The sequence below is a fragment of the Coptis chinensis genome, chromosome 9 (assembly GCF_015680905.1).
Source record: "Coptis chinensis isolate HL-2020 chromosome 9, ASM1568090v1, whole genome shotgun sequence".
Lineage (NCBI taxonomy): Eukaryota > Viridiplantae > Streptophyta > Magnoliopsida > Ranunculales > Ranunculaceae > Coptis > Coptis chinensis.
This window is the reverse complement of record NC_141464.1, coordinates 65,751,594-65,895,772: the sequence shown is the minus strand read 5'-3', so window position 1 is coordinate 65,895,772 and position 144,179 is coordinate 65,751,594. Positions and strand designations below refer to the sequence as shown.

The window sequence follows — 144,179 nt, the reverse complement described above, 5'->3', positions numbered from 1 at the left end:
TGATTGGGTCAAGGACCATTGGAAAGATCTTTCCGACCCGGTCGTTTTGACATAAGGTACACCCAATTCCGAGACCTGAGTTCAAAGATACGGTATTCAGAAGTTCTACTGACTTTTGTGTGCTGTTTCTGCCCGCGTTGACTTTGACTTTTCAGCTTTTGACCGAGCTTTACAAAGGCTTTTTCTCCTTGAATCTTGGCCTTTAATCACAGAACTTCTTAGCAACCAACCCTTGCTCCTTTATCTTGCCAAAGTGGCACATTTCTGCACATAATTGACTTCAATGCCTGAAATACATAAAAGCACGTAATCAACATTAACTCTTATTTATTACTCGCATAATTGGTCTAAAAGTATTATTGTTAAAGGGTTAAAACTACAGTTTTGGGCTCTTATCAAACCATCTCCAAACAGCATTTTGCTTGTCCTCAAGCAAATATGAGAAATTAGCATAAGTGACCAAAAATGGAGTTCTAACTAATCTCGTTTCACCGAATGCGATTGCATTGACCATATGCAACAAGGTCTTAAACCACTAGGAATTCCCTAGTGGACGAGTTATAGCCTTGTGAGAGTTTTCCAGTGAAGGTACTCACAAAGTTTATCTATACTACAACGACTAAGAAATAAAACTATTGTTTCCTTATTTATGCTCCAAATTATCTATATATCTCACTACTAATGAATAAAGAATAATCAAGTCGAAACCTAAGCTAATATATGCATAATAATCAATCATCTACGAGTAAACATATATAAAATGAGTAATACTATGAAATGCACTAGAAGGTCCATTTCTGAAAACTCGGAATAGCATCCTTAAGTAGGTCCTCATATAAAAATGTCAAGACAAAAACCACTCTGATTTTTCCGCTCAAGTTTTCAGCTACTCCGGTTGATAAAGGGCACACTTTACCTTACAAACTCAATGACACACAAGGAAGCCGGAGTCGATCAAACACATCTGTCACTTACTATCACACTAACCTATTTCTAATTGAGCTAGAAGTTTTTATTAGGTGTTGCGGGGATTAGGAGATGGTTTAAGAAGAAAGAAAATGGATATTCAAAACGGACAAGTCTGAGATAATAGAGTCTTCATATTATCTAACTAGAGAAAACCTTGTTCTTTACTTTTGCTTCTACACTTTGACTCCTTTGATTTTATTTTTAGAGTTCTAACTCTTTTTTTTTTCTTTTTTTTTTTATTTGGATGGAAACTTTCTTTTCTTATTTGAAGCGACTAACAAATTCTTGATTTCAAAGGTCTTTCTTTTTTCTATTCTCATACTCATTCAAAGAATGGGTAGGTTGATTTTTTTTTTTTTTTTTTTTTTTTGTAACAGGGTAAAGGATTTGCGGTTTATAAAAGGCTAAAGAAAGGCTCAGAGGGGCGACTAGCGAAAAATAATTCATAGGTTTGAATTTCTGGCTATATCGATCCAAAGAGGGCCTAAATTCTCGCATAGGATATGGTATAGTGATCAAGCAAGTGGAAGTGTGATTTCTCTATCCGGATTTTACTTCTCCCTTCTGTCATTTCTCAAATGTTCCAATCATATAAGGCTTTAGGCTATATTCTCACAGGATTTATAGAATAAGTACTCTAGCCTAGATTTCAAAAATTTACTGCCAACAATCATAGATACTAATGTAACATATTTATAGATAGATGCAAGGATTATTACCTACATATTAACCTAAGTTTCTAAAAACTATTCTAATACAAAAGTTACGTGAGATTTCTAGATTATCAAGGGCCTAGATAAGGAAATCAATACCAATATTCCTAAGTGTACAACATAAACTTTTTATTAATATTTTTAATATTTTTGATTTTTTTTAACTAGAAAACAAATGTATATTGTACATATCTATATCCTAACAGATGTCTTAATTATACGTGTTTCTATCCCCCCCCCCCCCCCCCAAACAAGAAGCATGCTTTGTCCTCAAAGTATTTAAATAAATAGGGTAGAGAAATACCATGGAAACGCGTGAAATTCTAGAACATCTACAAAACAAGGTTAAGCATACTAATATAGAAAATAAAACTAACGCAACTCTATAAGAGTTCTACCCGTTATGGGGATAATGAGAAATAAATTGCTTGGGACATAAGCAGACACTAACTGAAATAAAAACTAACCTTAACTCCTATTTAATCCTCATCCTCATTTCCTTCTCTAATGAGAGGAGGTTCCTTCGCATCCTGCCATGCCATGATAACTTGCCAAGCTCACCGCCATGTGTCATCAACTTGTGCTAACCTGTCGAGTGTTACTATGTCTGATGGGGTGTAAGGAGCAACCAAATGAGGTTGCACCTGCCATCCCGGCCAAGTCATTTCTCAAAATGAGCGAACCACCCAATTGGTGGGTCTCATGACTTCAACCCTGTTCCAATCCGTGAACTAGGTACAGAATTTAGGTAGACAACTGAGCATGATGCGGCAAACCAAAACAGGCATAAGAAGATACTTATGTCGCATGTTTTGGGCTCTCTTAAAACTAGCCACTAATACTCGGGGAATGTCATATCGGCGACATCCCTCAGCTAAAGCAAGGAAAATGTCACCAGCGGTACTATTTGCAGAGGTAAACTGCCAATCCCCTAAAATATTCATCAGGATGAATAACATGGTGGTGCCTACATTGAGGGACAAAGCTTTTTGATAAATGCGTTTAATTGTATTCGTTTATTGGTTTTCTTGATTAATTAAGTCCGAGTCCACAACCAAGTCCAAAGACCAAATTCCCAAGTCCAAAGTCCGTTATAGTCGAATGCGTTTTAGTCAAGTTACCTTACTCACGTGGGTTTTACATTAGGATAGGTCGAGTAAGGGATCGTCCAAACCTTAGGGCTCGGAAAAGGTTCACAACTGGAATTATAACTTTTGGTGAGTAGGATTTTAGGTTTTTTAGTTGGTTTTAATTAAATTAACAGTAATGCAAATAATGTAAATTACTACGGTGATTTATATTTAGATAAACAAGATAGAGAACAAGGAAAAAGTTAATCATACTCATACAAGAATCATTTTTTTAACATTTTATACTACCACATCACTACATCTCTAATTCGTCTCGTGTTTGGAGATGATGTCGAGTATTGATCCCTAGCGCATGCCCACATCTCTGAGCCGCATCGCACTAGCATAAGGAGTTTAACTAATATTTCATCTCCGGAATATCATTTCAGCTCTCGGCTCGATTCCACATCAGGACGGACAAATTGGAGAGTGCGATACCATAAATCGCTGGAACATTTTGGGTCGCTACCGAGACTGATTCGAGCATCGGCACTCCAAAATTTGTGCGATCTCGATCATTTTGGGGATTTGGATGTCTAATCTATGCCTAATTCCTAAGTAGCGATTCTAGAATATTAATGAGTCAATCCGGATTCTCACACGAGCAGCATAACCCTCCCCCTGAGGGGGGGGGGGGGGATTAGCTCATGGTCATTAAAGGAATAATAAAACTTGTTGTATATATTAAGTAAATAAATGCAGGACAGGAATTAAACTAGAAAAGAAATGACTATTATTAAGGGTAAATTGACTTACAATATTTAAGCTGCTAGAATGAAAATGACGGAATGTAAGTGCTGAATTAAAACTAACTACTGCTAAGCGGAAGCTAGAGCATAAAATGCTGAAGAAAAATATATGAAGGATACCCCCTCATATATATAGGCTGGAGACTGGAGAAGGATTTAATTGAGTTTTGGCCGTTTCTCCATTTGAGACATTCAAAACTTTGATATTCAAAGTTTTTTTTTCACGTGACTTCCTTTAAACCAAAGTTTTGTTTACAAAACAAAACTTCATTTAATGTTTCGTCCTTTTGTGCTTTGTATTTGTCCCTTTGCTCCATTTCATTTCCATCTTTGAACAGGTACGTGTCTTCTCTCATTGAAAGGTGGCACAATTTTGTGACCATCTCTTGCCACCTGCCTATGCTGACTCGTCATGCCTTTTGGCTCCGTCGAGTGGGTCCACTTAGTATGTCCAATGGCGGCACCGATTTTGGCATTTTTACAACTTTCTGTCTTTGCGTAGAGTTTGTCGCCCTGGTTGCTCTGGCAGTTCACTAGCCAACGTCGGCACCCAGATTTATCAGATTTGAGCTTCGGAAGTTTGCTGCTTCTTTATATGTGGACCCATTCTGCACTGGTTTTGTTCTTTTAGAAACTTCGTCTCTAGTCAAGCTCTGTTGGGCTTCACTGGGGTTGAGTGGGAAACTTCAAATATTCCAGTATTCCCGTACTTCGATGCATGTTTTATCATTATATTTATTTTAAATGCGGAAACCTGCAAAAGTACGAAAATATAATTATTACATGATTATTAAACACATAATTGACCAAAATGCTAATTGGTTCTTTTGCAAAGATCGCTGATAAACAATACGGTTTTTCCGGTTGTATTCGCCGTGAAGGATAGTTGCAAACATCAGATGCCTGATATTGTCGAAAGGTGAATCCTGAAGGTGTACTCCTTGGTTTGTAATAGGAATTTGAAGTACCTCGAGATGATTTCCATAGTCAATTCACGCCAGATCCGTTAGCAGACGCACAAAGAATTGCCCGTTTTGGAAATAACCGCTTTTATAGAACAACAAAACCAATTCTCTGGAATAAAAAGCTTGCTTATGATGTAAAAGAGGGTGCCATCCTCGACGTGATATTTCTACGTCAAAAAAATGGATGAAAAAGACCATTTTGGAAATTTTCCATAAAATTTTGCTCGGGCACGAAACTTCGAGTGAGGGCTATTAAAGATGGAGTGGTGAAGAAAAATATTTTTGGAAAAAGGGAAGTTAGATTTTTGAGGTGTCTATCCTAGTTATAAATAGGCACCAATCCGAAATTGTAAAAGATATGGATCGAGGTGTCACAGGGTAGTTAGACCACGTGTATCTTCTAAGATATGTGCAAAAGTGGATTTAGTGTGGATGAGAAGAATGGGGCATGTGACAAGGAGTGCCTTTTTTTTTTTTTTTTTTTTTTTTTTTTTTTTTTTAAATAGCGTAAGAAGAAGGATAAGGAAAATGCAAATATACTATCACAATAAGATGTAAGAACGTACAACGGTATGGAAAAACAACATAATGATACGGGAAATGAAATACAAACCTAAATATTAGATATAACTATATGTCACATTAACAACATTACTATAATGAAACAAACAAGCATGAAGACTTGATTAACATATTCAATTTGCCGCTGCTCAAACTTTTCTAGTGCATCCATGAAGCTTGAAATTTGGAGCGGACTAAAACGATTTTTTAGAATAATAAGTGTAGAGGGAAGAATATGAAATGAGTGAATATGGAGGAAGTGTTGAACTTATTTATAGAAAGAACTTTGCCGTTTTCTGACCGTTTTTTGTGCGTTTTCATGACCGTTTTCTGACCGTTTTTTTTGTGCGTTTTCATGACCGTTTAATAAAACGTTAGTTTACGATAAAGTTTGTTATTAAGTGTGACATCTAAAATATATATGTATATATATTTATATATATCTATATAAATTATTATTCCTAATATTATTATATATGTTCCTACCTATAAAATAGAATATTATACATAACTAATATATCCAGGCAGAAATTTTTAGGAAATAACCTACTGTTAAGCTGGAAATGCAAACACGTAAATCAAATATCTGACTTAAATATAATACAAGACTGGAAAAATAAACTAGCTACTGATGATCCTCAGGGGCTGCAACAGAATCCTCGGGGGCTGCAGAAGAAGAACCAGGAGTCCTGCGACGTCGTGCAGTACGAGCTCCCGTGGAGGCTAACTGCTCCTGGATATCACCAAGAGTATCCATCACCTGAGCCTGAAACTGATGCTGGCTCGCCATGAACATTCACTGGAACTGGTTCTGGCGAGTAAGCATATTGTCCCCAAAATGCACGATCATGGAAGCTCTCATTTCCTGCTGGAATTCTCCCATGCTGTCAGTCATCGACTCGAGGCAAGTGGTCATATCTGTCCTTAACTCGCCCAAGGTACGTCTCATCGATACCTGGCGAGTATACATGTCTCTTAGACCACTGTTCACAGCACGTAAGGCCTCTATGGGGTAGGTGATCTTACTCATGGCAGTCTTATCAAAGTAGGGTTGGTGAGAGGAGCCTACTCTAGCGTGCTCGGCAGCCCTAGGTGCTGTGGGTTCCCAAGGGTCCTGTATGCATTTCTTGAAGACAAGCATATTCTCATATTGTGGTATAGGGAGTAGCGGGGTGGCGGACAGAAAACCCAAGGTAATCATAACTTGTGTTACCAAAATAGCAAGAGGGGCTGATCTAAGAGTGCCATGTGTGATAATATCAAAAAGAAAGGTAACGATGCAGAAGTTACCCTTTCGCTCCTGGAGGATCCAGAGAAGGTGGAGGAAGGTCTTGTTGATGTCCGGGGCTTCGAGGTGCCAATGACGCTCATCCGGCCATTGAGTCACAAATGGTTACCGTTACGCGACGCGAAGCGTCTACGCGCATTTCCGTCTATGTTGTACTCTCCCTCGATTAAGTGTGTCGAGCATTAGGTCGTAAGTCCGTGGGTACCGCCTGACTGCTCCCCGAAGTCGACGACGCATTAATTCGACCGGGAATGCCCATGATCCCGAGAGCAAAACAAAAACAAGTGTGACTTCGTAGGCGCACACCCTCGACGTTTACCAAAAATGGTCGCCATTAAAGCTCCCATTATCGTGAGAATTTCATCACCAAATTCTTGGAATAAAGCCCTCCATTAGCATATAACAAGTACTCCCATCCTCTAGAGTGAATTTCATTATCAAAGAATGGAGCAAACATCACGTTTTCAAATAAATTTCCAAAATTTTCTCCACACAAATAAATCGCTTTATACCGCCATTACCGGTCTTAGGGGAGAGGGCCGGATATAGATTAATGATGAGGGAAGAAATGGGACTTCTTGTGACGGAAGGGAATTGTGGTCGGAGCTGATCAGCCTCGCGAGACCGGATTTAGTGTGGGCCTATCTCGTCGCGAGACTTAAACGAGACAGGGCAAGATCCGGTTTTGGGAAGAAGAAGAATGTAAAAGGGTGACGTGTTTTCGGTTTTTCGTGTTTAAATGGACCGAGAATTCGATATTTTGGTTGGGCCAAAAAAATTTCCCAAGCCCAAATCAAGCCTAAAGCCCGATTTAAGCCTAAAAAATTCAAATGCTTACCCACGACTCGTTCAGACTCCGAATTGGACGAATGAGATATCGAAATGATCGGCATGAAAAATGCTATCCAATTGTATGAGTCATCCTCAAAGGGCATAAGAGTTTTTGAAAAGGAAAGAGTTTTATTTATAAACAAGGGTTTTATTTATATACAAGGGAGATATACGTGAAAAACATTGGATGTCCAGAAGAGTCACCATCTTAAATCATAGACAACTGTCATGTCGGCTCTGGAGCGAACCCAATCCAGCCAGACTGTGGCTTTACCTCTATGTATTATGGGGTTAGGGGCAGGACGGTACCATCCTGGACCGTACGCGCTACGGGCTAAAAAAATTGCCTTTATTACATACGACTATCCTCAAACCACCCCAAGGGAACTCAAAGTAACCAATTCTAGGGTTGGTCTGGTGGAATCCATTGCCCGTTTTTTGTTCAAAGTATGCGACATCCGAGGTTGGACACGAATCTCATGTGTAAAACTTAATGCAAAGGGAAAAGGCAACAATATAAACATATCTACAAGGTGAGTCTTTTAACGTCAGATCCTCAAGACAAATCGAGTCTTTTAACGTCAGATTCTCAAGACGAATCCCAACCTGTGGGAGGAACGGCGCGGCGACGAAGATTATCCTACGCAGCTGGTGTCAGACAAAAGTATACCTTAAACTGGCTAGTATCGGATAGGAAGTCAGCGCCTAGACAGAAGGGTGTTTGACAATGCATACACCCCATCCTTCGCCAGCGCCGCGTCGTTTACAAGCAAAAGTACTACGACCATTCCCTATTCGCGGATGAGTGAGACTTACACCAAATGATTAGCTGAAGTTCGCGAGGTAGAGAGTAGAAAAGGGAAGAGAAGGAAGGAGGTGAAATTTTAGGTACCCATCGTTTACCGAAAAGCAGGTTTGCTCGTGTTGTAGAAGACATTTATACTCAATTCTGAAATAGAGTTTTCGTAGACTAAGGTTCTGGCGCTTGCAACCACACACTTTAAAGAACTATGGAGATCATAAGATAAAAGATGGCCCGGCTACCAAAATGGCGTACCCTCTATAGAAACAAGATTGAGTACGCCAAATGAAACATCTAGTCTGTGTAGACCGGATCCTGAAGAAGAGTATGTTCAACATCTGGTGAGCGTAATTCGTGGTAATGTTTTAGGCGTTGTCCATTGACTTGAAATTCGCTGTTATCTTGTGGATTAAGCAAAGAGATTGCCCCATAATGTCTCACAGCTGACACAATGAAAGAACCAGACCATCGTGTTTTCAATTTACCAGGAAAAATGTGTAATCTGGAGTTGTACAGTAAAACTTTTTGGCCAATTTTAAAATCTTTACGCAAAATGTGCTTGTCATGCACTCTTTTCATGTTAGCTTTATAGGATTTCGAGAGATCATAAGCATCACTCCGAATCTCCTCAAGCTCATTTAATTGCAGTTTTCGCTTCTCGCCTGCCTCGATGATATTGTAATTGAGAGTTTTGATGGCCCAAAGGGCACGATGCTCAAGTTCAACTAGCAGATGACAAGGTTTTCCAAAAACAATGCGGTAAGGAGACATCCCTATAGATGTCTTAAATGATGTTCGGTATGCCCACAAGGCATCCGATAAGCGGAGAGACCAGTCCTTTCATGATGGGTTGATAGTTTTCTCCAGAATAGACTTTATCTCTCTGTTAGAGACTTCCACTTGGCCACTCGTTTATGGGTGATATGTGAAAAAGCACGCAACACGTAATTATTTGTGTCGTTGTTTGTGTTACGTATCTTTTGCAAATCTTACTTAGCCTAATATATATTGATTAGTATAGTGGCTAGCAAGGTATCAATCCTACTCTAAATAACTAAGTGATGATAATAGAAATTCCTAATCTAAGTTACTCTAATAGATGCAAGTAAAAGATGTGGCTAAGTAATGACGAATATATAGTTGATTTGTTTTGAGATGTAAACTAAGCATAAAATAAACTAAATTAAATATATGAATGTGAATCAAGAGAGAGAATATCTTGGGAGAGATGAATCCACCAAAATCATAGAATTAGTCTAATAGATCTACCTATCATGCTTAATATAAATCACCAATAGAAACTCACCATACCTACAAACCTTATATATGCTCATAACCATGATGATAATATGTGGCTTTCAACGTGCTTTCTATCTTTCTATCAAATACTTCTTCAATCTCCAATGATATCTTCTATCTAACCAAATTGTGCTTTAAGTGGCATTCAATATACAACTCTAGGTGTCATGGAAAATCCACATGTGGCATTAACCATACAACTAATTGAGGTGCCATAAAGAATCCAATCATCACACTAGAACACTAAAAACTAGAAGAAAAGAATCTAGGGTTTGTGGTATTTGGCTCTACACAATCTTGAAATACCCTAAGACCTCCTAACCTCCACAGGAGCGTTAGATCAATGGACGAATAAGAAGAAACTCAATGAGGGATTTAAACTAAAACATGATAGAAGAAGAACTAAACTAAAACATACGAAAAAGGTTTCATCTCCCCTCCCAAGATAAGGGAGATTAGCCCCTCATACTATGCTATGAACACAATATGAAAAGGAATAATCTTTATAGCTATTAATGGTGAAAAGGTCTGAACTTTCTTCTCTCTTAATTCTAGATCTAAGATGCAAAAACTAAATTTCCTAGATGATGTAAACTGAGATTTTTGTGCCTTATATATTGGCTTACATGCTTTCGTCCCGGATAGAGATCCTAATCCTATGTTTATTTGGTGTCAAACTCTCAGTAATATTTCTAGAAGAAATCTCGAAAAGTTAAATTCGGTTGGACCAAAGTTGGACGTGGCCCACTTTGCCCTCAAAGAAGTTATTTCCCAAGCGCACAAACAGACTTTCGGTTTCCTAATTCTTGTGAAACTCGACTTCTTTTCCATGTTGATCTCATCTTCCTATGAAGTCGAAATTAAGGCTTTGAGATCAGATTGAAGACTCTTCTAACTCAATTATTATCCTCTTTTAGAGTCCAATTAGGCTTGGCACTTATGGAGACAAATATGACATTTTTGCCCTAAGCCTTTAGCTGTAATTCCCAGTGACTCCTTTTTGACTTGATTGACTTCTTTTCCCTCCATATTTCATATTTAGGTTCTTTGACCTGCAAAAACTCAAATTGCATCATATTAGAATATTTAAATATAAAATGGAGACTAACATACACATAATTGGGGTAATAAATCATTACTTTTGAGCACTTATCACGACCCCCAACTAGCATTTTGCTAGTCTCTTAGCAAATATGTGGTATACTAGAGAAGTGTTCAAAGCTAACAATACTAATTAAATAATAAACTAACTCACTCTCAAGAGGCATCATGTTTGCATTTACCATATGCAACAAGGCCTTAAACCTTTAAGTTACCCTTAAAGGACGAGTTATAGCCTCGTGAGGGTTTTCAGTTGATATACCCACAAAATCAATTTTACATATGAACTATGGTGAAATCTAGATAAAACAACTTTTTCAGTTAAAATGTCTAAATCAAAAAGTTATTACTTATCATACCCATGATCATAAAACATTAGGCTAAGGTTCTATTCATAAAGATAGAAAAGACTGACTAATCATCCTAACTAGAGCTTATTCATTTTAACCATTTTGATTCCTTTCTCTTTTTCCAAGCAACGGAATTTCTACCTCACCTTTGGATTAGTATTTAGACTTCAAATCTCACCATTTCATACACTCACAAGGAAATCTCTCTCAGATAAGTTTTCTATTTTACTTCTATATGTGGGAAATGAGTAAAAGTAGAGCATCCCACATATTTAGTCGAAAAAGACGGAAATTTGCAAATATATAAATAAAGTCTCATGGAAAGAATGTCAATCACATTTGAAGTGTCGGGTCCTTCACTTTAGCATCCTCTCACCTATTCTACACTTCATATCATACTTTGGTGATAAGTCTGGGTATTAAAATGGGGCTTAGGACAGGTTAACAAGAAAAGGGTAAAAAGGATTCAAAAATTTCTGAGAATATACTAAAGACTTTGTGCTTTTGACCTTCTTGGAAATTTTCTTCACTTGTAGACTGCAAAACTTGAACTCTATCACTACTTTTGCTCAAATTTTATATATATATATATATATATATTTTTCTTTGAGCAAAAGAAATGATTTTCTTCATTTGACTGTGGTAAAATTTCCTTCAAAATTTTCTTTGTTCTAGCTTTCTCTTTAGTTCTTTAGAAATCCTCAGAAATATGGGTAAGGCTAATAATATGGGGTATACTCCTTGTCTGGAGTTAGGTTTACGATGATTGGTTTAAGAATAAAATGTTTAATATATAAGGCTCAAAAGTGGTTAGCATGATAATCCTACTAGGTGGGATAAAGGCCGATTGGTTCACTACTTGACTTATCGATTATGATATTCCGCTTTGAATAGACTACAAGACCTAATGGCTATCTCCCCCAGTTGATGCCACCTCGTGATTGACCAAATCAAGAATAAATGAGACTACACAACGAATTTAAGCACAGAAAAATGGTTGAGTCAACTTGGACTCAGATTTACATAAAGACTCTCCAAGGAATTAAAATTGAAAGGCTCAAGTCTCACAGGTCAAGTCTCCTCAGACTAATCCTCTAGTTTGGTAGAAGTTTAAGTTGCTCTTTCATTTGAAATTCCTCTAGTGGTGTATTATATGAACTTACTTTAAACTAAGACTTTTATCAATGAGATCGATTTCTACTAATAGAAACTTAGTCTAAAAGTCTTACTAATCCTGACTATGACTTATAATTTCCAGTTTTCATTAGCCAGTTTAAATGATAAAAATATAGTTTTCATCTAGGATCACCATAATTCACATATAAACTTTCCAAATATTGTAATTAAAATATTGCAAAATTTTAATTCTCACCCCCCTAACTAAATTAGGCATTGTCCTCAATGACTAAATAAAATAACTGAAAGCTTACCATAATTGAAATAATCAGAGAAAAGGAGGGATATTACCTTAAATACGTGCAAAATTACATCAGCTAAAATCTGTACAATTTATATCCTTAACAAAACAAATAAGAGTGATGATTTATAAGGATCAATAATTACTACAACAACTAAATATTTGTCATGTGCTCAATCGGTAGAGTTATACGTCTCTAAAAAGACAGAGAAAAGGTACTAGAGTGGAATGTAAGAGTCACATGTACAAATTCCACGACTAAAAATAAAAATTAAAATTAAACAATGAATAATAATAATAATAATAATAATAATAATAATAATAATAATAATAATAATAAATCAATAGTTTCATTGTTGCACGGAATACAAGATTTGTCTCTGTCTTAAAATAAATAAAGCCATATTAGACAATCAAGTACACGAGTGATCAAAAATATTTATTAAGAAAATGCGGAACTGCGAGAGTCCAAATTTCTCTACCAGAAAATCAGTTAGGCTTGGCACCTATGGAGACAAATATGACATTTTTGCCCTAGGCCTTTAGCTGTAATTCCCAGTGACTCCTTTTTTACTTGTTTGACTTCTTTTCCCTCCATATTTCATATTTAGGTTCTTTGACCTGCAAAAACTCAAATTGCATCATATTATAATATTTAAATATAAAATAGAGACTAACATACACATAATTGGGGTTATAAATCATTACTTTTGAGCACTTATCAATATGGAGTAGCAACCTTGTGAGTAACTCCATATTTCTTCATTAAAAACCCAAAAATTTTATTACAAAAATGTGTACCCCCATCACTGATGATAGCTTTGGGGACACCAAAACGAGAGAAAATATTTTCTTTAACAAATTTCACGACAGTCTTATGGTCATTTGAGTGACATACGAGTGCCTCAATCCATTTGGACACATAGTCTACAGCGACTAAAATGTATAGAAAACCTTGAGAAATAGGGAAAGGTCCCATAAAATCAATGCCCCAAACATCAAAAATTTCCACAATCAAGATAGGATTTAGGGGCATCATATTTCGCTTGGTAATTCGACCTAGGTGTTGACAACTAATGCAAGCTAAGCAATGTTAAATGCATCGCGAAAAAGGGTAGGCCAAGAAAACCACATTGTAATACCTTGGCCGCAGTTTTCTTTCCACTAAAATGACCTCCGCAAGATTGTTCATGGCAAAAGGATAATACGTCGGTGTGCTCCCAAATGAATACAGGCTGACGAATGAGTTGGTCGAAACAATACTTAAAAGAGGTAGGGTCATCCCAAAAATAATATTTTACAATGGATAAGAACTTTTTAGGATCAGGACGTGACCAAAAGGAAGGAACTTACTCAGTAACTAGGTAGTTAACGATATCCGCGTACAATGGAGATGAGAAAATAGAGTATAAATATTCGTCTGGGAAGAAATCACAGATAGCTTCAGAATCACTATTAATGTCACCAACCAGCCTTGATAAATGATCGGCCACTACATTTTCGGTTCCTTTCTTGTCTTTGATTTCCAGGGTGAATTCTTGCAAGAGAAGGATCCAACGGAACAATCGTTGTTTTGCGTCCTTTTTCGCGAGTAAGTACCTAAATGCGGCATGGTCAGTATATACGATGGTGGATGTTCCAACTAGGTAAGGGCAAAACTTATCCAAAGCATAGACAACAACTAGGAACTCTTTCTCAGTTGTTGTGTAATTACGTTGAGCATCATTAAGAGTTTTACTAGCGTAGTAAATGACAACGGGTTTGTCATCACGTCGTTGGCCTAGTACGGCGCCAATAGCAAAGTCGCTAGCATCACACATTAGTTTGAATGGTTGAGACCAATCAGGGGGTTGATTGATAGGAGCAGTAGTCAGAGTGGTTTTTAGAGTATCAAAAGCTTGTTTGCAATTGAAATTAAAGTCGAATACTGCATCCTTAAGTAGGAGATTGGTTAAAGGTCGAGTAACTTTAGAAAAATCTTGAATGAATCTCCTGTAAAACCCAGCATGGCCTAAAAAGGCACGGATATCACGAACTGTACGTGGGAAAGATAGCGAAGAAATTTTAACAATTTTAGCTTTATCAACCTCTATCCCGTCTTTCGAAACAATATGACCCAGAACAAGTCCTTTGGTAACCATGAAATGACACTTCTCCCAATTGAGTACCAGATTTTTCTCTTCGCAACGCGTTAATACTTTAGAAAGGTTGGATAGGCAGTCGTCAAAGGAATTCCAGTAGATGGAAAAATCCTCCATGAAGACTTCCATATAACGTTCCACCATATCACTGAAAATGTGAAGCATGCAGCGTTGGAAGGTGCCTGGGGCCTTACAAAGACCAAAAGGCATTCGTTTATATGCAAAGGTTCCAAAGGGACATGTGAAAGTTGTCTTTTCTTGATCGGCGGGATCGATGACAATTTGGAAGTATCCAGAATAGCCATCAAGAAAATAGTAGTAAGCATGACCGGCTAAATGTTCTAGCATCTGGTCAATGAATGGGAGAGGGAAGTGATATTTACGTGTTCTGGCATTAAGTTTGTGATAGTCAATGCAAATTCTCCATTTTAATGGAATGTGAGTGGAGATGCACTCACTATTTTCATTTTGTGCAACTTGAATGCCGGACTTTTTGGGAACAACGTGGACAGGACTAACCCAATCACTATCAGAGATAGGGTATATGATACCCGCATCAAGTAAATGTAAAACTTCCTCTCTCACCACCTCCTTCATGGTGGGATTAAGGCGGCGTTGTGGTTCTCGTGATGTCTTTGTGCCATCATCGAGATGTATGCAATGTGTGCATATGCTAGGGTCTATTCCCTTTATATCATCTAAGGACCATCCGATAGCGGAGCGGTGTTCACGAATGACATGAATCAAACTTGCCTCTTCGTCGGTAGTCAAGTGAGTAGAAATTATTATGGGGTGACTACCATCGAGATCGAGATGCACGTACTTCAAATCAGAGGGTTGAGGTTTTAAATCCGGAGTTGGAGGATTGGGGATCAAGGATTCGTGAGGGATCATCTCTTCAATGGAAAAGAGCGAATCCGGTTCTTCTGAATCAGTTTGCAACGCAGTAGTAGGATCGAATAGTGGTACCGACTCTAATAATGTGTGGACATCCTTTATGTACAAGTCATCATCAAACTCAGGATTATCAAAAGAAAGAAATTAGTGTATCTCGTCTGGGGGAAAAGAGTTTGTGAAATAATCATGTTCCGTGATTATCAACCATACTAATCTAAGCCCTCCATTATAGGATCGGAAATTGTTTCATTAATTTGAATCGTTGAAGTTCCGGCTGAAAGGTTCCCGAAGACAATGTCATTGAACCGTCCCGAAAATTGATGAGCGAAGGCGTTAGCGATTGCAAAGAAAAGGACGCCCTAAGATGATAGGAATGGAGTCACAGCCACTTCAATTATCTAAAATTACAAAATCAACTGGGTAGTAAAAATCTTAGACCTTGACTATGACGCGTTCTCTACTATGCCCTTTGGGTACTTGATGGAGCAATCCGCGAAGTTCGCGAGTCATATTGGTAGGTTTTAATTCATGAAGACCTAACCGCTTAAATAAGTAGTAGGGAAGTAGGTTAACACCGCACCTAGGTCTAAAAAGTCGCGGTAGCGGTATATACTGTGTCCAACGCATGGTACCGTTAAATTGGTCGACCGTTCCTTGTACTTTACCACACCATTGGTAGTGGTAATCGAGGAAACCGCCAGATGAGGAACGCTTTGTTGAGGAACATTCAATGACGTCGTTTGGTGGTGCACATGTCCTTCAAAAACTTGGCATGCTTGGGTAAATGCTTAAAAGCATCTAGGAAAGGTAAGTTTATGGTCAAATTTTTTGAAGATTTCCATGGATCTCATCGAAATGTTCGCCACGCTTTGTTCTTTACCAAACGGGTAGGAACGGAGCTTTTGGGCGAATCGCGCGCAAAGCATCGCTGGCATCTTTCCCTAGGGGCGTGGGTGTAGAATTGAAGGTACAACTTCGTCCGCTATAGGTTGCCGAAGGAGGAGTTGAAGGACGTCGGTAGTGGTTTCGGTCGATTCCTCGTCCGGCATACTTATTTTATTGTCGATGGTTCGTCCAGAACGAAGAGTGGTAATGGCATTTACCTCACCCTGGCTTGGATTACTAGATCCTGGTGCATTGTTGAGTTCAAAGGCAGTGTTTGTAAACTTAGGGTTTGGAACTGCTTGGCCAGGGAACACGCCCTTTTGACTTTCATCCTGAGCTAACAGCTGAAAAGACTGTTGGATAGAAGCTAGGATTTGATTCTGTTGATTCATGTATGTCAGAAAAGTTTCAACTATTTTATCGGCTGTGGATTGTACCAGCGGAGCAGCAGGAACTAGTTCACAGTTATTATTTTCGGGTTGATTTTGGTAGCCATATCCTTGATTAGTGGGAACAAGGTTTCAGTTGCTTTGGTACCCTATATTTGCATTGTTGGGAAAATTACTTTGCCCTTGCTGGAATTGCGAAGGATTTCCTTGGCGATAGGAATTGTAGTTCGCGGGTGGTCGTACAGGAACGTTGTTGATATCCGGAGGAGCTTGTTGTTGGGCAGGGGTGCCCAAGCTAAATTCGGATGTTGTCGCCAAGGTGCATTAGGGACGTTGAAAGCACAAGCCTCTTCAGAAGGTTGGGGAGGGCACTCGTATACCAAAGGACAATAAGAATCGGCGTGCTCAGGACTTAAGCAAAGAGGACATGGGGAAGCGTTGGCATCCATGACCTGCTTGGGTTTTTGATCATTTACTTGTACCGAAAAGAGCATCGACCTTTTGTTTAGGGACTTCGATTAGAGTTTTAATTCGGATCAGGTTTGACCTCGAACATAGATGTAACTTTGGTATGAGTGTCTTTAGAAGATCCGGAAGAATCGGTGTTTCCCCAATGGGTGCTTCCGTGAAGCCCGCTTTTCTCAAGAAAAGTGTATGCTTCAAGAGCTCCTTTGTCCATAAAACAACCGCCGCTCATGATATCTAAGGTTTCTTTTGATGGTCGAGTGACCATTAAAGCGAATGAACGGACTACTATCTGATGGTGTCGAAGTTGATGATGGGGACATTCGAGAAGCAAATCAATAAATCGCTCCATGCTTCCTAAAAGGATTCCCCGGGTCCGGGCGAAAAGAATTGAATCTTTTGAAGCATTTCTTTAGTTTTCTTCGAGTATAGAACTTTATCATGAATGCTTGTACGAAGTTTGGCCCATGTGTCAATGGATTGCGCGCCCTGCGAGCCAAACCGAAGCTTTATCAGCTAAGGTGAAGGGAAACAACCTAAGCAAGACTTGTTCGTTGGTTACAGTTGGATGGTGGAAAGTGGTGACTACTTGTTGCATCCGACGAAAGTGATTGTACGGTTTTTCATGGTCTAGACCGTGGTAAACAGGTAACAAACCGAAATGTGTGGCGGAATTCGAAAATCACCTACAATAGCATCGAGTTTAATGCAAGAAGCAGGTCCTTCTTGTAAGGCAGTATAGAAATCCGAAAGAGGTTTCTCGACTGTGGGATTTTCCTGGGCCATAATTACGGGAGATTACGGCAACGGAGATGTTTGACGAGGTTGGTTTACGGAGGAGGAACTATGTCTAGGAGATAGCATAAGCAGTTGTTTATTGTATTTCCGACGCCGATATGCAAGTTCTAATTCCTTATGTTTACCTGACCGTAGTCTCATACAAATATAAATTTTAATTTAAGGTTCATAAGGAACGAATTATGACCGGAGGTTTTAGAATTAAGGAAAGAGGGAGGTGAAGCACGTCTTCCTGAGTTGTTGCTAACTTTAGCAGGTAAGCTAGGATAACGTGTGAATATTCCAGCAGCCAGGTCACCTAAGAGAATTGAGGGAGGTTGTCCGTGCTAGCACGTTCCTTAATTAGGCAACCTCAATTTTTTTCAAGTTTCCTAGGCACTGATGGAATAGGATGATGATTTATGATGGTGTATTATGCGGGGTGTTATTAAGATGATTTAGATAAAATTTTTAATTACTATGATTTATTTATTTTTTTTATTTTTTTAGTTTACGTAATTAATATATTATGGAGACGTGATTACGAAATATGCAATTAAAAACGATAGATGCCCAAATAGAAACTAACTAACATATACTAGTTTACGCAGAAAGTCTACACATGCAAATCTATATTACTTATACGTGCAACTATATGTAAGTTATATGTGAGCTAGGGGAATGTCGAGAACGAACTCATACAAATGAATACCGCGTATGTGAATTGATGTAACATACACATACAAAAATATTCTAAGCAGGTGGTTTGAAACTACACATACATCCAAATATATTCGAATCATATTGATCGTGTTAACGTGAATATGTAATGACGAACCACATTTATATGCAAAGAGTTCTTATGCCACACACAAACATGCAAGGTAAAATAGGTTATAGTAACCACCAAATAATATCCTCGACAAAGTTTGAAGAGTTTAAGGATTTGAAACCTGGTGTCCCGCGATTCCTCGTACACGATCAAACTAACTCCCGAGCTTGTGAACTTGCTTTTAAAAAAAACCGGACAAGAGAGTCCAAAAGAGTATTGAAAAGGAAAGTGGCTCAGACCTGAAAACCGGAGTGTTGATACTCCAGGTTAGTCTCTCGCGCTACTAATTTAGTCTCGTCCGAGACTCTTTTATCAATTCAAGATTTCAAGTTCCTACGAAATACTTAAACCGTGGCTAATAAAAATAAACAAAACTTGGTTCACAGATATTTGTTAGTAGAAAAAGTTAAGGCAAACAGTTACGTAACACGTTAGTATCGTAAAATAAATGGAATTTAAAAAATGAAGAGGTAGAGGGGGTTTTACGTGATGTGTTCCAGTTATTACGTTAAGTCCAGAGTCCTTCGGCGTGCAGCGGCGCCATTTGATAAAACGCTTTTAATTATACGTTTATTGGTTTTCTTGATTAATTAAGTCCGAGGTCCACAGTCCGAAGTCCAAAGTCCGTATAGTCGTACGTTTTAGTCAAGTTACCTTAGTCATGTGGATTTTGTAGGATAGGTCGAGTAAGGGATCCTCCAAACCTTAGAGCTTGGAAAAGGTTCACAACTGGAATTACAACTTTTGGTGAGTAGGATTTTAGGTTTTTTAGTTGGTTTTAATTAAATTAACAGTAATGCAAATAATGTAAATTACTACGGTGATTTATATTTAGATAAACAAGATAGAGAATAGGGAGAGAGTTAATCATACTCATGCAAGAATCATTTTTTTAACAGTTTATATTACCACATCACTACATCTCTAATTCGTCTCGTGTTTGGAGACGACGTCGAGTATTGATCCTTAGCGCATGCCCACATCTCTGAGCCACATCGCACTAGCATAACGAGTTGAACTAATATTTCATCTCTGGAATATCATTTCAGCTCCTGGCTCGATTCCACATCACAAATTGGACAAACCATAGAGTCAGCGCCGACACCATAGAGTCGCTACCGAGATCGTTCAGAGCATCGGCCTCCAAATTTGTACAGTCCCAGTCATTTTGGGATCGGATGTCTAATCTATGCCTAATTCCTAAGTAGCGATTCTATAATATTAACGAGTCAATCCAGATTCTCACACGAAGCGGATAACCCTCCCCACGAGGGGATTAGCTCATGGTCATTGAAGAAATAATAAAACTTGTTGTATACATTAAGTAAATAAATGCAGGACAGGAATTAAACTAGAAAAGAAATTACAGTTATTAAGGGTAAATTGACTTACAATATTTAAGTCTCTTTGGAATGAAAATGACGGAATGTAAGTGCTGAATTAAAACTAACTACTGCTAAGTGGAAGCTAGAGCATAAAATGCTGAAGAAAAATATATGAAGGCTACCCCCTCATATATATAGGCTGGAGACTGGAGAAGGATTTAATTAAGTTTTGGCCGTTTCTCCATTTTAGACATTCAAAACTTTGATATTCAAAGTTTTTTTTTCACGTGACTTCCTTTAAACCAAAGTTTTGTTTACGAAACAAAACTTCATTTAATGTTTCGTCCTTTTGTGCTTTGTATTTGTCCCTTTCCTCCATTTCATTTCCATCTTTGAACAAGTGCACGTGTCTTCTCTCATTGCAAGGTGGCACAATTTTGTGACCATCTCTTGCCACCTTGCTATGTTGACTCGTCATGCCTTTTGGCCCGCCCGTGGGTCCACTTAGTATGTCCAAGCATGCGCACCCGATTTTGGCGTTTTACAACTTTCTCGTCTTTTGCGTAGAGTTTGTTTCCCTGGTTGCTCTCGGCGGTTCACTAGCCAACGCGGCCCATTTATCATATTTGAGCTTCGAAGTTTGTTTGCTTCTTTATATATGGACCCGCTTACGCGACCGGTTTTGTTCTTTTGGAAACTTCGCCTCTAGTCGCTCATTGGGCTTCACTTGGGTTAAGTGGGAAACTTCAAATATTCCAGTATTCTCATACTTCGATGCATGTTTTATCATTATATTTATTTTAAATGCGGAAACCTACAAAAGTACGAAAATATAATTATTACATGATTATTAAACACATAATCGACCAAAATACTATGTCTCTCGAGGTTTAATATTACAGTTTTGGGTGCTTATCAGCTACCAAGGGCTATGTTATAACGCCCTTGGTCCATTATACGAAACACCTCTCCCCCATAATACTCATGGAAATATGTATAGTCATAGAGGTATGCATTATCGGTCATATATCCCCACGTGTGAATAGGATCGGATATTGGTATTCCCAAAACTAACGCTACCACATACTTATTGAATTCTAGTGGTGTGTCATCAACCGTGATGGAGAATTCTTGTTCTCCATCCTGGTTACAAAAGAACTTAACATTATTGTAAAAAAAAATTCAGTAAGCTTAGGTGAATACAAGTCATCTTCACTTACCAGAAGATGCCTCCATCCGAACTGCATGATCATTTTGCGGAACCAATGTCCATAAGTCTCGCTTCCCAACAAGTGTTCGAAAGACTACTATGGTATCACTATTGGAGAAGTCATCACAAAACTACTCTCTAGAACAGCTGCAACGATCTTGGAACAACCCACAAAAAATTTGAATTTTTTGTGCCCATAAAGGTCGGGCGCTGCGTCGCTCAACCTATGCTCGATGGGCGCGGTGGCGGCTCCTGGTGAATTTCGAGTTCCAGGCACTTGGGCGCAGGGCGCGCTCACTTTTTGCCTGGGATGGGTGTGGGTCGCGCTTAGGATGAAGACTGGAATTCCAGTGTTTTGGGTGCAGTCGCTTCAAACTCACGGGCTTGGTAGGGCTGGTTATTTCTCTAATGAAATTCTGGCTAATAATTGCCTAGGGCATAGGTGGCACTCCATCAAGCGGAAGCGTGAAGAAATTGAAATCTGCGGAAGTGAGAAGGAAAAAGAAGGAAAAGTTAGGAGTGAAAGGTGAGAGATGAATGTTAGGTGTAGTGTGGGTTGTGAGTGTAAAATGAAGGAAGTTTATATAGGTTTTAAGTTGCTAAAACGAATCGGAAAGTTGCCAAAAAACTTTAAGGCAATTGCAGGAAACAAAAAATTTCCAAAACCGAAAACGGAAACAACCCATATTCTTGATTCTAAAACAACCCTAATATCTTTTAGATTTAATTTAGAATAGTAACTTCTAAACTCTTTTAGATTTCATCCTATCACAACATCTAATTATAGGTATGCCCATATCAGCAATATTCTCAACCATCACTCCAAAACAACTTATAAAATGGATGATCATATAACAAATCATGCTAGAATAAATAATACCACCCCCAAACAATTTGGGAATGTGGGATTAACAATAAAAACAATGCACAATTTGAAAAGAACCATATTATATTAAAAATGAAATTCAAACAACATTTTAACTACCAATATCACATTTTAACTTCGGAATTCAAAGTTTAACATCCGAACTAATAAAAAGTAAATACATAAAACATAAAAGGAACAATAAAAACAACATCTAATCCATAAGAAAAAACAAGAAAGCAATAAAAGCATAATTCACACCATAGAGGAACATGATTCAAAATCTAAGAAAACATGCAAGAATGGAAAACATGAATTATGTTTAACGTGGACTTAGGATTTGGTACTTACAGCCACACACTCCATAGGGAGGGCCCGGTTACCTGAATGGTGCACTTACCCATATATGGAAATGAAAGGAAGTACACCAACGAAAAGGTCAGTCCTCATAGGTAGGGTCCTGTAAAAGGGCTTCCTCTACATCAGGGGACAAAAGCTCGTGGAAATGTTTCAACCGTTGGCCATTGACTTGAAAGGTATTGTTGTCCTTGGGATTTACCAAGGTGATTTCCCCGTGAGGGGTGACTTCAGTAACCAGAAAAAGACCAGACCAACGGGTTTTTAATTTCTCTGAAAAAATATGTAGACGGGAGTTGTAAAGTAAGACCTTTTGACCTACCACAAACTCTTTGCGCAAGATTTGCTTATCATGAACACGTTTCATGTTAGCTTTATAATCTTTCGCAAGGTCATAAGAATCGCTACAGATTTTTCCAAGCTCATTCAATTGCAACTTGCGCTTGACACCCACCTCATCAAAATTGAAGTTAAGGCTTTTTATAGCCCACATAGCACGGTGCTCCAATTCAACGGGCAAATGACAAGGTTTTCCAAATACAAGTCTAAAGGGAGACATACCTATAGGAGTTTTGAAAGCATTCCTATATGACCATAAGGCATCAGATAGACGCTTTGACCAGTCTTTCCTATTAGGATTTATAGTTGTTTCTAAAAAATTTTTGATTTCCCTATTAGAAACTTCTACTTGTCCGCTAGTTTGTAGATGATATGGAGTTGCTACCTTATGTGTAACTCCATACTTTTTCACGAGAGATGCAACAACTCTGTTGCAAAAATGTGTTCCACCATTACTAATGATGGCTTTGGGAATGACAAAGCGATAGAAAATATACTCTTTAACAAAAAAAAACACAACTGTTTTATGGTCATTGCTACGACAAGCCATGGCCTTTATTCATTTAGACACGTAGTCCACGGCAACTAGAATATAAATGAAACCGTGGGAAACTGGAAAGGGACCCATGAAATCAATGCCCCATACGTCAAAAATTTCTACCACTATGATTGGATTTAATGGCATCATATTACGCTTTGTGATTCGCCCAAGTTGTTGGCAACAAACACACATCTTGCAATGCACTTGGGCATCTTTAAAGAGAGTAGGCCAATAAAACCCACATTGAAGAATTTTAGAAACTGTTTTCATACCACTAAAATGGCCTCCACACTCTTTATCATGGAAGAATGAGAGAACCTCATTATATTCCCATTAGGGAATACAACGACGAATAATCTGATCCGCACAATACTTGAAAAGTTAGGGCTCATCCCAGTAGTATAGCTTAACTCTAGCCAAGAACTTCTTACGTTCATTTCTTGACCAATCATAAGGAATAACATCAGACACTAAATAATTCACAATGTCAGCATACCATGGTGTTGAAAAAATAGGATACAGATGCTCATCAGGAAAAGAGTCCAGTATGGACTCAGAATCACTATCATCGTCATTTGTAAGTCTAGATAAGTGGTCGACAACTACGTTTTCGACCCCTCTTTTGTCCTTTATTTCTAATATGAACTCTTGCAGGAGAAGAATCCATCGGATTAATCTCTGCTTAGCATCCTTCTTTGCGAGAAGGTACCTAAAGGTTGCATGGTCCGTGTAAACTAGAGTCTTAGAACCAACCAAATAAGGGCGAAAATTATCTAAAGCATAAACGACAGCTAAGAATTCTTTTTCAGTAGTTGTATAATTCCTTTGAGCATCGTTTAGAGTTTTACTAGCATAATAAATAACAGTGGACTTATTATCTAGTTTTTGTCCCAAGACAACACCAATTGCATAATCACTAGCATCACACATTAGTTCGAAAGGTTTAAACCCATCGGGAGGCTGTATAATGGGTGTAGAAGTTAAGGCAGCTTTTAAAGTTTCAAAAGCCTGTTTACAGTTAAAATTAAAATAAAAAATGACATCCTTTAAAAGTAGATTAGTCAACGGCCTAGCTATTTTCAAAAATCTTTGATAAAGCGCCTATAAAAACCTGCATGGCCTATAAAGGCTCTAATATCACGGACAGTCTGTGGTATTGGTAGAGTCGCTATCTTATCTAGTTTGGCCTTATCTACTTCGATGACATCACTAGATACAATGTGACCTAGTACTATGCCTTTTTTTTTACCATGAAATGATATTTTTCCCAATTTAAAACCAGACTCTTCTCTTCACATCATGTCAAAACTTTAGACAGGTTAGACAGGCAGTCAATGAAAGAGTCTCCATAGATAGAAAAATTATCCATGAAACGCTCTACCATGTCACTAAATATATGAAGCATACACCACTGGAAAGTACCAGGAGCATTACAAATGCCAAAAGGCATTCGTTTATAGGCGTATGTTCCAAAAGGACATGTGAAGGTAGTCTTTTCTTGGTCATCTATATCAATAATAATTTGGAAATAGCCAGAGTAGCCATCCAAAAAGCAATAAAAAACATGACCAGCTAGACGTTCAAGCATCTGATCTAGAAAGGGTAAAGGAAAATGATCCTTTTGTGTCATGGCATTTAAACGTCTATAATCAATACAGATCCTCCATTTCATAGGACCATGCGTGGCAACATATTCACCCTTGGCATTACGTACCATGGTAATCCCTGATTTCTTAGGAACTACATGAATGGGACTTACCCATTCGGTATCAGAGATTGGGTATATGATACCCGCATCGAGTAACCATAAGACCTCTTCCCTGACCACCTCTTTCATGGCAGGGTTCAAGCAACGCTGAGGTTCGCGAGAAGTCTTTGTGTTATCCTCCAAATGGATACGATGAGTGCATACATTAGGGTCAATTCTCTTAATGTCGGCTAGGGACCAACCAATCGCAAAACGATGTTCCCTAATCACCCTGATCAAACGTGTCTCTTCCTCCTTAGATAACAGAGATGATATTATTATTGGATGACTACCATCCGGATCAAGTTGAATATATTTTAACTCAGGAGGAAGAGGTTTAAGCACCGGGTGGAAGGAATATCGATAAATGCTTCTGGGGGGTCCTCATCTTGAGTAATGAATACTTGTTTAGGCAGCAGGTCTTCAAACTCTATAGATGGAGCAACAGAAGGGTCTACGATAGGTGTAAACTCGAAGATGGTGTTGACTTCCTCTAAGTAGGAGTCATCGGCAAAATCTGAACTTCTAAAAGACAAGAATTTATGCATTTGGTTTTCTGGAAATGTGTTATTAAAATAATCTTGAGCTAAGCTCTCGATCATGCTAACCTCCCCATCTACAGATGAATCTGGTAACTATTTCATCATTTTAAAAACATTTACTTCAACAGAAAGATGGCTAAAAGACAAGGACAACAAACCATCGCGGCAGTTTATGAGCGCGTTGGTTGTTGCCAAGAAAGGACGCCTTAAAATGATTGGAACAGAGTTGTTAACGACTTCTGTATCGAGAATAACAAAATTAGTAGGATAGTAGAAATCTTAGACCTTAACAAGCACGTTTTCAACCACACCTTTAGGGTACTTAATAGATCGATCCGCTAATTGCAATGTCATTTTAGTAGGTTGCATCTCTTGTAGACCTATTTGTTTATATAGATAATACTGGGAGTAAGTTAACACTCGCCCCCAGGTTTAGTAAAGAGGTCGTCGTGTGGAAATCTCCTAAGGTGCATTGTACAGTGGAACGACTAGGGTCCTTGTACTTAACGATTCCATTATGTTCCGTTAAAATTGGAAACTGTTCTGTTAAAAATGTGTCTTTAGGAATATTTGTCTTACACCTTTTAGTGCATAACTCTTTGAGAAACTTAGCATGGTGAGGTCATTTTTAAATTGCTTCCAGAAAAGGTAAATTTATCGTTAGATTTTTAAAAACTTTCCTAATCTCATCAAAGTTTGTATCCCTGTTTAACATAGCTAATTTCTGGGGAAACGGTGATTTCTCTCTATATTTAGCGTATGGATCAACCGGGATGTCTAACCTTTGATTTCTTTTTAGGTTGTGGTTTAACCGGTACCTCTCTACGGGGTAGGCTCATCAGTTTTTATTTCGGTATCTAGTTCAATCTCTGGTGTAGGGACTACTTGTGGGGTAACTATAGGCATAGTTATGTTGTTATCAACCACTCTCCCAGAACGGAGAGTGGTGATGGCATTCAACTCACCTACGTTTGTATTTTCCGTACTAGTATTATCGTTCACCTCAAAGCCTGTGTTTGTTGTTTTAAGATTAGTTATTGCTTGACCTGGAAACACACCTTTGGGTTGCACTTTCTCTTGAGCTAACTACTGTAAGGAAAATTAGATGGCTTGTAAAATCTGTTGTTGAGATTGCATAAAGGTATCAAAACGATCCAATTGTGGAGGAGTGTTAGCTATAGGCTGTGTGAAAGGAGCTATGTCACGTTGATTATTTATGGGTGGATTTTGATAGTTATTATTTACCGGAACGATACCTCTATTAGCATTATAATTATTATTGTTATAATTATTATAATTACCCTGACCTTGTCCTTGTCATGGTGGGGCTTTGTTGTTATAATTATTATAATTACCCTGACCTTGTCCTTGACCTTGTCGTGGTGGGGCTTGGTTATAATTGTTTGCTGGCCTAACATTTTGATTATTAAACCCTGGAGGTGTTACTTGTTGATTATTTCACCAACTAAAGTTGGGATGTTATCTCCAAGGGGCGTTAGGGATAGGATAACTATTAATTGAGCAAACGTTATCTTGTTGTAATGTTTGTTGTTCGTAAGCGAGAGGACAATAGGAGTCTGGATGCTCAGGACTCAAACAGAAATTACATGGATTGGAGTTGACATTCATGACGGGAATAGACTTTTGTTGAACAGAAATAGCCTCTACCTTTTTAGTGAGAGATTCGATTAAATTTTTAAGTTCAGGATCAGGTTTCATCTCAAACATATCGGGCTTTTAATCGATGTGAAGAACTAGCTTTAACGGGAGAAATCATCACTACCCCCCCCCCAGTTATTATTATGCTTAGTTTGATCTACTAAAAATTTATAAGCCTCGAGGGCTCCCTTTACTTAAGAAACTACCCCATTCATTATGTCGAGGACTTTTTTATAGTGGTGTAGAAGTCCTTGAAAAAGGCACCGAACTAACGTGTCTTTAAGCTGGGTTATGGTGTGGACACTCTATAAGAAAATCGGTGAAACGATTACAAGCCTCCTGAAAATGATTCATGAGGATTACGTCAAAAGAAATGAATCTTGGAAAGCATTTCATCGGTCTTGATGGTGGGTAAAAATGTTCCATAAATAGTTGAACAAGTTTAGCCCACGAGTCCACGTAATTAGGGCGCTTAGGCGGTTAACCAAGACGCCTTTATCGGCTAAAGTGAAAGGAAATACCCTCGGTTTAATTTGTTCAAAGACCAACCGTAGGATGGTGGAATGTAATGTAAGGACTTGGTCAATCCTACGCGTAATGTGATAAGGCTTTTCATGGTCTAACCCATGAAAAATGGGTAACAAATTAAATATATTTGGGGGGATTCGGAAATCCCCCACTGAGTCCGATAGAACGATGCAAGATTTAGGGCTATCGTTCAAAGCTTTGTAAAAGTCAGAGAGAGGAGACTCTCTTTCTTCAGCCATTATTTCAAATGGTGTGTGTGGTATATTAGCTAGAGGTGTAGTGAGCGGTATACTAGAATGGCATGTTTTTTTACATTGCATGTTGATTACATTAGGTATTTTTCTTCGGCCTGACCTTAATCTCATGCAAGGCTAAGACCACTCTTAACGAAACACAACAACACTCCAAACAGTCCTGATATGCTAGTATGAACCTCTAACAGGAGATGCGAGGTGTTTGAAGAACGAAGTACCTGAATGCCTCCTTGCTTCGCTTATGAATAGCGTATTGTATACGCGTGTTTAGTGTATATAACAAGTTATAGAATGCTGAAAACCTTGAAGAAATCGAAGTTTGAAACAAACCAGTGGAAATCGAGCAGTTTCAGCAGAGGTTGCAGGTCGCGCTCAGAATAGGCCTAGGTAGGGCCCAGGTCGTGCTCAGGTCAAGTTGGAGTTCCAGGCGTTTGGGCGTGGGTCGCGCTCGAACTTAACCTTGGTAGGGCGCGGGTCGCGCTCAGGGAAAAACTCAAGGTCCAGGCATTCGAGTTTTGCCTTTACAAGGTGCGGGTCGCGCTCAGCTAAAAACTTGAGTTCCAGGCGTTTCGGGGCGGGTGGCGCTCTAATTTAGGCTGCCTAGGGCGTGGGTCGCGCTCCGCGTAATTTTGCGAAGAAAAATTTCACTGCTGAAATGGACAACCACAATTAGAATCAAACAAGGGTGGGTGGGTTTTGGGACTTTGGAAGACTAACAATTCTAAAGAAAACAAATACTAAAGGGAACTAAGATGGCAGCGGCGCCATTTGGTAAACGTAAAATTTTATTAACTCTACTTACGAATAAATGATAAAATTCAAACGCAAATAAAACTAAAACTTATACGAAAATAGTGTTTATCAAAGATTTCTACTCTCGATACTATTGAAATAGAGTTGGAATAGAAGATTCGTTCCACTCCTAGTTCTTTAGCATTCAATGTTTTCTAATATTGCGAATCTATCCAAAGTCTAATGAGAGTAATGGTGGGATTATACTACGATGCAAATTCAAATAACAAGATATGCTAATTCAATTACGGAAATGCTAAATTGATACTATATGATAAGAAATTAGGGGGGATTGATTCCACTTTAACTCGACTTAATCAACTAACAAAGATTCGTCGTAATCCAAATTTCCATGCTTTCGCATATCAAAATGGTATTTCTAATCCCTAATTATACATTGCAATCTCTACCAATTAATAACTAGCATGTGAAGCAACCAAACCCATTCTCATGGTGAACTAATCACTTTCTAGAATTGAATAGATTATCACGATGATTTCTAAGTTAACAACGATCAATCTTCATCAAGGCTTCTTCAACCCCCTCTAATGGAGGTTTAGCCTAGAATCATTATGCTCTCATTTCCAATCGAAATTGAATAAGACATAATATAAAGATTCTAACTTTATTAAATTCAACTAAACAATAATTGAAATCTAAATTAATAACTAAGAAATCATTAACAAACCAAGAATTGAAATTAGATCTAAGCAATTTTAAAATAACAAAAATTGAAATTATCAAGAACTAACTATTTTTATTAATCTAATGAAAGAATAAGAATGATTCAATAATCTAAATTAAAACAAGGTATGAAAACTAATTAATTAACTAATTAAAAATTCTCAAAACTAGATCTAGAAAAAAACTATGCTTTAATGGCTCCCCTCTATCCTAAGCTAATTGATGCTTAAGAGTTAAGTCTTGTGTGTGGAAATGGAGGAGGCCAGATCCACATTTTCGTACATAAGCTGAGGAGCCATGTTTTGGGCCGGAAAATCAAGCCCAAAGCCCAATTTCTTCAGTCCACAGAGCTCTTTTCAGTTAGCTTTGACTTCAACAGACTTTTCATTCACTTATGCTCCTTTGATTGGGTCAAGGCTTAAACCATTAGAAAGCTCTTTCCGAGCGGTCGTTTTGACATAAAGTACGCCTAATTCCAAGGCCTGAGTCCAAAGATATGGTCTTCGGAAGTTCTGCTGACTTTTGTGTGTTGTTTCTACCCGCGTTGACTTTGACTTTTCAGCTTTTTACAAAGGCCTTTTTCTCCTTGAATCTTGGCCTTTAATCACAGAACTTCTTAGCAACCAACTCTTGCTCCTTTATCTCGCCAAATTGGCACATTTCTGCATATAATTGACTTCAATGCCTGAAATACATAAAAACACATAATCAACATTAACTCTTATTTATTACTCGCATAATTGGTCTAAAAGTATTATTGTTAAGGGGTTAAAACTACAGTTTTGGGCTCTTATCAAGAGACCTTGGGAAATCCAGCACAAATTGTATAATTTCATCATATGAATCACATCCTATTACTCAATATGTATTTGAATTCGTAAAACTTGTAACAGACCAAAACACAAAATAAGGGTTTAGCTAACCTTGGAATTTTATGTTCCAAATGAGTGTAAACCCAACACATTCAAGGATTTTCAGGTCTACCCCAACACCAAAGTCAATTTCTCAGCACTGGTCAACCAGTTTTTTGACTGGTAAATTAAAAACAAACAAACAAAAAGAGCTCCTATTGATTGGAGATTCTGCTCCACAAACAAACAAAAATTAAAAACGAAAAATCAATCCAAATGCTATTAACTGGTAAATAGAGAATCTCCAATCAATAGGAAAGAAAAATCGTACCTTGAAGCCTTATAGGAAGGAGATGAAGTACACTGATCCAAGAAAGGAAGAGATAAGGAGGAAGACTACAGTTGGTGTGGATTGAATACTTTCGTCGATGGATAAATCATTGATGGGTCGAAGAAGTTTCAAAAAAAAAAAAAAAAAATTAGCAAGACAAGGGTTTTTGGAGGTTGGAAGAAGAAGGCAAAATTTTTAGTTTTGAGGCAACTAAGGTTCAATTGAGTGGCGACGGCTTCAAATAAAATTAGATACACTTTTGCCCGTCCTAGATTGAGGACAAAAGAAGTTGTCGTCTATTTTTTGGGCTAGCTAAGGCCTCGTAATGGGTTTTCTCATGTTTGGGACTCAAAAGCTCATCTTAAATTTAAGACAAGAATACTTGTCTCAATAGGCCGTCCTAATTCCACAATTCTAGTGTAGTGGACAATCACCATGCTTCATGGTCTTGAAAAAGCTTTGAACTAACGAAAGAGAAGTTGAGTTTTCAATAAATGTGACCCGCAGACGGCGCCAATGTAAATGCTCGTTTTTTGTAGAACCATACAAATATAAGGGAATGGAGAAAGATGGTGGAAAGTATTGTTTTGACTGAGCTTGGGTTCACGCGAGCTGCCTACATATCAACCTCCAAGCTGGGGGCTAGCTACAACATCTGCAAACTGGGGTTATCTAGCTTCAACCATCTCTGAACTGGGGCTAGCTATAGCCATCTGGCCATATCCAGTCCAGCTCAATACAACATACATCTCCATAAATTATTACAATTGATATTGATGTGTAATAATTAGTTTGTACTAACTCCTTGGTGCTAGCGCGTTTTTAACAGGTCAGTCAAGCTCCAAATTAAACTGGGGCTAGCTACAATCACACCAACTTAAAGCTAACTATCAACCATAGTACCAATCAAAAATAAAACCATCAACCATAGTAACACCCCCAAAAGGGTAACTATCAACCAATATCTAAATTGCGGTCTCCAAATCTAACACTACTCAGACATAGTAGTTTACAATATTCTCACTAATTAAGGACCTATACTTCTATGATCAATTCAGTGCAAAAATGCAAATCAGAATGCTCTCTTGAGTTACAATCTTCTAACTAATTGAGGACATATACTTCTAGGATCAATTCAGTGCAGAAATTCAAATCAGAACGCTCTATTGAGCTACAATCTTCTCACTAATTAAGAACATATACTTCTATGATCAATTCAGTGCAGAAATATGAATCATAACGCTCTCTTGAGCTACAATCTTCTCACTAATTGAGGACCTATACTTCTAGGATCAATTCAGTGTAGAAATTTGAATCAGAATGCTCTCTTGAGCTACAATCTTCTCATTAATTGAGGACATATACTTTTAGGATCAATTCAGTGTAGAAATTTGAATTAGAACGCTCTCTTGAGTTAGAAACTTATAACTAATTAAGAACCTACACTACTAGGGTCAATTTAGTGCAGAATCACCATGCCACTGACAAGCTGGCAAACGGGCAAACGGATCACTGAAAGCTATACACTCCAAATCTATTCGGTAATTTCAATTCAATTTCTTACCAGATCAATATCTTCTTCAAGGATCGATCAAACAAGAGCTACAGTTAAATTTATTTCATGTCAATTCAATCTTTTTCCGGGGCTCAATACCATCAAGAGCATTAACAAATTCTTTTGGCACCACAGACTGATCCCAATCACCTTAACAGGAGCAGTACTTGTAAAAATAGCATCACTTGCATCTTTAGTTACTACTCCGCTGGCTTCCCACGTGTGGAATTACTCTCTCATCAGGTCACCCTGATCAGCTCCTAAATGTGTGTTTTATTACTCTTACATTACTGCATTATAGCCCTTCTTACACATAATGAAAAGATAACTCATAGCTTTTACTGTCTTTTTAGGTTACATGTCATTTCAGACCACTTATCATAAAAGTTGTATCTTAGCACCAAAATGAGCCTTATTAACGCTTATTATGAAGATTCAAAGCTGATATAAAAAAGTGCTGAAAAAGTAAAAGTCAACGGTCAAAGGTCAAGGACTCAAAACCAGAGAACTAAAAGTCATGTCCTTAACTCAGAAGACTAGAGATGGATGACCTTGCTACAAAAGAAGACTTGCTCAAGAAGATATGAAAAATCAAAAGGAAAAGCATAAAGCAACATGGTGAGGTGTCTTGATTGTTGAGGGAGAGGGCAAATCAATCTTTTGTAAAGGTAGCTAGGGGTACAAAAACCTAAAAGTAGGAGGAGAGAATGCACCTAGACTTATTCTAGTGTCATGTAGGAGTAGTGTAATCTTTATTTTCAAGTCATTTACATTTACATTCAAATTTTATTTTTACTTTTTGTTCTTCAATTTAATTTTTTTCATTTCAAATTTATGTTTCAATCTTCAATCAAAGTTGTTTCATTTCAAATTTATGTTTCAATCTTCACTCAAAGTTTTCATTCATCAATCAAAGTTGTTTCATTTAAGTTTAGAAAGTTTTAATACAAAGTTTGAGTCATTCAAAAACAAGTCATGAAAGTTAAGAATCCTACCTTCTCTTCTTCATAAACTCCCATCAATCCATCTTCTAAACAATTTATGGTGAACCTCATCTTCAATTTTTTGAATACACTTACCACTAAACAACAACTTCAAATGGCACCGCCGTTTTGGATTGAAAAAAGATGATTCTTGGTTGAGCTCTAAGAAAGGAAGTATCATTCTATCCCATCCATTTCTTGTTTTTCAATTTTTTCATCATTTCATTTCATTATTTTTTTAATACTGATCGATCTATTTTATTTCAAATCCAGGCACGGAGTTGAACTACTGGAGAGGAGCTGGAGCTGCTGGGAAGGAAAAAAAACTTCTCCAGAACCGGTAGGGACACCGCTCGTGGACCGTCACCCCAGCCACCTCCAGACACCTTGCTACCGTTTTTTCACAATTTGATCCAATTTGTCTTGTGGTTTCAACTACAGAACCGGATTTTATAATAGAATAGTATAAATTAATGGACTTTGTTGTGATAGATAGATAAATAAATAAATAAATATAAATGAAAATATAAAAAATATTAGGTTATGTTAGTTATGTATGTTAGCATAAGTTGATCACTTGGTTGAAGTTGTGCAACTTACCAAGGATTAGAGTTTTCATTTCCTTGGGAAGTTCAAGTATGCGAGGCGAGTCGTGAATCATACATTCGCACACTTTGAATCAACTTGGTAATCAACACTCTAATTACGATTAGCTCTAGTAAATATAATTAATCTATTAGTATTAGTATTAGTATTAGTTGTACTTTTATGTTTTGGGCCCTTGAATGCAAAGTTGTAAAATTATTAAAGGTATCTGCTACGGGTACCTTCCATTTTATGTTTGGCAGACTCCAGAAAAAAAAATTGTTACAAGTTTGCCATTGCCCTCAAAATCTTGTTTTGTGTTGGGCACCCCCCAACCACATCAAGGGTAACTTGTTGCAACCTCCTATTGCCCTTACATCCTAAAATACCTAACTTCTTTGATTTTTCAAAACAACACCTCCCCCCTTTCAAAATTTTAGTAAATGTTTGAAATCTTTCTAAAACATCAACCCCACTTGTCGTTTTGGACTTCACCAAAAAAAAAATGCTTCAAACCAGGAAATTTTTTAACTTGCCATTTTGGACTTATCCAAAAAAAAAAAAAATAAAAATGGTCCCAATGCCCAATTTCGATTCAAAACAACTCTAGAGGATATAGTTTTTTTATAATCACTCACAGGGACAAATTTTTGGTGAAAATAACCCTGAAAACCAATTTTCGCGAGAAAATAACCTTCAAGAACAAATGGCCCAGATTTAAAATAAATATTTTTTGATTTTACCCTTTATGTCATTTTACTATGAACAATGAGTGTTCATACCTTCTGCTGATGTATGAACAATGATTGTTCATACCCAAATAGGTGAACGTACCTTATACAATATATTGATGTATGAACAATGATTATTCATAGATCATGTTGAGGTATAAATAGTGATTGTTCATACTTCAATAGGTGTTCTTACTGATCATACATTATTTTAAGGTATAAACATTGATTGTTCATACCCCAAATAGGTATGAACAATGATTGTTCATACTTCAATAAGTGTTCTTATTGATCATACATTATATTTAGGTATGAACATACATTATATTTAGGTATGAACATTGATTGTTCATACCCCAAATAGGTATGAACAATAATTGTTCATATGAACATTGATTGTTCATACCCTAATATATGTATGGACAATAGCTATTCATAGCTCATGTTGATGTATGAACAATGATTGTTCAACCCAAAATAGGTATGAACAATTATTTTTCATATATGAACAATTATTGTTCATACTCCAATAAGTGTTCTTATATATTGATCATACATTATGTTTAGGTATGAACATTGATCGTTCATACCCCAAATAGGTATGAACAATAATTGTTTATATGAACAATTATGAACAATGATTGTTCATAGCTCATATGAACAATGATTGTTCATACCTATATCATTGTCCTTACCCCCATAGGTATGAACAATCATTGTTCATACTCCAATAAGTGTTCTTATTGATCATATATTATGTTGAGATATGAACATTAATTGTTCATACCTATTGGTATGAACAATGATTGTTCATAGCTTATGTTGATGTATAAACAATGATTATTCATACCCCAATAAATGTTCTTATTGATCATACATTATGTTGAGGTATGAACATTGATTGTTCATACCCCAAATAGGTATAAACAATGATTGTTCATAGTTCATGTTGAGGTATAAACAATGATTGTTCATACTCCAATAGGTGTTTTTACTGATCATACATTATGTTGAGGTATGAACACTAATTGTTCATACTCCAAATAGGTATGAAAAATCAACAATGATTGTTTATATGAACAATGAGTGTTCATAGCTCATGTTAATGTATTAACAGTGATTGTTCATACTATATACACCAGGTCGTTTCGGTTGGGCCGGGCCGTTTATTATTTCGTACCAGGGGTATACTTGACATTTCATGTACCCGAGCTATTTTTAATTTCGCGTCAAGGGTTTACTTGAACTTTCATCTACCCGGTCCTTGTTGAATGATTAAAAAAAAATGTCCTTATGAGTTACTTTCTTCTCCGATTTGTCCTGGAGAGTTTCTAAAAAATGCTTCAAATGACTCGTGGTATACCTACCCAAATGGCATTAACTTGCCATTTTGAACTTCCAGAAAATTATGTTTCAAACGATTTCTGTAGGCCGTTTGGTATGTGTTAGTTTTGCTCATGGTAGCCGTTCGAAAAGAAAAGTTTTCATTTGATACGATAATGCCGTTTGTAACAACATAAAACGGCAAGGTTCGGTCGTGGTAGTCAAAACCAAACTGCATAACTGGGCCGTTTGGAACTTTGAACAAAAAAAGGACATGTGATTGTTTAGTTCAGATCCTTCAAAACACCAAATTGCCCAACAGGCCAGTATCTACAACGTTATCCAAGTTATCCCTGTATCTATTAACTCTATATTGTATAAATAGTTAAAAGACTCAAACCAGCTCTTTCTCTTATTATTATTATTTTTTTTTTTTTTTTTTCAATATATCACTTTTCAAGCTTCAATATGGTCTTTTGTTATGTTTCTTCATTTCGGTGTTGCAAATTGTTTAGCTTTGTTGGGTTTTCTTTATTGTTATCATTGTTTGATTAGTTCAGTATTTTTTGTGGTATTTGTTGTTTGTTGGAAACAGTTCAACATCGGGTTCTTTATTTTCTTAAAGAAGGTCGTGGAAAGCAGAGTAATTTGGAAGTGGCCAATTAGGAGTTCCCTAATGTCATTGTAAGTTATTTCTTCACTTTAAAGCTTTTAATCTCTCTAGTCTTATTTAGGAAGATGGTAAATTTGGAAGTTTAAACTACACTGATGTTATGATATACCAAAACAAAAGTAAGTACAAGAGATATTTAGGCGTTTCCCGCTTTAGGTTGAAATCTTGAAGTATAAGAAGCCAGTACCAGCACAAACAATCATGTAGAATATACTCTCTTATCATATTGAAGTCACAAAACTTATTGCAATAATTTGGGCTCCTTTTTGAATTCGAAACAATGCATCTGTATATAATTGATCACCACAAGTGACTTTATTCTAGTTGTGAGATTCACAAATGTAAATCTTTGACAGTACTAGATCCGCAAGGACGTGGAACATTTTGTCCAAAACAGCAAAAACTTGTTTGTTTAGTGGCAAACCTGTAGTGGGAAAATATTAGATTTGCCAGTATTTTTCCACTAGAATTTTGCCAGACTAATTTGTAGTGGGAAAATATCAGTTTGCCAATGTTTGTTTGCAAATATTTATAGTGGGAAAATATGGAATTTGCCAATTTTGCCAGTGTTTGTTTACATGGTTTTTTTTCCCATGACAAATAATATTTTTTTTTGTTTCCAAACTCAATGAAGTCTAAAAAAAGCTAAAAATAAAATACAAAATAAAGAAAATTAAAGACAATACACAATCAAACACTTCAAATTAAGGATGCACAATCATTGAATAATGCAGTTGTAGTGATGTTAGGTTAAAAACCTATTACAGCGAGAGGTGGAGTCATTTTCAGATGTGCGACAGCAAAGCAAACATTACAGCTCACTCATCCTGGACATGTGGAAAGCGTGTTCATTGACGATCATGGTAAGTTTGTGGAAAAATAGAAACAAAGTCATGTACGATAACAGAGCTTCAAGCTATCCACAAGTGTGCTTCCTAATCAGGAGAGCGATCATAAGAGCTTATCATAAGTCCTCGGGACATATGGAAAATTCAGTACATGATCTCCAGATTCTCAGACATTTCAAGCTCTAGCACAAACTTCGAAGAGCCCCAAAAATCTTCGAATGCTTTTGGCTCTTACCCCCTCCGGGTATACTCAAGATAAATACTGACGGGTGCTCAAGGGGAAACCCAGGACGATCGGGATGGGGGTTTGTGTTCAAACTACAAAGGAGAATTCCCGGGAACCACCGGAGGACCGCCCACAAACTACATGGCGTAAAACAATGGCAATTGTGGGCTGTAAAGCAAGCCTCGAATCGGGATGGAGATATATTTGGGTGGAATGCGACTCCATCCGTTGTTCACGCTTTCGAGAATAACAAAATGCATTGGAGAGTGAAGGAAATATGGAAATCTCTTATGGGATTATGGATAAATGTCACTCCATCTTGAGAGAGACTAATTTGGGAGCGAGCATACCGTACAAACGAGGGAGCCGCTCTATCTCAGGGAGATAGTATATGGTGGGAATCTAGACCCTCTTTCATAAAAAAATTGGAGAACCACTATACTACATATTTTCGTTTTGTTAACTAGATAAACATAATCTAGTAATGACCTTGTATTCCTTTTTCTTTTTCTGTCTTGTCCCTTTAGATTCCATGTAACTCTTATTCTTTTATTAATCAATTACCTTTAGCCAAAAAAAAAGGTTAAAAACCTATTAGACAAATTTCATGTTGTGATGATATTCAAAGACTAGTTTGCAAATGCAAATTCATTACAAACCAATCTCAGAAGTGTTATGAATGTTGTCGCATGATAGTCAGGTGTTGGGACATGGGAATATGGGATTGAGTATGGAATGTTGGCGTAGACCCAAAAGACCATATGCACCAGTCTTTTGTATGCAAGCCCAACACCTTGTAAAGAAGTGTTGTGAAGTAAGTCACGCCTTGGATATACAGGAGAGTATCATATATTATTAAGGGTGGATAACACACCTTTAAGAAGTGAAATATCAAAAGAAAACTGGCATATATTCTTCGAGTCAATAGATGCTTTCAAAAGCTCGGGATGTTACATTAGAAATTAATTACAAATGGAAACTAAAGGCAGCTCTTTTGCATTCAGTTCATGCTGGAGCAAGAAGAAGAAGTTGATGCTTCTTATACCCCTCCCATGTACTAGTAAGAAATATGGAAAAGTCGTAGCAGCAGCAGCACCAATCCACCACACTACTAAACCACCTGCCACCTACACCACTACACCATCACACCAGTCCACACACACACACCAACCAGCACACTCACCACACTCCCACCACCAAGCAGCAAGCAGCAGCAGCTGCAACACTTGGTAGCAGCAGCAGCAGCAACAACAACAATAGTAGCAAGCAGAAAACAACACCAACACACGCAGCAGCAGGCAGAAAGCAGCACCCAGCACTCAGCAGCAACAACACCCAACACATAGCAGCAATAGTGCATCACCATACACACTGAATCCAAATCTGAGAAAGCAATGTCGTACACTAAGTACCGACTGCAATCCAAATGTTGTACACATGTACCGACTGCAAATACTACCATTGATTCCAAGTGTAACCAATACTAAATCCATCACAACACAAACTACAATCTCAAACCATACCATTTCCACTATCAACTGCTATCGACTCTCAACTGCTAAATTCCACCATCTGCCGACTTCCATAACTTTACCCCCACTTAAGTTGAGTATCTAGATGCTTAACTTGAAGTACAAACAATTAGAAATTACTATCCATCAAGACCACGCTTTATGTACACCATTCCCAAGCTAAAATTGTCACTGAGAACTTAAATCAAACACTTGCATAGCAATAACTAATCCACGTTCATACCAAACAATTAATGTACCAAACAATCAATGCACTGAGTTACTGACCATCACCAAAGCACAAGATTTACACCAGTTCACACCAACAATTAAAGTTATCTAAATACTAGACATAACATTAATCACCCCATTCAAGCACCACAAGATCCACAAATGTTAAAGAACCTAAATCAAAACCCATGGCTTACTAATTTCGTATCTGACAATCAATCAAACGTTTCCTCGCCCAACATTAACTAAAGTTACACCACAGCATACCAAATCCTTCAATAGTACTATGTATTGCAATTACCAAATCAGCGGAAACGAAATGCAAAATCAATACCCACAATTACCTTCTATAGCCCGACGGCAGTGCCACCCGGAAATGCTAACTATCGCATTAAACCATAGATTTCCAGTTTGAGTTATTTGAGTGAAAAATCGAGCGAAGTGAGAGATGCGAGTGATAGAGAGGGAGATGAGTGCAATAGATAGTGGAAAATATTTTTGCCCTAGTGGGAAAATTTGGGTGATTTTCCCACTGGCAAATGAGTTTAGGGGGGGGTGAATTCTCTAGTGGGAAAATAGAATCCCCCCCTAAACTGTGGGAAAATTTCATTTGTTGGGCAAAATATAAATAGTGTTTGCCACTACCTTAAATGCAGCCAAACACTGGTTAATGGTGCATCTAGTGGGAAAATAAAATTTGTCACCCCCATTTGCCACTAAACAAACACAGCCTTAATTTTATAGTTCATACTCAAGATGTAAAGCAATATTTTGAAATAATGACTGTCTAGTCGATTCCTTGCATACCTTTTAAATTGCTCTATTATTTTGAGGAAATCTTTTCTATGGGAATGCTGTAATTATTGAGTTTTAACTTGTTGAATGAAGGAGACGAATATGGGTTCTTTAGTTTAACTTGTTTTTCCAATTTTTTCGGTTTTGTTTAAGAGATCGGTTTTGGGTGTGGGGGGTGTACTAGATGGTGTGTAGTGCCCAAAACAATTGCATACCCTAATTTGGGTTGGGGTCTGCCCAACACAATTGTGTGTCTGTTAATAACAGGACCCTTATTAAAAACCCAGATTGTGGGCTTTATAAGTAGGTTTTTTTGTAACCTAAAATAAGATACGCTCGAACGGTTGGGCCTGATTCTCGATCACGTGCCAACCAACGTCGCCTTCTCCTCAAGCAGCGTGTAAGCACAGCTTGAGAGGTAAACTCTAAACCTCCTCGAAGCCCATGTAAGAGGATACCTTGTGTGTTCAAGCATGCTTACATGACTATTTGATTTTAATTTTCGCACTGCAATTTCAATTCATGCATAAGGCTGAACCCGAGCCACATAACAACCATTGGGAAGTCATTCCCCAATATAGATAAAACGGAATTTGCTTGATTCTTGAAGCCTAGACCAAACAATCAAATTAAATCAATCAACTAGAGCCTAAAGTAGTCACGCTCCTCTAGAAAATGACAAAAATATAGCCACAAGAATTTAGAGTAATAAGTTACCATATTCTGGTAGACCAACTTCCTTCCTCACTCCCCTCCCCCAGATTCATCGTGAGTGAGATTCTTGGTAGCACACTACTTGGTGAAGTGATTGTTTACTCTTTTAAGTCGTGTAGTAGATCCATCCTAGTTTCGAGCCCAATTGTTCGTTTGAACAGGGCATTGTAATTTATAGACCCAGCAAAGATTTTCAAAACTCCAACTTGCAAAAACGAATTTCGATTGTTTGAGCATCCACTACATCGTTTGCCCATTTTAGGTAGTTTTGCTAGTCTTGCTAAAGTGCATGATACTACGTTCAGGCTACGTTCAGACATTACAAGGTTTAGCGAGCATAAAACTTACTCACGTAGGAAAGCACGTCGTCCTAGAGAATCCCCAATTTCTCATCCCCCACCTACAAAGATGGCCAATAAAGTCGTGCAAGCTGAAGAGCCTCTCTCCAACTTCTACACATCGTTGCAAGATGGACCTCCATTTTGTATACGACTCACACCGCTCACGAACGAGTTTCGCATTTCTCCAAACGTGTTCAATCTTCTACCCATTTTTCACAGGTTTGAACACGAGTTATCGTAGAAACATCTACGCCAGATACATGAAGTATGTAATATTTTCCACCTTCCGGGCGTCACCGACGATCAAGTGAAGCTACGACTGTTTCCTTTCACTCTAGCTAGTAGCCTAGTACAAGTCACACATGGCTTCTTTCTCAGAAGTCTGATTCTTTCGATACATGGGAAAAGGTTGTGTTCTCCTTCATGAAGAAGTACTTTCTACCGAAGAAAATATAAAAGATAAGAAGCAAGATACAGTTCTTCAAACAGAATCCGAGTGAGACATTTTTCGAAGCATGGGATAGATTTTCTGACCTGCTCTATTCATGTCCTCACCATAAACTAGAAAAATCTACTATTGTCTAATGTTTTTTCAAAGGTCTTCTCCAAGAATACAAAGTAACCCTCGACATCATGAGTAATGGTAATTTTTTAGATAGAGGTGTAACCGAAGCTTTAATCTTTCTTGAAAACCAAGCAGAAAAGAGTACCCCATTACAATTCTAGAACAACCTAGCCCATTACATTTAAGGCTATGATCACTCTCCAAATGTGCATTTTATTACCTTTACAATGCTTCAAATATGCCCTTCTTACGCTTAATGAACATACAATTTATAGTTTTTGCTATATTTTGCAGGATACAGGTCATTTAGGACTTATATTCCTAATACATGCATTTTAGTGCAAAAAGGAGTGTTATCGACGCTGCTTGGGAAAATTCCAGCTTAGGAGAAAAAGTGCCAAAAAGTCAAGGTCAAAGTTAACGGTCAATAGTTGGGGACTCAAAACCAAAAGACAGAAGATCATGTCCTTAACCCAAAAGAACAAAGATTATGTCCTCAACTCAAAAGTGGGCATTATTAGCGAGCTTGTTCAAGAAGACACCTAAACCCTAATGAGGTGTCTTATTTCTAAAGGATGAGGGCAAAGTTGTAATATGTAAATGGTATAGTATATAAGCTAAAGTGAGAGGAGAGAGAACTTATTCTAGAATTAATCTTTGGTCATTAGGAGTAGATTAATAAGTTTTAAATTAATAGTTTAATTGTTATTTACCTTATTTTCCATTTTCATTACTTAAAGCTTGAAGCTTTGTTAAATTTTATTGGTTTTTTTTCATTCAAGTTGTGTTATCTTGTTTTTCATAACAATAATTCTTCAAAACATCTTTTATTTCATTTATTCACCCAACCAAGTTGGTTATACTCATTTGAATCAATCAAATGAGTATAACTTGCTAACCAAGTTACCTTGTTCATATCAAGTTCTTCATGCTTTTCATTATCAAATAACTCTTATTTCCATGTTTTCAATATAAAAACAACAATAGCTAGTTCTCAACCTCATTATAAATAAAAAACAAACCCAAAAACAATAGAGGAATCAAGAAAAAGGTGGGGTTTTCTCCATCACCATTCTTTCCACATTATATCTAAAATGAACAACAAAAACCACAACTCAAACCATGATCTATTAATGTCAGGCTAGTGGTATTTTTGAGGTGAAATCAGATCCAGAAATCAAAACCTTAATCGAAACCCTCACAAGAAAGATAGATGCCCTCACAACCAAACAAAAAGACCAAACCACTCATCCTGTCATGAACATAAATACCTCACCATGCAATTTCTGTTTAAACTTAAATCATATAGATACCACTTGTCCCTTAATCACAAACCTATCATCACTTCCACCAGAAGAAGTCCGTGCGTTCAATGTACCAAATGCACCATGGAGGCAACACCATAATGTCACATGAACTAATAATCCACAAACCCAACCACCTCCAGGTTTCAACAACCACATCAAACCACCAAATACATTCATACAAGAACAAGATAACTATAACAATCAGAACAGAGCATTGGTTCCATCCCAATTTAATCAGAACTACTAAAACCCACATATCAACAACCAAAGAGACCTAGTTCCAGTTACACCACCAACTAGTGTCCAAACAGATAAGCCCACAGAAATAATGATATCGGTCATGCAACAACAAACTTAAATCCCAGCATCCATGCGACAATCTCTAAACTTGTTAGCCCAAGGCAAAACCCAGAAAGGTGCGTTCCCTGGACAAGCAATCATAAATCCTAAACCAACAAACACAGCCTTTGAAGCAACAAGTGATGTGAACGAAGCTGGAGCACAAAAACTTATTTCATGAGTATTCCTGTCTACGAGGATTAAATCCTCTTTTCTGAGATGTATGCCTTCCCCTTTTCCTTCCATTCCATCTTTTTCTTAAAAAGGAATACAGCAATAAGATAACCAAACCCTCCATTTGGAGTGTGTGGTTGTAAGTGTCAGAGCCTTAGTCCATGTCTATCTCGCATATTATTTGTAAAACACTTTTTACTCGTCGTTTGAGTAAGTGTGAATCTATAGAGCGAGTATACAATTTTCGTTTTCTTTATTTTACACTTTTTTTTTTCAAAATAGTTGTTTTCTCCATTCTATTAATGCAAGATTCTCAATACAATAGTCATGTGATTTTCCAAAAACAAAATGGGCAATGGATTATACACAGACCAATCCCTAGAAAAAGGCAATTTAGGGGCGGTTTGAGATCAGTTTTTGCTTATTAAGGGTCGCCTATATCACTGCGCTATTCGCACGATTCAGGACATTTCATGTCTTGTGCAGTAAATCCCCCAACTCACGTAGCTGAAGCTCTGTCTGTCTAAATTGGGTTCACCCCAAAGCCAACACGAAAGTTGCCTGAGATTACTATTATGATTTGTTTTCAAAAAAATTAGTGTTTAGAATCACAGCTTTTGAGTACGAGTATCTTATAACATCTCTCTATAGTTTTCAAAACTAGAGGATATAAAAATGAAAATTATATGCCCCGGAGTAACCAAAATGATACCGGATTCATGTATAATTTTATCTTCTTGTCAAAATCTCTATATGGTTAGAGATATCTTTGCTTGGCAAAAAAAAATAGAAAAAGACGAGACATCTCCAAACGAGAATTAAACAAATAGAGTATCCCAAAGTGATATTATTCTCTGTTTAATTCTATCTTTTGCCTCCACTTCTCTATTTGTCTCGAGAATCTGACGTTAAAAGACTCAAACTTGTACAAAATTTCAAACATTCTCCCTTTCTTTTAAATTCTCAAAATATCTCCCCTTCTCAATCTCTCTTTCTAAAAACTTTCAAAAAAATTCCAAAAAAGTCTTCTGTTAAGAACAAAAACCCTCCACCTAGCAAGCCTAGATGGATCAATTTCAATGATCGTGTGCAAGCACTTCCTAGATAACTGCAACTGAAGATATGGACACATATACCAAAAACCATTCCTGGTTTGGATAAGAGTTCATATGCACGTAAGAGACGAGCTATGAGAGAAGACTGGTGCTCGAACTGTCAAACACCAACTTGCCTTGGTCTTCAACCTCATAGTGAAAATTCAGTTTTCAAGGTTTTCATGTGCCAGCCACCTACTCACCGAGCACAACTGAAGAGAGTAATCCAACCATCTGGTTGGGATTGACTCAAGATTTCAAAAACTTGAACAAGTCTTGGGAATCTTACTTAAAATGACCCACCTTTTTAAAATCAATATTCAAAACCCAAAAAAATCAATTAAAATTTTTCCTTCCATTGTTTGTATATATTTCTCTTCAGTTCTTTTTCGTTTCTTTCCTTTACCTGTTTTTCATCCACCTGCTGCCGAGCAAGCACGCGCTACCGAGCCAGTGGACTACTTCGCTGAAGGTGCCACTCGACAGTTCACTCAGTCCATGAACGGAATTCATTTCCTCCATGAGGGCCAAAGGATTCTGCACCAGCAAGTCCACCTCAGACAAAGGCAGCAAGTCATTATAGCGGCTCAGCAAACCCTCAGAGAGGAGCAACAGTGTTTCCAGCCGGAGCAGCGATGTTTTTCAGCAGTGTCACAAGGACACTGCACAGCATTAGAGATGCACTCCCGCATAGTGATAAACATTCTAAGACCCGACGTCAGCGAGAAAAAGGATCTTCTCGATGTCATGACAAGTCACGTACGGATTCTGACTAGGCAGCTCCCTAGTGTCCGTATAGATAGTTTATGTTTTATTTTCATTTTGTTTGTTTTCTTTTCTTTTTGCACTTATGTATAATTATAACTATTAGTATAATTTTAATATCATCTGCTTGTTTTAATTTGTTTCTTATGCGGAATTTGGTATATAAGTAGAAGGTAATATATATATATATATATATATATATATATATATATATATATATATATATATATATATATATATATATATATATATATATCATGCCAAAAAAAATTCATTTTTCGTTTCTGCATTACATATGTTTTCAAAAATACAAAACCCAAAAATTTCATAGTTGAATAATTATGTAAATCATTAATTAAATAAATCATGTATTTCTCGTTTTATATCAAACAACCCACGCCCCAAACTTATTTAGGGGTGATATTTTTTCATTATGAAAAACAGAATACAGGTGTATCGTCATTTTTGCTCATGTTTCTATGGTAATGTCTTTCTTTATCTCTTCATACTTTGAGGACAAAATATATTTCTATTTGGGGGTGGTATAGTAACATTTCGCAAAAACTAGACAATTCTTATATTAGATATAGTAATATATTTCTTCCTTTCTTAAATAAAATTTCAAAAAAGACCAATTTTTATTTTTATTTTCTGTTTAGTATTAAAAGCTTTGTTTCCTTTTCTATGATGAATAAATAGTCTAAAAGTTTCATTATAGCAATAGAGTAAGGATTCGTTCTTCGAACTTAGACTAATATATGTACAATAGTTTCTACTTCTTTTCACGAATGGCATGCATAAGCATTTGATTGTATATAGCAGTGAGTTTTCAAGACCAAGGTTATAACAATTAAGTTCCATATCCTATGAGAATCTAGCCAAAAGCTTCATCTGAATGATTATTGAATGATGACACAAGGGATGTCCGGATAGAAATACCACACGTCCACTTGCTTGATCACCATGTCATATCCTAGGAGAGAATTCAGGCCCTTTTTGGATCGATATAGCCAAATAAACATTAAAAATCCAAAAAGATAGTTTTCCTCTAGTTACTTTTGAGCCTTCACAATTTTCTAAAAACTTTTTTATTTTTCGCCATAAATTCCTAACCCGTTACAACACACAATAAAAAACTTACCAAGTTGACGAGTTGAGAATTGGATGGATATCAGAAAAAGGGAAGAGAAGACCTTGTACAAAAATAAATCAGTTAGTTGCTTCGAAAAGAAAAGAAAGACCCATCAAAAACCAAAACTCCAAGAAAAAAATCAAAGGAGTGAGAAATCAAATCTCCCAAAAGTTCAAAATCAAAAGGAGACGATATCATAAACAAAAGAAAAAAAAGAAACAAAAACAAAGTTAGAACTCCCAAAATTCAAAATCATATGGAGTCACAAATCCAAAAGGCTAAAGAATGAATCACAATTCGGAAGCAAAAAACAAAACGAGATTCTTCTCTACTTACAAGTATCTTGAATACCGAATTTCTCAACTTATCATATTTTGTTTTTTCCCTTTCTTTTTCTTTCTAAACCATCACCCTAGCCCCGTAACTCCTAATAAAAGACATCTAACTTGATTAGGAATAGGATAGTGTGATAGTAAGTGGCAAGTGTAATCAATCGACCACGGTTTCATTTGGATGTCATTCGTGTATGTGAGGAATATAAATGTCCGCTGCATTTGAGAGAATGAAACTTGAGTGAATCTATCAGAGAGTTTGTGTTTTAACACATCCCTATGAGAACCCACCTTAAGGACGCTCTCCAAGAGTTTCCGAAACAACTCTGTTTTTGCATTTCATTCCTCATGTTTGTGCATTTATCTTTAGATGATTAAATAACTATATACATGCTATTCTAAGTTCAAAGGAGTCTGTCCTTATTTTCCGCTAATGAGATGTATAGGCTTCTGAGAATAAATAAGGAAACAAGACCTTTTGTACTAGATAGAAGAAGTTTGTGAGTAGCTTCTCTGGAAAACTCTCATAAGGCTTAAGGTTGTCCACTAGGGAATTCCTAGTGGTGTAAGGCCTTGTTGCATATGGTCAATACAATCGCACTCTACGAAAGGAGATTAGTATAATAAATAATAAATCACTCATTTGTGATCTTAGTTTTTTCTCTTATCCTTGTTTGAGGACAAGTAAAATGCTATTTAGGGGTGGTGATCAGCTCCCAAATGTGCGTTTTATTATCCTTATATTACTGCATTACAGCCCTTCTTATGCATAATGAAAAGACAACTCATAGTTTTTACTACCTTTTCAAGTTACAGACCATTTCAGACCACTTATCATAAAAGCTGCATCTTAGCGCCAAAAGGAACCTTATTAACGCTTATTATGAAGACTCAAAGCTACTATGAAAAAGTACTAAAAAAGTCAAACTCAAAGTTAAAGGTCAATGACTCAAAACTAGAGAACTAAAAGTCACGTCCTTAACTCAGAAGACCAGAGATGGATGACCTTGCTACAAAAAAAGACTTGCTCAAAACCTAGCTTGCTCAAGAAGATATGAAAAAGGAAAAGCATAAAACAACATGGTGAGGTGTCTTGATTATAGAGGGAGAGGGCAAATCAGTCTTTTGTAAAAGTAGGGGTATAAAAACCTAAAAGTAAGAGAAAAAAATGCACCTAGACTTATTCCAGTGTCATGTAGGAGTAGTGTAATATTTATTTTCAAGTCATTTACATTCAAGTTTTGTTTTTACTTTTTGTTCTTCAATTCAACCTTTTTCATTTCAAGTTTATGTTTCAATCTTGGCTTAATTACAGAAATATACAACGTACTTAGATCCTCTTAACACTTGTATCAACATACTATTTTTTTAACACTTGTATCAATATACTATTTTCGATTTCACAAAACTAGCAATTTGTTAGCATTCGCCAGTTAAGTGATGATGTGTCCATTTATTTTCAATTTTCTTTTTTCGTATTTTCCACCCAACATAACACTAGGAGATGATGTGGCAAAATGTGCAACCTAAGCTACATTCCATTTCATAATATCGGTACCACGACAATTCAAAATTTCATAAATTTTAGCTAATTCGAAATATTTGGAATTTCAGCTACTTTCATTCTCCCTCTCCTCAAAAGTCAAAATAATACCCCTAACAACAACAAAATGGGACCACCACCACCATCTTCTTCATCGTCCTTAAACAAAAGTTCTCAAAGTTGAGTTCTTTTAAATTTAAGCCTAGTGGTAGGAGATCGGGGCAAATGGTTGTACCACCTGAGAAGTTGAGGTGTTCAATTTCGTTGCAGCTCATGTATAACCCTGTCATAATCTCGTCTGGGCAGACTTACGAGCGAGTTTATACTTTGGAACTTTACGAGGGAAGTGGTTCAAATTGGAGGTTGTCAAAGAGCAATACGCCTGGAAATCTTGGGAGTTTTGAAGATATTTTGTTTGCCAACAATGAGATGCATGATTCGCCTATGGTTGTTATTTTGTGTCGACTTTTCCATGAAAATGAATGTACAATCGGGAGGGGTTTTCTTGATTTAACCAAGTGAGTAGTTGGTTTAGCGGAATTTCTTGATGATAGCCAGTTTACAAATGTTGAATCAACTTTGGTTGCTCTTGGGTGTAAGGAATGTCTCGTTCCTTTAGAAAGTGGAAAATCTGTTGAAAGCAAAAATTTGCAGGAAGCATTGTCAAGATGTGGTGTGCTTGTAACTGAGAGAAAGAAAACTGAATTTAAATCTAGGGATTTGGTGCAGGATCTCAGTCGTCTTGTCAAAGGCTCAATTGAACCTGTTCGAGATTTGGTTTCTAATATAGAGCTCGCTTCTGCGGCTCTTGGGCATTTCCATCTTATGCAGAATTGCTAGCAGATGAGAGGATGTGAACTGGACATGTTTGAAAGGTACAAGAACCTACTGGCCATTTTAAGTGAAGGGAAAGATATGAATCAAAAATGCCAGGTGGTACCGATATTATGAAATGGAATGTAGCTTAGATTGCACATTTTGCCACATCATGTCCTAGTGTTATGCCGGGTGGAAAAAAAAAAATTGAAAATAAATGGACACATCATCACTTAACTCACAGACGCTAATAGATTTCTAGTTTTGTGAAATCGAAAATAGTATATTCATAAAAGTGTTAAAAAATAGTATGTTGATACAAGTGTTAAGAGGATCTAAGTACGTTGCATATTTCTATAATTAAGTCAAGATTGAAACATAAACTTGAAATGAAAAAGGTTGAATTGAAGAAAAAAAAGTAAAAACAAAACTTGAATGTAAATGACTTCATCTCTTGTTTTTCCTTTCTTAGTCAACCTGACTCCTCTATGTGCACCCCTAAAAGAAATAGTTGGTGAGTGTTACCATCGTGATCGTGTCTAAAGTTGGAGCTTTGAAGTTGGATTAGGGTTTTGTACATAGATTAGGATTTGGTTGTTACGGATTAAGATTTGGTTATGGATTAGGGTTTGAACTTGGAATTTGAACTTTGAAGTTGAAATTTATATGTTTGAAGTTATTTTGTATGAATTTCAATTTTGAAGTTATGTATATGAATTTGAACGTGAGTTTGAGATTGAATTTGAATATGGATTTGAACGTGAGTTTGAATTTGAATTTGAATATGGATTGATGTATATGAATATGAATTTGAATATGGTTTGATGTATATGAATATGAATTTGAAGTTATGTATATGAAATAAGTTATGTGAATTTGATCCAGTGTTTGGATATGAAATGAAGAAAATCAAAAAAAAAATTGCAAGTTTTTAGTCCAAACGACCCAGTCAGGTCGCTTAGAAGTGCTCAAAATGGTCTTAAGCAATCGTTGCCCGAGAGATTTGCCTTTAACGACCCATGCAAACCGCTTGGCTTTAGACCTAAACGACCCCATCAGATCGTTTAGGTATGCAGCCAAGTGACCCCGCCATGCCGTAGACATTTGCCTTAGACAACCCCATCACCTTGCGAGATCATCTCAAGATCGTGGCCACTCACCTCGCGAGATCATCTCAAGATCTAAGGGTCTATAATAAAACAAAACAAAAAATAAAACCAAACCAAATTAAAACAAACAGAACACCTTTGCAAGTTCAAAACCAGGGCCAAACCCAAACCCTATTGTATTCATCAAACCCTTAACTAAAAACTAAGAATTTACTCTCTCCACTAAACCAGCAAACCAATTCTTACCAATTCTCTTCTCCAGCAAACCTTTAAACTCTGTCCAGTTTCCCGCCAACTAGAAAGAGAGATGGAATCGACGACAACATTGAATGATTCAGGTGAGCAAACATTGATTTTTACATACTTATATTAAACAAATAGAGTTGTTTGCATCCTAATTATATTGCCAAGTTATATTTTGAAATTATTTGATGTTGATTTCAAACTAAAATCCTCAAAGATGATTTTTTTTTTTTTTTAATACTTCTGTAGCTTTCAACTGATTATCTATTGTGTTTTCTATAGAATCAATTGACGACATCTTTTTTCATTTTAGAGTATCTGAGGAAAATGAAAATGAGGCCGCTTCGTCTTCTCGTCCAACTCGAGACGACATAAACATAATTGATAGTGAAAAGATTCCGTATTTTGGGATAAATTTTACAAGTCTGAAAAATGCGAAACAGTTTTATATAGACTACGGAAAAGCATTGGGATTTAGTGTCGTTACTCGAAGTACCCAAAAAAGAATTCCACATTCAAACGAAGTGATTACTTGTCAAATGACTTGCGAGCATTTCGGGACTTACATAGAACGAGTGAAAAAAAGAACAAATGAGGGGTCCGAGAAAGAAGGAATAAACAAGAGGAGAAACACGAATACGGTGAAATGTGGGTGTTTAGCAACAATGAGAGTGACAAAACAAGTCAGTGGATTATGGAAAGTGGTGAAGTATGTTGGTGCACACAATTACAACCTTGTTAGTCCGGCAAAAAGGATGTGCATGCCTGTTTGCAAAAATTTGCCTGTTGCAGCTAAGATGTTGATTGACTCATTTCGTGATGAAGGGTTACCTGTGAATAAAGTTGTTGATATACTTGACGAACCACAAAATGGTTTTTTTGATAGAGATTGTTGGAACCACTTAGGTCCGTCGAATGAGTATAAGAAACCTGTCAAAGGTGATGCTACCGTGGTGCTAAAGAAAAAGAGTATAGAAGATCCTAATTTCTTCTACGCAATACAGATGGATAGTGAAGCACGGGCAATTACTTTTTTCTGGGTAGATGGTCGTTCATGTATGCAGTTTCAGTATTTTGGTGAGGTTCTTTTCTTCGACACCACATATCGCAAGAACGTATATGAAATGCCATTTGCACCGTTTACTGGAGTAAACCACCACATGCAGTCAATCCAGTTTGGTTGTGCACTCCTATTGGATGAGACAGAAGAATCTTTTGAGTTGGTTTTTCAAATTTGGCTTGCAGCCATGGGTAGGCATGCCCCATCTTCAGTCATCACAGATCAAGACAGAGCTATAACGGTGGCTATTGTGAAGGTTTTCCCAAATACACGACATAGATTTTGCCTATGGCACATTTTGAAGAAATTCCCTAAAAAACTTCCATATGTTTATTTCAAGAAGTCATCTTTCAAAAAAGCTATCAAAATGCGTATTCGGAAAACTTATATTCCTAGTGCTTTCGAAACGAAGTGGAAGGAATTGATGTCTACATATGAGTTGGTGGAGAATGAATGGCTCATAGGACTATATGAGATTCAAGAAGAATGGGCACCGATTTATCACTTGGATACTTTCTATGCTCGCACTAATACTATCGGGCTTTCCTAAGGTATGAATTCTTTTTATAAGAATTTTTTCCGTTCAACTACAACTCTTAGAGAGTTTGTGTTAAAGAATGATAGGTGTTTGAGTAGAATTGTTCAAAGAGAAAAAAGAGAGGATTATACTACAGAACAGTCGGATCGCATCGCCGATAGTAATGTCTTTCTCTTGAAAAGTGCATCAAAAGTGTATACGAGGAATGTGTATGATAGGTTCAAGAAAGAATGTGAGAAAGCTCGAGCTGAGTATGTCTTGGATGATGATGAAAAGAATAGTAATGGCTACACGACCTACACGTACAAGTCTCAAGCGGTAGGTGATCAGCATCAGTGGAAAGTGAAGTTCAACTTAGCCACAAAAGAAGGTAACTGTGAATGCAAACTTTTAGAGTTCCTAGGGATACCCTGTGGACACCTTGTAAAGGTTTTTCAGTGTTGTGATATAGAGATACCCGATCACTTTATTCTAAAGAGATGGATGAAAAAGGCTAACAAATATAGAGCTGAGTATGACGGTGGACTAGTAAGTGGCCATGAGAATTCTGAGGTTCTGAGAACTACTCAACTTCAGATGGTTACCAATCAATTAGTCTATGAAGCAAACGGCAGATGAGACTTACCAATTGATGTTGAAAAGATTGCAAGAACTATCGTTGGAGCTCAAGGAAAAAAAAAAAAAAAAAAACTAATGACCAGAGCAAGATTTCAACAGGATTCATGCATCACAATGAAAACTCACAACCTGCAATTGATGCCTCTAAAGTATTACTTTAATCCCAACATCTTAGAAACTAAAAGAAGGAAAAAGGAAGTGAAGGTTTACAAAAGTAGTACTAGAATCAAAGGAGTTTCGAGAAAGGCATTGCAAAAGCTACCAAAGAGAAGACAGGTGAGATGTACTAGTTGTAACCAGGTTGGAGTTAATCACGACAAACGCGAATTGTCGTCGAAAATCCAAATAAGAAGAAGGGGATAAGTAAGTAAAGTGATTTCCGTAGTTTTCATTCATTTCTAGCTTATAAAATTTTCTTGTTTGGAGTTCACTGTAAAATTGACATTTGTCATCACTTTCTTACTTGACAGTTATTGATGAGGAGATTGAGGATGTGGACGATCATAAAGATGATGACGACGACGAAGATAGAGATCATGATGAAGACAACGAAGATAGAGATGGTGAAGAAGTTGAATTTAAAATTTTAAGTTATAATCATTTGTGTTTGAATTTGAAGTTATGTATATGAATTTGGAATTTGAAGTTATGTATAGTGGGAATTTGAAGTTATGTATAGTCGGGTTTGAATTTGGAATTTTAAGTTAGAATCATTTATGTATGAAGCCGGGAAGTTATGTGCGTTTGAAGATTCCATTTGACCTCGTACCCACATCCGTTGGTAGTTCTCGTCGCGACATTTAGTTGTGGAGGATTGGCGGATATAAGCTGCAGGTGACCCAACTGACGGACCACCCTACAAACAGCATAAAGCTCCACAACACCATAAAATCATATAAAGCCCTCAAAATAAACAATATCATCCACCAGGCGTAAAGCTCTAACATTGTTGTAGGGCCACCATTCAACCTGTCATATGAGAAGTTGAATAAATTAGTAATCACATACTCCAACCATCAATTAATCAATAAAATATTAAACAAGTCCATATACTTACCATTAAACAAGTTGTCTTATCAAGAAATTTTCGAAAACACTACAATGCATGTTTTGCGTTAACATAGTGCGGAGCGGAAATTGAGTGCCTATGACATCGAGGCTGTGCCAACTCATACTCCAAGTTTGGGATTGGCTCAACCGCGAAAGTACCGTAGATCCATGCCTAGATGAGAAAATGCACACACAATTAAAATACTAATAAGATAAAAGGTTAACATATAAACAAAAATACTAAATATTTTACTTGTAGGAGAGTGAAATAGCCTAAAATGCCTTTGACTTTGCCACCTGTGGTAGCCCCAAGACCACGGTACAAGTATACAAGTATTGCTACACCCCACACATAATCTTTGATCTCGCTAAACTTCAATAGCAACCTCAAGTAACAAATTGGCATTGCAGTCCCAGACTTGTCAGGGAAGAGAGTACATCCAAAAAAAAATAACAAATAACCTCTGACAGCACGTTGTACCTCTACCAAAGTCGATGCCTGCTTCATAACCCCTTTTACTTTAATCGCGCTATCATGCACCTTCCCAGCCATGTGATGCTTCAGGAATTGTAACCTTACTTTTGATATGAAGTGGCTGGCTTCTAACTCCTCCTTAATCGCTCCCAACGATATATTAAGAGGCGCGGTTAAGAATGTTCTGAGTTTGTTCCAACTTCATATCAATGTTCCCTTGCACGGCTCTTCCTTTGATCGAGACTCCTAGGAGTTGGGAGACATCATCCAAAGTGATAGTCATCTCCCCAAATAGCATATGAAATGTGTTGGTCTCCGGATGCCACCTCTCCACAAACGCAGAGACCAACACTGAATCCTGATGCTCGTATACTCCCATCACGAGATCATACAAACCCGTTCTTCTGAGCTCGTTTTCAAATCTAGGAGAGTTTTTAAATTTTGACTCCAGATTCCATTGATTTAACTTGGTTAGGTGTTGACCACACTTCAAAACTCCGCGCTCCTAAAATAATAAAGACAACAAAGAGTCAATGAGGAGAAGATTTAATTTTGGAAAAAAAATAAAATTAAAGTACTAATTAATATTAATATTACCTACCCCTCCCAAACATCGGGAGCAACGCGTACAACATAGTCATACAACAGCTGGTCCTTGACATGTCCTCGCACTCTAGTCAGGCCACCACCATATGTGCCTAGTTGGTACTCCTTGTCTTTCTTCGATTTTCTCTCAAAAGTTTGAACAGGACATACCACCGGTGGCTCCATTATTTCCTCATCATCATCCTCTTCCTCCTCATCATCATCCTCTTCTAAATCATCGTCAACTTCCTCCTCATCGTAATCCTTTTCGTTCCCCTCCTCATCGTCGTCACTAGACTCTTCACCATCTTCCCCTTCCCCTTCCTCTTCCTCATCACCATCAGCATCCTCCTCTTCCCCTTCCCCTTCCCCTTCCTCTTCCCCTTCCTCATCACCATAATCATCCTCCTCTTCACTATCACCACCATCTAAATTCTCAAGAAGAACTACATCGACATCCTCATCCTCATCTATATCATCATCTAAATCTACGTCCTCATCTACAATAGGAGCCCTTATTTCTTTCTTCCTTCTTCTTTTATTTTTTTCTACTACCTCTAAATCACCTACACCTACTACATTACTCAGATCAATGGCTTCTCGATCCCCTCTACGGGCGGATGCCGACGTGGCCCTTCCTCTTTTTTTTCTCAAAGGGTCAAGACGACCCAAACTACTACCGCCACTAAGCAATTTCTTCAGCACCTATGTAGATGGTTTTAAGCTTACATTCTTTGATCGAGGAGCCATTATTACTACAAAAAATAGTAATAAACAAGTATTAGTAACAAGGTAATTTAAAAAATAGTTGTTGTCTTCGGAAAATGACAACAAAAAAAAAACGAACATAACCACTCCAAATCGAAGAACAAACAAACATAACCACTCCAAATACAAACATAACCACTCCAAATCGAAATAACTTAGAAATATTTCTTCTTTCCTTCATTTTTTCTTTCGACTCCAAAACATTGTTACAATTAATACAATGATACAGTGAATTTGATCCAATACAATCGATTTGCTACAACAAGAAATCTAGCAACTACTAATCTACTGAATGGATAAAAAAAATGCATGTTCATATACAACAAAATTGGGCACAAGTGCATAACCCTAACCTCGTTTGCAATACAGGGTTTCTGGATACATCGAAATCAAGTACCACGTATAACAATTTTCTTGTTATACGAATACGATAAAACGAAGACAATTAACCCGTCTTGTTATACGAATACGATAAAACGAATTTTCTTGTCATCGATAAAACAAATACGAAAACAAAATATAATCTATTAGAGAGAGTTTCAAATATTAACAGGGACGACGAAACAAAACAAGATGTGTTATTTCAATGGAATTTTCAAATATTAAGAGCATCACCAATGGGATTATGTAAAGCATTTTTAGTGTAAATCTAACATCCTACACTTTTAGTTTAAAAATGTGTAAACATTGCCTTGTAAGACGAATCCAACTTTGATTGAATGGCATCAGCCAAAAGTTGAATTCCAAATTTGCATGTCAAAGTTCGTGGCAATTTGAAAACTATTACAATGAAGAATCATACCTTTAAGCCACCAATTCCGACCATTCCAATCACCTATCACTAAGTTCAAAGCAAAGCCTTCAAGACCACTAGTATCCCAGTTCCTACTTCCTTCTCTATGCTCATTAGACTTCATAAATGATGCAGCTCTCCCTTTCCATTGCTCAACAAAAAGACTTGGCTCTCCTCCAATTACATTCTACACCTCAGCATTCTTAGACCCATCCTTAATTTCCTTCAATTCAATATTATCAACTGAACCAAAAGGTATCAGCTCTACATTTTCAACAGTCTTATTCCAATGACAAACCAACTCAAAACTACCGCCATTTGGCAGCTTTAAAATTCGATTATCACCTCTTTCCCAATTCAAACTCTTGTACTCTTGTCACTCTTCACAACAACAAATCTAAACTCAACAAGTTCACCTCCTCTTGATTCCACTTCACAAACCCACCCATTCTCAGTCCAATTCATCTTAAAACTTTTCTTCCATGATCCCAACTCCTTTAATGACCCAAACATTGCCACAATCTCACCAAACTTAACTGGTGATTCAAATGAACCTTAATCTTAACTTTCCCACTTCCTTGTTTCGACATATTTTCTCTATTAACATATTTTAGTCATTTGTCATTACTTATACATAAAACTATCAAAAGGGGTTAGGCAAAATTGAGGAAAGGAATGAAATATATACTTTGAAGTACCATTTAGCGAAGGAAACACCAGTGCAAGTTGATAAAATGAAATGAAAATTTGGTTTGATAAATTTTGATTTAAAGAACTTTTCCAAGACTCATTGCTTTCAATCATCCTCCTCATAATAAAACCATGCATAAACTTTGCAAGTTTACGATCACACAACAAATAACAAGCTTCACTCACACTAAGCAATATAACCGAATCGACTTCAACCCCTTGAAAACCCATCTTTCTAAACAAACCCAACCCATCATAAACCCGTCCATTACGAACATAACTCGATACCATTGAGCTCCAAGCTACAACATTCCTTACAGACATTCCATCAAACACTTTTTTAAATGCATCTAAACTATGAAACTCACTATACATAGAAAGCAATGAAGTCTCAACAACTCTATCAAATAACTGAAGTCCACTTTTAATTACCCTACCATGAAACTTACAACCAGTATTTACATCACTAAGACCTGAACAAGCTTTAAGTACAAATGGATATATAAATGTCTTACAAATATAAGGTTGGGCATAAACCATTTGATGATATAATGAAACAGCTTCTTTTAAAGAGCAATTCCAAACATAATTCTTAATGAGTACACCTTTAATTGTAGGAAATGATAACTAGACAATCACTTTGAATAACCACAAACTTCAATACATAATGAAATAGGCCACAAGAACAATTGGGATACAAAAAAAAAAAAAAAAAAAAAAAAAAAATAGCAATGCAGGCTATGCAAAAAAAAATGAAATTTTTTTACTTGCCTGAAGCCTGAAGACGGCAATGCGGCTTGAACTCTATTTGAGAAGTAGAAGACTCAAGTGGATGAGATTTGGAGTGGAGTGGGAGTGGGTGAGACTGGAGATTTGTTTTTGTTTGTTATAAATTTGGTTTTCGTTTTTTGCTGGTGGGCGAACGAAGGGTGTTTTTTTTTTTTTTTTTTTTTTTTTTGTGCTTAGTGCGCGAGATTGAGAGTGGGCTGGAATGGGCGAAATTGGGAGTGGGCGTATCCCTCCCCATATATATATATATCAGTCCTTCTCTAAAAAGTAGCTACTTAAGTTAACTTAAAAATAAGTACGTAAATAAAACTTCACCTATAAAATGAATTCAACCATAATATTTTGTAGTTATGAAACACTCATCATAAAGATTATCTCCACAAAATTTCAACGCATTTGGAAATCTCTAACATAAACAAAAATTGTTGTTATCTTTAAAAAGAAATATAATGATCCAGAAATATTGAGTTTTTGCAATCATTTTTTGTCAATGTTAGAGGTTTCCAATGAAATAAATTTTTGCTGAGATGATCTTAATATTAAATATATCATATCTACAAAAAATTAAGGTTGAATTCATTTTCTAGGTGAAGTTTTACTTACGTACTTATTTTAAGTTAACTTAAGTAACTACTTTTTAGAGAATTACTGATATATATATATTCCAAATTGTGCATTTCAACTTGATTAATGTTTACTCTTCACATATACTATCATCAATTTAACCTCTAGATGATTAATTAATTACTATTAAGTTCAAGAGACTCCGAAGATTCCTTATTCTGGATTGTAATTGGTTCAATTAATAGTCCTGTGACACGCTTCTTGGCTTCATGGTCTTGAACACTAACTCCATCTCCGTTTTGATAAAAGGTATGAGCAGCCCTTGCATGATTAATAGCAATATTAACAAATGAACTTTTGAAAGGTGAATCATAGATCGATTTGTTTAGTTTCTTCCACACATCTGAGATTAGACCTTTAATTTTGTCACGAGCAACATGCTCCGAAGTATTTGCCTCGTGCATGTAACATTGGATTGCTGATAGTTCATCGCCACTCTCCAGTTCCGCCTAAATCAAATATCATTTTTCAAAGAGGTTAGAAGCGGAAAAGTCAACAAACATTCCAAAACCGTATAGTCTACTTACTGATGAAGTTGCTAGGTCATTGCAAAGCCGGAAAACCATGGAAGAGTAATATATGAGATCTGAATTTCTGTCTAAGCATTCTAATATGTCATTTGTTATGAGTTGCTCTGTTCCAAAAAATGCATGGACTAGACCTACGGTTGTGGAAGATGAAACCCATGCATTTTCCAAGTATTCGCTGAGCGATGGTGTGTATCTCATATAACTCCATTCTGCCTCCACCAACATTGCTTTACAAAACTCTGCCCACTGAAAAAAGGAATAAATTCAGCTGTACTTCTTTTTTGGTGCTCAATAAATTCAGCTAGAGACGGATTACAAATTTAAAATGAAAAAAATAAAAATTAAAAAGTAGATTAAACTGATGCAATACCGCTTTCTTCAACTGTGGTAAGATGTTAAACCCGCGTGCCTTGTATTTTGTATAGACGATGTCGTTTGTTGTGTTGAAAAGAGCCAAGAAACATGTTATCATACAGTCTGGAAGTTGTGCCAATGCCGCGAGATCCCACCTGAAGGAAGCTTTTCAGTCAGATACCAATTAAGCCTAATCTCTTGATTTAGATATGAGCCTCCGCAATATTATGTAGACCCCAACCTTTCTACGGCAGCAGTAAAAAGTTTAAGTTCTTCCAATGAACCATAATTATCATAAAGATCATCTAGCGTTAATATGAAACAAACAACTTTAGTTATCCATTCCCTACAGCATAGGTACTGAGGTCCATAAGCAAGTCCAACAGACCATAAGAAACCCTCTACCAATCTATCCCTTGCAAAGCTCAGTTTGTTGGATAAACCAAGATGTTTCCACCACCTGATAGACAACAAAACGAGTAAAGTATATGATCTACTCCAGACATAAATACCAATGACAAGAGTGCTCCAGTAATTCTTACCTAGACATATTTTTTTTAGCTCTTTTTTGGTGTATGGATTGCAACATATTAAAATCCAACTTAGCAAGTTCAAGCAGGACTGGATTCATTCCCTCTTTGCTTTGATATGCATCAATGTAGTATCTAGACTCTAACCTTGGCATCCTCCAGTGCAAGGGAAGCTCCAAAGAATGAGTCACTTCTTCGGCAAGGCTTCGATCTATATTACCATTTAGAAGCTTTAAATGTTTAGCTGTGAACTCTTTGGCTTCATATAAGATCTTCTCACCTTCCAAACAAAGGTGAGAAGCTTCATATAAAGTCAGCATTCCCTTAACATCTTGACACAAGCACAGATTGAAACTTCCAGTCTTGTCCTTGAAGTCATTAAACGCATCTACCATTGACATGAAATAAAGTAAGGGGTAAAAAGGTTAACATGAGAGTGAAACCAATGTGCTCTGAGTTCTCCGAGGAAAAGAACCACAGACTGCGCAACATTGGGAAATGCTTAGGTGTTCAATAACGTACAAAGAAAAGAATGAGATTATGTTTTAAGATACCGCATGAAAGTTCTCTCTCTATCTATCTAGTTATATATAGTTGGCTATTACAGTTAATGACGTAGCCGAAGCGATATTAAAAGTTCATTAGAACATTAAAGAAATAAATTAAAACATAAATTTATTGATAATATTGAAGACTTTATTACAATTTTTGTCCATGAAACTCTTTATATAGAGAATTTCATCAAATCATCTTAGAAACCTATGTATCAAAACACTAAGAAACACTTTCCTAATCTATCTATATCATAATAGTAACCTTCTAAGACTACTAGAACTCACAAACTAGACTTCTAAACACTTTTAAATTGTACTTAAATAATAAAAACGAAAATAACTTGTTTTTAGTAAATTTGGATTTACTAAAAACAATTAGACAATAACCATAGACTCTATGCTGTACATCAGTTAACGTGTGAAGCAACGTTTTACCTTCTGAGACCTTAAAACCATGTTGTCGGAGGAGTTTGAAATACAGGGCCGTGGAATGTAAATCATCTTTAGGACATGCATCTTTGTTGATGCTTAGGGTGTCCAGTATTTTGTTAATATCTTTTTCAAAGTGGTATCCAACCCCAAGCCTGTTCAAGTCATCGATCAGTTCCAATTTAGTTAATGAACCCACTGTGCCATCAATAAGCATGTCTTTCACCTCTTCTTTGAGCTTTTCAACTCGTCTAGCGCATGCCTTCTCCTACAAAGTTGAAAAAAGTTTTCCTGTCATCATCTTAAACTTTGGAATATATATTCCTTATGTTTGAATTGGTCATTACGACTAAACTAGGATAACGTACTCAAAGTTTACACCAACTTGTGAATCAAATTATAACAAAACATCTTCCTGTTTAGCAGAAGTAATTAAAATGCCAATTGAACAGAACACATAACAGTATAATGTCTCAAGTATATGTCACCACAATGATACAAACGGAGAGTAAGTAAATCAGGATGCCAAATGATACAAACGGAGAGTAAGTAATAGTCACCTTATAATCAGTCTGCAATGACTCGAGCAAATCAGGATGCCAAATGTTCTTTTGGTATTTCCCTGATTGTTTGAGTTGATTAGTTTTTCTGTACTGCTATCATTACTACTTTGAACATGGCAAGTCACCCGATCACTGGTAATATACCTTTGATTGATACTGTTACTTGGTGGCAACAGAGTAGAACTGTTAGTGTGGGCGACGAAGAATTGAGACATTTTAGTCTTCAATGAACTTCAACTAATTATTATATATACACTTATATATTTGATGTATCAGAACTTCATAGAAGGTCTACTTATATATACACTTACGAAGAAGAAATATCAGTAGTATTCCATCAACGTGAGAAATAAATTCATGGTTATGTCTTCCTTTTCATGTCTCACAATTAGGTGTCATCGTACATTACACAACTACGATTGATGCTACACATCAATAACGACTATGTATTTCTCCACCATTCATGCAAATCACCTTAGGATACACAAAAATCTTCGATGTTTTTTTACCAGAAGGTTTCGGAAGACGTGGTTGCTGTACTGACCTACTGTGAAATTGGGAGAGAAACAGTGTTTAGAAAACCGAACTGGACCGGTTGTTGAACCTGGGTCCGACAGAACCGGTAAATTTTCTGTTTGGTTTGGTGAAAACCGGAATTTTTGTTGGACCCTCGGTCTAAGCTAAACCAGAGTAGAACCAGTAAACCGGTTCAATTTTAAACTAAGAAAAACCGGACCGCCAAAATATAAATTTTTTTTTTCTTGAAAAATGGATAGTGTGGGGGGGTTGAACCTAGGGGTGGAACTTGGGTCCGGTTAGCCCAAGCATGATAGCTAAAACCCAACTTTTGTTGGTCCTGGGCTAACATTTTAGATCCGTTGTCGGGGGCTTGGTCTTGTAAAATCAAAACCCGACTCAGTTTCAGATTGGAATCGGGTTAGAATATCAAATAACCGAAAAACCCTAGCCCCATTGCACACACACACACACACACACACACACACACACACACACACACACACACACACACATATATATATATATATATATATATATATATATATATATATTTATATTTATTTTATTTTTCTATTATGTTATATTATTTCCTTATAATAAGGATTTATTCTTGTCAAAAATAAAGTTGAGAATATCAATTTAAGAGAGATTAATTGAATCATGTTAGTTTCTCTTTTAAATAATCAAATCCCTTTGATTTAGTTAGAATATTGAATTTTAGTGTTATTTATCTCTTAATTTATTTATTTGACAGTGAAAAGGTGTTGAGTTCTTTACTGTTTAACATTAAAATCCGAAAATTTTGACCAACCTAACCCAACCCGAGTTGAGTTTGGACTGAAAATTTAAAGACCGACTAGGACTTAGTCTCAGGCTCAGATTGAAACATTTGAAACTCGAGTTAGACCTCAACCCGATCCAAATTCCACCCCAGTTGAACCTAAGTACCTAACACCTAAACAAGGTAATCCTCAACATGTTATTATGTATTTCTTGTAGAATATTTCTATTATATTTTGATTTATAATACCAATTAATACTGAATTAAAACATGTATTTATTATTATTATTTTTTTGTAATTATATAATTTATTAAAAAATTTACTAAATAAGCATCAATCAGTTCGACCGAGTCGAATTATGGTTAAACCATTTTAACAAAAAATAGTTCGATTACCAGTTCGGTTTTCAAAACATTGGGACCAAGTTTTTTTTTTTTTGGTGAACTCTAGACTTTGTTAGCAAAGTGTGAATTTGTTGCACACATAATCACCTTGTGTTGTTGACACTCTCTGATATCCAACCACGTGTCAATCTCATTTCACCACTAAAACTTTTACAGTCTCTCTCAGCCCATATCTTTTTTTTTTTTTTTTTTTTTTTGGTGGGCCAACATAAGACTAAAAAAACAAAAAACAAAACCGGCTCAAATAAACTCGTGTCATCAAATAAGGCAATGGTTAGAATCGATGGACAGCTCCATGGGCTATGTAGAGATGTGTCTTTTGAGGAATCTTGTAACATGTGATTATGTCACATTTTACTTTTTATTTCTAGTACGATGTTGGGACCCATCTCCTAGGATACCTATCAATAATTGCACTATTCATTCATCCTATACCTCAAAATATAAATATATAAGAAAATGATAGTTATATTATTCCACCACAAAATCAATGAATTAGAACTAATTTTTGGTGGAAATGTTCTCCACACAATAAAGATCACCCTCACAAAAAATCAACTCATTTGAAGATGTATAATCTCGTAAAAAATTGCTTAGAACGTTATGAAATTATCTAACGTCCCGATTTTTGTAAATTTGATACAACCTTTGACATGGTTAAACATTTTCAATTGAGCTTATTTTCTGTTGAGAGTGTTCTCCATTATAGGATGTATACCTCCACAAAAAATTAGCTTTCAATTCATTTTGTAAGTTCACTTTTAGGAGTGGAGTAAGTTTGGAGGCACTATAAGGTGGAGTTCATATAACCATCCCTAGTGTCACATTATTGTCAGTTTCACCATAAATTCGACCTAATGTGTGGGGCAAATTGTATAATTATGAGAGGAGACTCGCGGAGAGAAATAAGTACGCCTAGAAATTAGGATGGAATAATCTTTCTTTTAGTGCAGTTAATGATGATTTTGTACGTTTTCGCATTTTTGACCATAGTACAAAATATCGCGATATCTATCGAGATTTCAAATAAAGATATATATAATTATTACGATATGTTCAAAGATATATACGACTATAAATATTGGTGATATTTCGATGATATTTGCAATATTTTACGATATTTTACGATATTTTGTGTATGTAATAATTTTATTTAATATTTACCACTATATTTCAAATAAATATAAATAATGTATCATGATATATCAAAAAATATCTATAATATCTACGATATTTGTTGATATTTTAGATATATTTACAAAAACAATATCAAATATCCCTAAAGAAAAGAATATATCTATGATAAATATCAAAAAATTGAGTATCAATAAATACCCATATCTTGATATTTTGCACTATGCTTTGGACGACATAAGAAAATAGAGTAGGACTATCAATGATTTACACATTAATCAGTAATTCAGTACAAGCCATCTATCTAATAAGTTAGGGTTTTTTTTTCCACTACAAGACAAAATAACACACAAAGGATGGTCCAGATCATTTTGAGTAAGATCTAACGGCTGCTGAGTGTGGATCAATTATTTTTATTTGTTTTCGAAATTCTCACTAGCTGGAAGCCAAAATCAGCTTTCACTTTCACTCTATTTCACAACAACACAAAACAGTCGAAAAGGAGAGAGCAAAAAAGAAAAAAGCGAGAGTGCAAAAAAAGAAAAGAAGCCCAATTTCTGATTTCGAGTCTCTTCTCCCTTTTTTGATACACTCACACCTTGAATGAGGTAATGCGTTTTAGTTTGGGTTTTGTAAAACTAAATTGATTAAGCGTTATTAAATGTTTGTTTTAGTTTCAATTTAAAGTTTAAAATTTGTGTTGTTGTAATTAATAACATAAATGATGAAGAGGGAAATGAGGAAATGTGAGTGTTCTTTTGTAATTAATAGTGTAAATGATGAAGAGGGAAATAAGGAAATGTGTGAGCATATTTTCTACATTCAATCGATCCTTTTACAATATTCTTCAGATGATTAAAATGCATGTTTCCAATGATTAAACTCATGTAATCAGAGGCGAGATTACAGACACATCTTCACTATCACGGCAAGATTACGGACACATCTTCATTGCCATTGTAATACAAAGTCGTTTCACTTAAAAACACAAATCGGGGATAGAATGGAATATTAAAACCCTATATGAAGAATCAAAGCGCAAAGATTTGGACTTTTATTAATCGACTTTGAATGACAAGAATTTGTGAATCCGCCATCAACTTGATGAGCAAAATAGAATGAAAACGCAGAGATAACGTATTTTTCTCCACCTTCGCAGCCTACATTTGTTTACAATTATGGGTAATTATGTTTGTTTTTTATTTGTAATAATACTATTATTAGTCTTATGTTAAATTAAATGAGTATGATAATGCTATTAAGTTTTAGAAGTAATTATTGTTATGTATAAATATGAAGTTATATATTTTGGTATGGTTGATCTATGAGAATTGTATTGTGTGATTTTCAGGTTATAACAGGATTTATGTTTTTGAAATATTGAAAATATAAAGGAGATCATGCTGGATTTTTTTATTTTAAAAAAAAATGATGATGCTCTTAATTGAAGACTCTCTCCCCTTATTTTCCTCATTCTCATTCTAATGTGTTAAATTAATGAATGTATAAGGGTATGTGTAATGAGTTGGTTTGTGATAAATGAAATGCATAGAATTGCAATCATTAAGCTCACTTAAGCATGCGTATGAAATGATTATGAAGTATAAAACTGTTGGAAATGGTTATATCATCGATCCAATGCTACCATAGAGATGGTCTCTTAGGGTGTTGTTTAAAAACAATGTGTCTAGAGTGCCGACTGGCACGGGCATTCACTAGTGCATAATAGGGTAGGGCCATCAACGATTTTCACATTGAACATTACCAGCACCATCCTTAAAATAATCACATAATTATAATTGTCTTTCATTAATTTAACACCTATTGTGTGATATAAACCTAAAGTTCAATGGACCTACCTCTCTGAAAGAGACGAATGCATTCAAAAACTTTCATTAGTGGGAATTTTCTCTCTTACTGATAGGCGGCCCAACCATTTTTGTCTTGGGCTTTTAATGTGGGTAAGACCCACTTAATTGAGCCCACCATACTAAACCCAGAAGAAAGAGACAGAGAGAGAGATATTCCAAGCTATAAAATATCATGCCGATTTTTTAAATTTCCAGCATTACCCACGACATTTCGCCATTAATGAAATTGAAAACACAAATTTTTCCACTTATTATTTGCAGACACCGCCCTATTTGTCCCCAGCTAAAAAGATGAACCAGTTTGGGTTATGCTTCAATTCTAGCAACTATATTTTTCTGCAGACTCAAAATGGACTCACTCCACTAGCAAAGGTAAAAGAATTGTTCACTTACTTGCCCATATATAATCTTGTTGGTTTTTTTTTTTTAAAGTTTTCTGTTATGTATAGGTTGCAAGGGTACATTATGTGAAATGTTTGAATAACCCGATTCGACGAGAAGTACCATCATCATATACTAATGCCATTGTGAAGTAAGTGATTATATTTTTGCTCATCAATATGTTTTTTATGCGATTGGACTTTGTAAATGAGTTGGGTAATAAATTATATACAACAAGTATGAACTGTTATGTGGTACTAGTTTCAATACAATGTTTAGTTCATTTTTCACCAGAGTGAGTTTGGTTGGTTAGATTATTCAAGTGGTATGCGTTGGTGTATAGTAATAGTTTATTTATAAGGATTTGATTTCAAGGCAAGGAAAAAGTAATATTTTGATTGGGTCAATAATGTTATTAGTAGTTCTTAATGCAGGAAAGAAACTGTCAAGAAGACAGGGAAAAAGGAGCATCACTTATGGATGAAAAAAGATTCTGTGGGGTCTGGGCAAAAGGCCCTTAATCTTGTTCGCATTGTACGTCTGTTTTCCAATTTCAAGTTTTAACCTATTTATTTATTGGTAATAGTCTCATACTTAATGTGTGTTGAATGTTAGTGTTAATAACTGTTTCTTGACCTTGGATTTACAGGTTTCAGAACTACCAAATGAGAAAGAGGCTGTGTATGCGGCACTTGATAAATGGACTGCATGGGAAGCTGAATTTCCACTTGTTGCAGCGGCTAAAGCTCTCAGAATTTTACAGAAACGAAACCAATGGCTGCGCGTGATTCAAGTATGATGTCTTGTGTGTGCTTCATATTCTATGCGCAGACATATTCTCTCTCTTTTTAAATTTTGATGTAAATTTCATAACCCTTGTGTCTCCCACTTTGATTTGCGGTTTTCATAATAAGCAGTAAGAGATGTGGTATATAGGAAGTTGATTCCTTAAAGAAAACGAGGAAAAGAAAAACACATGAGATAGAGTTGTAATAATTTAGATTTTTCTTAATATCTGAATGAGCATTCCTGGGGAATTATAAAAATTCCACATATAATTGTCAGTCTGCTAAGGCTAGTCCTTACCAGGCGTGATTACTACATTTCCATCTTCATAATGTTTAGCAAATGATATGAATACCAAACAACAAACTAGTGCGAGAGGAAAGTGTTTCAAATTATTATGTGACATGGTAATCTCGTAGTCCATGGAAAATTCATTTATAAACCTTAATGTGCTTGAATGTTTCTCTTCTGTGTACTTTCCTAGGTTGGTAAGTGGTTGTTAAGCAAAGGCCAAGGATTGACAATGGGAACATATGACACACTGTTATTGGCTTTCGATGTGGATCAGAGGATCGATGAGGCTGAGTCATTGTGGAACATGATTGTGCACATGCATACACGGTCTGTCTCAAAGCGTTTGTTTTCTAGGATGATCACTTTGTATGATCATCATAGCATGCCTGCAAAAATAATAGAGGTAATCCCTGTGTCACTTCTAATCAGTAGGTGAATTTCAGCTGTTTGTATTTGTAACTGATGCAGTGTTTCCAATTGTTTGCTTATATGCAAATTTCACTTACAATTCGGTAATTCTTGATAAGGTCATAAAGTGTACAACAACGTTCAGTGTTCACTGTTCAGTGCCCTTGAGGTTAAATCTAAAGCAGTGTGTTAAATGTTGTTCTCATCCTTGGTCTTTTCTTTTCGAGGAAGCTTAGGTGTTTGCAGACATGGAGGAATTGGGAGTGAAACCTGGCGAAGATACTACTAGAAGGGTTGCTCATGCATTCCCGAAGTTGGGTGATGAAGGCAAACAGAAATTGGTGCTCAAGAAATATCTAAATAAATGGAAGTACATCCACTTCAACGGAGAACGAGTGAAAGTAAGGCGAGAGGCATGGGTAGAATAAATTTAAGATAAAAGCAATGAAGCGAAAAAGTGGTTCATGTTGGCAAAACAGCTTACTATGGTTCTGACTTTTTCCCTGGATAGCATCCTGGTTTTCTGGATCGACACATGATAGGGAAAGAACGACGGCAGTTTGTCTCTTTGCACTTGAGTTTTGGGGTTTGTAATATCGGCGAGGGACCAAAGCGGCTATTAAGGGATTCAGTTTAGCATGGCTGAGAATTTAAGGGTGTGTTTGTTATGATGGAAAGGAAAGAAAATACTATGGAAAGGAAAGGAAAATAAGAGTGGTCCACCTTTTCCATAGTTTTTAAAGCGTTTGTTTACCCATGGAAAGGAAATGGGCTTTTCCATATGGAAACAAATGGAAAAGGTTTTGTGTCTTTAGCTAACCCCTGAAATTTTTGTGGAAAGGAAAGGAAAGGAAATAGATAAATAGGAACTTACTACTAATACACTCCACTCAACAATACAATTATTCCTTTCCATAGCTTTTGCAAACAAACATGATTATTCCTTTCCCTAGTTTTTACTTTCCTTTCCCCAGTTTACCAAACACATACCATTTAAAATTATTTTCTTTCCATTCCATTCCATTCCATAGTGGACCACCCATTTTATTTCCTTTCCTTTCCATGAGTTAAAATTTAACAAACACACACTAAGTATCAGTTTCAGAAGATAGACACAGGCTTGCTGGTCGTGTCGTAGCTGTTTGTGTTTCACTGAACACGAGTGTGAATTGTGAATCATGTTAGAGACCTTTGGTTGTAAAAAGATTGTTGTTGGTTCTTAAGATATTTCATTCTAGGTAACCTTAGTGTTTATTCTCTTAGTCCGTCATTTCTGATTTTACACGTCTCAGTCAAGGATATTGCAAGATACATTTCAGAGTAACGATACACCAAATGAGTTATCCTAAATAATATAAACGAGTAATTTGCAAAGGCTTTCTACGGTTCTATGGTATGGATGAACTATAACTAATCATGTTATATCTGTAAAACTTCTGAAAGGGGTGATGATAGCTCTAGCCTGTAACTTTCTATGCAGTCTGTAACAACTGATCAATTTCACCAAATAAATTAGTGTCTTGCAGTCTTGCCAATGAAAAGACCAAGTCTTGCAGCTGGAATCTGAGGTAGTCAGTAGAATTGGAAATCAAATGAGATGGTGGAATCGAGGAGTGCAAGGATGAAGGATCATCAAAACATCGGCATTAGAAGCTATCCTTTGCTTTCAAGCCATCTACTTCAATAAAACAATCAGCACTAAACAGAAAGTAATTTCCACTACAAAGTTTTAATACATACAAATACAAGCATATTACGATACTGTTCTATAACAGACCAACTTCGCAGAAAAAACAATTAGCATTACAAGTCTGGCTCAAAATTGGCAATTGAAAACTGCCTCCGAATTTTATTATATAAACGAATATTCTAATTAGAACAAAAAAACAGAAAACTAAGACAAAACGGGTTGACTATCATTAAGCTACCTTTTCTTTACTTGATCAAAGAACCATTGCTTCTAAATAATGGATACAAATTACAGAGAGAACTAGCACTGTACATTTGAATGAAGAGGAGCACAAGGGACGATGTTTTGAAATGATTACCAACTCCCACAATACAATGGGTAGCTGTAACATAAATAGAATAATCATTTCAAAACAGAATGGCTGGGTCAATTAGTAACATCCCTGCAGCCTCTCACAAACCAGACGGGTCATCTGTCCCACATGGCCTGAAATATTGGAGGTCTATTCTTCAACCAAAGCACCATCTCCTTGTCTAGGGAAGATTTATTCACAACGGCATCTAGCATCGGACTACCAAAAACTTGAGGGGCACTCTTAAAAGACCATATTCTGTCTTTCGGCCACGGTCTCTGGGGCTGCTTCTCCTGCCAGAAAAGGGTATTGTGAGCACACTGATACAGATACACACACAAAAGACAACCATACTTCTGACGCTCTAAACATAGCTCTGCATGCTCATATATTAGCACACCAACCCAACACCTCATCAGGGCATCAAAGATTTTGTTAGGCCAAGCTTACGTTATATATAGACGTAACACCATTTAAAAGATCAAGTAACAGAAAAGCATTAAAGGTCCATAAATCCAGGGGAAATTGTGTTTATTTTTTTTTGCTTTTCCGTTTTTTTAGTTTTACTTTCCTGATAATTTAGTCTGGTGCATATTGAGATCACCACCCAGTGCCAAATAAAATAGTAATTCAACAAGCAGAAACTAACCATTCTTGAAACCATAAATTTTAGGGTTCTGGAGCCATAAACTTCGTTAGGCGTGATGGCTTGTTGGCTTTTGCATAAAAGGAAGCAATTTCAGGCAGCGACAAGCAACCCCTTGCTGCTCTTAATAGACAACAGTCTGGATCGGCATTGTTCTGGCCGTGCCAGTTGATTAGCTGCCCTAAGCAATAGTTCTCACCATACTTCTTGCAATACTCCTTCAAACCTGAGCCCAACTTATCAGCATATTTAGGTCCCAAGTCAAGAGGGCTAATGTAAACAGGCGGGGAAGTTATACTCTTGTACTCCTGCATAGAACATCTCATTAGTACAACCGAGCACAAACTGTTTCCATGTTGCCAAGCCTAGTTATTTTAAATATAAAACATATAGCGGGAAATTTGGACTCAATACCTGAACTCCAAAAAAGCATTTTGTGTACGCGTATATGTGAATCAAGTCAGCAGCTGCATCATGCCGGCACTTGTATGTACATGGAAGATTTCGAACCTCATCCCTCAACCTTGTACAGTAAGCACATGTCATAATCACAATTACAAACAAGAGTGTTATACAATGAGTGCAGCAAGAAAAGGAGCTTATGCTACTTACCACAATAAAGAATTTTGAAGTTCTCCCATAAGATCATCAGAGCCTGATGGGTCGTGACCATGTATTTTGGACCTAAGGTCATTTAACAAGGATTCCTCTGTATGAGGAACCATGCACTCAAGAAGTTCCTCAACAAGTGAACCCTCTCCTTTCCAGAGGACGGAAACTACCTCTTCAGGATTCAGCTTCTTCAGTGGGGGTGGAGCTTTCTTTGGGTCATGGTATATACATCTCATTACGTATCTCACCTGAAATATACAAATACAAATCACATCATGGATCCAATAAGAATGAAACTACCGCTCTGTTGAATCATTATCTATCAATATAGTCGATTAATGGTTTATGGAACACCATTTAACAAGAATATTGGTGCTTGAAAAGTATTCACAATTAATAGCTGTGCCTCCTTATCCAGTGATTACGATTGGAAAGAGAACTTGCAGAACCTATCCAAAAATTTAAAAGGTAAAAAAGATACCGGTTTATGGCTAAGAAGCCTTTTCTACCAAAGGTTGAGGAGATGATGGCTGGCTGAACTTGATGTTTTAAAGAAGATATATACTCATTATAATTTCTGTTAAGCTAAGTGAATATAGGGTTAATGTGTAAAAAATATATACCCTTTATGAAATAGCTAACAATGAAGTTCTCCCACGTGATAGGTATTCTACTGACACCAATACATCTAGAATGAAATATAGAATAATGATATATTACCTTATCCAAAGTAAGAGCCAAATTCTGAAGTCTTTGGTTGTAGACACCCTCAGCCTAGCATCGGATTAAAGGTTAAATGAATAAAGACCACATATAAACCAGAAGTTACTTACATATTAACAAGCTCAGGCAGATACAGGCAGAATTTGCTAAAAACAAATATTCACCTGAACCTCAGCATCATTCTTCTCAACCTCAATGCAAATATCTGAGAAAAATTTCTTCTTCTCTTCCAAATTATGCCTTAAAATCTCCTCAGGAAGTTTTGTCCTTTCGAATTTATGAACCTCACCTTAGTTCAGTATTACCATTAATGTGTTAGAGAGACCAAAATCAAAGATATCAAAACAATGTATTGCAGTGACAAGCCAATAGTATGCGCACCAACCGAGAGCTGAATATGCAACAAGCCAAACAGGTAACCCATCAAGCAAACATGTGCCTAGACCAGCTCTTCCCAAATCAAAATAATCTTCTTCAGATACATAGTTCAACTCACAAGATTCTAGCATCAGCCGATGCCGGTCCAGCATTCCATGACACTCCATAAGGACCTGGTGGGAAAAAAAAAGTGGCTATTACACTCAGAATTCACTTGATGAAAACAGAATACTTTTTGAGCGCTCCTTCAGCGTAGAATGGTGATTAAAAATAAATAAATAAATAAAAATGAATAAGCTAAAACATAGTATTATCCTTTCAGTTAGGCAAATGATACAAACTCGGTATCCACAACACCATATGGGAAATTCTGATGAAAACCACTCATATTGTACCTTTTGATAAGCCCCTTCTCCAGTCAAATTCAAATAGCTACCGCGACAGATTTGACTTCCACATAAACAAACAGAAGCTTCATACTCTTCCTTACTCTGCAATAAAAAAAATAGTGATATCATCAAATGAGGAAACCATCTTCTTCAGACATGATGAGTCATGATGAGATACACACCTCTGTTACCGAGTTGTAATCAAAAGTGATTTCCTCACCATACCCAATAGGCCTCACAGTATAAACCCCAATCTGGTACTGACCATCTACTGCGGTAACCCTGTTTCATGAATGGACAAGGTAAGTAGGAAATTTGATCACACAAAAGCAAGGAAGAAGCGAAGTCATCTCACTTATTTCTATCAGAGTGGAACTAGGCAATGCCTATATGATAAGAATGGCCTTCAATATGGTGCCATTTACGGGTGTATTTTCTGTTAAAATTTTAACCCACCCCTTTTTAACTGTATAACCTACCCCTTATTTGAGAAGAATTACATTTAATTAAGCCCTGATTTAACTACCGTCATTGTTCAAAGTGCACACTCTTAAATAAATGTAATCTACAGTACTTAAATGGATGATAGAACTCAAATATGCCTACCAAGAAATATCTCATGAAGAAATATCCTTGGAAACTTCAACTGTGAATTGGTGTTTTCTATATGAACCCTGCTTGGTTAAATACTTGAGAATAAGCCACCTTTTACTGCTAAAGGAATTATTTAGTATATGCAATCTTGCGTGCTAAACACTCATCATATGCTACCTTACAAGTAGAATTCTCCCTCTCCCTGTACATCATGTGCAGGGAGTCTAATGAACCCGTGGAGTGTCATCTCATTCCTCATATGCAGCAGTTAGTCTACCAATCTTAGTAGCTATGAACTATTTAATGATCAGATAACCATCTTTTTTTATGATTGTAAGCCAATTTGAACTGAACACTACAACGAAGGATTCTTAAATTGGAAAAGACTACTCTTCATCAAAGTATGAAAATGGGACATTTGAAAACAAGGATCGCTCAGTCAAAACCATGGAACAGCAAGAGCGAAGTTCCTGCGCAATTGTCTAATACTCGGATGTTTTTTAGTATGTAGGAAAGTAAGTGAAGTGTTTCAGCAGGGATTAATAGTGGTATTCAATATTAACAATTCTCAATCAACGTCAGAAAGGAAAAATGGAAAGGCCAAACATATGCCCACATGCTTGAGAATTCGAAACTCTATACTTGATATACTGCCTACTGGGAATGAAAATAGAAAGTTTCAACAAAAAAATAAAAAAGTAAAAGATCGAAACAAATTAGTGATAGTAGAAGTTACTTGGCTTCGCAATTAGGCCGGCATGAGTGACAGATTCTACTTGCATAGTTTGCCTTGTGCATGGCGTCCACAACAACTAAGTCATACCCATCACGGTCACCCTGCCAATTTAAAAAGATACACAGATGATTTCAATAACTTGGAGAAACCAACTAAACCCCAAACTAGCATATTAATAACAATCACCTTTGGCCTTTCCAAGTATATGTTATAGAATTCAGGAGCTGGATCTGTTTTGTTCTTTTGCAAAGAACGAATCCCATCCTGCTTCTCAAACCATTTCCAAGTCGGATAAACCTAACAATATAGGAAAAGCAGTTAATGAACGTGTATACAGATCAAGTCATTCATTAAGATGAGCACACGTTGAGACTTAAGTTCCACAAACAACAATTACACCATACCTCTCCCAAGAACTCAACAACAAAATCGTCTTCCCCAATTCCTTCCTCTTTGTTGCAAACAACTCCAAGACCCTGAACAAAAGAAGATTAAGTATCTTTTAAAATGACTGACAAAAAAAAAAAAAACAGATTCACGAAACATTCCATAGCTTGGGCAGATAGGCACACACCTTTCTATAAGCAACATAATTGTCCTCCGGACGACTCCGTGTGCTTTCAGAATGCCCATGCACATTTTAATAACGCGTTTATCGCCTTCTTTCGCAGCATTCATTTGAAGTTCTTCAACAACAGGCTGCAGAGGATACTTCATTGGGGCATTTCCAGTACCAGTGAAGTGTCTTACTTGCATATTCAGAGCGCGCAGAAGTGTATCTTCGATAAAGACATGCTTCTCTAAAAGCGGCCAATCCAATTCTTCAGGCATGGAATCAAGGAGAAGATTATGAGTATAAGGATCAATGCCATAAACTTCCTGCTCTAGGACTTCCCCACCAAGTTGTTTCCTAGGTTTGTAGTCCTTCACTTCGGGAATTTCCATATCAGACTCCTCAGCTCCATTCTTTTGTGCGTTGAGCTTTTCAGCATAATCCTCAGGTAAAGAGACCCGCATCTTCCGCTGCACTTCCTCTTCATCTGCGATGATAACATAGTGATCAATGACTTCATATTTCCTCGTAACAGGAGGAACAAGGCTGGCTTTTGTCATGCGAGCACCCCACTCGCGATCTTCATTAGTAGAATCTAAAGCCTCGTCATCCATAAAATATCCATCCCCTTTAAAATCACGTAATCCAGCTTCCGAACGAAAACCCAAATCGCTTTCTGTATCAGACACTGTACTCTCACTATCGTCTTCGCTGTCCTCAGAGGACCGGTGAAGCTCGTCAGAAGTATCACTTCCTGAATCTAGAGGTTTCTTGTTTAATTTAGATAAGCGTCTTCTAATTTCCCTATCAGACGCATACTCTCCATAATCTGCACCACCACTGAAATTTGAATTGCCATTACTCCTCATTGACTTCCTTTCATTCATTATTCTAAGGTGCTTCTTTTTCGATTTGTCCTTTAATAACTTCAATAATTCATCTCTTTCGCGGGAAGATTTGCCGGCATTCTCTTCCAAACTTGTGACAAGACGGATAAATAGCATGACGATATGATTCATGTCTCTAGCACCGCTCGATTTTTAGCTCTGTTATATTAAATATAGAAAATTAGAGGATGGAAATGACAAAATATAGCATAGCAGACAAAAACAAGACAGCAAGTTGCAGATGACATAGGTTTAATAGCATAGCAGCTATAGCTTGAAAATACTTTAATAGCACGACTAAACTCAATGTTCTATTAGTAGAACCTAAAATTCCTTTTCTCGTATATTTGTGTCGCTATCCCCACATAAAATTACTAAAAGGCGTGATGAGCTTACTTTATTGCATCCCGGCACATTCGACCTATATCCTCTTTAACTAAGCTCAGTCCACGACCCTTGTAATAACCATTTCTCATCTTATCTTCAATCTCTGCAACCTGAAGAGTCAAACAGGTAAAATATTAGTATGAGATATGTCAGAAACGAAGTTCAAACTCAAATTCAAACACAATTAACAGGCCAAGTACCTTTGGTACGAAGAAATCAAAGGTATTCTCTTTCATGATATCCTTCAGACTGAAAGCAAGAAATTCTTCCATTCTTTTATAACCATTTTCAGATTTTCTGTAGAGCCAGTGCCGCATACGAGCATCCCTAGAAAGAAGTGAAGATGATTTTCTGGAATCAAGTAGTTTCTTACGTTTGTAGAAACTTTGTCGGAATGACCTACTGGTTGAATCTCTACCATCCAAAGAAGAATCGTGTGGAAGACAGTCACCCTCACCGAATTCATTCAAATGACTACTTGAGCCCTTGAAACCCTTTGAAAATGAAAGACCTTTCTCACTTATTTGTTTAAGGCTCTTTATCTTAGAATATGAATCCTCATAAATCTTGGTGCCACGCAAACTAGGGCTAACTATCCACTTTATGTTCTGAAATTTTTGTGTCAAATCTTTAAACTGGGTGCAACCTCTGATATCTATATATGATATAGAAGGAAAGGAAAGGAGAATTTCTTCAAGTGTATTAGCGCTAATGTTGGTGCAGCCAATCATGACAATAGATGCTATCTTCATATTGTTATAACAACTCTGCAAGTCCAAAAGATGAAATAAGTTGCTGTTAGTTCACGCAGTGAATATACCAAGATCCATTACTACGGGGGGAAAAGAAAAAGACACAAACATACCATTATCATCCGGAACACAGAATCGGAACACTCAGGCCCTGCATCTGACAAGTCGACCTGCTTAGAGATGTCTCTATAGAACTTGGCCGCTGAATTCCAGTGTTTACAAGTAGCAGCAGAAAAGGCAAGGGACTTCATGTCAGCTCTCAGAAAGTGGAAAACTCTCGCCAAAATATAACCATTCAGTAAACCCCAACTCTCCATCTCGACTTCAGATCTTGTACTCCTTTCTAGACCAAAAGTAGCATCACCATATAAATCATCAAATGAGCAGTCATCCTTCTGACCTCTATGTAAATCAGCAGCTTCTAAATCATAATCATCTTCACTATCATCCACCAGTAGCCGAGCTCTTTTACCAGGGCGGACGTACTCATCCTTCTTCGGCTGTTTGGCACTGATCCATGGATCCAACACCTCATTAATTGCTGCAGCAAATTCTCTGCTCTTGTAAGATTTCATGACCAATTCATGCAGCTTACCCCGTGTATAGCCGATAAATTGTGGATGTAATTGGTGAAATGGACCTGCATTGGCCACAGTGTTCTTGGAAACCTCAGATTGTGAGGACGGAGCTGCAGAAGAATTAGGATTCCCTGTCACCTCTACGTCTTGCATAGAGACAGAAGCTTTAGAACCCAGTGCATCAGAACTAACTGGAACCCATACGCTATCGAACTTCCTAAAGACACTTGTATGCTTCTGGATGGTGCCAATTTCAACTAAAGCCTGCAGATCAATGAAAGACAAAGGCCCGTGTTCGTGGCCAGCACCGTCATAGTAGTACCAATCACCCAAGTGTAACTGCAAGTCATCTACTGTGCAAACACGATCTTTTGGAGTGATAATAGGTTCAACACACTTCTGCAAGCCAGGTCTGCCTTTCTCACTGACCCTTTTTGACTGTGAAGCGCCTTCTGCGGACAAACTCCTGCCATCATTACCCGACGAGAATGAACGATTAGATCTTGAAGAATATCGCTCACTTCCTCTAACAATCACACGGGACTCAGGGACAAGTGAGCCCTGGTTATTAACAACACAAGCATTTATCCTCACAACAGGTAGCATGGTTCCTTTCACTCCCCTTGGAGCCAATGGGGCCTTCATTTGACTTGTTTTGCTAGTACCATTGCAATCATTTCTCTCTTCTGTCAAGGAAAAAACCCAAGACGGTAAACTAAGCTTTCTACTGCGAGAAGGATAGTACAACTCATCCTTCCTACACCACCGAGGATCCTCAAATCCAGACTTAGGCATCTGGCAGAGACGATAACCATCATTAAGAACAGTTTTTTTTCTAGAAATTTTGTCTTGGTTAGGCTCGTCGTTCCGCTTCCAGTCACCCCCCATACAGGACCATTGACCAGAAAACCAGACACCTGAGTCACCACTAGGAAAGGTATATTCCTTGTTACAAAATGCAACTGAGCTGGGCTCCACAGCTTCTTTTGATGTGAAGTTGATATTACCCCATTTCTCCCAGTCAGTGTGCTCAAACGCAGCATGTAAAGCTTCTGCATGATTATAGATATCCATAAAGCAACAAGACGGCTAAGATCCAGTCAATAAAAGAAATTGACAAAAACGGTAACAAAAAGAACATAGTACAAAGAAATCAACATAACATTAAAAAAAAGGGGGGGGGGGGGAATAGGCAAAGATAAAACATACCTCCAAGTATCTCAAGTTCCCTCCCAGGAATGATGGCATAACCCTTTAACAAAGCATTAACTCTGACATCAATTTGGAGATCTTCTGAAGACCCCAATGCATTAAACCTGACATCTAAAGGTGACAGCTGTAATGCACCTGAAGGTTCCTGGTCAACCTGAATAGCACCTTCACCAGCATCCCCAACATCTTCCAAAAGATTCCCAGGAGCCTCAGGAGGGTTCACCAGCTGAGTTACTGTTGTATCTGCAACAATGGAGGTAAAGTTTGTTGGCAGCGCTGGAGAGGCTGCATTTTCAACAGTTACCCACCAGTCACTTCCTGAATGCTTAACTAAATGATCAGACTGTAGAACACCGTCTTCCACCAGCCTCTTGAGATTGCATAATTTAGAAGGACCCTGCTCCATTCCAAAATGATCTAAATAAAACCAAGTTCCAATTGCTGAGTCATTGAGAAACGGAACATGAGGTGGTGTGTTAGATATATCCATATCCTCTTCCATGGACATCTCCTCTGCTGTTCCACTAACCTGAGGAGGAGGATCTGCACAGACAACAGTTGGTTCCTGTGGCTTTTCTTCCCCGTGAGACTGATCATTGGGATTGGTCTCCACAGAACCAGAGTCATTGTCCAGACTGCCATCCAACTGGGGTTGTCTGATTGGAGAATGCTCATTAGAATCTCTTCGGTGACCTTGCTGTCCATTCGAACTACGCTCCTCTTCTCTTCCTTTCCTGATTTCACCGTCTTCATGGCAATCACCGGATGGACGATCAAGTGGGGATTTGTCTGAATGACTAGGAGTCAGATCCCTGTAACTGTGAATAGGCGACCTATCCAAGTAACCTGGAGTACGGTCCCTGCAATCGCGGTGTGGAGAGCGACTGAAATCATGAGGGGAACTATCCAAGTAACCTGGTGTTTGATCTCTTCTGTCATGATGCCGAGCTCGAACATGCGGGGATCGACCACGACCAAGTGGGGACCTATCCAAATATCCTGGAGAACGATCCCTGCGATCATAAGGCCGAGATCGATTTGGAGACCTTTTGAGAGTAGGACTTCGATTCCTGTAATCATAATAACGAGCCTGATCGTTCGGAGACCTCTCAGAGAAAGGACTTCGGTCGCGGTGATCATGATGCCTGGCCCGGTCTTGTGGGGACCGCTCAAAATAACCTGGGCCTGGACCAAGTCTGTCATGTGCACGTCTAGGAACAGAATTATCATAATGCTTAGATGATGAATACCTGCTTGAGGAAGATACCCGCGCCGACGAAGAAGCAGTTCTGTATGCTCTCTCCTCTGAAGCATGTGAATGATGCTTATCCCCCAAGTATCCGGCACGATCATCATCCTCATAAATTCTCCTACTCTTCGGATTCAAATGTTCAGCGTAATCAACAGTGTACCTTCTCCCATTGTTCCCAGAATTCCCAGAATCAGTACCATGTCGTTGTTTCTGCCAACTTAACGAGGAGTATTCTTTGTCGTAATTCTTTCCATCATCAGCAGCAGCTCTCAAACCAACCTTATTATCCCTATTCTGAGCTGGCTCCCACCTGGCATACCTTTTATTCCACTCACTGTTTCTACTGAGCTCAGAAGAAGTTCGAGAATCTCGTCCTTTCTCATTAACAAACTCATCCTCTTTTCTCCATTTATTATGTGGTACAAACTCACCTTTTTCCAGCTCTCCTCTCTGTCCTCCTCTTCGTAATCCAGCAGGAGAACCATAATCTGACTTGTCAACTTCCCTTCTCCATTTATTATGTGGCACAAACTCACCCTTCTCAACTTCACTCCCTAATCTCCTCCCTATCCCAAACTCCCCTTCCCATTTCTGTCTCTTCTCTCCACTAAACTCACTCCTAACCACTTCCCCTCTTCGCCATTTCCCTGGTATAAACTCCCCCTTTTCCACTTCTCTTTTTTTATATTTTTCAGGTACAAACTCTCCATTCTCTTTAACGCAACCAAACTCTCCTTCTTCCACTTCTTCTTCTTCTTCTCCTTCTTCTTCCTCTCCTTCTTCTTCTTCTTCTTCTACTACTTCTACTTTTATTTCTTTATCTACTACTACTACCATTTTTTTCTCATTCTTAAACTTATTTGAACTTGTTGTTGTATAACCATTATTGCCTCTGCTGCAAATTGGTAATCTTTCCATAACATGCTGCGTAGGCATGCAAGCCACTCCTCCATCTCCCATCAAATTTCTCTTGGACTATCAATGCTCATCACTTCCTTCAATCCCAAACCCTAATTTCAAAAACACATACCCATTGTCAGTTTTCAATACATTAGCTCAAAATACATACAAAGATTCGAAATTTCATTAACCTTAATCCCCTAATCAAAATTCAATAACAAACAACAAAAAAACTTACACACAATTTTTTTTTTTTTTTAAAAACGTGCGTGGGAGATATGTTTAGGGATCTGATGAGGTGGTTATGAAGCTTGGGTTTATTATAAAATGATTGAACGATGGGTAATTTATTTAGAATAGATCGAAAAACACCATGAAAGGTTTTTAAGCTGTGTTTCGCTCTTTTTTTTTTTTCCCTTGTCCTCTTTTCTGTTCTTGTTGAATTGAAAGAAATATATTTTTTTTTTATTCCTTTATTTACCCTTTGCAGTGTATTTGTGTAGATATACTGTATTTTTATACGGTTTGGGTAGAGGGCAGGGTGTAGGAGTTATCGAGAATGAGGATTTGAGAAATTGATAAAACTGCCCGGATCGTATGTTGAGTTTTTGGGTTTGTGGAATTACGAGGAGGTCCTTTGTTTAATGTTGGGGATGGGAGGAGGATTGGATGGTGAGTGTGAGGGTGGGTTTGGTATTTCGACTTTGTTGTTGTTGGCGCTCAACCTTGTGCGTTTTCCCTCTTTTTTTTTTTTGGGTTAAACCGTTATGGTACATTATTTTAGTTGACTTGATTGTGGTGCTAGAATGAGATTGGATCTTGTTGTTAATTCTGTTTAACGTTTGGAGCCAAATATTTTCTACTTCGGAGTTTGGAGAGTTGGTCTTTTTCATTATCTAACTTTTTCTCCTCTCTGGACTTGTTTTAGTTATGCAACATAGATTGGGGAATTAATGTTGCATTTTTTTGGTAACTAGTATTCCAATTGGGTGATTTTATTTTCTTTCTGGCTAAAAAGGCAATTACTTTATTGATGTTTAATTTGTTGAGTTGTTGATTTTAGTTGATATAAGGCACTAAGGGCTGAGGCATACACATAATATAAAGTTAGAAAACAATAAGAAGGTAGTATACTAGTATGAGTACGTACGGTCTATTATCGAAAAAAAGTATGAGTAAGGTTAATTAGCAAAGAGGCAAATAATGTATGTTGAATTAGATTGGATATAGTATAAGGATGTTTTTATTTAGAGTCCTTGGCTTCTCCTTGCCTATTGTTTCACCTAATTCTGTAAGAGCTTCCTATTATCATTGAAGATAATCCCCAATTACATATTTCTCTAATGGAAACGGTTATTGATGTACTAATTTTCACACATTTGCTAGGTAAGGATCACATTTTGCTCACATCATATGAAGAGAAACACTTATATTGCCTGGAATTGAAACAGTTAATGGAATGCTTATTTCCACGAGTTTGCTAAGTAAGGATCGCATTTTTGCTCACATTATATAAATCGTGCAATAGAATTCAAGACATGTGTGGGTCAAGCTAGCTAGTGTTTGAATTCTCAATCTCTTACCCTCCGTTCTACCCTTTCGAGATGGCTGAGGCCCGACTCTCAAATCTTGAGGGGTTCATTATTTGTTTGAGGGTGACGGCCTCAAAATTTAGTTTATTTTAGTTGTTTCAATTTTTTTCTTTTATTGTTCTAGACCCTACTATTAAACAGATAAATTCTCTAGCATATAATTTAGTGCTGAAAATTTAAAAGTCGAAGTGAAAAAACGAAACAAGTTTTCGTTGGTCATTTTTGCTATTAGGCACAAATGATATACGTGTTTATGACTAAGTTAACACAGCCATTTCCTATTCTTACCGATTGTCCAAAGCATTACTGAAGATATATCCCTAATGCCTAGGCCGGAGTATCAATTCAAAGGGATGGATTGAATTCTTAAATTCGGGATGGACTTTGATTTTGATTTCATATCTTTCTGATGTGATGTTGTTGAGAAGGTTCGTAGTGAACTCTGTATATATGCTAATTTTAGTCGTGAATATCCCTTGGATGGATGGACTATGGAGTACAACAATATTTCTTTTTCATAAATCATGCACAACTACTGAACTACACAACTGATTGGCAGAAACAGATTTGCTAGCAATTATGGAAACCATATACAGATATACTGTACTATAAATGCACACTATAAGGTGCAACTGTGCAAGTACAAGCTTTTGTATACGATCCACATATAAGAAACACGTCGAGAATAATGATATGGAAATTGATCAAAATAAGAACCCTGTAGGAGAGAAGACAGGAATGACTACAGGTGTTGATGTCCGCCTGGGAAATGCACATAATAATCCGAATTAGTACACCATCAATCATCGATAACTAAATTAATTGAGTACACCGGCCAACAGATTACATATTGAGTACACCGGTTCAACTTTAGTTAATTATAGACAGCTAAGGTTTGAGCAAATTAATCACTGCTAAATTTTGAAGAAAAGAAAACTTCGGTGCAAAGAAAAAGAAACAGGATTTCCCAAATTCTTTACAGAGCTTAAGGTGGGATGGAGTGGACTGAAATTTTGTTGAATCAAAGCTGAAATTCTTTCATTGGATCCAAAAAAAATGGTAGGGGTATGGTCCAGAGAAGTTGGTTCATTCAATATCAAGTATGGCCATAACTCATAAGAATATCAAGTATGGCCACAACTCATAAGATCCAACAATAGCCTACTGAGCTGGACCATGCATTACATTCATTGTATCCTTACACTGTATACCAAAACAACTTTCAGTTTGGTGGGAGAAAAAAACTTTTAATAAAGCCGCAAACATAACTTTTAATCTGAAAGTAAGTAGTATAATAGTTTCTAATGAATCAATAATCCCAGACTTGTCCAAATTCAGGTTCAAATTCACTGAGATTCGTGGAAAACAAATTATATGATAGACTTAGCTTGGTTTGTCCCTACACTCTCTGCTACTCTCTGAAATTAAGAGTACTCAAATAACTCACCTGAATTCATTGTCACTGCTTCTATCACAACTTCGAATCCTACCCCTTGACCTGGCCTTCTCCGCCAAATTCTTTCCGGATTTCACCATACGTTCCGCTTTATTACTCACAGTAGACACAACGTTATCTTCAGAAATCACGCAAAGGGATGGTCTCCAATGAGCCCGCCCTGACCCCAACTTCCCGCGCTTTATACAAGCCAACGAGTCTCCCTCTGCAGAATATAGCGGCGACAAACCATGTCCTTCTTCCTTGTGCGTAGGAGATGTTGGTACTACTGAACGTTTTATTGGCACACAACATGAAATACATTTCAAAAACTTCTTCATGTGAACTTTCTAGCAAATACGAGAAGTAGACAGCCTTATGGACATAATTCACAAATTTTTCAACTGCTGAAGAACTAGTTTTGAGCTCTTCATTTCGTTCTTCTTCTTCTTCAATATGTTTGTAGTAGTTGATCGATCATGACATGAGGTCTTTTTAAAGAGAAATTTAATTATTAAAATATAAACAAATAGTATTTTTTATGTTCAAATTCATTGATTTCGTTGTTATTGTAGTTGAGTGGTGACTCACGACTGAGAGCGATATTTGGTCTTGTCCTTTGGGAAATACACATGTTTGTAAGTGAACAAAAGATTGTAATCTTAAGTGACCCCTCAAATGATCTTATCCATGCTATGGAGCTTATTGACATTTACATTGTTCTTGGAGATTTTATTTAGCCTTTTTTCCAACTTTGCGATCCCATGTATTCATCGTGCTTTGAATTGGAACTTTTTGTGCTGTGTGGATTAAATTATACGCCATCTTAATTTTTTGGCCAAAAATTGTAATACTAAAATTGGTACAAAAATAACTGTCTCCAAAACATACTGCACGTCGTTGAGATATATTACTGTTGGAGTTATCCCTCACATGAGGAGAGATACAGAGCTGGAGAGAAACGGAGTTGATTCGGCGTTGGATATGTAATACGAAATTTGTTTTTTGGTATAAAAACAAAATCGAGGTTTTGGAAAACCGAACCAAGTTAGAAGACTAAGAACAAGACAAAAACAAAGAGAGAGAAACCAATCTTGAAAGCTATTAAGATTGAGAGATAACCTTTACAAAAGATACTGATTCTCAAAAAGAGATAAAGAAATGATCTAGTAAAGGTGAGATCAAATGAGAGATTATAATTTTCCTTCCCACTTTATAAAAAGTTAACTCTTGTGAAAGTAGGCACCATTAATTGAACCACGATAAATCTTTATTTTGTGGTTTTGCGCTTTCTAACTTTATTATTATTATTTGTTGTTGATAGTTGTTTTAACGAAATTTGGGCGTGTTAAGATAGATTTTGTAGTTGATATTTAGATTTTGTCCGGAGTTGAATTGTTTCCATATACGAGTTATCTGTGTAGTGGGGAATCGATTGGTATTGGTGTAAACCCCAACAATTACCAATGTTGTTTATTGTAGTAATTGAGAGGTTATATTAAAATTAAACTTTTCATATCAGTAATCGAAACTCAAACTCTTCATGAAACAAATACGAAGGGAGTGACCGATTCCGGAGAATATATACAATAATTTCTTCACGCTCGTCTAGGAACAGCGTGCCTGCTCGCCTTCGTATCTTTTGCGCGGTACTGATTATTTAGTTTTGAAGCATTGCTCTATTGCTTAACATAAAAATTAACAATTTTCTTTCATATTTTACAACAACCAATTTTACGACACTAGTCCTTAGTCGGTCATTCCTCACAAGTGCGATGATTAACGCCAATCAAAAGGATTACGATGAAAGTGGAGAGTGTTCCACTAAGAGTGAACTCATTTGTACTTGCTCATAGTGGGTATTAAATAACTGAAAACCCTTTTTGAGCTAAAATGTTCAGCTAATGAATCTGCTTTGCACATCCTCGATTCCTCGTACAGTTAGATTTATGTGCATATGTTAACTTAATGACGATATTGGTGTGCCCACTTAGATAAGTGTAAAAATTACCAGAACCTTTCAAGGTATCTTAAACTAAGCAGGATTAGTTCAATCGGTCACACCAACTTTAGAATTATTTCATCAACTTTAATTAGGCAAGTGGTGAAAATTGGATCCATCGGTATATGGCGTCGACAAATGAATCAAATGAGATTCTGTACCTGAATGTTAAAGATACTTTGAAGATTGAATTTTATTTTGAAACTTTTACAGTTTTACTTGCTCAACTCTTTCTTTTACAACTGAATCATCATTAGTTAAACAACTCTACCAACCTTATGAAGTTAGACTAACACAATTGCAATAATGAACAACTTCGCAGACTTATGCTTAATAAACAGTAGTATATATCCAAATTTTAAAGTTGCAATAGCTTAATACTTGGGTTTCATTAAGACAAACACATTTGCCATAAAATGGGCATTCTAGGTTGAAACAGGACAGAGGCTTTAGAGATTTCGCTTCTGTATCTGGAAAATTCTAATCACACGTCGAAGATGAAAGATATAGCACGACACATCCAGTCACTCCTTTTTGCGAAAGAGACTGAACTGTTTGAAATCGAAGATGCCCCCCATTCTTCAATTTCCTTCAACTAATTCCATCTTGGTTTGTCGCGAGAGCTTAGGTGAACTCTTGGCTTGAAAATACCCAGCGAAAGGTGTCCATCGCCTAGTAAAACTGTTCACTGTCTTGCAAAATGTGGCACTTATCCTATGGCTATGTTTCAGACAAGTCAATATATCGCGCTTGCATAACTCTATTGCATGCACCCTTACTAAGGCTTTGTCATTCATCACATCTAATGTAGGGATGAAATGCACTAAAAGTGCATTAGTTGAATCTAATATAGGCCAAGATTGGTTTTATGTCTCAACAGATGCATCATGGATGGATGCAACTTCCCATGCCGGTCTAGGTTTTGCTTTATGGAATAATAATGGCGTTTGCATTGGTGCATGACACCAAGGACTACAACTAGAAATCCAGAAGAGGCAGAGGTTCATGCCATCTTCAAAGAAATAGAACTAGCTAGGAAAATGAAGGTCAAGAAACTGATGATCTTGACCGATTGTATGAACTTAGTTACTGCCATGGAAAAGCGATCAGGATTGCTATCATGGGGAGCGGCCTCTGTTGCTCAGGATATTTATTTTATTTCTTCAAAATTGGATGACTGTAAAACTTTATATATCAATAAATCCTTAAATATTGTAGCTCATAGTCTAGCATCCAGGGGAGGTCGAGCACCTCCGTTCTTTTGTTTGGATAGAGCTTTGTCAACTCATTTGAAAATCTCTAACTTAAGCAAAAAATGATTGCAAAAATATTATTTTCTGGACCGTTAGATTTCTTTTTAAAGATGACAACAGTATAATTTTTAGTTAGGTTAGAAGTTTCCAAATGAGCTCAAATTTTGTGGAGATGATCTTTATGGTATGTAGGTAATACCAACAAAAAATTAGAGTTGAATTCATTTTCTAGGTGATGTTTTACTTACATATTTATTTTAAAGTTAAAATAAGTATGTACTTCTAAGATTTGACATATATATATATATATATATATATATATATATGTGTGTGTGTGTGGGGAGGGATTCGTTTACCATAATTTTTTATACTATGGTTTATACCACGCCCCTTTACAAGATAAGTTAAAGGCTAATATTTTGTGGATATGATCTCCTAACTATGGATAGATTTTTCACAAAAATTTGGCTCATTAGGAAATCTCTAACCTAATTAAAAATTGTTGACAACTTTAAAAAAAAATTAACGGCCCCGATTTTTCGATTTTGCAATTATCTTTTGACATTGTTAAACATCATCAAATGAGCTGAAATTTTATGGATGTGATCTTCAAGGATTGTTGGACATATCCACAAAAAATTAGGTTCTAGTTCATCTTGACATTGTTAAACATCATCAAATGAGCTGAAATTTTATGGATGTGATCTTCAAGGATTGTTGGACATATCCACAAAAAATTAGGTTCTAGTTCATCTTGTGGGTGAAATTGTGGGCCATGGTATATATATATATAGCACCCCATTTTCCCGATTCGGCAGTTCGATCTATAATTTATCATTCATGGACGGTGATAAGATCCTTCCATTTAGAAGCACCTTAGGATGGCATAGCCTTAAAGTTAACGACGAGGTTCAAACGAGGAAAGGCTTACGGTGGATACCTAGGCACCCGAGAGACGAGGAAGGGCGAGTAGCAAGCGGCCAAAATGCTTCGGGGAGTTGAAAATAAGCATAGATCCGGAGATTCCCGAATAGGTCAACCTTTTGAACTCTTTCAATCCATGGGCAAGAGACAACCCGCGAAATGAAACATCTTAGTAGCCGAGGGAAAAGAAAGCAAAAGCGATTCCCATAGTAGCGGCGAAAGCAAAATGGGAGGAGCCTAAACCGCGAAAAACGGGGGTTGTGGGAGAGCAATACAAGCGTCGTCTTTCGCTAGGCAAAGCGTTAGTGTTGCACCCTAGATGGTGAGAGTCCAAGAGTCGAAAAGCATCACTAGCTTATGCTCTAACCCGAGTAGCATGGGGCACGTGGAATCCCGCGGTGAATTAGCAAGGATCACCTTGCAAGGCTAAATACCCTGGGTGACCGATAGCGAAGTAGTACCGTGAGGGAAGGGTGAAAAGAACCCCCATCGGGAGTGAAATAGAACATGAAACCGTAAGCTCCCAAGCAAAGGGGAGGAGACCGTGGCTCGACCGCGTGCTGGTGAAGAATGAGCCGGTGACTCATAGGCAGTGGCTTGGTTAAGGGAACCCACCGGAGCCGTAGCGAAAGCGAGTCTTCATAGGGCAATTGTCATTGCTTATGGACCCGAACCTGGGTGATCTATCCATGACCATGATGAAACTTGGGGGAGGGATAGAGGCACATTCATTATGATTATAGCCACATTTTCGACATACAAATGAATTAAGACATAGTTAGGTTTTTTGTGGAGATGATCTCCCCACCATGAAAATCATCCTCACAAAAAATCATAATATTTGGATATGTCTAACCACGTAAAAATTAATGTTCATTTGTGTTCATTTTTGAACTTTTCATCTAACGGTCTAAAAAAGTTTTGTGAGCATGTTCTAGTGTTAGACTTCTTTGAATTAGCTTAATTTTTGTAAGTATGTTCTCCATGGTGGGGAGATCATATCTATAAAAAATCAGCCCTTAATTCAACTTATGTCTATGATTTTGCTGGGATTCATTTACAATGTGACTATAATGTGCACATAAGAATGTGCCTCTATCCCACCCCATATATATATATATATATATATATATATATATATATATATATATATATATATAATGCCCTTGTAACTGGTTCTTGAATTGCCAAATGTTCAGCATTAGGACTACTGTCTGAGATTGAGAATTGCATGGATGGCTGAACTCGAGAAACAAGAGGCAGGGATGCGAGTGATTGAGAGCTGAGACTTAGATTTTGACCACCCGAAAGGCTTACATAGATCGTTATCGTTATTAAAGCGTGCGCCCTGGATGTCGAGGTGCCATTATTCAGAAATGTAATAATCCAGATCGATAGAAGTGAGTGTTTAAGAATGTGTAATAACGCCAGTACGCCACTGCACCCAGTTTATTTTAATGAATACTAAACTACTATGATTTCAAATGGCTTCAATTTTCATAGTGGCAGTATATTTTTACAGCCAGAAGTAGACTTTTTACACTCGATCATTATATGTTTCTTTCCGACGCTAATGCCTAATGGTCACTGCTTCCGAAACAGTACAAAAAAGGTATGGTTTAGAATCAAAATTCACCAATCAGACAAGGAGCTTTGCCACTACTTGAGTAATGGATCTTTACTCCTTACCGAAAAAGAAAAGTAATGAGTCTTACTAGCTTTTGCTTATAAATTGACTCGGCACTTCCACGTTTATGATATATTAATTGTGCATGACCTAGTGAAGAAGTTTTCAAGGACACGAAGTAATGGAAGGAAGAATTAGATTCGACTTGTTTCGGTATTGTAAGAGTTGTTCTTGTGAACTAGTCTTAGATATGGAACCTCTCTCTTACGAGAAGGTTTATGTGTTTCTTTTGTAATTGAACTCCCTCTAAAGATCATACTCTTAGGGGTGGCTGTAAGTTTCTTGGTTTTATTTAATGAAACAGGTTTTATTTAAGTTTCATGGAGCTCCAAGGCAATTTAGACGCTGGAGCTAGGCTACAATAGGAACCTGGAAGCCTACAGGAACAAAGAAATTAGCCAACTAAACGTCTAAACCGATAGAGGCAATAAGAAAGTGACCCATAGGGGCTATAAATTCGATTTTGACCACCCAAAGGGCTTACATCCATCAATATCATCAGTATTAAGGCATGTGCCCTTCGGCCCTTGACCTTGTGGTGCACAGTGCACTGGTGCCACAATGCCAATATTGGCATACAGTGGAGAGAAATGAAGTGATGAGACCACATTGGACTTGGACGTGTTAAGCCTTAGAATCATCTTTGTTTTTAGTTTCCATATCAATATTTTTAAAAGGTTGTAAAATTTGGAGTATTAATTTATATTAGTCAAAATTATGTTATGGATTATTTGTATAATGGAGGTGGAGCTTTTATGGATATTTATTGGAAGTCGGTTGTTATTTATTTAAAGTTTACACGATTGAGTTAGTTTTAAATGATTTGATTATGTTTAGTCATATGTGGATATGTATGTGTCGTTTTGAGTTCACACCCTATATTTTGAGTGATTAGATATTAGTTAGAAATGTGAATTTTTGATTGGATATCTTGTTCTCAAAATTTGGGGTGTGAGTGTGTGACAAAGACAATTGCAATAATGAACAACTTCAAATACTTATGCTTAATAAATTTTAAAGTTGCAATAGCTTAATATTTGGGTTTCATTAAGACAAACACATTTTCAATAAAAATGGGCATTCTAGGTTGAAACAGGACAGAGGCTTTAGAGATTTACACGTTGACGATGAAAGATATAGCACGACACATAAGAAACTCCTTGTGTCCAGTCACTCCCTTTTGCGAAAGAGACTGAACTGTTTGAAATCGAAGATGCCCCCTATTCTTCAATTTCCTTCAACTAATTCCATCTAAGGGCATCACCAATGGGACCTTGATATGGCCCTGTATCTTCAAATTTAAGAGAACAATACATAAATGGGCTTCCAATGCAGCCTCTATATTGGCCCCTATAATTACCATCCTTTAAAACTATCTCTATTTCTATCACATTTATAGAGGTCCCGGTCCGTTTCGCGAGATAACACCAAAATGGGTCATAATAATTTCAGTTGAGTGGTACTAGCAAAGTTGGTCAAAATTGCTCATATATTGGGAAATATCCCAGGTTCGAAACCCCACCCGAACAAGTTGTCTGTTTTTTAAACTTTTTGTACCAAATTTAAAAAGAAAAATAAATCACAATGAAATGTTACAAATGGGACTCGAACTCAGAACCTACGGGTCTTGGGCCATCTACACTTCCACCATGACAATTTCACAAGAATTGAAAGTTAATACAAGATTTAAAATTAATTTTAAAGATTAGCATTGTAGGACACAAAATATAAGGGTCCTCTATGTCCCTTCTCTCCTCTATACATATCTTCAAAACGCTGATGTGGCCCTCTATTATGAGGGCTTGCATTGGTGATGCCCTAACCATACCAATTGGTTTGCCACTACTTGAGTAATGGATCTCACTTTTGCTTATAAATTGACTCTGCGGCAACCTTGGACGACAGGAACATTTGTCTCAAAATTCAAAATATCAGAAAATCGTCCGACATATATGATATTTAACGAAATTCATTATCCAGTGACACAACCGATATATTTCTTTTCTTCTTCTGTCCCAATCTTTGACGTTTTAGCTCCCATCTCATTTCTCATAAATTTTGCTAGATCTTCATTTGAATCATAGAAAGAATTTTTTTAAGATGTTGGAAAAGATCGGATTACCAGCAAAGCCATCAGTAAGAGGAAGTAATTGGGTGGTTGATGCATCTCATTGTCAAGGTTGTTCTTCTCAGTTCACTTTCATCAATAGAAAGGTCTCTTCTTTCTTCCCCCCCTTTATTATTATTTGATGTTTTGTTTATTTTACTTGTCTCAAAATTTAATCTTTTTTAACCCCTTTGAATAGTTTTGACTTGTATTTGATCATATGGGCATTTAAATAGCTTGTGTTTGAAGTTACAATTCATCATATTAGTATGTTTAATTGTCTTAAAGAATGTTTTGATAAGTATTTAAAGTGTAAAAATGATAAGTATTCATGTGTATAATGTATGTCAAATTTTTGATTTTGTAGTCATGTGTACCATTTCCATGCTTATGTTCTTCAATATGAAATTGTTACCATTTTCATTTTTAAGGAAAAAATAATAATAATTACGTTCAAGGCACTAATGATAGACAATTAGACATTTTATGCACAAATGTAATTTTTTTTTAGTTATTGATGTGTGGACTAACGCCTACATTCTGGATTTCAGCATCATTGCCGGAGATGTGGGGATTATTTTGCAATAGTTGCACCCAGCAGAGAATGTATTTACGTGGGCAAGGTGACTCACAGGTGCGAATCTGTGATCCGTGCAAGAAAAACTTCGAGGAGGCTGCACGTTTTGAGATGCGTCATGGACATAAAAATAAAACTTCAAGAGGTTTGATTCGTGATCCTATTTTTCATTATGAAATAACTTAGGCATTCTGAACAATTTTTTTCCTTTCGATGAAAAAATTCTCTTACCATGGATGTGGTGGTTTTAGTGTTTCATTACACGTGGATTTAAGTGATTTATATTGGGTTAGAGACTTAGAGGTAAGGCAGGGACCACCCCTCCCCTATTACGTACTATAATTATTAAACTGGAAAAAATAAGTAGGGAGAAACAACAGAAGAATCCTACTATAATACTTGCACATAACGCGAAAAATTCAACTGTCCATGGCTAAACCAAAAGTATCCAAATTTGAAATTTCACACCTATTGGTACAGACATTTTCTTGAACGTTATATATGAGTACTCATAAGACTTCAATTTGCATGAGCTAGTCCATATAGCCTGCAATGCTTCACTCGAGGTTGACACAGTATAATGAAACTTTCTTGAAATGTCCCATGCTTTTGGCACTTTCTACTGTCGAGTGTTTGTCCTGTTATGTTATTTTTTTAGGATGTGCAACTTACATACAAAAGCAAGCACTCTTATGCTGGAATGGTGGTCTAGCATTTTTGTGCTTTTTCAGAACTCCCATAGAGTTACCCGTTAAACAACCATTTACTTTGATGTAGTCGCATGGATGTGTTTTTGATACACTTATATTTGTGTTTGGAGATCTATGCACTTATCTCTTAGCAACATAGACTATCCTCTGTAATCTGTTAAAATCTCAGCTTCATTTAAGGGTTGACTTCAATTCCAGGTATAGATGTAAATGCATTTTGTTGGTTATGTAGAGCGTGCTAATGCACATTCTGAAATTATGTAAGTTCGCACAGCTAAGTTTTCTTTTCTTACTACTTTGTTCAGGTGGTTCAAAAGCGACAACGAAGTTGGAAGATGAAGTACTAGATCAGATTCTAGGTACCGATTTGAAGAAACCATCTTTATCAGGAAGGGAGGCCACAATCAGCAATGTATTTTCTGATTTTGAAAGAAATACTAGCAATGCCTCCTCTTCCAATCTACATGAAGGTGCTTTCCCTCATGATGGAAAAGTAGATAGCTTCAGGAGTTCTTCCATTGACACAAACAATGATACCCCAGAGGAGATTGGGTCTAGTAGCCCTGAAGAGTTGCGTCAGCTTTCATTAGAAGAGAAAAAGAAGTATAAAATTTTAAAGGGGGAAGGAAAACCTGAAGAAGCTCTAAGAGCATTTAAGCGAGGAAAGGAACTTGAGAGGCAGGCCAATGCTCTAGAAATTCAATTAAGAAAGAGTAAAAGGAAGGCTTTGTCATCCAGCAGTGTAGCTGGTAAAACAAATGACGACTCTGAAGGATTGAGTACAAAGAGGAAATTGTCTTCTCGTATGGACAAGGAAGAAAAGAATGACCTTTCATCTGAACTCAGAGATCTGGGCTGGTCTGATGCCGATCTCCATGTTGCAGATAAGGAGCCAACGAAGATGAGTCTGGAGGGTGAATTAATGACTCTTCTAGGAGGAGCCCAGAAAACAGCTGGTGGTGTTAAGGGAACTGGGAGCATTGGTAAAACCCAAGTCATTGAACTGAAGAAAAAGGCTCTTTTATTTAAGCGGGAAGGAAAGCTTGCAGAAGCCAAGGAAGAGCTGAAAAAAGCTAAAGTTATAGAAAAACAACTAGAAGAACAGGAGTTTTTGGCTGAGGCTGATGATTCAGACGATGAACTATCATCTCTGATCCGTAGTTTGGATGATGGTAAAAAGGATGATTTATCCCTGCTGGACTTACAAAACACTGGTATTGATTTCAACCATCTTGCAGCAGTTCCTGATGATTTTGCTCTTGATGGTAATTTTGACGTGACGGAAGAGGACATGGAAGATCCAGAAATTGGTGCAGCCTTAGAATCATTAGGTTGGACAGAGGATTCAGGGCATCCAGTTGTCCCCTCTGAACAGTCTGTTCCTGGGGATAGAAAAAAACGCTGTCGGATGAAGTCTTAGCTCTGAAGAAAGAGGCTATTAGGCAAAAAACGGTCTGGTAATGTGGAAGAAGCTATGTCACTGCTAAGAAAGGCAAAATTGCTTGAGAGAGATGCTGAAAGTTTGCAGCCCAATCCATCCAGTCCCACAAATAAAACATATCAACATCTCAAACCGCTGGAAGTTTTCTGTCAGTGAAGGTGGAGGGTGGAATTATTGAGGCCTCCCCAAGTGTGGATCCTAAATTGCCACCAAAAAGCAAACTAGTGATTCAAAGGGAGCTTCTGGGTCTCAAGAGGAGGGCCCTTGTTTTAAAAAGAGAAGGGCGATTGGATGAGGCGGAAGAGGAATTGAGGAAAGGAAAGCTCCTTGAGAATCAACTTGAGGAGATGGAGAGCAGGTCAAGAGGTAGGGCCACAGGAGTGAGTGTCAGTAGTACGGTCTCAGAATCAGCACATAGACAACCAATTAACTCCGGTGTTGTGGGTCTTGAAGACCAAGATGACGAAGTGAATGTGACAGAACAAGATATGCAGGATCCAACATTACTCTCATTGCTAGAAAACTTGGGATGGAAAGATGAAGTTAAAGAACCTGGAAAATTTCCATCGAGTTCTTCAATACTATCAGATAGTCATCCTGATAATACTGTCGGTCCCCTAGTTCAATCCGCTGTTGAAATTGCAGTCCAGGCACCAAAAAGAAGTAAAGCAGAAATACAGAGAGAACTTTTAGGCTTGAAAAGAAAGGCTTTTACGCTTAGACGTCAAGGAGAGACCGAGGAGGCTGAGGAAGTGCTGAGAACGGCAAAGTTGTTGGAGGCCCAAATGGAAGAGATTGAAGTATCAAAGAAAGAGTCGTTGCCAAAATCTGTTACAAACACGCCTGATGCTTTTGAATCTCCAGCTGCTCAGGAGGCAGTCGGAAATTGGTTTAGTAGTCAAACTGCCAAGCCATCCTCTGAGAGTTTGCCAAACTCTGTTACAAACACGCCTGATGCTTTTGAATCTCCGGCTGCTCAGGAGGTAGCCGGAAATTGGTTTAGTAATCAAACTGCTAAGCCATCCTCTGAGAGTTCTTTAACGAAAGGTGTGTCAGATTTATCTGTGGCTTCAGAGGATGCAGTTCCCGAGATCTCGACAGTTGCTTGGAAGAATAATACTACACCCATGTGCCCAGGTATTACATCTATTTCCACTCCTGGGACGTCTCTGTACACTGAAGGTAAGACATCACTGCTAGATCCTGTTCCTCCAGCTGATTCAAAATTACTTCATGATGAGATTCTGACTCACAAAAGAAGAGCAGTTGCTCTAAAGAGGGAGGGCAAACTAGCAGAAGCTCGGGAGGAACTAAGGCAGGCAAAACTCTTGGAGAAGAGTTTGCAAGAAGATAAACCCCAACCTGTTGCAGGGTCTATGGATGCTTCCAATGATACTTCATTTGTGCAAGAAGATCAAGTATCAGTACAGCAAGCTCCAAAATTAATGACAACTCGAGATCGCTTCAAGCTGCAACGAGAATCCCTTGCCCACAAACGTCAGGCTCTTAAGCTGCGAAGGGAGGGTCGAATGGAGGAAGCTGAAGCCGAGTCTGAATTGGCGAAGGCACTTGAGACTCAGCTGGAGGAATCCTCTGGTAATGATTCCTCACACTTAAACAAGTCTGCCAATGAAACAGGAAGGGATGATTTGGGTGTTGAAGATTTTCTCGATCCTCAGCTTCTATCTGCATTGAAAGCAATTGGATTGCAAGATGCTGAATTTGTTCCACAGGCCTCCAATAGATCAGAAGGTACTAAATCACATGTCGTTAAGGGTGATAGTAGTGCTACCTCCAGCGAAGAGAAAAGTCAGCTGGAAGAACGAATCAAAGCAGAGAAAGTAAAGGCAGTGAACTTGAAAAAGGCAGGAAAGCAAGCTGAGGCTTTGGACGCTCTTCGGCGAGCTAAACTCTATGAGAAGAAGCTTAATACCTTAACTTAATAATAACAGTGTACAGCCAAATAGACCAATACAAACCGTGATTTGAGGTTTTAATTCCCACTTGGATACTTGAATGCTGGTTGTAGAAGTGTACATGTGTATTTGTATCTGGGTACACCAAGTTTCATTTATACGAGAAAGATCTGTAATGTTGGTTATTATTTTAAAGAATTCCCTCAGAATCTTAATATCTGAAACTATCAAAGATAATAAAGATGGAGGGAGCAGGAAATGGAACTCAGTACCGGTTGAGCTCAGTTTGTATGCTGAGAAAGTTTCTGATTAGTGACGTACCCACATAATCATGAGCAGAAAAATAAGAGCAAGAATTTTGCTAGCAATTTCCAATTCTGCTGCATCAGAAACCTTAATCAAGTCCCGTAGTTGAAGTTCATCACTTTCGTGTGGTAATTTTCTCGTGCTTTGGTATAAAGCAAAGGGACCCTAAAGCAAAAGGTGCATTGCGAGGTTATTTTCTGGCTTGGGCTTACATATCTTGTCTCTGGTTTCATGTCGTGGGTCACGGCAACACCAAGTCACCAACTTCAGTAAAGGACCAAAAAAATTGATAAATCCTTAAACATGGAAGTTTGTATTGGGAATGTAAATTGAAGATTATACTGGACACGCTTACAGCACATTAAGAAAATTTCGAATATCAAACAAAAGGGTCATTAAAACTCGTAAGCAACTAAAAGCATGTTCAGAACAAAATAAATCATCTGCAATTCTGCATAATATTCCAGAAATACCTCGAGAAAAATTGTAATTTTCTACAAGATAACGAACCTATCACCACATCACAAAGAATGTAACATCAAAAACACCAAAAAAAATTCAGAATATTCTTCAGGAAGAACAGCTGAAAAGTTGGAGTAACATCTCATTCCCTTTCATACTATTATTATTTTCTCAAATAAGTTGCAGCAATGAAAATAGCCAAACTGTTGGTTGAGAATGAGACCAACAAAATATACTAGCAAATAAATTATAAGTAGAAGAGTTTTATACAGTTCCTCAAATAACAATAAATAGAGAACAATGTTTATAATCTCTCAACATATACTGCTTAAACAATACGGGATGAATCTTCACCCAAAACTAAATATGCCAGATAACTGAAGACCATCATCAAAGCTCCTTTCAAGATAGAATTTTCAATAACTATTCTGATACAAGAACAGTTCAATATCTTGGGGAGGGTGGAGAACCAGAAAACTGGGGAGGTGCGGGTTGTGTACGCTCTCTTGCATATTCGGCAAAAATCACCCAACCATCCAGAAACTGCAGAATAGAGATACTGATATTAGAACAAGAACAGTAGTAAACAACCTATAAGAAATTGGCAACAGAAAATACATCCCATGGCTTTACAAACATTACGCCAAACCACAGGACCGCTGATTAAAGCCAGCTCAAAATTTGTACAAAAATTACCCCAAAAAGAAACCTAGAAGTCTTAAGTTCTTATCTTCTAATTTCTTCTTGGAAACAGGTATCCCAAAATAGAGAAGGAATTTCAAGCAATAAAGACTAAAACGGGGTTATTGGTAGGCCACAAACATCAGTTTTGTCGACGAAAGCACATCCAAAATAATAAGAATAAGAATAAGAATAAGAATAATAATAACGGCTGGCTGGTTCCTTTTCTTTCCACTTAGGGTGGGGTTGGTGTGTGTGGGGGTGGGGGTGGAGACAGATTTTGTCAGTGGTAGGTTGGTAACTTCTAAAGGCATGCTCTATACTGGATAAAGCTAATCACCCAGAAGTACGGGTGAATTGAGAAGCTGAATTAGCTCACCTTGCCATCCATGCCCTCCATCCCATTTTTAGCATCTTCTATAGTTCCATATCTTACAAAGCCAAAACCCTTTGAGTATCCATTGTCACGATCAGTCACAACTCGAGCTGTCAAGGCATAAGTTAATACCAAATCACTCAATAAAACAGTTTCCTACAAAGTTAAAACGAAAAGGATGAACACATACCATGGACGACCTCACCGAATTTTTCAAAGGCTTCTCTTAGTCCCTCTGATGTCGTACGTTTGCTAAGCCCTGACGAGAAAATTATGGAGTTACAGAAAAAAAAAAAAAAAAGACGCGAAAATAATAAATTGTGCTACAAACTCACAATTAAGCATTAACCTGAACAATAATAAACAAGATGCAGTTTGAAAACTGTGTACTGTCTTTGGCTTGGTATCAGAATATTGATGGTGAAAGAACCACTGTGTACTGTCTTTGGCTTGGTAGGGTACAAGCGGCAATTCGTTCGAGTTTACCATCTGCAATCAGAGTGCGTGGCCCTGCTATATGCTTAATAGGTTTTACACTTTCTATGTGTCTCATTCTTTGTTTACCACAAGCTACCACTTCTTCTACCTTTCTTTTTTCTTGAATCCTTTATGTATTACTATCAGTAAAAAGGAGTTCATACACATGGTCCCTCTTATTTGACATACACTCAGTAACCAACACATTTCCAGTACTAAACTAAATTAAAGTCAGACCAATAAGAATACCATGCTTTCTTAAATACCAATTTAAACAGCTAGAAATGTAATCAATTGGACTACTAATGACTAACAACACAAACCCTTTTCTCTAAACCATCCATTTCAACACCCCCAATACTCAAAACATCAAAAAGAACCAAACCTTAATCTAAAAACAAGTAAATATATAACAAATATAGAGTTAGTATTGAGAAATTTACCTGAGACAAAAAGATTGGTGGAAGGAGGTTCAGTTTTACGAGTTGTTTCAGAAGCTGGAAGATTGAAGGGCAAACTTGAAAACATACGTGTACTACTACTGCTTAGTAATCCACGTTGTGCGGCCAATTTCATTGCCATTGCCATTGCCATTATTGCTATTTGTTTAGTAAAACCCTAATTTTTAGTCAGAGAGAAAGGGTTTACGTTCTTCTTTTTCAAGGTTTTTAGGTTTTTAGTCAACAACAAGTACAAAATTCCAATAACGTAAAATCAAGACGAGATTTTAAGAAATGTACGATACGTTGTTTATTGATGAGATTTTGAAGTTTGACAATTGATGTTGGCGTGATAGTTTAATTGATGCGTAATAGTCAATACCCTGAAGTCCTCCTGAACCAGAAGTTCCAATCAGTCTTGGCAGCCACAACTACACACGTGGTCAGCGCCAGTAAGCTTTATTTGGTAATGTTCATTAGCATTGGCCTATTTATTTTTTATTTTTTTCAATTTTGATTAGATTACGTGTGAGTTTTTAGGGACACATATGCGCTATTTGCTAGAGTGCTTGAGAAGTTTTTAGGGTGCTAAAATATGTAGGAGATAGAAATCCAAATTGTTGAGCATGAGTCCAATAGTTGTATTCTTTCAAAAAACAGTCTTATAAGAATAGACCTCGCACATGTCGTTCTTCTAATCACTGGTAATCTCGTAATTACTCACACTACCCAAGTCCATTTCTAAATACTCGACACTATATAAACAACTCTCCTCTCAAAACCCTTTCTCCGACCCTCTCTCTACAAGCCGCTTCCTCAAAACCCTAAAAATGGGTCGTGTCATTCGAGCACAGCGTAAAGGAGCCGGGTCAGTATTCAAATCCCATACACACCACCGAAAAGGACCCGCCCGTTTCCGTTCACTCGACTTCGGTGAACGCAACGGTTACCTAAAAGGAGTAGTAACAGAAATAGTACACGACCCGGGTCGTGGGGCACCATTAGCCCGAGTAACATTCCGTCACCCGTTTAGATATAAGCATCAGAAAGAACTGTTTGTTGCTGCTGAAGGAATGTATACTGGGCAGTTTGTTTACTGTGGGAAAAAAGCTAATTTAATGGTGGGGAATGTTTTGCCATTGAGAAGTATACCTGAAGGAGCTGTTGTTTGTAATGTGGAACATCATGTTGGTGATAGGGGAGTTCTTGCTAGAGCTTCGGGTGATTATGCTATTGTTATTAGTCACAATCCTGATAATGGAACTAGCAGGTATAATAGTAAATAACCTTTTTTTTTTTTTAATGTTTTATGTGATGGGCAATTTTGTTATTTGGTGAAATGTTTGCATTTTGTGTTTTTTTTATGTTGTGGGTAATGTTTATATCTGTGTGGCTGTGTTGGGGTGAGTCTTATAGTGTATCTTGAGTTGTTTTAGTTTCATTTTTACTAGGTGAAACTTTGTTTTATATACATTTCTTCACTTTTTTGGGATTTAGTATGCCATATGCGTTGGTTTATTTGTCTATTATAGCAAGGCGTTCATATATATATATATATTTGGTTTATATTAGTCTCACCAAGCATTGTTAGAATAATAGATTTATGATTTATTGTAGTTATGATTTTGGATTTGGCATACTGATATTAGAATAATTGTCAACAAATTTTTTTATCAATAAGCAATTTCTCAAGTTGTTGTTTGTCTGTTCATAGCATAAATGCTTTTTGAAAAGGTATAATTTTTTTTTGATAATTTCCAAACAACATAATCATTTTCTATTTGTGGGGAACACGACACCTTATGATGTGTATTCGTTAGCGTTTATAAAAGATATATGAACCAACTGTTGGTCATTAATGGTTTTGAGTCACAAGGACCCAAAACGTGTCCAAATATATAGTATGAAGTAATGACATTGGTTATAACTCACAAGGACCATTGTTTAGAGGTAGCGGCAATTGTACTGTTAATATTTAGTTAGAAAAGTCAACAAAGCCCTGCTACATTACTGGCCAGTTTACTTCGGGTTGGAGTCTTGTACATCCATTAGTACTAAAAACTAGTGAGTGGGCTGGCCTCTTACCCATGGTAAGTGTGCCTGTGGTGTTTCAACTGGTTATGCTTTAAGTAGCCTTTGTTGTCTTTGCAACTGACTTGGAGTATCAAAATTGCCCCCTTAATAGGTGTTCGCTTCATCTTAACTCCTAAGCACTGATTTGTTGAACCTTTTTTTGGGGCAATTTGGTGTTTGTAGTATGTACTTTTAATGTCAATAAATGTTGCTTTTGCCACGCCACAGGCCAGTTTATTTCATGTTGGAATCTTGTGCTTCCATTAGTACTAAAAACTAGTGGGTGGACAGGCCTCTGACCCATGGTAAGTGTGCTGATGGTGTAGCAACAGGCTATGCTTTAGGTGGCCTTTGTTGTCTTTGTAACTGACTTGGAGTATCAAAATTGCCCCCTTAATCGATGTTCTTTTCAGCTCAAGTCACGAAAAGGATTTGTTGAAGCCTTTTCTGGAGCAGTTTTGTGATTTTAGTATTTACTGTGAATGTCAATAAAGGTTGCTTTTGCCATTCCCCAGGTTGGTTTACTTCGTCTTGCAGTCTTGTTCACCCATTAGTACTAAAACCTAGTGGGTGAGAAGGCCTCTGACCCGTGGGTAAGTATGCCCATGGTGTAGCAACAGACTATGCTTTAAGTAGCTTTTGTTGTCTTTGCAACTGAATCATATTATCAAGATTTGCCCCTTAATTGGTGTTCTCTTCAGCTCAAGTCATGAGTGCTGATTTGTTGAACCCTTTTCGGAGGGAGTTTGGTACTTTTAAAATTTTACTTTGAATGACAATAAAGGTTGCTTTTGCCACGCCACAGGGTGGTTTACTTAGTCTTGGAGTCTTGTTCATCCATTAGTACTAAAAACTAGTGCGTGAGGAGGCCTCTGATCCATGGCAAGTGTGCCCATGGTGTTTTAAGTAGCCTTTGTTGTCTTTGCAACTGACTTGTGGTATCAAAATCACCCTCTTAATAGGTGTTCGCTATAGCTCAAATCCTGAGCACTGATTTATTGAACCTTCTGTGTGCAATTTGGTGCTTTTACTTTGAATGTCAATAAAGGTTGCTTTTCCACGCCTCTGCCTGTATTACTTTGTGTTAGGGACTTGTACATTCATTAGTGCTAAAAACTAGTGGGTGGGTAGGCCTCTAACCCGTGGGAAGCTTATGGTATGGCAAAAGGCTATGCTTCGAGTCGTCTTTGTTGTCTTTGCATTTGACATGGTGGAGTATCAAAATTGTCCGCTTAGTAGGTGTTCGCTTCAGCTTAAATTTTGAGCACTGATTTGTTGAACCCTTTTTCGGGGGTAATTTTGTACTTTTAGATTTTACTTTGAAATTGTTATGTCAGTAAAGGTTGCTTCCGCTAGGTCACAGACCGGTTTACTCTCTGCAATTCTTGTGCATCCATTAGTGATATGAAGTTGTAGGTATGCCCATGGTGTAGCAAAGCCTATTTAGTATCCTTGGTTGGCTTTTTAAATGATTGGGTGAAGCACCAAATTTTTGCCTGAATATTTATTTATTTATTTTAGCTTGAATAGTTAAATCTTGACCTCTAATTTATGAAGCCTTGTAGTGGAAATTTTGTACTTTTACCATTTAGTATGAAAAGTCAACAAAGACTGCTTAGGCGCATGCTTTTGTGATGCTGCACGCCAGTTTACTTTGTGCTGGAGTTTCATACATCCATTAGTACTTAACACTAGTGACTGCCCAAGCCTTTGGCCCATGGTAAATTGCCCATGGTGTGGAGAAGGCTGTGCTTGAGCAGTGTTTGTTGCCTTTTCAACTGACTGTGTGAAGTATCAACGTTGCCCCAAATTTTCAGGTAAAATATAAGTTTGAACTAGTGTCACCTACTGGAATTGTTGGATAGATGTTTAGGCTTGATACTTTTTGAAGTGACATCTTTAATCGTTTGACATCATCACTGTTATCCCCTTTCAACCTGATGGTCGTGGTAGGATTTGACCGTATTTTGTGAACCACTGATGCTGCAGATTATCGTTGTCTTATTTGAATTAATAATTAACAAAGAAAGGATTGTTTGACGAGTCATGCGCATAACTCTTGATTATATTAAATGAGTCTAACAATGGGCCCATGTGAACATGGTTTTTCTGAACAAAGAATTGAACAGACGAGTCATGCACATAACTCTTGATTATATTAGACGAGTCTAACATTGGGCCCATGTGATGTGGATGTTCTGAACAAAGAATTGAACTTTGTGTGCAGCTTATGTTTTCACAATTGTTGATGTTCGGCTTTAACTGGGACTTCACTGTGAACTGTTCACTCAAACATATTTTACTGTCCAACTGACTTGTGTGAGATGCAATATTGTGGTGATCTCAGGATTAAACTACCTTCTGGTGCGAAGAAGATTGTTCCAAGCGGATGTCGTGCCATGATAGGTCAGGTCGCTGGTGGAGGTAGGACTGAGAAACCTATGCTGAAGGCTGGAAACGCTTATCACAAATACAGGGTGAAGAGGAATTGTTGGCCCAAGGTTCGTGGTGTTGCCATGAATCCTGTGGAGCATCCACATGGTGGTGGTAATCACCAGCACATTGGTCATGCTAGTACTGTTCGTCGTGATGCCCCTCCAGGACAGAAAGTTGGTCTCATTGCTGCTAGGAGGACGGGTCGTCTCCGTGGTCAAGCTGCTGCCACTGCTGCTAAAGAGAAGGCTTAGATATTTAGTGTTTGTTCCCAACTTTTTCTGTCGAAGTTGTCAGCGTCAGACATTTTTGTTATTACATTTTTGAGGAAAGACCAGAAGAAGACTTGTGATGTTTTGTTTGAAAATTAGGCCGGCAGCTATGATTGGTATTCGTGTGTTTTTTTCTTTCAAATTCGTTTGATTTCTTGTTTTTATTCTCTCACAGTTGTGAAGTGTTGCATGCACATCAAGTTGGCATCTAAAAGGTTTTATTGAGTTTGCATTTTGCAAGTTTGCAAAAACAAAAAAAAAACAATAAAAAACTCAGTTGAGATTGTAGCCATGGTTTGCGGAGTTGGTCGTTGCAAAGAATGTGAAGAGACGGTTAGGGAATAGGGACTTGAGGTGTTATCTTGTTGTGGGACGTTAGCTACGTGCTTGCAATAGTTTTTCTACTTTGTGCCTGTAGAATGGTATTGGTATCTGAGTTGACTATTCTCTGCAAAACGTTTTTTTTGTAACTGAGGAATTGTGAATCTTAATTACATCTGCAGTCTTGGCTAAAGTATCTGCAAAACTGAGTTGCATTAGATTGATGTGAGATGCAGATACCTACTAAGCCAAATAAGATCATCTTGCTACCTGAAAGATTCTTGTGTTGGGGACCTTTTGGAGTTTTTAATGGAGAGAATTTGATTGTTAGATTACAAAATTTAGTAATATTTGGGTTCTTCGATTGTAAGCTGGGATTTTGGAAATGTTTTTCAGTTGAAAAGGAGAACTGTTTCCTCTTTTAGTTTTTAAAATGAATTGCATTGAGGTTCACTGTTTAGGATGATGTCACGCTTGTGATTCAAGATTTTTGCACCATATCATGGCATTGTATGTGTTCGAAACTAGCTGATGAAAACAAAGTGGTGCCAAAAAAAATTAATATTTCTGAAAAGCTGGAGTTAATGTAAAAGGAAAATCAATTGAATGATGGCACCTTCGATTATCTCTGAATTTATCCAAAATAAAAATAAAAATCTTTGAATGCTTGGAGCTGCTGGTACTCTCCTTATCCTTCATAAAAGGTCCCATGGTTATTGAGCTCAAGAGGTTTTCTATAAGCGGTAGTGATGCAGTGATGGTTGTGGGAGGGATGCGAGGACACAAGGTTAATGTAGTTGTATAAGCCTCCTATCTGTTGGCAAGTCTGTTGTCGTTGTAGGCATGGTTAGTTAGTGTTAAATAGGCAAATAGCTTCAATCTGCTGAGGAGCGATGGAGTGGTGGTTGTTTGAGGGATTAGAAGAGACCAGGTTTGAGATGTGCTCTAGGATTCCAAAAGTTTTTCTACTTTGCCCCTTCAGAACAGTATCGCGGAGCTATTTTAACCACGGAATGAACCCTTTGATTTGTGAGCTTTTCCCCTGCATTACGTAACTTCGTAATGCGTTTTCGTGATGTCGCTACCTTGTGTGCAATTAGGTGATACTTCTGTACCACTAGCCAAATAAAGTCATCTTGCTGTGACAGAGAAATGTGTTGGACACTTGGACCCCAATGTATAAATAAAAATACTATTGAATGTTTGATATAAAACTCCGAAGCATACCTTAAGATGGAGATCATTGGTGCATGTTACTGGTTGAATTGATCATGGATGACACTTAATTGATAATTTGAATTTTCTTGGTTTTAACACCATCTATGAAATTTAAGAAATGAAAATGGTACCAAAATAAACACCATCTATGTGGAGTGCCCTGGTGGTTCACGTACTATTTTCACAGGATTATGAGGATGTTACGCTTGTGATCAAGATTTTCCTGCAATTATTCATAAAATATTTAAAGCAACACATTTTAGACCAGCAAGTGGTAATTCCCAATGGTGTCGCTTTCGAATTTAATTTCGCTTTCTCAGTTTACCATCCGCTTGACTGGAGGAACTATGCTTGCCTGAAAAATAAGATTAATATATCTTCAGATATAAAACTTCGCAACCACTCGAATTTTAGGATTGTTCTAGAGGATTGCAGAGATACTAAGTAAACAACAGAGGGAATCATCGATGTCAGGAACAAAAGACACGAGAATTGTTTTAGTATCTCTGTCGCATTTCAGATAAATCTAAGCTTCATTTTTGTGGATGTGGAAAACCAGTAAGCTCTTTTTGCAGATATATATATATAGACCATGGTACATTTAACATTTGTAGACATAACTGACCGATTTAGCAATACTAAAATGGCACTTCAGCTTCAGGTTCTAACACTTCCTTGCTCTTCCACACGCTTATCACTTTGCAGATACATAAACCCAAGAGCTCCAAGCAATACTCATCTTGGTCTACAGTTTCGGTGTTTTTCAATCCCAGTAACCTACGAGCCAATTGTTCCTAGGCGGTCGGAACATTACCAATATCAACCAACAATCTGGGACTATGACTTTATCGAGTCACTTGAGAGTAGTTTTACGGTAACCACCTCTGAATTTGTATGTAGTTAGTACTTAGTAACTAAGGGAACATGGATTGTATTTGTAGCTAAATCCCTTTTTGATCCTGTAGGGTGAGATATACACTAGCCAAACTGAGACGTTGATAGGAGATGTGAGGATTATGCTCAAAAAGGCGGTTGCAACATTGGCGCAACTCGAATTGATCAATATCTTGGAAAGGCTTGGTATTGCTCATCTATTTGCGGAAGAAATCAATAGAAGTCTGCATAACATATACGAAAAGAAAGATAAGTTTATGATGGATAATCTATATGCTACAGCCCTCACCTTTAGGATCCTCAGACAGCATGGATTTTTGGTCTCCCAAGGTAACAGAGGTTTCTTCATTTCATGTCTGGTTCTCCCCGTTTAACTTTTTTTTGAACGGATAGATAAGCCCAAACGTTGATGAATAACTTGTTTGCAACCTCAAAATCTACTTGAGTGACAAGTTTCAACAGGAATAATTGTGGAGACTGGATCATTTAGATGAAAGATCACATATAGTTGCATTTATAATACATCGTGGTGCGTTCAAAAATAATAATGTCGCAATGACTTGAAACAAGTATGTACTATATCCTTCGTCCAAATTATCCAGCGTACACTATATAGATCAATATATATATATACATAATTTATCGATCCTTTCACCGTTCAAAGAAAATATAAGTTCATTTCATTGAACATTCGCAGTAATAGTTGAGAAATCTACTAGAAAGTAGCGTTAGATACTCTGCACTGATAAGCAGATAAAGCTAAATTAGACTGTTAAGACACCATGCCAGAACAGTTCATACATAGTGAATATCGTATAACCCTGGGAAGTGTTGCATGAAAATTCTATATTCCCAAGTGATATAACAATTACTAAATTTTGTTCTTGTGACTGTGCAGATGTATTTAGGAGTTATATGGATGAGACTGGCAAATTCAAAGAGTCACTCTGCCAAGATGTTAAGGGACTCTTGAGTTTGTACGAAGCTTCACATCTCGTTGCTGGTGGTGAAAAAACATTGGACGAGGCTTTAACTTTCACAAGCAAACATCTCAAAGACGCCAAAGGGAATATCGAACCAAATCTTGCTGTACAAATAAATCGTTCTTTAGAGATACCTTTACACTGGAGTATGCTAAGGTCAGAAGCTAGGTGGTACATGGATGTATATGAGAAGGAGAAGAATATGAATCCTGCCTTGCTTCAGTTAGCTAAGTTAGATTTTAATATGGTACAAGCCGCACTCCAGAGAGATCTCAGAAGAATGTCAAGGTATGAATTCCAGGCCAACACTTGTGTCTTAATCTTTTCACTTGTGTCTTCAGTTAGCTAAGTTAGATTTTAATATGGTACAAGCCGCACTCCAGAGAGATCTTAGAAGAGTGTCAAGGTATGAATTCCAGGCCAACACTTGTGTCTTAATCTTTTCACTTGTGTCTTCATTTTTTGACTTCTCAACTCACAAGTTTAAATACAAACATTGGTTCAAACTTTATATGGTACATACGAACGCATGATGCTTTTAGTCAATTATATTGACGTCTTGATCCAGTGAAGTTCTGTACGAATCAATTTTCAGTACTAAATTGATATACATGTATATACTTACTGCATGTTCCTAATTTGGTTTAATACTCTTTTGTTTTATGTAGATGGTGGAGAAATCTTGGTGTTGCATCTAAACTGAACTTTGCCAGAGACAGATTGGTAGAGAGTTTCTTATGGAGCGTGGGAATTGCTTATGAGCCTCAGAATGCACGTTGCAGGGAATGGCTTACACAAGTCATGAATTTTGTTTTGATTATTGATGATATTTACGACGTGTATGGTTCACTGGAAGAACTCGAACTATTCACAGATGCAGTTGAGAGGTAAACTTGCACTAATAACTAATCCGACTAGCAATGTATGACTAAATATACTGTGCACGATCTTCTTAAGCTGTAATTGTGTCTCATATATTAATTAATTTGTTTCAGGTGGGATCACAAAGCAATGGACAAGCTTCCTTACTATATGAAGATATGTTTCTTCGCTCTTTATAACACAACTAATGACATGGCCTATGACATACTCAAAGAACAGGGGTGGGACATCCTTCCTTACTTGACCAAATCAGTAAGCTTCTCTTCACAATGGATTTATGAGTATAAAGAGCTATCTTCACAATTTTACCACTTGGAACCATAACTCTCTAATAACCAAACATTATGTTTGTTTCAGTGGGCGAATTTCATTAAAGCAATGTTGGTGGAAGCAAAATGGTGCAACACAGGTTACACACCATCTCTTAAGGAATATCTGAACAATGGATGGCTTTCATCATCTGGTTCTGTATTCCTTGTCCACGCATTTTTTGCTACAAAGCAGAAGATAACAAGTGAAGTACTAGAAGGCCTAGACAAAAATCATGGTCTTCTCTACTGCTCATCAATGTTGTTTCGCCTCTCAAATGATTTGGCAACTTCGTCGGTAACTACTACAATTCCCAAATAACATGTATTATATTCAAGATTAGTATTGCTTCATGGTTTGCATCATTGCATGATATACCTTATATGTTTTAATCTCATTACTGCGATTGGCACAGGCTGAACTTGAGAGAGGAGATGTTGCATCTTCAATATATTGTTATATGCGTGAAACAAACGCTTCAGAAGGTGATGCTCGAAAGCACATCAGAAGCATAATCAGGGACACATGGAAGAAGTTGAACAGATCAATATTTGAGTCTTCTTTTGAGCCTACATTCGTCAATATGGCTGTAAATCTTGCTCGAACATCTCTTTTCATTTATCAATATGGAGATGGCCTTGGTGTTGAAGACTCCAAAAGCAAAGATCATATACTGTCTCTGATAGTTAATCCTGTTGAGGTTGAGCTTATTAGCACAGCTCCTTTAAAATATTCAGTTAATTAGTTTATCTGAAACTCTTATCAATCAAGTGGTCTTGCCTTGCCAATGTATGTTCTTGGATCCCACTTTTGGATGCCTTGCCAATGTATGTTCTCGGATCCCACTTTTGGATATGCGTTTGTAAAGACACTGTTAAATAAACCCTGACTAGGACTTACTTACAAGACTTAAAAACTGAAATCTGATCATTGAGCTTTCTGTTTGACTGTTAAAACAAAGACTTGTTTTTTTTTTTGGTAATCAACATCATATATACTATTTACATGTCCACGGTTACAAACTTCTTTCTTTTTCTGTTGGGGTTTAAACCAATACCAATCAATTCCCCACTACACAAATAACTTGTCTATCTAATAAGCTAAGATTTTTTTTAGCACTACAGGACAAAATTACAAACAAAGGACGGTCGATATCTATTTTAGGAAAATCTAACGGCTATTGTGTGCGGACCACTTGCGAAATTAGAAACCCAAACCTTTGAAAAACCCAACAAAGTTCGTAGACAATACAACGGTTGTTGAGTGCAGCAAAGAAGGCTTGATTCGTACTTCGTAAACAATACATCTCTTTCTCTACCGCAGCTGAAAAACATTGATATGCCAACAAAGTTCCTCCTTTCTACAGTTTCAGTCGATTTGCATCTCTTAAAGGTTCTTTTTATCTCCGTCTCAATTAAAGTTGTGATTTTTTTTTTCGTTGTTCAATTATCATCGTTGTTGTCTAAATTTCGTTGTTCAATTATCATCGTGTTGTTGTTGTTGTCTAAATATTTCGTTTAAAGTTGCCAACTTTTAATGGTGGTAGCCGTCCATTACTTCATTGTTGGTGTATTGGTTTTTTTGTGTGTGTGAGGGTGTTGTCCTTTAATTCTACGTTGTTTTTAATTGTTTCTCTATATGTATGATGGGTCCTTTGTTGACTGGTACTAATACTCTCAACAGAGAGTTGAGAAGCTCCCTGGTTTTGATGTGTAACCAAATTAATTATGATGGGACTTGAGTTTGGTGTTTGGGAATCAATAGGATGACATCAAATCTGTAGGTGCAAGCTTGATTTGTTAAATGAACTTTTCGGGTACGCTTCTTCTCAATATCTACCATTACTTTTACTACTAACAGTCTTGAGATGGTGAATGAAAATATAAAATCGGTTTTGTAAATGCTGTTGATTTACATAATGTGTAAAATCCTATGGTTAGGATGATGATACGATTGATAATGTAGACTTGAGTTAAGTGAATGGTGGGAAGTTACGTATGTGATTCCTGTAGACTTGCGCTATCTTAGTTTATTTCCATTCATGTCCTTAGCAACAACGAAATAGGAAAACTTTAACCGAGTACTCCTTCCATCACTTTTCTTTTCACGACAGCTTTGCAACCTCCATATACCATTTCCTATTTACGACTGCTTTATATTGTATGATGTATTGTATGATATTGGTGCTGCTTTTGTTAGATATTTGGCAAACTGTTTTACTTCATGTTATTTTAGGTAGTATTTGAATTTTATTTTTTACTTCCAAGTGAGAGGATTGGAGTCAATAGCTTACAATAAGGACTGTAGTGGTGTGGTTTTGCTGACAATCACTCATCTGATGATATTAAAATCTCATTTTTTGTTTAGGAGGATATTCATGAGCTTCTCTTGAGTTTCACAGAAGTTGGTTAGAGCTCCCCTAAACCAGTATTCCGTATAATATTTCACCCGTTTTGTTATTAGAACTTCTCTTATTAATCCATCATTTCAGTTATGATACCATTTAACTTTCTGCATAATTTCTTTCCTAGGCAATCATGGTGATAGAGCAAATTCAGGTTGTGCAAGAGCGGTTGCAACAATATGAAATACTATTATGTGATTTCACTTTGTGTCATAACCACTTTTAAATATCACTTGAACATAGTCCCAAGTAACTAAATTGTTTTTTTTTACATAGATTTACACACACCCACACACATATATATATATATTTGTCCGATTATACATATCTATCATTATATTGATTGTTTGTTATTTATGAGTACAACTATATCAACATATTAACGGACGATCTTAGGTCGCGACTTCATTACCACAAACGGAGAAATGAAAGAGAGGGAAAAGAGATATGCTCACGCCATCCTATTACGCCCCAATCCGATATATGTGCCTCCCCATCGGAGATATGCTACGCCCCCGAATCTGGTATATGTGCCTCCTAATCAAAGATCTACTCCTTCTCCATCTAATGTGCTTCATAATCGAAGATCTACTCCTTCTCCATCTGTTGTGCCTCATAATCGAAGATCTACTCCTTCTCCATCTGTTGTGCCTCCTAATCGAAGATCTAATGCAGCTCCCAATAGGCTATCTGTTGTGCCTCCTAATAGAAAATTTACTGTAGCTCCCAATAGGCTATCTCATTGTGCCTCCTAATCGAAGATCCACCGCAGTTCCCACTAGGCTATATGTTGTGCCTCCTAATCGAAGTTCTATTATGGTTCCCAATATGTTATCTGTTGTGCCTCCCAATTAAAGATCTATTGCACCTCCTAATCGAGATCTGTTGCACAACGCCTTCAAGAGAAAGGGAAATGCAAGTGTCTCTAGATCACAATCAAATGACTATAACACAACAAAATCGGAGAGAGAGAAAAAGATGTTATGTCCGATTACATAGCAGATTCCTTTAAGAAGACGAGGTCAACGCATCGGTTGGATCCTCTTCATCAATGTATGATATATCTCTACAGAGAAAACCAGCCTCCAGTCACAAAAAGATATAACAATGCAAAGTTGTGAGGATAACACTATGTAAGTCAAGTGTTTAAATTCTCACTCTTATGTTAGGTTTCAATATACCATAAAAGCGTGATATATCATAGGTCTATTTTTGTAGTGATCATGATATGTTTGGATTTGATGAAAGTGAAGAAGAAATTCTTAATCCTCATAGAGGCCATGCGCTTCCAGTTCCAAATCCCGCCACTTTCGGGAAAGATGGATGTTCTTTGTCCATTTTGTTCGCCCTCCATTGGAAAGATGAATGCAGCTTATCGAAATCAAGGCTAAACCGACCTTTATTTGGAACTTGCTATTTACAAGGAAAAGTTAAGCTACCGCTTCTTTCTCCACTGCCTTTGGCACTTAAATCTTTATTCGAAGGATCTAATAAACGTGCAAGATTATTCCGTGAGCAGATTCGACAATACAACGTGTGTAATGCCTTTACCAGTCTTGGTTGCAAATTTAACGATCGTGTGTTACATGGACGTGGTCCTACCTCATTCACTGTTCATGGGGAGTTGCGGCATCAAATTGGTTCATTGTTGCCTGATCCAGGGATGGAACCTAAGTTTTCACAACTTTATATTTATGATCCCCTAGCTGCTTTGGATCACCGCCACAATCATAATCCGAATTTGTCAAGGGAAGTGTTGAAAACTGTACAAGAGACTCTTTTGCAGACCCACAAGTTTTGTGATATCTATAAGCAAGCATTTGAGGTTTTAACTGAAAATGCTCCTGAGAATAACAATGTTCCGGTCCATCTACACTATGATCCACGCTCGGATAGACGAAGGTACAATCTTCCAACAACTGATGAGATTGCAATGATATTGCTTGGAGATGGGAGTAAGGTTGATGCCATGCATGATATTGTACTTCGCTTGAGAGGAGGGCATGAGTTGGAACGGATAAGCGAATGTCATCCCGCTTATTTGCCTTTGCATTATGTTCTTTTGTTTCCTTATGGGGATTTGGGTTGCTCACCGATTTGAAGTTGTGGGACGCGTCAAGAGAAATGCTCTAAGCAATGCAAGACTCACCCAATTATTGTATTACGCCTACTACGGTTTGTTTGAACGACCCGCGAGTACTCATCCATCTTGCCGGGTGTAAATTATTGCATGAATTTTTGGTTGATGCTTGGGCTGCATATGAACGAAACGGCTGCAATACATTAGACTAAATCAAGACACCATCCGTTCGGATGTGTACAAGTGCTTGATGATGTTGCACCCGAGGGATTAAGTCCCGATCAAATTGGCTAACGGTTCATTTTGTCTTCCTCGCATGTTGGAAGTCCAAGGCACATGTACGAGATTTTTCAGATTCAATAGCTATCACACCCGCACTATAAGCACCAAAATATTTTTCTTACAAAGGATGGTGGAAACCCTAATTGGCAAGAAATTAAAGATGCGCGCTCAAGGAACACCAAACTTCAACACTTCGGCCTGAAAATAGTTGCACGGGTATTCGAAATAAACGAAAAGCAATTATGAAAGAAATCTTGAAGAATGATATCTTCGGCCGGGTGGTTGCATATGTCTATACCATTGAATTTCAGAAGTGCGGTCTTCCACCCATGCATTGCCTTTTATTTCTCACGCATGATGACAAAATCCGAAACAGTGAGCAAGTGGATAAATTTGTATGTGCTAAATTCCCAGACCCCAACACCTACCCTGCATTGTTTGAAATAGTGAAGAAGTCCATGGTTCATGGCCCCTGTGGTGATCGAGATCCGAGTGCTTCATGTATGGAAAATGGTTGATGCACCAAAGGCTATCCAAAAAGTTTGTGGAGGAAACAATTATGGATAAAAAGGGTGCTCCATTTACCGAAAGCCATTAATCGGCAAGAAATATTTTGTGAAGAGGAAGAATAAAATGGTTAAAATTGATAATGGAGATGTTGTTCCCTACAATGCATATCTGTCTGAAATGTTTGACTGCCATATCAATGTTGAAGTTTGTGCATCGTGTCAAGCTGTTAAATATATTAACAAGTACATCTACAAAGGCTATGACAAAAACAAATGGTGGTGGAAGAACAAATGATGAGATTCAGCAATATATCGATGCAAGGTACATTGGACCAACAGAAGCTGCATGACATCTATTTCAAAATCCAATGCATAAAGAGTTTCCAAGTGTCCAACGATTGGTGCTTCATTTGGAAGGCATGCATAGGGTTGTTTTCAATAGCAAAGAGCCCATGGATGCAATTCTTGCCCGAGCCAGAGACCAAACTTCAACACTGATAGCTTTCTTTAAGCGTTGTGCTGAAGATCCAGATGCACGAGCATATATCTATCAAGAATTTCCACGACACTATGTTTTCCACAAAGACTCTCAAGAGTGGACTCCTAAGACTCAGGGACCTTCCATTGGTAGGATGTATTTTGTAAGCCCTAATGCCGGGGAGAGGTTTTATCTATGCTTGCTACTTACTGTTGTAAAAGGGCCTACCTCCTTTGCATATCTTTGTAAAGTTAGTGATACCGCAACACAACACATACAAAGAGGCATGTATTGCCCGCGGGCTGTTGGAAGTCGATGATGAGTGGATACAATGCCTAGAAGAGGCGATAATGAAAACCGGATATCAACCGGGAGGTTGTTTTGTGTAATTCTTTTAGAGTGTCATCCGTTACGACCATATCTACTTTGGAGCAAATTTGCATCGAAAGTATATGTGATGATCTTGGACATTGGCTTCAACAAAGCACGACATCCCGATCCAACTGATGAGCAAAATAACAGATTATGGTTTATATCTAGTGGAACAAATCCTTTTAGAATCTGTGAAGACATTGGAAGATTTCCTGCCCATGCCAAAGCAAAAAGAGGATTGGAGCAAAATTGTTGGCAATAGGCTCATTTGGGAGCAACACCAACTTCAGCATGAAGGCATAGGAGAAGAGGTTGCAGTTGATGTGAGTCGTCTTAATGACGAACAACTTGATGCTTACAATCGGCCGCGGATCGATTCAAGATTGGTGACAAGGGCAAACTTTTCTTTTTGAATGGAGCAACTGGTACAGGGAAAACTTTTTTGTATAATACAATTGCAAAGGCCTGCCGCAGCATGGGTCTTATTGTCATCATGGTGGCATCATCGGGAATTGTATCTTTGTTATTGTCTGGTGGACGCACTGCTTATTCTACATTTAAGATTCCAATTGATGTGATGGATACCACTTTTTGCGGCTTCGCTAAACATTCTGACCTTGCTTACCTATTTAAAGAAACAAAACTAATTGTTTGGGACGAGGTGCCCATGCAACATAGATACTGTGTTGAGGTTGTGGATATAACACTTCAAGATATCAGCAGAAATAAGAAGATATTTGGTGGTATCACTACAGTTCTTGGTGGTGATTTTCGACAAACACTACCTGTTATACCGTTAGGCCAGAGAGAGCAATTTGTTGGTGCATCACTACGACGCTCTATCCTTTAGAGTTATTTAGAAGTTTTGCACTTGGTACAGAAAATGCGGCTTGAAATGGCGGAGTCTGAGAATGTCAAATTTGCCGATTTTTTGTTGGAGGTGTGCTATTAATGCCTTCTAATTAGAATGTTTTTTCTCTATTAGTTCCATATATAAACGAACTATTTTAAAAACTAATGAATTCATTTTTTGCTTTGATTCATTTAGATTGGCTCGAATCCCAAAGAATACGTACAATTGCCGAATGGAATACGCAAGTGTACCAATATCCAAGAACTCATTTTCTCTGTTTATCCCCAATTGGATGTTATGGACACACCGTCTCCAACTTTCTTAACTGATCATACTATTCTTGCTGCCTGTAATGATGATGTGAGTGCAATTAATGAGGTTGCACTGAATTTGTTCCCCGGTGAAGCTTTTCGAGTATTTGGTTGCGGATAAAATTATCGAAGATGATATTGATAATCCAAGTGGGGCTCACTATCCCACTGAAGTTTCTCAACTCCCTCGACCGCTTCTAGCTTACCACCTTTCAATCTCAAGTTAAAACCTGGATGCCCTATAATGTTGCTCAGGAACATAGCACCTAAAGATGGCCTTTGCAATGAGACACGACTTATGGTGCTTCAATGTGTGAGTAAAGTCCTTCAAGCCAAAATTTTGACTGGAGAGAAAGCTGAAAATCCGGTACTCATCCCAAGAATATCTCTGGCTCCCTTAAATTTAGAGTTGCCTTTCAAACTATCAAGGTGACAATTCCCTGTTTGACTAGCTTATGTCATGACAATTAATAAGTCGCAAGGTCAGTCAATGAAATATGTTGGCATTGATTTGAGGACATCTGTTTTCAGTCATGAACAACTCTATGTGGCCATGTCCAGATGTACTTCTTCAAAAAAAAATTTTGTTTTTCTTCCACCTAATGCAAGAAATTGTACCACAAATGTCGTATACCAAGAAGTTCTTCTCTAAGGACATCGATACCAATGAGAAAAGGCGAGTAAGAAATTAAAGAATGTTACTTTTATTGGTTTAGAAATTAAAAAATATGTTGTATCCATATATATGTAAGTTTTTATGATAGTTTTTTTTTTTTTTTTTATAATAAGTGGATACTTAAAAAGTAAGAATAAAGATTATTTCATTTTGAGAACCATCTCTTTGTAAACAATATGCTAAATGTATCAAGTTTAAAAAAAATCATGTGTATGTGGTTTGCTTGCGGTACCAAGTTAAATTGCCGAATTTTTCAAATGACCGATTGCAATCATTGCTCCATGGTGCATTTATCCATATGGTAGCAGAATGGTGTGAACAGTATGTACAGAGGGGAGAATGAGAGAAATGAAAAACTTGATTAGTGGGCATGGAGTATTTATTTTATTTTATTTTATTTTTTTCTTTTCGTTACTAGAATTAGCCCCCTGAAAAATTATGCAAAGTTTTTCTTTAATGTTTGATGAGTTGTCTTTTTAGTTTTAGAAGTAATTTGTGTTATGTATAAATATGGAGTTATATATTTTGGTATGGTTGATCTATGAGAATTGTATTATTTGATTTTCAGGTTATGACAGATTTAGGTTTTGAAATGTTGAAAATACAAAAGGAGACTCTGCTGGATTTTTTTATTTTTAAAAAAAAAAATTGATGATGCTCTTAATTGAAGACTTTCCCCCCTTATTTTTCTCATTCTCATTCTGATACGTGTTGAATTAATAAATGTGTAAGGGTATGTGTAATGAGTTGGTTTGTGAGAAATGAAATGCATAGAATTGCAATCATTAAGCTCACTTGAGTATGTGTATGAAATGATTATGAAGTATAAAACTATTGGAAATGATTATATCATCGATCCAATGCTACCATAGAGATGGTCTCTTGGGGTGTTGTTCAAAAGCAATGTGTCTAGAGTGCCGACTGGCACGGGCATTCACTAGTATTTGAATAATTCAACTCCAATCAACAATCTAAATATTCCCTACAACCAAACTAACATGCCCAACTCGCTAAACAACTATTAACAAATGTGATAATAATGTAAAACAAGTAAAACAAACCACAACACAAAGATATACCGTGGTTCGCCAATGGTGCCTACTTCCACAAGAGCTAGTCCTTTATAAAGTGGGAAGGAAGATTACAATCACTCCTTGCAGTCTCACCTTACTAGATCACTTCTCTTTTCTTTACGGGGGTTGTATATTTGTAAGGTTATCTCTCAATCTTGATAGCTTTCAAGATTGGGTTTCTCTCTTTGTTCTTGTGTATTTTCGTGTCTCTTCTGAGTGTTAGGTTTTGCCAAAAACCCCAACCCTTATTGCAAACTCACGGTCCACAAAAATAGAATTCTCTGAAAAATAGGCATGGGCGCAGGGCGCGCCTCGGGCAAGACCAAGTCGAGCGCGGGTCACGCTGAAGGTACTGGAGGTCGACCAAGGCATGATCGTGGGTCGCACCTTAGGCAAGCCTATTCTGAGCGCGGGTCACGCTCTGGCTTATGCACGCAAGCATAACACCTTTTCTCCTCTTGTGAGGGATAACGCCAACAATCTCCCTCTCCCGAACAGTGAGGGGGGGGGGGTACCTCCATGCAATTTCCAAATCAATAGGAGGAGTCTGCTACCATTCTAGCGGTAGCACATCAAACATCAAACTTACCTTTCGGTAAGACTTTGGTCATTATATCCAACCCGTTCTTGTCGGTATGGATCTTCTCGATACACAAATGCTTGTCTTCGATTACTTCTCTAATCCAATGATAACGCACGTGTATGTGCTTGGATCTAGAATGAAAACTCGGATTCTTGCTCAAATTGATGGCGCTCTGACTATCACATAGAACTACAAATTGTTTCTGCTTTAGCCCTAGTTCGTCGAAGAACCTCTTCATCCATAGCATCTCTTTGCAACACTTAGTGGCGACAATATATACTTGGCTTCAGTAGTGGAGAGGGCAACATACTTTTGCAACTTTGATTGCCAAGAAACTGCTCCCCCTGCAAAAGTAACCAGATAATCAGAGGTGGACTTCATCGAGTCAACATCACCTGCCATGTCTGCATCAGTATAGCCTTCAAGTAAGGGCTTACTTCTACCAAAGCACAAACACGATTTGGAAGTGCCCTTGAGATATCTCAATATCCACTTAACACCTTCCCAATGCTCCTTCCCCGGATTTGACAGAAATCGACTTACAACACCAACGGCGAAAGTAATATCCGGTCTTGTACACACCATTGTGTACATCAAGCTGCCCACTGCGGATGCATAAGGAATCTTTTCCATCTGACTCTGCTCATGCTCACCCTTTGGACACATCTCTTTGTTCATGCGGAACTGGCCACCAAACGGACAACTAACTAGGCTTCGCTTGATCCATGTTGAATCTCTTCAACACCTTCTCAATGTAGCTTTCTTAAGAAAGCCACAACTTCCTACTCTTTCTGTCACGAGTGATCCGCATCCCAAGTATCTGATTTGCTTGACTCAAATCCTTCATCTCAAAGGACTTACTCAAGTACGTCTTTCTTCAGTTTGGATATCTTGTTGATGTTTGGGCCAACTATCAACATATCATCCACATACATCAATAGCACTATGAAATCCCCATCTGGAAATCTCTGAACAAACACATAATGATAAGAAGCAAACTTCTTGTATCCTTGCTTCGCCATAAAGGAGTCAAACTTTATGTACCATTGCCTCGGTGCCTGCTTCAACCCATACAAGCTCTTTATCAGCTTGTATACTAGGTGTTCCTTGCCTTTGACCTCAAACCCCTCTGGCTGGTCCATGTAGACATCTTCTTCAAGGTCTCCATGAAGAAAAGTTGTCTTAACATCTAGCTGCTCAACCTCTAGGTTCATACTTGCGGTCATACCCAACACCACCCGGATAGAAGTCATCTTCACTACAGGAGAAAAAATCTCATCAAAGTCAATCCCTTTTCTTTGACCGAATCCTTTCACAACAAGGCGAGCTTTGTGCCTTGGGTGAGGATTGTTCTCCTCATACTTGACTTTGTATATCCACTTATTCTTGAGAATTTTTCATCCTTGCGGTTTCTCAACTAACTTATAAGTGTGATTCTTATGCAAAGAATTCATCTTGTCATGAATGGCCTTCAACCACTTTTCTTTGTCTGTACCTTCAAGTGCCTCTTGATAGTACATAGGTTCTCCACCATCCAATAGTAGCACGTACGTATGTGGTGGATACCTGGTTGAAGCTAGTCTCTCTCTATTTGACCTCCTTGCCCCATCTGCTGGTGCCTCAGGATGATGCACTTCTGCTTGCTCTGGTGGTGGTTCATGCATCTCATCTGCATCTTCTATACCAATAGGTTATATCCCATCATGAGCAATATGATTCTTATCATGAGCTTTAAGCCCATGGTTCTCTACATTTTCAATGCCTTCTGCACGTTTCACAGTAGGAACTTCTGGTTCTGAATCAACAAGATCATTGGTGAAAGCCTGTAGCTTCTCACCCTCTTCAAAGTCTGCTATGGTTTGGTCTTCTAGAAACACAACATCTCGACTTTGGATTACCTTCTTGTTAATTGGATCATAGAGTTTCACTGCAAGAAAGCTGATTGTTAGCCACGGACGAAAACCGTGGGTAAAGGTCTTTAGCCACGGCAATCGACTGTCGCAAGTCCGTGGGGTTTTGACCTGTCGGGAAAAGTTTAGCTATAGCTAATGACCATGGGTAACTGCGATGGTCCATGCTACAGCTCAAGCCGTAGGAACTTCCCACTGAGAATGACCATGGCAAAAGCCGTAGCAAGTCCCACAGAAGATGACCGTGGGAATAGCCGTAGCAACTACCACAACTCGTTGCCATGGCATAAGCCGTAGCAAGTTCCATTGAGAACGATCGTATGCGTGTTTGGCAATCATTTCTATGAGGGATAATAGCCGTAGCAATTTCCGTAGCAAAAGTAGCTTTGCCATGCATATCTTTTTGTTATATCTACAGACATTAGCCGTGGCTAAAACATTTCAGATTTAAAAAAAAATTATCCTAGATCTGCTTTTGCCTTTCAATCAAACTAATAATTCATCCATCCTATTAACAATACTACAAAGAACTAAAAGAAGCCACATATTCCCAATCAATATTTCTTTGCCGAAAAACAGATAGAGAGATGAATATTCATACAAATATAAAATAATAATAATTAAAAAAAAATTAATCCATACCATTTATGATCACAAGCTCAATATAATATGAATTTTCAAATATTTTTCAATACATTTCATCACCCTATAAAAGTAATAATGTCTTAGTTCACCACGCGCATGTTTCTCCGCTACGTTTTATCAGTCCCTTGCATTTCAATACCTTCGAAAAATGATTTGAAGCCTTAACCTTTTCACAAGCATCCACCTACATCCAAATGAATCATAAGGAAATTATATTAAAGTTAAAATCCCATAAGTCTAAAAGTCGGGACCTAGCTGAATGGTAAAAAGCCATAACACATAGCAAGAGCATTTCTACGCGCTTGTGCAATTAAAACTTAATAAACTAGTTTGCAATGGGGGCGGAGGCGCATCTATTATTTGTTTCCTATACATATGATCCTAACAGTCTTAGAAGCAGAGATGTAAAAGTTAAAACTTGTGGATCATCATTTGTGAGCAATAATTATGATGTCGATGCAACTTGAACAAAGGATGTGAAAAGGAATGATACACTTTAAACGGTGCTGCAAGAAGAATTATCACTTAATAAACTTATGAAGGGTGCTTCCATAAAAAATGACACTTCTTTATTATTCGATCCTCAACTGATGTAGCATCCAACCTTTGTCGAACAAAAAAAGAGCCAAGGTCCGTGGATCGATCAACCATTGAACTGGTGAAACCAATATAAATAATCAAGTATATATTAGAAGGGGAAAATTACATATAGCTAAAAACATGGGGTTCAAACTAAAAACATCAAACTCAATACTATATCCTAGTGCAAGATTAGGCCACGCTTCAACATGGGGGTCTACTTGTAAAACAATACTTAAAGAAAAAAAAAACACCCACAGAAAAACATTCTTGATCAATATTTGTTTAACCAATATGTCATCTAAGAAAACTACATTATAACGTCACAAAATTTCAAAGCATTGCATGCCTAGAAAGTTGATTGAAAGAACTAAGGCGGCATAATGCACCAAAGAGAAAACATGTTGATGCGACACTAATGATTTATCCATAAATCAAAAAGAAAGTCAGATTTGAATCCACATAGGAAAATGTAGTAGTTACAAGCTCCATGGATATAGGAACACAACTAAGGATTATTGAACTCCCCAACTAGCCACGTGGAGCTTTTCGTTTTCTCTAACTTATATAATTTGTTTCTCCTAGAAGTAGGAAGGTGACCAAGATCCCATGAACCAATTGACACACAACTACCTCGGCCGAACCACACCACAAGCTTCGGACACAAAGCCTTAATAAGCTTTTACATAATAAAGGTGAAGCATTTGACTAGTTGCTAAACGACAAGATCAAGCAAATAATTTTTAGTTCTGCATTTCTACCTACATATTATGCAGCTCCGTGCTCTGTTAGTACAAGATAAAACTGTCCCCGCTTTTTTTTTTTCCTGAATGAGCCCGAATTCAACGAGGTTTCTCATGGAGAGATGAACAACACACCTCCTAATTATGACCGCCAGAGGGAATGGGTGCCATAGATTGCAATAATTTCTTCCAAGATAAAAAAAAACAGAAAAATCATGTAATATAAGTGACATGTACTATTTGTTCTAACAAAACTAATAGTCTATCTACTTTGGAAAACAAACTCTATCATAACCATAACTAGGCTACTCAGTATACATGATAATGCGTGAAAATGAAACAACAGTTTATTTCTACAAACTTCTTTTCTTCTAAAGATTTAATTGATAGAGGCAAAAGATTACCATGTGCATCTGTTGAGAACCCGAGGAAGAAACTCGCGCTCATACAAGTGGCTGAAAAGGCCATGACCAATATCGTGCAATAGTCCTATAAATTGAATAACCCACAAACAATAAGGATTACCAATCACCAAAAGGTAAAAAACGAATCATTAAAATGGTAGAGCTGAACACCTGCAAGCTTCACCGTCTGTAAATCTATAGGTTCAATGCCAAGCTCTAAGCCCTACACACACAGCAAAAACAACAATTTGAGTAAAATATACCAGGTCCCATGATAAAATATTAGCATAGCATTTTCCAAATATCTCCATACATGGTACTTTTGAAGTTTCTCAACAAACTTCACCAAAGAAGAAAATACACCCCTAGTGAGTGTTTCGAATCGAGAATGAATGTAAATTCCTGGATACACCATATACACTAGACCTGAAACAAATTGAACTATTTAATAGAAGGTTTTTAAGCCCATTAAGCTTTTCATACATAAGCAATATTACAGTCCACAACTACTTCTATCATTTGGAGAAAAACCCTCCATGATGTATCTACAAATAAACAAGAATCACACAAGTTCAAACTATATACAAAATAAATAGCATGATCCATTCATGAATACACTTATCCCAAGCCCTCATCTCAAGCAAAAATGTCTTACCAAATTAACAAAATCTCTAAACATGAATTATTTTACTGGACATAAATCTATATTTAAAACCTAAGCAATAATTGTAATGAAAAAGAAAAATATTTGTAAATGATAAAGCAAAGGAGACAACAACAAAACAAATTAAAGATCAATGTAAATCCATTTTTTTAAAGGAATATGTGTGCAATATATATGCTCCAACTAAGAAAACTAAAACTCAGCCATCTAAGGAGGTCACATTGATTGAAAACAAATATATATTAAGAGAGCATATCCAAAAGAGCTATATTGAAATTAAATAAATCCATTTTACATAGTTGTTTTATTCACACATACAACCAATAACAAAATATATTTAAGAATTTGGCAACTCACCTCCGTAGTAAGTAAAACACCTATAAGAGAACCCTATGAGCACCGAGAAGGCCACCTTCTTGAGCTGAAAAAAAAGCGTAACAAATAAATATGCTTCTAGCAATATATTTCAAAACAACAAAGAATTTGTATTTTAATAGTTATATATTATGACTATACAGTTCAAAGTTCAAACCAAAAAAGTAAGTGGCAAACCAAGCAAAATTTGTGTTTTGGCACATACAAATTCACCAATGACAACAATACAAACACAATAAAAATATTGCCGATACTCCCAATTTCGAAAACACACAAATTGAACCTCCAATTGAATTCATAGTGAAACTCATCCCCTCAAACCCAGCAAATAATGTTTTGTAAAGCATATACAACTATTAAAAATTGATTTTTTCAAAATAGAAAAATAATAAAATTAAAGGATAATAGGTTAAAACTAAAGAGAAAGAAGCAACAGAGCAATTAGGAGATGAAAAACAACGAAACCATTTTAAAACTACTCAAAATAAAATCTTTTGTAATTGCATCTCTTCGATAAGGAAATTGTAACAGTAAAACACCTACCAAAAAACCTAAAAAAACAACGTATTCTACTTCAAAAATCACACCCATTAACAAAAATTTATTGTTCTAATAATTTGGTTTGCTTAATATTAACTTGTTGATAGTTTGGCGATGGAAAATCCTATTTAAAGTTGAGATAGAAAATTAATGCTATTTAAAGTTCTAATAATAGTTTGTTGTGTTTTGGAAATGGCATCCTCCTTAGATATTTTATAATACTCAAGCATAACTATCAACAAACACTTTGTCAGAACCTTCAGGGAGTATTAAAAATTAAAAATTGTCACATGTTAAAGATCAGCCATACCTCTTCAAGTGAAACCAGACTATTAACCGGGTTTAAGCTCTCACATGAGCACCAGTTGTAACGTACTAACACTTAAAAGTTGAAGCCTACTTAAACTTTTAGTTTCTTCTTGTTGTTGTTTGTACACTATTATTTAATAAATGGAGAGGAGAAATAGTAAAGATAGTATATGGATGGAACCGATATCCTAAGTTCCAGACTAGGTCGGCCACTCTTGGCCAATCTTCATTACCTCTTAAGGTGTTAAGGTGAGCAGTACATAGCAAAATAACTCTACAAAGTTACAAAGACAAAAAGAATCCCAGGTTGAATCTATATGGAAGCAAAATTATTAAATTTCACAGAAAGGGGTTGGAGAGTGAATTTGATTTTGATTACCGATAGTTTGGCGATGAAGATGATCGAAGGTAATGAATACCAAGAGTTCAGTGCCTACTCAAACGTCTTTTAAGTTGCCAAGAAGTCTGAAACAACAAAAAAAGGAACACCCATTACTCAATTTCCATCCAAAACAAAAAAAAAAAAACCAACCTTTAATAAAACAAAAACTTAAAAAATAAAACATTAAACATTACCTTTGATGAGAGAGAGAGAGAGAGATTGAGAGAGAGGTGATGGTGACGAGCTGTTAGAAAGGTGGTGGTGGTGTTGGTGGACAGAGAAGCCGATAAGAGAGAAGGTGAGAGAGGCGGTGGAAGAGGTTTGTTTAGAGAAATTTCTTTTTTATTACATTTTTCCTTTTCTGATTTTTCTGGGAGAGGGAAATTTTGGAGCTCCGCGCCCAAACTTTTGGACCAATTTTCCAGCCATCCCATCGAATTATTACCGTGGGTTAAAATCCACGCCTATCACATACTATCAAGATCTGATCCGACGGTCCAAACCATGGGAATACTAACGACTATGACTGTGGAGAAAGGTAACCAAATAGTGTCACGTCATTCTACAACTATTATAAGTATACCAATAGCTACCAACCGTAGGAAATGATTCTACAGCTTGGAGCCGTGGCAAATGTTCCGGGTCATCTGTGGCTAAATGCCCATTTTCTTGTTGTGTTTGTAACCAAACTTTTCATCTCCATAACCCAGAAAAATGCACTGCTTGACTTTGTCATCAAGCTTAGATCTCTCATCCTTCGGAATATGCATAAATGCCCTGCACCCAAATACCCTCAAGTATCCATAATCAACATCTCTGCCTGACCATACTCTCTCTGGATAGTCACTATTCGAGAGGGCTTCCATTGCGATAGATTGATCACATGCATGGCTGTACGCATTGCTTCTCCCCAGTAAGTTCTAGGTAGCTTAGAGTGAGACAGCATGCATCTCATCCTCTCTACAATAGTATGGCTCATTCTGTCTGCTATTCCATTCTGTTGCGATGTCTTGAGAACGGTCTGCTCATGAGGAATCCCATGACTCTGGCAATACTCTTCAAATGGCCCAATGTATTTACCCCCATTATCCGAGAAATAATACACTTCAACAACTTCTCAGTCTCTCTTTCCACTATGTTGTAGAATTTCTCAAACACGCCAAGTACTTCATCCTTGGTCTTCAAATTATAGGCCCATATCTTTCTTGACGCATCATCAATGAAGGTCACGAAGTATGAAGCTCCCCATGGGACTTCACTTTTATAGGACCACGTAAGTGCAGTATTGCACTAGTTCAAGGACATTATCCTTTCTATGAGATGGGAATCTTTGAAAAGACACCTTGTGTTGCTTTCCTACCAAACAGTGAGTACATGTATTTAAATGTGTACCTTTAATGTCTGGCAATGCCTTTTGTTTAGCAAGAACTTCCATCCCTTTTATGCTCATATGACACAGTCTCTTGTGCCACAGTTCGGAGGAAGCTTCTTCTTCTGCCACATTCACTTCTGCTTTACACAAACTAGCATGTGTTTTGTAAAGAGAGCAAGTTTTCTTCCCTCATCTGGCTGCTACAATGGAACCTCTGGTCAGTTTCCATACCCCGTTACCAAATGAGTTTACAAAGCCATTGTCATCTAATTTCCCAGCCGAAATTAGGCTTAGCCGAATGTCAGGGACATGTCTTACATCCCTGAGTGTCAAGGTGTAGCTGACATTGGTTTCTACATGAACATCTCTAATGCCTATAATCTTCGAGACACCACTGTTACCCATCTTCACTTCACCATATTCACCACAGCTATAAGTAGTTAAGAATTCCCTGTGCGGTGTGACGTGATAGGATGCTCCTCATCTATCACCCACTCTGTATACTGATATGAGGTACGACTAAGACATCACTCACGACAATCTGACACAATTCCCACTAGGTCGTCGACTAGTGCGGTAGTATCTCTGCCTGTGTTTTCATTCGTCTGCATCATGTCTTCATGTACACAGTTATTCTTCTCATCCCTCTTCAGTGTTCTGCACTCATATCTGAAGTGGCCCTTGGTGGCAGAATAGTAACATTGCCTCTCTGCCTTAGGAGTTCTAGTTTTACCCCTAGATTTACTTCTGTCATCACCTATAGAACGAGATGGTTTTCTGTATCTACCTCTCCCCCGTTTCTCTGTGACAAGGATCTCTAAGCGAGAGGAGCTACCTTTTGAACTCCTTCTAGTCTCCTCATTCAACAAAGACGCGGTAGCTATCTCCATGGTAACGATTCCATCCTTGGCTGCTCCGTGTAGAAAGACTTCTAATGTTTCCCAACTTTCGGGTAGAGAGCCTAATAAAAACAAAGCCTCAACTTCGTCTCCCAAATTAATCTTCATCAAATGCATCTGATTGATGATATTCTATAATTCGTTAAGATGCTCAGACATTAAAGAACCTTCTTGGTACTTCATGTCAAGAAACTTAAATAACGACCGAAAGACTTTGTTTCGTTGACTTCCTCTCATAAAGGTCTTCAAGTTTCTTCCACAAGCCAAAGCTATAGTCTTTTGGGATACATGGTGAAAGACATTGTCGTCAATCCACTGTCTAATGTACCCAATTGCTTTTCTATCAAGCTTGCTCTACTTAGCCGCAACAACCGTTTCCAGTCTTTCTCCTCCATTCTCAATGGGTTGTGCCAAGTCCTTGCAATAAAGCAAGTTTTCCATCTTGGCTTTCCAAATGGTGTAGTTCTTCCTATTCAGACTCGTCATGTGAGTGTTTATGGAATGGTTCATTTCTACAAGTTATTTAAACTCAAATCTTCTCTCAGGAGTTTTGTCAAACATCTTCCGACTAAGATTTGGATAACACCCTAGGCTATTCTAACCAAGGCTCTGATACCGCAGCAACCGTTTCCGGTCTTTCTCCTCCATTCTCAATGGGTTGTGCCAAGTCCTTACAATAAAGCAAATTGTCACCCCCAATTTCGGCAATTGAAAAACATTATTTGTTCTCGACTCTTTCGATCTCTGAGGTGTGACGCACTCTCCACTCCCAAAAACCCATAAACAATTTAAATATGCGGATAATTTAAAAACCAATAAAAATTTCAAATTAACAAAAGTCCTCTTCATTACAAAAATTAACAAATGAAAATGCAAATAACCTTATCTCAACTGAAAATCTACATCACCTCAAAGGAAAACAAAGCCTATCTTGAAATGCGACGCTAACGCAAAACCACAAGCAAAGAACCAATCTTCTTCAACACTAAACCTGTCAATACTTATCAACTATGTTCATTTAATGAACACACCCGATAAGCAAACATGCAAATCGGGTTAACATTATAAAAATGCTGGTGTGAGTAGCTCTAAAATACAACATATACTTATACATATATATACACAATCCATAAGGCAGTTAGTTCCTCCACTGAGGCACCTTAACTTCCAACAACTAATACAACATCCTTAAGTATAATAAGTAAGGCAGGTAGTTCCTCCACTGAGGCGCCTTAACTTCCCACTAACCACACAACAAACCATATGCATAATAAAAAGGCATGTAGTTCCTCTATCGAGGCGCCTTAGGTTCGAACTAAACGAATAACCAACCAAGCATATACAATCATCTATCTAAAGATATATTATTAACCAACATATTACCATAATTAGATTAATTAAGGCTTTCTTGGTGTGTCCCTAAAATCACGTCGTATCTATGTCTTACCTAGTTTCCCTGGCTACCACAATCGCTACCCAACGCCGAACATGTACATCCACATGCCTCCCCTTACATAATGAACCACTTCGTGCGTAACCACCCCCGAAATGAGATGCCGCGACACCGGGTAACCCTCACACGAAAGCCATTATGCAATCGCCACTATTCGCATAAAATATCGCGACGCGCCTCGTTCTATTTTGCGAACGGAATAATCAAGCCACTATTCGGGCTACACCAGAAGGGCCATTCAGATTCACTGAAATGCCAGAAGGGCCAATCACATTACTTACGCCCGAAGGCCATTCAGATTCACTGAAACGCCAGAAGGGCCAATCATATCACATACGCCCACACATGGCAAATCACATGAGTTGTGGTAGTCAGGTTCTAGGATTTTCGTTACGTAATTTATTCAGGTGTCATACATCTATGACTCATAATAATTTCACTATATCACGTGCATGTCAAATACATTATTGCACTAAGCCACAATATTTAGAAATATCTCAATTATATCTCATAACCGCTTTCATTCTTTCACGTGCCAATATATTATTGCACTAAGTCATAATCCCGTGGGAAAATATCCACACATACTATACTATCTCATAGTAGCATCTCACATATAAAATAATGGAGTGTTTATACATTTATTTCTCCAAAACTATTGCATTTAATATATATATCCCAACATATTATATAATGTCACAATATCAACGTCAAATCTTAATTAGATAATTACCACCAAATTTATACAAGCTTCCACAGCATTTTATCATTTGATTTGTCCATACAATTTACAACATAAAATGTAGCACAATTAAACAGTCCACAGTCCACAATCAAAGCCCAATATATATATGTTTTACACACTACTCACGTCAAATCTTAATTAGATAATGACAAACAACGTTATATAATCTTCGACAATATTTTATTATTATATTTGTCCATATTCTTAAATATGAGAAAAACTGGAAAAAAGTCAACATTCCACAGTCAATGGTCAACGGTCAAAGTCAATGGTCAACGTTCAAAGTCAAAGTCAACACGTCATGGTCGAAGTCAACACATCCTGGTCGAAGTCAAAGTGTCATAGTCAAAGTCAAACTGTCGTTTCTATGTTCAACATGTTCATGGTCATAGCCATGGTTCATGGCTAAAGTCAAAGTTCATGTCATGGCTAAGGTAATGGTTCGGACCCAACTGGCCAAGCCCAAACCTTAAAACCCGGCCCCGAAAGTCTAAACCAACTTATTATTCAACCTGACCCAATTGGGGTAATAAGGACCAGCCCACATAAATTAGAAACCGGCCCAAAGAAAACTAATAGAACTGGCCCAAAACAAAACAACTAAAATCGGGCCCAAAACCAACTAAGGCCCAAGACCAAACCAACTAGTTTTTAGCCCAACCAACTTAACCTAAATTGGGCCCAAACTAAACTAAATAAAATCGGGCCCAAAACTAAAATAGAATCGGGCCTTAAACCAAAACCGACCCACTTTGTCCCGACCCAAGCCCAAGTCGTCATCTCCTTCCTCCAGCAGCTCCACCAGCCACCAAAAATCCGCCACCACTCCTCCACACACCACCCATTTTTAACTAGGCGGTTTTAATCCCTGCGAAAAACCCACTAACTTTAATGAAAGCTAAAACTCCATTATTGTATTTAAAATCTTCAACCCAAAACTGGATCTGGAAGCTTCTTGCCGCCATTAATGGCTTCTCTCCGAGCTTTCAACAGCCCCTATTCAACCGCCCTCACCCACTCAATCACACCCCCCTTCAACTCATTGTCACTCAACCAACCAAAATCGACCAAAACAAATTTCAACCACCACCCATTAAAACGCCTCCAAGCTTTGGCAGCACCTTACCATCACCCAAACATCAGTAACCAACATCCAACACATACCCCCCGACATCAAACAACCCATCATCCGTCCACAACACAACAAAAACCATAGTTCCATTTACATAAAAATGGTACTGGCGATTTCTTGGTATTGGGCTTTATCTGCCATTAACGCCCATGCAGCTTCGACAGTCAATCCAACATAGTTTCATATTTAAACGTTTATAACTACAACAGTTTATCAATACGACAGGAGGAAAAAAAAATCGACAGTACGCATAACCCAAAAATATATTGAGCCCGAAGCCAAAACTCTGACAGTACCGCAGGTTCGGTGAAAATTTTAAAAAAATATATCACATTTGGCGACGGGTTGGTGTGTGATGGTATCTGTCGGTATAGAATATCTATGCTGACGGTTATGTGTGGGATGTTATCTGTCGGTATAGGTCACCTTTTGCGACGGTTACATGTTGGATAATACGAATCATCGTTGATGTCAGCTAGGGATTTTGTCCGTCGGATTTTTATTTTTTTTTTATTTTTTTCTATTAATTTTTTTTAAATACTCATATTTTGCTAATTCAATCAATATTTACCAAAATCCTACATTTGAATCCATACACAACTGTCTAGCATGAACTCATATATATATATATATATATATATATATATATATATATATATATATATCTTGTGCTCATAACACAAAAAAGATGTTCAATTCTCATCTTCAACTACAAAATAAGTTCACATCCTGAACTTAAAAGAGAATTCAGTCTAGCAAAAACCATATTTATGTGATTACTTAAGTACCTATTGAGTTCACATCCTCCACCACGTCAATTTAATTTCTTAAGTAATAGGACAAAATAAAGATCGCTAAAGAGATGAAGTTAAATAAACACTTCAAGAAGACGAACTACGAGATGCAAACACCAAGAACTCTTTAGGCCAGATGACAGCTCCTTGCACAACTTGACCAAGCGTTCTTTGCCATGCATTGTGAGGGAAAGGCATGATAGCATCAGCCCTACGCACGACTTGGACATAAACTTTGAAGTTCTCTTCTTCTAAAGTCCTTTCACCATACTCTGTGTTAGGGTCGACGTCTTGCACAACGCCTCTAGCAACAAGTTCAAGCAGCCAACCTCCACGCAACTCACAATCTTTGCCAATATAGTAGGCATTTTCCAGCTGAAAAGAAAACATTTTAATTAATAAAGATTTCACGTTAAAACAATACATACATGTAGATAGACATGCATTCTCTCCATTGATCAATAATGTTTAGTTTCAGGATTTGTTTTGAAGCTATGCAACACATAACAAGTAATCATTTCTGTGTTACACTTGAATTAACATTTGTTCTACATGAAAGTGAACATAACTAGATAATGTACCAAACAAAAGCCTAGATTTTTGTTACTACCAGTCATGCTGCCTCATTAATTTGATGACTCAAGATAACAATATAGGATTAACAACACCGACTCCAACGATGTGAAAAGACATGACAACGACAATTGAAATTAGTACCATATTACTACTTAATAGATTATATTTAGTCATCGACAAACATTTAAGAATAAAATCATTCACAATACCAAGAGATTAGGCCTAAACCTTACGCAAACACACTGATGACAATATGTTTACTAGCGCATTAGAAAGGGTGCCTATAGTTTCATGGCAGAGGGCCTTTGAAAGCGGCTAAATTCAGAAAAATTCAGTTATCGATCTACTATAGAAACTCTGCTGATTATGCTGTTGGTTCTGATGTGAGCTTGGGTCCATTACGGTACTAGAACTGAACTAGGGTGATCAAACTGATACGACTTAGAAACCGGAATATCCTGAACAACAACAAAGCAAAGAATCAATTAGGGTACAGTGTGTTTAACAGACTCTACAAAAAGGCCCTGAGCTCTTCACCTTTATATATTACATAAGCCCTACCCTAAAGTAGGTATCCCCGAAAGCTTCACTCCACTCATAAGTTGTCGGGGTTGACAATGGAAAAGGCATATGGGTCGCGGAGTCATGGGAACGAGGAAAAGTCGTTATTTGGTGGAGGAGAGATGCGAACAGAGGCCCGCCTCCACTCCCCTTTCTCCTCCAACCCACAACCTTCTAGAGAGGCCTATACCTAGCCTAGAGCTGGGGGTCTCAAAACAGATCAAGCGAGGAGTTTTAGTCGAGAATACTCTCCGTGCCGTCCCGATCTATTGATTCCATTCATTGCCAAAAACAAGGTGGCTTGCTTTCTTTCAAGCCACTGGAAGGGAGGGAGGTGTCGGCCTCTCTTAAGGCAAAGAGCTAAGGTTGGTTAGGTCTTTGACTTTCACCACCTTTGCGCGGTAGCCAAATAATCCTACACAATCCTAGAGCTTTCTATACTTTTTTTTTAATAGAATCGCGTGGAAAGGTCTTGTCGAGCCTCTTTATATCTTTCTATGTAGATCGCCATTATCACGAGGGGATCTTGTACATGATCCTTTAATCAAGATTCCATTACCGATTCTATTTTTGCTTGGGTAATTGATGATCGGATGGATCGGTAGACGACCAAGCGAAAACATTGATTCTGCATGAGTATTACCGCGGTTCATTCTCCATATCGGCCCGGATTCCTAAAGCAAGCAAATAAATAAGCCCCGATCGAAGATGAAAGCCAAGGCGGCAGCAAAGGCCATTCTCGATATCGACAAGATGAACGCCTCTCGGGCCACTGCACTCTCTTGTGCGCACCTCACCTCAAACTCGGATCCACATCCTTGATCTTGGGTTTAACCAAAGAGATCTGACCAAAAAGCCATTATCGCAAAAGCGCTCTTTGCATAGGTGTAGTTCCGTCAGGCTCCCTCCCCTACTAATATAATGGGTTCCATATGATGTTGCTCCTCGATCTCGAAGCAACATTATGCTCCGCACAATTATTTAGCTCCTGCCCCCTGCAACATATTTGGTCTCCCCCATCTCTACTCCGCCCGGCCGTGCTTCTACCTTAGTTTTTGTCCTTTGGTAGTGGTGTCTCTACCTTTGCTCCTCGGTATTGTTTTTTCAACTCCCCCTTTTGCCAATGATGGTGGAACCAGGATCCAACACCTGTCCCGCTATTGGTTTTGAAAAGCCCGGGTGAAACCCAAGCTAATGCTTCCCTTGTATTTGCTTTGACTGCTTTCTTAACCCCCTTGCCTATGGTGCCTTCCCTCCACTCTAGATGGCTATGCTTTATCCATAACAAGGAAGGATCATTTTCTCCTTGATCTCCATTCCACGGGGTTTGAAGGCGGCGTGGGCAAGATCCAATTTCAATTTTATTGAAATTAAACAACACCCCGACTTTATTCATTAGATCTAAACTCTAAATAATCAAATAAGTGGAACCCAATTCAACAACTCCAAAGAAAGTGGTATACAAACCATAGTCCGCAAACCCAATACTTGAGGTTGCTTAGCTCGATCACAAGGCGAGCTAGCTAGCCTATCATACCCTTCAATATATAATTATTGTTACCCAATATACTATACAATTATTGTTAGCTTGAAAGAGCCGTAAATGAGGGTTGAAGTCGTAGATAGTGGATACAAACCCCATCGAACGAAATGGTGTTCTCAAATGGTTCCATTGAAGGCAATGTTTTCGTTGCCGGTTTCCACCAAACAATAGAGGTTATGAAGCACCGGGTGGAATTAATATATTGTGATTATTTTTTTTAGACTTTGGTCCTTTAATATTGGTTTATTAGACTTTGGTCGAGAAAAGCTTGAATATTAGACTTTAGTCCTGGTTACCACCGTTAAACTTCGGTTGACTAACAAATAACTTCCGATTGTAGAAGCATTGACCCGACGTTACATTAGTCAACCGAAGTTGACTAACGTGAACAAACAGAACAAGGACTAAAGTCTAATATTCCTAATAAACCAATGTCTAAAAAGCCCATTATTTTTTTTTTCGTTGTGTACAATTCCATTTCGAAACTTGATTCACCCATTTCCCCTAAAGTTAAAAATCTGAATTACATCGTAGACATGATGTACCGATGCTAAAATATACTATACAATTATTGTTAGGCGAAAAGAGCCGTAAATGAGGGGCCCTATGGATAGAAGCCCAGGACTCTACAAACCGCACAATTCATGGTTTTGGTTGTAAGGAGATCCCTTAGAAGCTAAGCAGCAAAGAAGGACTCCCCAAATGATCTACTTTAGATTGAAGAACTAGTATCTATTTGTTTCTTTGTCGGTCAGTAAAAATATTCAAAAGGCAAAGTGTCACATGGCCCAACACCAAACAAAATCAAATAATGCCTAGCTACACTCTACAAAACCCAAATCTCCACATAACCCAACTCACAAAAACAAGAAAATGAGCTGCCAACTGAAAACCTAAGTCGAAAACAAAAAAAAGCAAACAAAGAGAAAGTTATTGATAGTTCTTGGAGCAAGATCTTGTGATGACCGGCATGAGAATGTGGCGATGGAACATTGTCGTTTAAAGTTCCCTTTGGCTTATAAACAGGCCTCTAACCTTTTCCATGTGCCTCGACATTTTTAGCATCCATATTAAGCCTCCATAGTCTCGATCCTCCTCTCAAGGAGAGTATTTGCCTCCATCAAGCCATCATTCTTTTTCATCAAAGAGTCTCCCTTTTCGCAGATGCAGTTTACAAACCCCTCGTACCTAGACCTCGAAACGATCTCTTTTTTATCCGCCCAACCACCTGTTTTCATTGAGCAATTTATAGCAAGTACAAAAACTAAAATAAATATCTATCATGATATTTAAACAACTATACCGTAGCAATTCGTCTCGGACAAATCATATTGCGACTCACGGATGCTTCGAGAGATGTGATTCTTAATCGAATTCGTTAAAATTACAAAAATAAGATGAAAGTCATTCATTTTAAACTAAAGATGTATATATAAGCTAAATACATACTAAAACACTAACCAATACTTCCCGGCTTTGTGGAACGGTTTCCTTTGGTTTGTGAATAAGCATATAGGAGTCTGCCTTTGTAATCTCCGATTCAGGAATACCTTTCTCCAAAGCTAGCTCGTTCCGAGCTATAGCAACTGAAGTTCTGCCAAGAGATGAAGGCATGATCTGTTGCTTTCATGATTCAGTTTGTTCCTTGCACTCATGGCCTACATATTTAAAAGCAATGTCAAATCAAACTAACATGAAGCACTACCTATTAAAACATTGACACATACCTTAAACTTATCTGTATTGCAATAATCAACAAATTTGTGCCAATCCTCCAAGGGAATGTTACGTGGCGCAACTTCTTTCACCAAGGAAGGATTTTCATCTTCGACAAAAGTTTCATACAACATGTGCTTGTAGTTCCTCCATGCTTCATTCGGTTTTACGCCTTGTGTAGTCGGGTATCTATCGTCTTCTCATATTCAAACACAAATTGGCGTCCCAAAGTCTTAACAACTTTGTCTTTGAGATCCTTACCAATATGTCGCCAATCCTCATAGCATACTGGAAAGTCTCGACGAGCAATGTATCCCAATCTTGTGCCAAATTCACTAACAACGTCTATGGGTGTGACTGGTTGGCCTTTTCGGTTAGTTTGCATTACAAGTTTCGGACGTGGTTGACCCTCAATTTCTTCGATGCCAATTGAAGGGCCTCTTTTTTTAGAAGATGCAGTTCCGGATGAACCTGGAATGTTTGTGGCATCATCACCTGCACAAACAGACAACATGCCACAATTAAGTTTGTACCATATCATAATTATTAAAAGAAATCTTAAATGTTAAACTGAAATTAATTACCCATGTCTTCATTGAGCTGATCATCATCCAATGAGTTTGAACCACCAGGTGAGTAGTGAGTGTCCATGTTCACTAAATAAAATGTGGAATTTCAAAGAGAGCATACAGTCAAATTATAAGATTCTAATAACATAACATAGGGAAAAAGAAGTTATTAATCCTATACTTGTGCTGATTTTCTGCTCCCATGATGACACTTCACAATCAATTATAATAGTTTAATGACATAAGGACATAACCAATGACATAAGGGCATAACCAATGACATAAGGACATAACCAAATAGTTTAATTTTATATAATGCAATAACCAACAAAGAAATTCACAAGTCATTGCAACCAACAAAATACATAGCATGGAAACAAAATAGTCCAAAAAATAAAATTAAAAAAAAAAAAAAGAAAGAAGACAACGACCAAGTCATGGTCTAGGGTCTATTAGATCTTTGTCTCTTTTTATTTCTCCTATTCTCAACAACCACAAACACATCTTCTGGGTCATTAGGTACTAGATCATCCTCCATGGTTTCCACATTGGAAGGCCCTCCTATATCAATATTAATATTTATCGTTCTATCATCTGATAGCAAACACACTTCATCATGATCAGAATACAACTTTTTTGGAACCTCTATGACTATATGTCAATCAGGATCCATTGGATCCCTCGAATAAAAAACCTGTGCAGCACGCTCCGCGAAAATAAACGGTTCATCAGCCATGCGGTCTGAACTCATTAGGTTAGACAAGTTCACCAATTTAAGGTTTGCTTCTACATCTATTTTCACACCAGTTTGGGAGCATTTTACCCAATCACACTTGAACAAAACAGGCTTGTACCCTCTCGACGATCATCAGAGGCTGGACAATTTTCCAAAGAACACTATAGTATTCGACATAGTCTTCAACCGGATATTTGTCCTTATCACTACACCGAAAAGTAGTCATGCATCTTGTGCTAACACCGGCCGTTTTGGTTCCTTCGTGCTTCATTCATGATCCTTGGTGACAAAGAGAAAACCATTTACACAATACTTTGTGTATGTTGTTGCCAAACCTGTAGGTCCTCTCACAACATCTTTGAACTGACATCATTTGACTCTATGTACTCAACCTGTGTTTTCAACCATGATGTGAAATTATCACACAAAGGTATCCTTAAATGGCATGCCCTCTTCCTCCCGGTTCTTCTCCGGTCCTCAAGAAATTTGGTGTACTTCCTACATATTATTTAACATGTTAGAAAGAAATTGCATTTGATTAAACTAGTATGCAATTCCAAACAATTATGTCAAAGTATACTTACTCCCGCCAATAATCATATTTAGCATGGCTTTTAATACCCAATTACGTGCTGCTCATACTCAACACCTTCTAACCCATAGCCATGACCCACACCAATTGGCCCAACCTCCTTGATAGTATGATCATGAATCTTATCAAACAAATCGGTACAAGTGGAGCTTCATTTTCAGCCATCCTATCAAGTTTCTCTAGAATACCACCCCCTCCTTTATAGCCCCGCACAATGAATAAGGGTCTTTTCTTTCAAGTAACTCCCGCAATACAACCCTCGGGACGTGCTTTGTTTGAGACGGATCCCTTATAAGTCTTCATCATCCTTTAAACGACAAGGAACACATTATAGGAATAACATTAATAGGAAACAGAATTTGCAAGACAATAATTACAAAACTAATACCTTTCAAATGTATACATCCATCTCGCCTAACAGGACCACATTCACAAGCCTCCCCGAAAGCAAGGTGAATGGGCAAATGCATCATGATAACAAAAAGTGATGGAGGGCAATGTCTCTCGAGTCGCGCACAATGTCTTAATCATATTTCTTTCGAAAGTACATTGAGTGTTTAGACATCTATTGTTCTAGCACATAAAGCACCAAAAAAAAAGTACAAATGCTTTTGATGATAGATCGAGCTTCCTTTCTACCCGCCATCTCTATAGGCATGTTGAATCGCTACCGGAGCAAGTGCTGCATCAAGATGTGATAGTCATGTGACTTCAATCCCTTTAAATCTACTGAATCAGCCTTGACAATATTAGACCAATTACTACTAAAACCAACGGGCACACTCCAGATTAAGCAATGTATCAAGAAAGCATTTCTTCTCCACTTTGTTAAGCCAAAAATTCCCAGCTTCATAACAGTTTTTTACCATTCACCGATAACCAATACCTTCTTTTAATTTTCAAAAGCTTCAAGTCTTTGTGTGCCTTGTCATTATCCTTGGTCTTCTCTTTTCGAATTAAGCATCATTGCAATCAAGATTTCACAAAAATTCTTCTAATATGCATGACATCAAAGTTATGAGGGACTGAATGTACTTCCAATAATCCAACCCAAAGAATCCCGACCTATTGGTAAAACACGATTCACCTTCATTTTCTCGGTTATCATCGCACTCAGTAAGATTGTGTTTCTGTTTGCCTTTCCCAACTTTTGTTTTTAAGTTCATTGTCATAGTATCAACCTCGATCCCAAATCGGCCTTTGCCGGTGGCTCCTCTAGCTCTTGAGTTTTATCATAGGTGCTTTCTCTGTATCATTTCTGGCTTCATCTAACAAAGGCAACCAACGTCTGCTTCTCATGTACACATGCTTACCTCCATTCTTGAAGCCAAAAAAAGCGATCTTTGGACCACAAGCTGGACAACCAAGTTTTCCTTTAGTCTTACAACCGGAGATATTTCCATAAGCCGGAAGGTCATGTATTGTCCACATCAAAACAGCCCGCATTTTTAAATCGTCTCCTTTTGATGCATCTTTTACCATTACTCCTTCATGCCACAAGTCATTCAACTCCTTGACCAATGGTTGCAAAACACATGAATATCTTTACCTCGGCTATTTTGGACCTTTGATGAGTCTTTGTGAGCATGGTGAATTGGGGTTTCATGCACAACCAAGGTGGAAGGTTGTAAGTCACACACATCACAGGCCCACTTAACTATGCAATGAGCTTAATGACCCAAAAGGATTGAAGCCATCAGTTGCTAGCCCCAAACGGACATTTCGAGGCTCGGCAGCAAAATCTGGGTATTGTGTATCAATTAACTTCCACACCCCAGAGTCAACTGGATGCCCCAAAGTACCTGGAGGGGACTTTCCAATTGAATGCCAACGCATAGCCTTTGCTACCCAATCCACTCTATATAATCTCTTTAACCTATCTGCTAGTGGAAAATATCTTAAGATCTTCGCAGCACCAGACCTGACCCCTTTCTTTCTTTCCTCAATGCTTAAAGTTTTAAACCTCGAGACCCCACAAATATGACAAGAAACCTTAGATTTGTAGTCTCCCCAGTATAACATACAATCATTTTTGCATCAAAGATCAATTTTATCATACTTCAATCCTAAATCTTTGATTATCTTATCCGCATGATACATATTTTTGGTGTGTTATTCCCACTTGGAAGCACCAACCGGAATAGTTGAAGCAATGCAAGAAAACTTTGGTCACCCACCCATGTGTGATCTTCAAATTAAATAATTTCACTACAAATCTAAAACAGTGAAGTCCTTATTTCTAGCATACAATTCACTCATCGCCTTTTACTAAATTAGAACTAAACTAAATCTTCAAATATCTTTTCAAATAAGTCATTTTGTTCATTATGTTCTCCCATTAGCGTGTCCAAATTATCACCACCAAGTTCCCCCACCACAGTGTTAAGGGCATTAGCCATGTCTGTTTCATTATATGCATTATCACAAAAACCTGATCCTTGTTCAACATACTGATTTTGTGCTACTTCACCATGCACGAACCACACATTATAAGTTTCGTCAAAGCCATGCCTAAAACAATCTACTTTGACGTCATCATGGGTCTTGGCTGGGCCTTGGTTTAGGCATTTGCCACATGGACAGGGTATGACCTTTTTATTACGATGGTGTATCTTTGTGAACTCCACAAATTTCTCTAAACCAGCTATAAAAACGCTTTATCCGGATATTTCAAGGAAATCCAACTTTTATCTATCGATGAAACGAAAGCATCCATACCACTATATATAACAAAGAAAAGCTAGTATGTAAGAAGCATCAACCAAATCAGATAATTAGGCATCAAATAAATCTATGATTTAGCATTCTATAATGCAATACTAAGCACCTCACCATACAATGCAATGCATCCATGCTAAGAATTAAATAGATGGAGAACTAGAATAGCATCATTTTCCAACAACAATTTTCATGCAAAATATAACAGTTAAATTGTTGATTGTCTACACATGCCCTAAACCTAAAACAAAATAACAATAACCCAAAATTTCTCAAATCTAAGCCATGAATTAATACAATTATTTTACCAAAATAATAAAATAAATAAAGCATTAACAAAGTGCAATTAATAGAACCCGATCTAAACTATCTATAAATAAAACTATAACTTTAACACCAATACTCAAAACAACAACGACTTTATAAACTATATCGTATAAAAAAACCATCTATTTATAAGCTCAAAGTGAAAACACCAAATTTGCACAATCATTTATTTATAAGCTCAAATCCATATCCGTAGTTTAGGTTGTACTAGATCTATTGTGAAGAAATAAGCCATTTTTCATCAGAATTTGCTTGTAGCTCTACAATTCTACATTATTACATACATGCAATCTCATCAACAGAGCCACAAAGGGATGAAAGTCCCTAAAGGTAATTGCCTCACCTAGCAACGAAGGCCCCAAACAGCCCAACCCCACTACAATGTATTGGAGTACCTATTATGCATGTGGAAACATGAGTAAAGAAAAAAGCATTCGTTATTTCTAAAGCAAGCATGCTCCGAAAGTCATAATTATACCCCAACGACAACCAACATCCATCCACTTGAGAAATGGAAGTTCATTAGCATTCTGTAAAGATGCTTTAACATGGTTTATGGGAACATCAAGCTCTTGGGTAAGTGAAATGATGAGAGAGACAAACCTTTTTAAAGACCATGTCTCACTCGACTTTGAAGACTACGAAAATGTGTCATATGCCCTCGAGAGTGATCCTCTTCAAATATGTATTCACTCATTATCAATGGCCACACCAATGTCGTTATGCCTAGTTAGATTCAATTCACCAAATCAGAAATGCCATTATGTCCAAAATCACACACTCTTCTCGTATTTTGGAACAGAGAAAAGGAGATTCCCTATAGTTGGATACCCACTCTAGAACATAAATATGAGATAAAAGCGCATGGTTAGATGGAACCAATGATTACGTTATTCTAATCCCAATGGTCTTACATTAGTCGGTTTAGAAGTCTCAAAACTATAATGTCCTCCAAGTTTAGCTACCACGCCAACATCAAACCACATAATATATAACCATAAACTCCCCTTCCACTACCGACTACACTATTTTCAGTACCCGTTAGTTTCGTATATTCTGCCTTTCTAACCTCAACAACTATTGCAATGGCTTCTGCTATCACAAACTTCTTCAACTTGCTCGTTCTCTCAACCATACTCATCATCAAAAATGGAGAAAACTCTGAATGGATTTCTGAAACCAAACTCTTGGGACAAATGAAGGAGAAAGTCAGCCACCTTCACTTCTACTTTCATGATACTATCAGTGGCGGCAAACCATCAGCCAAGCAAATAGCTGGACCGAAAGTCCCTGGATTTGGCACTATGATGATTACAAACGATCCCTTGACAGAAGGACTCGAGCTCACGTCGAAACTCGTAGGAAAAACTCAAGGTATATATGCATCGGCAGCTCAAAAAGAGCCGGGTTTGCTTATGGTCTTAAATTATGCCTTCATGGAGGGAAAATATAACGGTAGTACTTCATCCAATAAGGGATATGTCAATTGTTAGAGGGAAGAATTACTAAGTCAATTGTTTGGGGAAGAATTATGTACTTCATCCAATAAGGGAGATGTTAATTGTTGGGAGGACTGGGCTTTTCAAGTTCGCTCGTGGGTATGCACTTGCAAAGACTACTTGGTTTAATACCAAAGGAGATGCAGTTGTCGAGTATAATGTTACCGTACTTCATTATTGAAAATCTTATGCTTTCTGCTACTATTTTCAATTTATTTCATCGTAGACCCGTAGTTCATAATGACTTTTTCTGGGGGAAATGGGCATTATCTTTTGGAATTTTTCCTAAACCACTGAAAATTTCTTGCTCTTATCAAATTTAAAGTAGCTTTTAGTGATTGTGTATCAGTAGTGTGCAAGAGCGTGTGTTTTTGTCCTTGTGAGTTGGTACTAGCACGAGCTTGTGTCAATGTCATTCAATAATGTACTTGCTAAAAGACGGTTCTGAACATATATTAAGAAGTTTCCTATCGAAAAAAGAAGAACATAAATTAAGAAGCTTAAGAATAATTTCACTGTTAGTACTTAGTATAACAAAGTGTAGACAGTGGAAGGAATTAATAAAACTCAACATGAAACCAGATGCATGCACTTGACCTAGGATTTTCAGAACTTGGATTACCACCAATATATGACCAATAGAATTAGGATGGCTTATTAATACTATAGATGTTTTTCACTGAATAATCATCAGTCTTTAAGAAATATTTAGTGCGCTAACCTCAATTCCTCACTACAAAACTCGATCTACAAAATAAAGTGAATCTTTAGTGCGCTAACCTCAATCATCAGTCTTTAAGAAATCTTTTTGAGTTGACATTTGCAGCAAACACTCATTACGAATGAGATAATAAATTGCCAATCACTAAAAAAAGAAACCACAGATCTAAACTTGAAATTCTAAACACCAAATTTCTTCACAAAAAGATTATAGATATCGATGCTTAAAGTGAAAAAGATTGAAAATTTACCTGAGAAATTAACGAGCAAAGATTGTGTTTGGCTGCCTTAGAACAATGAACGGATCAGAAAAAAAACACTTCTCTAGAAAAAACTAAGAGAGAAAACAATGACGACGTTAAATCTTCAAGCTCACAAAACTATTGGGGGGAGATTTTCACCTTGGCGCCTAAATGTAAGCCGACGGTTTCTTGAAAATTTTTATTGTCTAAATAACAATAGAGCCACCGAGAAGAAATTTGGGATTTTAGGGTTGAATTTTGTTGCGGATTAGATCCCCAACAAAACCGTCGCCGGGTTGGAATAGATAAAAAGTGAGCTGTGACGGACCTGGGCTTTTATGCCGACGGATAATGTCCATCAGCAATAGAAGTATGGACTGGATCCGTAGGCATATCTATTTTCCATCCGTCGGGAAATGTCAATTTTTTAGTAGTGGTAGCAGCCAAGAAGTGCACATAAAATTAGTGTTATTATTTTCAATTTATATTATGACAGCCATAACAGCGAATGGAGTGATTAGTAGCCAAGCAGCGCGCCACTAAACCGGTGTTATGGTTTCAGTTTGTGACTGTGGTACACCTTCAGTATTTAGGTTTGGCTTGGTTGGAATAACAATATAAATCTTGAGGTTCTTTACTCCTGCGAGCGCTACATTGCTGCCCTTGTAAAAAATAATCCCACCGACACTGAATGGTTATGCACTTTCGTCTAAGGACATCCTGATCAATCTCGTCGAGCAGAACTTTGGAATAGCTTCACTGATCTTGCTGCTAATCATAATTATCCATGGCTCATTGTCGGGGATCTAAATGAAACAACGTGTCAAGAAGAAAGATCTAGGGGAACCCCTTTCGTGTCTGGCCGGGCTTACCATTTCATGCAATTTATGTTCTCGGCTGATTTTATGGATCTAGGTTTCGAAGGAGTACCCTTCACATCGTCAAACAAGAGATTCAAGAATAATGAAGTTGATCTTATAAAAAAGAGACTAGATAGAGCTATTGTCAACACAGAATGGAGAACTCTCTTCCCAAATGCTAGAACAGTAAATTTGCCGATCATCAAATCTGACCATGGGCCTATAGTTGTGCACCTTAAACCGCATACACCCCCTTTAAACCTTTTCACTTCCAATCGATGTGGGCAAATGAGCCAGATCAGAAAAATGTGATCTCCAAAGCCCGAACACTCATTCACAAGGATCTCAACCTTATCGTTTTTGTACTAAGCTGAAAAAAGTAAAGAGTAATCTCAAAAGGTGGAATAAGGATGTTTTTGGAAATATCCACTATCGGATTAAGAGATTAAGAGATTAAGAGAAGAGATAAAGAAGTGTCAGTCAAACCCAAG

General features: G+C 37.4%; 9 protein-coding genes, 2 long non-coding RNA genes, 1 other non-coding gene and 1 pseudogene across 13 annotated transcripts; 7 read left to right on the top strand and 6 right to left on the bottom strand.

Annotated features, from left to right (window-relative positions):
* Window positions 1–41,558: 41,558 nt before the first annotated feature.
* LOC147477433 (small nucleolar RNA R71) lies at window positions 41,559–41,665 on the bottom strand. The gene has a single exon (XR_015209946.1). It is a non-coding gene; the product is annotated as a small nucleolar RNA R71 (small nucleolar RNA).
* An 8,920-nt stretch (window positions 41,666–50,585) lies between these two features.
* On the top strand, window positions 50,586–52,131 carry LOC147477432 (protein FAR1-RELATED SEQUENCE 5-like). Its single transcript, XM_086586009.1, has 2 exons — window positions 50,586–50,616; window positions 50,804–52,131. The coding sequence occupies exons 1-2, from the start codon at window positions 50,586–50,588 to the stop codon at window positions 52,129–52,131; spliced, it is 1,359 nt and encodes a 452-aa protein (XP_086442135.1).
* A 6,414-nt stretch (window positions 52,132–58,545) lies between these two features.
* Window positions 58,546–61,748, bottom strand: LOC147477431 (alpha-terpineol synthase, chloroplastic-like). The gene is made up of 7 exons (XM_086582801.1): window positions 61,469–61,748; window positions 60,915–61,176; window positions 59,938–60,313; window positions 59,637–59,855; window positions 59,412–59,550; window positions 59,039–59,287; window positions 58,546–58,960 (listed from the first exon to the last, which is right to left on the bottom strand). Exons 2-7 carry the CDS (start codon window positions 61,123–61,125, stop codon window positions 58,628–58,630), a joined length of 1,527 nt encoding a protein of 508 aa, XP_086438927.1. The 5' UTR covers window positions 61,126–61,176; window positions 61,469–61,748; the 3' UTR covers window positions 58,546–58,627.
* A 4,650-nt stretch (window positions 61,749–66,398) lies between these two features.
* Window positions 66,399–69,292, top strand: LOC147477430 (Pentatricopeptide repeat (PPR) superfamily protein). Of its 2 annotated transcripts, none has more exons than XM_086584412.1 (7): window positions 66,399–66,553; window positions 66,631–66,713; window positions 66,997–67,096; window positions 67,212–67,355; window positions 67,833–68,045; window positions 68,287–68,706; window positions 69,144–69,292. In XM_086584412.1, exons 1-6 carry the CDS (start codon window positions 66,473–66,475, stop codon window positions 68,476–68,478), a joined length of 813 nt encoding a protein of 270 aa, XP_086440538.1. In that variant the 5' UTR covers window positions 66,399–66,472; the 3' UTR covers window positions 68,479–68,706; window positions 69,144–69,292. The 2 variants fall into 2 exon arrangements, with proteins under 2 accessions (XP_086440538.1, XP_086440539.1); XM_086584413.1 differs by having other exon boundaries at window positions 68,282–68,706.
* Window positions 69,293–69,862: 570 nt separating this feature from the next.
* On the bottom strand, window positions 69,863–81,213 carry LOC147477429 (histone-lysine N-methyltransferase ATXR3-like). Its single transcript, XM_086584414.1, is given in 20 exon segments — window positions 69,863–70,385; window positions 70,742–70,789; window positions 70,792–71,046; window positions 71,153–71,261; window positions 71,351–71,598; window positions 72,071–72,124; window positions 72,238–72,362; window positions 72,459–72,624; window positions 72,847–72,942; window positions 73,023–73,122; window positions 74,171–74,271; window positions 74,357–74,467; window positions 74,575–74,646; window positions 74,745–74,785; window positions 74,788–75,767; window positions 76,007–76,107; window positions 76,198–76,764; window positions 76,863–78,379; window positions 78,537–80,801; window positions 80,930–81,213. Coding segments are annotated over 19 exon segments (7,083 nt in total). The 5' UTR covers window positions 80,752–80,801; window positions 80,930–81,213; the 3' UTR covers window positions 69,863–70,208.
* Window positions 81,214–82,780: 1,567 nt separating this feature from the next.
* LOC147477428 (uncharacterized) lies at window positions 82,781–84,210 on the bottom strand. The gene is made up of 2 exons (XR_015209030.1): window positions 83,731–84,210; window positions 82,781–83,045 (listed from the first exon to the last, which is right to left on the bottom strand). It is a non-coding gene; the product is annotated as an uncharacterized LOC147477428 (long non-coding RNA).
* A 7,346-nt stretch (window positions 84,211–91,556) lies between these two features.
* Window positions 91,557–96,523, top strand: LOC147477427 (phosphoinositide binding protein). Its single transcript, XM_086582781.1, is given in 5 exon segments — window positions 91,557–91,798; window positions 92,243–92,258; window positions 92,261–92,413; window positions 93,284–94,531; window positions 94,534–96,523. Coding segments are annotated over 5 exon segments (3,360 nt in total). The 5' UTR covers window positions 91,557–91,684; the 3' UTR covers window positions 96,363–96,523.
* A 797-nt stretch (window positions 96,524–97,320) lies between these two features.
* LOC147477426 (RNA-binding (RRM/RBD/RNP motifs) family protein) lies at window positions 97,321–99,426 on the bottom strand. The gene is made up of 4 exons (XM_086582783.1): window positions 99,081–99,426; window positions 98,351–98,419; window positions 98,164–98,270; window positions 97,321–97,646 (listed from the first exon to the last, which is right to left on the bottom strand). Exons 1-4 carry the CDS (start codon window positions 99,229–99,231, stop codon window positions 97,548–97,550), a joined length of 426 nt encoding a protein of 141 aa, XP_086438909.1. The 5' UTR covers window positions 99,232–99,426; the 3' UTR covers window positions 97,321–97,547.
* Window positions 99,427–99,851: 425 nt separating this feature from the next.
* Window positions 99,852–103,997, top strand: LOC147477425 (large ribosomal subunit protein uL2). The gene is made up of 2 exons (XM_086582782.1): window positions 99,852–100,347; window positions 103,498–103,997. Exons 1-2 carry the CDS (start codon window positions 99,908–99,910, stop codon window positions 103,835–103,837), a joined length of 780 nt encoding a protein of 259 aa, XP_086438908.1. The 5' UTR covers window positions 99,852–99,907; the 3' UTR covers window positions 103,838–103,997.
* A 1,999-nt stretch (window positions 103,998–105,996) lies between these two features.
* LOC147477424 ((-)-alpha-terpineol synthase-like) lies at window positions 105,997–109,378 on the top strand. Its single transcript, XM_086584201.1, has 7 exons — window positions 105,997–106,268; window positions 106,360–106,618; window positions 107,187–107,559; window positions 107,940–108,158; window positions 108,267–108,405; window positions 108,511–108,759; window positions 108,878–109,378. The coding sequence occupies exons 1-7, from the start codon at window positions 106,038–106,040 to the stop codon at window positions 109,205–109,207; spliced, it is 1,800 nt and encodes a 599-aa protein (XP_086440327.1). The 5' UTR covers window positions 105,997–106,037; the 3' UTR covers window positions 109,208–109,378.
* Window positions 109,379–114,721: 5,343 nt separating this feature from the next.
* On the top strand, window positions 114,722–115,872 carry LOC147477423 (uncharacterized). The gene is made up of 4 exons (XM_086586007.1): window positions 114,722–114,910; window positions 115,051–115,404; window positions 115,468–115,527; window positions 115,636–115,872. Exons 1-4 carry the CDS (start codon window positions 114,722–114,724, stop codon window positions 115,870–115,872), a joined length of 840 nt encoding a protein of 279 aa, XP_086442133.1.
* A 6,422-nt stretch (window positions 115,873–122,294) lies between these two features.
* Window positions 122,295–122,702, bottom strand: LOC147477422 (uncharacterized). The gene is made up of 3 exons (XR_015209198.1): window positions 122,678–122,702; window positions 122,536–122,587; window positions 122,295–122,449 (listed from the first exon to the last, which is right to left on the bottom strand). It is a non-coding gene; the product is annotated as an uncharacterized LOC147477422 (long non-coding RNA).
* An 18,622-nt stretch (window positions 122,703–141,324) lies between these two features.
* LOC147477421 (pterocarpan synthase 1 pseudogene) lies at window positions 141,325–142,047 on the top strand (annotated as a pseudogene).
* Window positions 142,048–144,179: the final 2,132 nt, after the last annotated feature.

Excerpts from the sequence above, each read along its gene's own strand:
- LOC147477432 (XM_086586009.1), top strand. The coding sequence starts at position 50,586 with ATGGAATCGACGACAACATTGAATGATTCAG. Across the intron at positions 50,617-50,803 it reads GACAACATTGAATGATTCAG|AATCAATTGACGACATCTTT; the intron begins GTGAGCAAACAT and ends TGTTTTCTATAG.
- LOC147477431 (XM_086582801.1), bottom strand. The coding sequence starts at position 61,125 with ATGCTTATTGATGGCACAGTGGGTTCATTAACTAAATTGGAACTGATC. Across the intron at positions 59,288-59,411 it reads TACCACAGTTGAAGAAAGCG|TGGGCAGAGTTTTGTAAAGC; the intron begins GTATTGCATCAG and ends TCCTTTTTTCAG. Across the intron at positions 58,961-59,038 it reads ATGACCTAGCAACTTCATCA|GCGGAACTGGAGAGTGGCGA; the intron begins GTAAGTAGACTA and ends TATTTGATTTAG.
- LOC147477426 (XM_086582783.1), bottom strand. The coding sequence starts at position 99,231 with ATGGCAATGGCAATGGCAATGAAATTGGCCGCACAACGTGGATTACTA. Across the intron at positions 98,271-98,350 it reads ATTCGGTGAGGTCGTCCATG|CTCGAGTTGTGACTGATCGT; the intron begins GTATGTGTTCAT and ends ATGCCTTGACAG. Across the intron at positions 97,647-98,163 it reads TGGAGGGCATGGATGGCAAG|TTTCTGGATGGTTGGGTGAT; the intron begins GTGAGCTAATTC and ends TCTATTCTGCAG.
- LOC147477425 (XM_086582782.1), top strand. The coding sequence starts at position 99,908 with ATGGGTCGTGTCATTCGAGCACAGCGTAAAGGAGCCGGGTCAGTATTC. Across the intron at positions 100,348-103,497 it reads CCTGATAATGGAACTAGCAG|GATTAAACTACCTTCTGGTG; the intron begins GTATAATAGTAA and ends TGGTGATCTCAG.
- LOC147477430 (XM_086584412.1), top strand. The coding sequence starts at position 66,473 with ATGAACCAGTTTGGGTTATGCTTCAATTCTAGCAACTATATTTTTCTG. Across the intron at positions 66,714-66,996 it reads TATACTAATGCCATTGTGAA|GAAAGAAACTGTCAAGAAGA; the intron begins GTAAGTGATTAT and ends TTCTTAATGCAG. Across the intron at positions 67,356-67,832 it reads AATGGCTGCGCGTGATTCAA|GTTGGTAAGTGGTTGTTAAG; the intron begins GTATGATGTCTT and ends GTACTTTCCTAG.
- LOC147477424 (XM_086584201.1), top strand. The coding sequence starts at position 106,038 with ATGGCACTTCAGCTTCAGGTTCTAACACTTCCTTGCTCTTCCACACGC. Across the intron at positions 106,619-107,186 it reads TGGATTTTTGGTCTCCCAAG|ATGTATTTAGGAGTTATATG; the intron begins GTAACAGAGGTT and ends GTGACTGTGCAG. Across the intron at positions 107,560-107,939 it reads GATCTCAGAAGAATGTCAAG|ATGGTGGAGAAATCTTGGTG; the intron begins GTATGAATTCCA and ends TGTTTTATGTAG.
- LOC147477423 (XM_086586007.1), top strand. The coding sequence starts at position 114,722 with ATGAGCAAAATAACAGATTATGGTTTATATCTAGTGGAACAAATCCTT. Across the intron at positions 114,911-115,050 it reads GAGAAGAGGTTGCAGTTGAT|GCCTGCCGCAGCATGGGTCT; the intron begins GTGAGTCGTCTT and ends ACAATTGCAAAG. Across the intron at positions 115,405-115,467 it reads TAGGCCAGAGAGAGCAATTT|AAAATGCGGCTTGAAATGGC; the intron begins GTTGGTGCATCA and ends CACTTGGTACAG.